This window comes from Danio rerio, chromosome 7, assembly GCF_052040795.2.
Source record: "Danio rerio strain M-AB ecotype USA chromosome 7, GRCz13ab, whole genome shotgun sequence".
Classification (NCBI taxonomy): Eukaryota; Metazoa; Chordata; class Actinopteri; order Cypriniformes; family Danionidae; genus Danio; species Danio rerio.
In genome coordinates this window covers 8,440,302-8,584,480 of record NC_141027.1, presented here as the reverse complement: position 1 = coordinate 8,584,480, position 144,179 = coordinate 8,440,302, and the positions used below count along the sequence as shown (strand labels likewise).

Below are 144,179 nucleotides of genomic sequence, written 5' to 3'. Positions count from 1 at the left end.
AATATTGGACTAGATATTTTTCAAGACACTTCTATACAGCTTAAAGTGACATTTACAGGCTTAACTAGGTTAATTAGGGTAACTAGGCAGGATAGGTTAATTAGGCAAGTTATTGTATAACGTTGGTTCTTTCTGAAGACATTCGAAAAATAATGCTTAAAGGGGCTAATAATTCTGTTCTTAAAATGGCTTTTAAAAAATTAAAAACTGCTTTTATTCTTGCTGAAATAAAAACAAATAAGACTTTCTCCAGAAGAAAAAATATCATCAGACATACTGTGAAAATTTCCTTGCTCTGTTAAACATCATTTAAGAAATATTTCAAAAAGAGGGGGGCTAATAATTCTGACTTCAATTGTATGTGTGTGTGATGCTCAGATAAACACTAGCTTTGCTCTCTCCATTTCTCTGCCCAGAGCTCCTCTAGAGGAAGTCAAAGCGTTTCAGTAATGGCTCTTTTGGGAGGTGCTAATCTGCCGGACAGCAGAGATGTGTGAAAGACATTGAGAGAGCATTTCACTCAGCCATCGCTTTAAAAGGAGCTCCACACAACGGACATAAAGAGCTGCTTTACTCTCCTCTTCTGTCTGTTTCTTCACCAGTGACCTTGCACTTTGAAAGAGATGGACAAAAAGTCCATCCTCCGGTGATAAAAGCGGGTTTGTGAACAGATCGTTTTTTTGTAGAGGTAAAGTGTTCAAATATTTTCGTATCTCCTGTTAATGTGAATTGATATGTAGTTTGCATATCGATTTCTCTCGGTTGAATGAAACACTATACACTAATTTACCAATGCATTTATCAGAGTATTTTGACCATTTATTATTGTCGTTGTTTATTATTTATCACAAATTGTTCGTTCCTGTCAATAAAAACAAGACTTCACTTTGAATAAAACCAAAGACGTGGCTATTCAGAGAAAAGGCTCCAGGTTTTGGTGCTTTCAGTGTCTAGTAAGCCCACAGGCTGTGATTTCACAAGTCAACTTGAGTGCAAAAGTGACACCTCGGTTTCTCCTAAAGGACGATTAAAAATGAACAAACAAATGAATAAATATTGAATGTATAATGTCAATAATTAAATGCTAATACAATATGCACTCAAAGCAGGATGCACATAATAACCCTAGCTGTTATTCACCTTATTCTTCTTGTACAAGCGGGCGCAGCCATTTGAATCTTTTTGGTTGGAGACTTCCGCTCTTAGGGCCTACTCACACTATGCTATCTGAACCCTGCCCCTGTATCGTTTGAGAAGTGTGAGTGCTCTGAATCGGGCTTAGGCATGGTTCACTTGACTGGCCCTGGCCTGGTTGGAAGAGGCTCGCCTGAGCGTAGTTCACTTGGGCTTTGTAAAAATGCGCCTAGCCCGAAACTGAAAGCGAGACGTAAATTTTAAGATACTATTTCATATGGATTTATTAATCATTCTTACTGTTCAATGAACGCAAACTGTAATAGTTTATTAAAGACTCAAACCCCTAACTGCGCGACAGGTGCACCTTCAGCAAACCTCCTAATTCCTGCAGCACGAGGGCTTTATGATTGTTTATGAGCGCCAAAAGTGGCGGATCTGTTCGGCAAAATATTTGACTGCGTGTCACTGAATATCAAACGACTTAAACGATTTAACTAAAGCAATCTGCACTGTGCTGAGCGAGAGCGCTTCTGACCAGCGCATCATCAATGACGTAAGCGTGCCCAGGCCTAAATGTAATGTGAGTGCGGGCCTTCGGGGGAGATGGGTGGGGAGACAAGCGTGCTTTGGCCCGGTTCAAGACAACTGTACATAGTCTGAGTATGCCCTTATTTACTTCCATTCACTTTTAGAGGGTAAAAACAGCTTGTTATGCTGCTTGATGTTGCAAACTTATATTTTCTTGTTGTGTTATTCTACTTGGTCTATATAGTCATGAACACACTTGTTTGTAGCTTTCTGACGTTAATTATTCCTAGTCAATTCTTCCATAGGAAACTGAATTGTAAGTTTGAAAACAATCTAACATCGAGCATACTTGCAATTGAAGAATATGGTCAATAAAGAAAATGTGTGGTGTCAGCAGCTAGCTCTCTGCAACTCTCACATGGTCGCCCACTGAAGCTAAGCAGGGCTGCGCCCGGTCAGTATCTGGATGGGAGACCACATGGAAAAGCTAGGTTGGTGCCGGAAGGGGTGTTAGTGAGGCCAGCAGGGGGCGCCCAACCTACTGTCTGTGTGGGTCCTAATGCCCCAGTATAGTGACGGGTACTCAATGCTACTTATTGAGCACCGTCTTTTGTATAAGACGTTAAACCGAGGTCCCGACTCTCTGTGGTCGTTGAAAATCCCAGGATGTCTTTCGAAATGAGTAAGGGTTTAACCAGTTTAAGCCAGTTCTGCCCATCATGGCCTCCTATCCCTCCCCATATCATGATTGGCTTAATCACTCTGTCTCCTCTCCACCAATCAGCTGGTGTGTGGTGTGCGGTCTGGCGTAAAATAGCGGTCGTTGTGTCATCCAGATGGATGCTGTGCACTGGGGGTGGATGAGGAGATTAGTTGTAAAAGTGCTTTGAGTGCCCAGAAAAGCGCTAAATAAATATAAGGAATTATTATTATTAACAAAACCCCTCATTTTGATTGTTGCCAGGGTATTGTTGTATGGTTGCTAAGGTGCAGTTTTTTTTTTTAGCAAATAGGTAAGAAGTTGCTATTAAATAATAAATAAGTACCAGAAATCTTAAACATCAAATGTACCTACCTGATAACACAAACTAACAATAAATATAATTATTTAAATGAAATGCCGAGTGGCACAGTGGATCAGTGGTTAGCACTGTCCCCTCACAGCAATGAGGTCCCTGGTTCGAGTCTTGGCAGGGTCAGTTGACATTTCTGTGTGGAGTTTGCATGTTCTCCCCTTGTTGGCATGGGTTGTCTTCCAGAGCGAGTTGGTTGGTGTAGTGATTTTGCGTTTGGTGTGATAAAAGTTATATACTGTAGTCACTAAGTGTTATTTTGAATTGTGTTTACCCGTTTTGGTGTGTGTGTGTGTGTGTGTGTCAATCTTGACTTTTGCTTGTTGTTTATCCATTGGTACCCCCTCCCTTCCTCCTTCTTTGTTTTTGATTTGTTTGTTGATTTTGTAAATATTGTGCTCTGTATATACATGGTGAGAAGCAGTATGAGTTGGACGCCACACTTTTGTGTAAATATTTTCTTCTTCATTTTTATTCTAATTTTTTTTTCAGTCAGGGAGGTAGAAGTAGTTTTTGTATTTTTATTTTTGTTAATTTTTTAGGTGTATTTAGTTTCATTTGGGTGTTAAGGTAAAGTGTACTTTTTGATCTTTATTTTTATTTATCTGTGGGTCCTCTCCGAGGTATTTGGCTTCACCTTTTGTGTGTTTAAAAAAAAAGAAAATGGAAAAAAGGACTAATAATCAGACTGATTTTATCTGTTCAGTGTTCTTTTATGTTGCATCCTTGACCTTCGACCAGGGTCGTAACATTACTACAGACTAAATCAACTGCTGGGTTTTAGTTTTTTATTTTTATTTAAAGGTGCAGTAGGTGATCTGCCAAAATGCTAACCGCTTGGTATATTATCTTTGGATGGCGGGGAGAGACTGTGATTTAAAGCCACACCTTGTGAAAGCGCGAACGCCAGTTATTCAGTGTTTGGCTGGCGGCATGCAGGAATTACATCTATTACTTAGCCACACTTACATGCTATTTCAGAGCGAATATTCAGAGTAGTGGTAAACACTATAGGAAGGCTATCATTGTTCAAAAATGACCCAATATGAATATAAAAGCAACTTCAGCTCAATAAAGCAGGTTAGGCGGAATAGCGCTATTTACTGGTGTTTTGTTGTTAAACTAAATATAAATCTACATTATAGATGCTGTCAAAGGACCTTATGAAACTGAAAATAATCACATCAATCTTTCACCAGGAGATTTCAGTGGCTGAACAACACGTCTGTGCATATAAGTCATTCATAACAACACAATCTACATCAGCTCTGCCTGACCAAAATAATTTTAAAACAGAACATGACCTGTCCAACAGTAATACTTCAGCCATCTTTCCTCCAGTGTGCAAAAGTAACTCCAATATTGAATCAGGATTTTAAAAAGTTTCAATTCAGCATTTGATTTCACCGTGTCTGTGATTGTCTCGTGAACGAGCAGCACTCAGGCGGGCACGCTTGAATGGCAGATCTGCGTGAACAGAGATGCGCAGAAGTCCGAATCGACATTTGCTGACAGACAGTTTGAGCTACTTATCGGAATTATGGCAGATGTCGGCCCGACAATTATTAATTGGATGAACATTTTTTAGTTTTATGCCTGACCCAGAATATAAAAATACATATAAACACATTTAGATCATTTACTTTAATCATTAATATTAGACTGTGAAGAGACTTTCAACCAGCACAACAATACATGTTTCTGAAGACAATCACCTACTGCACCTTTAATCGTGGCGATTTTATAATGGCTTGAAAGCGCTTGAACTGGCTGACTGAAAAATAAAAGTCAGTGTTCATATACCCCATTTACATTCAAACCAACAACATTCTGGGAAACAAATTCTTTAGCTGTAGGCAGGTATAATCACCAGATTTTACCATGCATTTTTAGTTTTTTTACTCACTGGCCCAAGTCAAATAAGTCATTCTTCAAGTTTAAAAAAAAAAAAATTCTGGTTCACTAGATATTGCTTAGCTTTCTATGCTTCAATATGTCTCTGCAGTGCAAACCAGGTGCTTATAAAAGTTGTAGTGGAAACCTCCTCGACAAGCCGCGTGATATTTGAAGCCTGAGTGTTCTACTCGCTTCATTTTTTTTTTGCCTAAGTTATACTTTGTAAAAAAGGAGTTATCATCTGTAAGTACAGTTTGCAGCTAATACAGTCGTGCACTGTTTGAGGTTTGCTGGTCCTGCGTCAGAGGCCCGTGTGAGTTCAGCATTTAAGATGTGTTGGGCTCAAACGCGCACTGACATCTCACCTTGCGAGAGTCAGCAGAGGCTTTTAAGATCCTCCCAGAGCCGTCATACTGCTTTGCCTTCACTTAATGGAGTGCTTTTCTCCAAAGCATCTGCCTCTCTGCTTGTCGCCATCTCTATTTCATTACTGAAACGTCACGCACTGTATCGCAACGTGCTGGTGTCTCTGTCTCTTAAAATCATGCCTCGGTTTTCAGAGGTTGATCTTGTGGTTCATCTTTCATGGCTGCTTGACCCAGTGTGCATTAAAATGTCTTTATTTTCTCCAGTTAAATAGGAAATAGTAGCGTATACATGAAGAAGGATACAAACATTGCATAATCACACAAGCTTTATCAATCCAGCAGACACACAACGTCAGTAAAATTTGGTTAGATTTAGGTCACCAGTGTCTAAGGACAATGTTATTTTGACATCCAACCCTGCTGACAAATCCAGCTTAAACCAGCCTAGACTTAGCTGGTTGACCAGCCTGGTTTTAGAGGGGTTTTGGCCATTTCCAGACTGGTTTCCAGCCATTTCCAGCCTGGTCTTAGCTGGTCAGGCTAGAAATTGACCAGCTAAATCCAGCTAAAACCAGCTTGACCAGCCTGGTTTAAGCTGGACATAGTTGGTTTTGGCTGGGCTCCCAGCCTGACCAGCTAAGACCAGGCTGGAAATGGCTGGAAACCAGTCTGGAAATGGCCAAAACCCCTCTAAATCCAGCTTGGTCGACCAGCTAAAACCAGCCAACCAGCCTAGGCTGGTTTAAGCTGTTTTTTTCAGTAGGACATGAAATGACGTTGATATTTGGTTGATTTTAGGTTTTGTAGGAAAGTGATCAAAATCCAACGTTGAGCCAACATCTCAAACCAACGTCATACTGAACCTCAAATATTGACATTTATTGGTCAGATATGGCAACCAAAATCCAATGTCCACCTGCTAATTGTGCCTTAAAATGTCTATACTGTCTGCAGCCCTACTTGCATTTTCAACACAATCTCACGGAAATTCGTAACTTTTTGATTTAGTTCCTAATTCGTATAAATTCGTACAATCGTATTTGTACAATTTAGTTTGATTGGCTCATTCCCCAATGATGGTTTGGGTTAGGGGCGGGGCTAGGTGGCACGCCTCCTTTTTAAAATTGTACAATTTTATATGACTGAATTTGTATGAATGAGACAAAACCTAAAAACCACTGACAAAACCTAAAATAGCTTTGTTTCCCTGTGAGATCAGGCTGACATTTCAGTTCAATATAAAATAGCATGCATGAAGAATGCAAACAATCACACACGCTTTATTGATGATCTCAAATATGCAAATCCTCAACTATGAAGGAATCAAAAGCCACTTTATTGACTTTTTTTTCTTGACTCGCATTCCATGTTGGCTTCTCAAATCTGTATTCACACACAGAAAAATATAAAACAAAGTAAAGTTGTTAAAATCTTCAGTCTCTGTCTATTAAAATTGTCTCTATTTTTTGGAGGGTGATCTTGAGGTTTATCTTTCATGGCTGCTTGACCCAGCATATGTTAAAATGTCTGTATTTTCTTTTTTTAAATAGGAAATAGTAATACACTTATACACGGAGAAGAATGCAAACATTGTACAATCACATAAGCTTTACTGATGATCTGAAATAAGCGAGTCGTCATTTATGAGGGAATAAAAAGCCACTTTATTGATTTTTCCTAACTCACATTCCATGTTGGCTTCTCAAATCTGTATTCACGTGCAGAAAAATATAAGTGACTGACAAGGCACTGAGCTAAAAACAAAGTAAAGTCATTCAATGCCATCTCCTGTCTCTGTCTATTAAAACGATGTCTCCATTTTTAGAGGTTGACCTTGTGCTTTATTTTTCATGGCCGCTTGACCCACCTGCTAATTGTGCCTTAAAATGTCTGTATTTTCTCCAGGTCAGCTACATTTACAACATAATCTTACGGCAATTCAGAACTTTTTTTATTTAGTGGCTAATTCGTATGAATTCATCTGATCTTATTTGCACAATTTAGTATGATTTGCTCATTCCCCAATGATGGTTGGGTTTAGGGGCGGGGTCGGGTGCCACGCCTCCTTTTTAAAATCGTTCATCTTCATAGAATTAAACATGTAAGAATTAATTTTAATAAGCCGTTACACTGACAAAACGTAAAATAGTTACGTTTCCTCATGAGATCATGCTGACGTTTCAGGATATATGCCGAAGCAAGCTATTAGGACTTTTAATTTGCCAGTAACCTGGGTTAAGCGCTTCTGGTGAACTGTCTGTCAATTAAGGACAGTTTTCTTTAAAAATCAGCGATCTCCACTGGCTGAGTGATATCCGATATAAAGTGGGTCTCAGATTGTACAAGAAGCACCGCATTAAACAACATTTTCCCGTCATGTCTTTGTAATATGAGCATTTATTTTACCCCAGTATATTCAATGGAGCTTCTGCGCTAGCCAATTCTGACGGGAGCGTGCGAGTAAATGGCTTTTTGGTTTCGTTTCATGCTTGAACAACTAAATGAATGCCAAAGTCTGTTTAACTGAATGTATTTTAATTACATTACAACATCGATGCTGTAAAAGCAACCGTATAAAATGCAAAAAAATTCACAATAACAGGTCACCGGAAGTTTATCAGTATGGGAACAACACTAGCTCGGCATATACCCTATAGAAAATAGCATGCTGGAAGAATGCAGACATTGTACAATCACACAAGCTTGATCTGAAATAAGCGAGTCGTCATTTTATGAAGGAATTAAAAGCCACTTTATTGATTTTTTTTTTCCTAACTCACATTCCATCTTGGCTTCTCAATTTAGTATTCACATACAGGAATGTATAGGTGACTGACAGCGCACTGAGCTAAAAACAAAGTAAAGTCATTTAACGTGATCTCACTGTTTTTTAAAATGATGTCTCCATTTTTTTTTTAGAGGTTAACCTTTTGGATTATCTTTCATGGCTGCTTGACCCACCTGCTAATTGTGTCCCTTTTAAATGTCTATGTTTTCTCCAAGCATAGCTACATTTCAGTTCAATATAAAACCGCATGCTGGAAGAATGCAAACATCGCACAATCACACCAGCTTGATGATCTCAAATAAGCGATTCGTCTTTTATCAGGGGATAAAAAGCCACTTTATTGATTTTTCTTAACTCACATTCCATCATGGCTTTTCAAATTAGTATTCACGTGCAGAAAAATATAAGTGACTGACAGCGCACTGAGCTAAAACAAAGTAAAGTCCTTCAACGTGATCTCCTGTCTATTAAAGTGATGTCTCCATTATTTTTAGAAGTTGATCTTGTGGTTTATCTTTCATGGCTGCTTGACCCACCTGCTAATAGTGCTTTAAATGTCTATGTTTTCTTCAGGCCTTGCTACATTTCAGTTAAATGTACAGTGTTTGCATTGTTCCTTTTTATAATCACGGAAGCTTGATGATCTGAAATAAGCGAGTCGTCATTTATGAGAGAATAAAAAGCCACTTTATTGATTTTTCCTAACTCACATTCCATGTTGGCTTCTCAAATCTGTATTCTCGTGCAGTTACAGAAAGAAAGAGGTGACTGACAGGGCACTGAGCTAAAACAGAGTACAGTCGTTTAACTTTTAAATGCCTTCATTTTTGTTGACTTCTACCCACTAGTCTGGTAGGCGTCTTTTCAAAGACACAGAGACCTTCACATTCATGTATACAGACATGCCTGATGCACACAATAGTTGCTGTGGCAGAGAAACATTCCCAAAAAGTCCGAACAGAAACAAGAATTGTTAATCATTCAAAACATTTGGAACAATACGGTCTTAAGTGAACATTAAACTCATTGATAACCCTACAATAAGATTACTTTGTTAACAGTATATACCTGTGTAAATTAATAAACTAATGACAACGAGCAACCTGATATATCTTACATTAATGTTTGTTAACGGTGGCGTAGTGGTTAGCACTGTCTCCTCGCAGTAAGAAGGTTGCCGGTTCGAGCCCTGGCTGGATCAGTTGGGATTTCTGTGTGGAGTTTGCATGTTCTCCCCGTGTTGGCGTGGGTTTCCTCCGGGTGCTCCGGTGTCCTCCACAAGTCCAAAGACATGTGGTATAGGTGAATTGGGTGGGCTAAATTGTAGTGTATGAATGTGAATGGGAGTGTATGGGTGTTTCTCAGTCATGGGTTGCGGCTGAAAGTGCATCCGCTGCTTAAAACATATGCTTGATAAGTTGGTGGTTCATTCCGCTGTGGTGACCCCGGATTAATAAAGGGACTAAGTTGAAAATAAACTGATTTAATGAATAATTGTCCGTAATGTGTGTCTGTGAATGTGAGTGTATATGGGTGTTTCCCAGTACTGGGTTGTGGCATCCACTGCGTATAACATATGCTGGGATAGTTGGTGGTTCATTCCGCTGTGGCACCTCTGATAAATCAGGGACTAAGATGAACGAAAATGAATGAATGAATAATATTTGTTAGTTGACTAAAGCACAGTTCATTCATTGTTCATGTTTGTTTACAGAGCATTAATGCTAAATATGACAAGATTTGATAAAGATGCATTACGTAAATCTGAACGTATTGCATTAACGCATGTCGAAGTAGCTGCTGTGTAAGAAATGATTTTTGTTGATTGATGCTAACGAGATGAAGCGTTCCCTTGTTAAATGTTTTACCAAATCTTTTCAACTCAACAGGTTTTGTAAGGTCAGTTTACTGAACATTTAAATGCAGTAAACCTTAGTTTTGTTAACTTTGAGGTGTAACAGTTTATCACACGCACATGCGCTAATGCTCTTTTAATAAACGCATCTACTGTATATAAAATCTTGCATTCATTCTGATACATATTTTGATTTACTAGGCTTACATATTAGATATGAAAATCTGAAAATCGCATTAATAAATGTAAACACATACACACACACACACACACACACACACACACATACACACACACACACACACACACACACACACACACACTATTGCTCTATAATTAAATGCATCTATATACAATCTTTATATCTATACATCTTTATTTCTTGCCTTAATTCTAATATATATTTTGATTCACAAAAATGCATTTAGTAAAAATCTCAAAGTTGCATTAATGAATGTTGAAAGAGCAAATATTTGGTTGCTTGATGTTAACAAAATTAAATTATTTTGTAAAATCTTTAAACAAATCTATATCCTATATAACACCAGCAATCTGAACGTTTATTTTCTCCTGAACTTTTAAATTCAAACAAAAGTTTGTTTTGCTAACTTTCTGAGGTCTAACATACAAAAGTTTATCTCACACAAATGAGTCGCTTTATTCATTTAAATGGAACAACGTCTTGATACTTTACCGAAAAAAGCTGAAACCACATGGGGACTTATCTTATGGGCCGGTATAAGATTCTGACGGTATGATAACCTTGGATAAAAATATCACGGTTTCATGGTATTGTAATTACTGCTCCAAAATAAGTTATTTTCTAATGCCTGAGTAAAAAACAACAACTTTTCCTCCCATTCAACACTATGTATTTTGTTTTAAGAAACATTTTAAATATTTTTTACCAGTAGGTTTTTGATGTAGTGGGTCTTTTTCTGCTAGAGATGCTGTCGCCCTAAAAACAACCAAGCAATTATTTGTGAAAAACATGTTAAAAAATAAAAACTTGCATATACCTTATAAGAACTTTATAATAGAAAATTTGGCATTTTTTGAAACCTTTTTTTCCCCCCGTAACCACAGTAAACCTTTAAACCGGTTATCGTCCCATGCTAGGACTCTTAGGAATTTATCATTTTAGGATTGTGAATCTTCATCTTTATTTCTAACCTTTATGTTCATGACACTGGCTTTGTAAAATGTATGTATTGTCATCTCTTGTTTATATGCTCATGCTTTATATATATATATATATATATATATATATATATATATATATATATATATATATATATATATATATATATATATATATATATATATATATTAGTTGAATTATTAGCCCCCCTTTGAATTTCTCTTTCTTTTTTAAATATTTCTTAAATTATGTTTAAACGATCAAGGAAATGTTCACAGGATGTCTGTTTATTTTGACTAGAATAAAAGCAGTTTTAATTTTTTTATGAACCATTTTAAGGTCAAAATTATTAGCTCCTTTAAGCAATATATATTTTCCAATTGTTTACTGTCATTATGGAAAAGATTAAATAAATCAGTTATTAGAAATTAGTTATTAAAACTGTTATGTTTAGAAATATGTTTAAAAAATCTTCTCTCCGTTAAACAGAAATTGGGGAAAAAAAATGAACAGGAGGGCCAATTCAGGAGGGATAATAATCCTGACTTCTACTGTGTATATATATATATATATATATATATATATATATATATATATATATATATATATATATATATATATATATATATATATCCCTCTTTTTATGGTGGGGTATTGTCAATTATTTTTTTGTTATGAATATTAAATAAATTATTATTAAAAAAAGTTTCTCACACATGCACTGGTGCTCTGTGAATAAACACATCTAAAATCGTGCTTATTTTGATTTAAAGGCCTACATGTTAGATATGAACATCTGAAAATGGCAATAATAAATGTAGAAAGAACACAAATTGATTACTACTTTTACGTTTACAAATTACAATTCTGTAGTGAAATGTTTGAACAGGTTTAAACGGCAATCTGAAAGTTGTTATTTTTTCCCTGAACTTTTAAATGCAAATAAAAGCTTACTTTGCTAACTTTGAGGTCTGACAGACAAGAACTAGCATGCAATACAGTCAAATTGAGTTCTCATCGAGGTTTTATCACACACACACACACACATGCACGCACGCACACACACAGACACACAAGCCCCTGTATAGACGCATCTATATCAAATCGTGTATTTAGATTTACTAATAAGCCTACATATTAGATTTTAAAAGTCTAACAATAGCCTTAATAATTGTAGAAAGAATGCATATTGATTATTTTTATAAATTATAATTCTCAAAAATATATTAAAAAATCCAAACAGCAATCCAAAAGTCTGAAAATTAAAAGGCTGACAAAAGTTTGTTTTATTAACTTTCTGAGGTCTAACAGACATGAACTAACATACATAAATGTCAGATTTGGTTCTCATTGAGTTTTCATCACTCACAGACTCGCACAAACCCCTGTCAATAGGCGCATCTATATCAAATCATGCATTAATGCTTTTGCATATTTTCATCTACAAACATGCATTGGTAAAATGTGAAAATAAAGCATTAATAATAAAGCATGTAAAAAAGAGCAAAAAATTGACTGTTGTTGATTTAAAGTATGTTAACAAACTTAAATACTCTTGTGAAATACATATTAAACAGCAATCTGAACGCCCAACTTTAAAATGCTAACAAAAGTTAGTTTTGCTAACTTTCTGAGGTTTAACAGACATGAACTAGCATGCATTACTGTCAAATTTGGGTTTTCATCACACACACAAATACACGACAAGTCCCTGTGAAAAGACGCATCTCAAATCGTGCATTAATTATTTTACATATTTTGATTTGTAAATACACATTCGATTTTGAAATTCTGAAAATAGCATTAATACATTTGGAAAGAGCACAGATTATTGATTATTTTTGACTGATGTTAACAAATTTAAATGATCTTGTGAAATGTAAAACAAATTTTAAAACGCAATCTGGAAGTTTTTCAGTTTTCACAGAACTTTAAAAGTTTATTTGGCTAACTTTTTGAGGTCTAACAGGCTTGAATGAACATGCATATATATATATATATATATATATATATATATATATATATATATATATATATATATATATATATATATATATATATATATTACACACAAGCTAGTACTCTGTGAATAGACACAGCTACAGTTGAAGTCAGAATTATAAGCCCCCCCTGTTTATTTGCTTCCCCAATTTCTGTTTAACGGAGAGATTTTTTTCAACACATTTCTAAATATAGTTTAAATAACTCATTTCTATTAACTGATTTATTTTATCTTTGTCATGATGACAGTAAATAATATTTGACTAGATATTTTTCAAGACACTTCTATATAGCTTAAAGAGACATTTAAAGGCTTAGGTTAATTAGGTTTACTAGCCAGGTTAGGGTAATTAGGCAAGTTATTGAAGTAATAATGATGGTTTGTTCTGTAGACTATCGGGGAAAAATATAGCTTGAAGGGGCTAATAATTTTGTCCTAAACATGGTGTTTAAAAAATTAAAAACTGCTTTTATTCTAGCCGAAATAAAACAAATAGGACTTTCTCCAGAAGAAACAACATTATCAGACATACTGTGAAAATGTATTTGCTCTGTTAAACATCATTTGGGAAATATTTAAAAAATAAATCAAATAGGGGGCTAATAATTCTGACTTCAACTGTAGTGCATTTACGCTATTGCATGTTTATTGATTTAGAAAAATGCATTGGTAAAATGTAAAAAATGTAGCATTAAAAAATGTTAAAAGAGCAAAAAAATTACTGTTGTTGATTGAAGTTAACTAATGTTAATAAACTAAAATACTTTTGTAAAATAGATATCAAACAGCAAAGTTTTTCCCCCTTAACTTTTAAATGCAAACAAAGGTTTGTTTTGCTAACTTTCCGAGGTCTAGACATTAACTAGCTTGCATAAAAGTCTAATTTTCATCGAGTTTTCATCACATACATACACATGTGTATAGACGCATATATTAAATCGTGCATTAATTCAGATGCATATTTTGATTTACTAATATGTCTACATATTAGATTTTAAAAGTCTGAAAATAGCATTAAAAAATGTAGAAAGAGTACAGATAATTGATTATATTTGATTGATGTTAACAATTTTAAGTTATCTCGCAAAATGTAACACAAACCTAAACCGCAAACTGGAAGTTTTTCAGTTTTCGCTGAACTTTAAAAGTTTGTTTTATTAACTTTCTGAGGTCTAACAGACTTGAATGAACATGCATACAAGTCAGATTTGGTTCTCATCGAGTTTTCATCACACACAGACACACACACAAGCTCCTGTGAAAAGACTCATCTATAACAAATCGATCGATTCTGGCTCTGCCCGTCCGGATCATTCAGGTCTAATGTTCTGGCCCTGGGCCACCTGGTCAGGTAAGCGGGAGAATTTGCTATGCATCCCCGCGCAAAGAGGACCTGACACCGCGGGCTGCATTTGCTGCCTCGCACATAAGCGAGCTGAAAAAACCCAGTGCTATTTCTGTTGATGTTAATTTGCTCCGTGTTAGGGCTGCGGTTCACGGCTCGGTCAGCCTTCCCTGATACTATACTCCCGTTTGTTGCTGTAAAGGTTCCCCTGTCGCATCGCGTTAGCGTCTAGACGGCTGTGAACTGTGAATGCACTGCGCGAGGGGAGATGGAGCTTCTGCCGCTCCTGGTCCTAGATCCCGCTCGGTTACTGACAAAAGAAAAATAAAACATTGACACAATTGCAATTCTGTTCAAATATAGGCTATAAATGCACATTTAAAAAAATCAAAACCAACCAAACAACTTGCACTAGTTTATTTGAGGAGTAGCTGTATTTGTCGCATCTATAAAATTACTAGGCATACATTACTATTGAAACAAACTAGTTTAAAATTACATTCTTCTATTTAAGGAAAACTGAACATGTTGGCTAAATAATCATTCAATTATTTTAGCTTATATTTAAGTTTTTAAACAGTATTCATTAATAACAATGAGCTAAATATTATTGCACATCTTTACCTTGAGCTCTCTCCCAGCTTCCCTCGGAGTGTCCTGTGATTCTGCTGAAAGCGACTGGACGCTTTCTGCAAACTCAAGTGGCGCGTAAAGGCTCTCTGGCTGTCTATAAAATCAACTCTTGGTTTTAGCAATCTGAGATCCCATGAATTATTAATATACGGACAATGGAACTGGAAGATGTTTGAATGCAATCCTTATTTGGATATAAAAATCAAACCCCGACATCACCAGACTGCACACTGGTTTTTATTTTTGTACTTTTCATTCACAGTAATTTGACTAAAACTTTATTTTGTTAAAGAATGCATGTTTTAGTGACGCAATGCTTATTTATATCTTTAACAAACGCATGGTTTAAACAAGCTTAGCAAGGCGCAGCCCATGCAGGTAGGTCTTGATTTTAGCGTATCTGAGTGTTCATTAATGAGTGAATTTCAGCTAATATTGTCGAATATCAAAAAACTGTCCATTTATGTTAAAAATATGCTTTTCTATATCCGACTAGTGTTTACAGCATTAATACAGTTGGCCTAATTTATGTAATTAACCAAAAGTTTTTTATTTCTTTATATAAGACAACCATTGGTCATTATAGGCACGAACTAGACATAATAGCTAAACTCACCGTAGCCTTCATATTTAGAGGAAAAGCATAAAATAATCATGATGCAAATAGCTAATAAATGCATTTTTGCAATACCCCCATTGCCATTTATTTCAGTGCACAACAGAATGATGTTTTTATTTATGAAAATGTTGTCAGATTTACAAAAATAAGGTTACGTTTCCTTATGTTGTTTAAAAACTTCTCTGATCTTATCTTTATATTTCCAAATGCATGCATTTTCTAGTATAAAGGAATTTGCTTGTGTAAATAAATTACAACCAAAACGTGCGAAGCTCCTTATTTGTCTTTTTGGTGACCCAAAATTGAAGCCATCGCGCATTATTCCGCCTATAGACGAACACCTCGGGCTGTTTGTGTAATTAACAGTAATAAAAAAAAAAAATTCTTAAATTTCTTTAGGAGGAGAATGTTAGCCTAGGTGTAATATATTTTTACAAATGTGTGCTAAAAACCCCCACTGGAAATACCGCGTATAAGGTTTTGCAGCCGCGGAGGACAGGTGCCTGTTCACTGTAGACCAGTGTCAGTCAGGGCGCATTAACCCAGAGCAGAAGTCAACGGGATGCGCGACCTGCGTCTAGTTTGGGGTTTCTATGGCAACAGTACAGCAGATGCTCGGGTTCATGTGATGCGATGTGAACTATTCACCCTGCGAGGAAATCGCAGTAATGGATAGGACAATCTTTGTGCGCGCGTCCTCTTCGCAGGTTTGTTTTATTGCTACGAGTCATATATGCGTATTTTCATCAGATCACTCTTGTGCAGACGCACTGACTCGATGATAGCTGACTGCGCTGACCGTATCATTTAGCCTGTCGGCAAACAGAGGCTTGGCATACATCTTGCCTAAAATGGCAGAAGATCATGCAATTGCCGTTTTTTGAGTGCAATATGATGTGCATTTATTTGCCTGGCTGACCAGGCATACTGAGAAAATAAATTGTATTCATTTATTTTCCTTCAGCTTAGTCTTATTCATCAGGGGTCGCCACAGCGGAATGACCCGCCAACTTATCCAGCATATGTTTTACACATCGGACGCCCTTTCAGCTAATAATTCGTTGCATTAAAAATTTATTTTTTAGGTATAAAGTGGTTGCAAACAATCTATATGGGCTAAATTTAAAGTTGCACCTTACAAAATTTAGTTTCTTTGTTTAAATTTAACCTATTTAAATTGTTTGCAACCACTTGCCTTTAAAATAGTAAATAAATGAATCTTTTTTTTCAGTGCATACAATTATAAAGACTCCACACATGTTGGGTAACATTACAGATTCACTCCAGAAAATCTGGCCCGTGCATGCATTGCCTTTGCGTAATTAGTCAACTTTCACTGAGAGCATGTGTTGTGAAGTCACTCATAAAATCTACGGCGCAGCGGGCACTGCCAGGAGACATTCTGTGCCCCGGTTGAGCTGCTCTGCCCAATGAAACCGCTGCCACTGATACATCAAAACAAAGGCAATCCGAGCAGACGTCCCGGAGATGCACCGTCACGGGCCCTCACATAGAGCCAATGAGTTCCCAGTGTAGCATCTCTGCGCTTCCCTTCCACCGCAGGCACATTTGCTTTGGCTCTTCCCTGTCCTGACTCCACTATATGCATTCCGCTGTGCAAGTCTCGTGCAATATTCATGCCCTGCCTTAGCTGATGAATCATTTTATTCCTATACTCATTATTAACTTCCCGTCAGATTCAGTTCAAAATGTACACACACCGAAAGAAATTAGGAAAAACGCATCCATCCTGTTCTGTTTGGATTCTGAGACTATTTTTTAATAATCATATGAATCATATTAAGACTATTAAACTGGAACCAGTAAGAAAAAAGTGCACATTTTTTGCGGTAAACAGAAAGATAATAAAAGCTCATTTTGGGGTTTAGGTTTAAATCCATGAATGAAATCAACCGAATAACTGGTGACGCCTCCAGCATAAGTTTGTTCGTTGTTAATTAAGTTAATTTGTTAAAGTAAATAAGTTATACTAACACTACTAACTTGTATGCTCTATATGTAGGTCATAAAAGTTTAGAACCATTTGAGTGTAAGTAAATGGCGTGGAAATTTACGTTTTTGGGCGGATACGCATATAAATCGGAAATAAACGAAAAATGTCAGTCACTGGGGTTTCAAAAGTTCACTTTTGTAGCGTAAAGGTGGACTTTAGTACATTTAGGGTACATTTTGAAGGTTTAATTTTGTACCTTCAAGGTTTACTTTTGTACATTTGAGGTATATTGGGTAAACATTTGTACTTTTAAGGACCTGTTAGGGAAAAAAAAGGTTAGCTTTTGAGGTACCGCCCAAGTGAAAGATTTTTTACATTTATTTCAGTTTATAAGCTATTTACAGTCTAAAATCCATTATCCTTAGTTTGTTAAAAAACATTTACAGGTCTATTAAAATTCTAACACTGCATTAATATTGTGCTTAAAGTATTGTTTAACTAATATTTATGGCCAAACATTAACTTACAATTAAACGTTGTATTTTAATGTAAAAGAACAAATGCAGTGCCCTTTTGTCAGATAATATTAGTTGATGTGTGTTTTACAAAGCCTACACTCTAAAAAACAAAAATGGGACATTTCAACCCAATTTTGATTGTAATTAGGACTAAACCATTTGCTGGGTATTCTTAAAAATTAATAATAGGACCAAATTGTATTTTACGTGAAAGAATAAACACAATAAACATAAAATCAGGACTCACTTGTCAGATAATATTTGTAGATGTGTGTGTTGTTGTAAAGCCTGCACTCTAAAAAATGGACATTGGTGTAATTAGGACTAAACCAACTGCTGGGTATTCTTGAAAATTAAATAAAGAGCACCAAATTAAACCCAATGTTTGGGCAAGTCCATATTTTACTCAAATTGGGTTTAAATAACCCAGCACTTCTTAGTTTGTGAAGCATAGGCTCTGTAATAATAGTCATGCAAAACGTTATATCTTAAAATGGACCAGATACTCTTCTCAGAGATCGTCCTATTGCATGCATTTTATTAAGCATAGGAGTCCAGCGAGCAAGAACACACACATTCATTCACGCTTCCACCACCACCCTTGCAGGCGAGACCTCATTATATATACATGATCAATCTTTAATCTGCTCCATAGAAACTGAATAGCTAGCATGCACTCTCAACGCCGCTATCAAACTTTCATGAAGGTAATTGAGATAAAGCCAAAATGGAGGGCGTTTCGTCTCCGTTACTCGACGCTCGTCAAAAATACATTTCCGCGCGGCAGAAACGCAGATGGGTGTTAGACAGTGCTAGACGGCGATTTTTAGGAAGAGACCAGTCACACCTGCCATCTGACACAGCGAGTACAGAATGTGAGGAAATAGTCGCCTCTCTGGTAATAAAATAGCGCCGATTTGAGCACGGTCATTATTATAAACACAACAGACTGAAGTAATATTCGAGTTCCGGAAGAAATGCTGGGTTATTTAAATCCAAAATGGGTAAAATATGGACTAACCCAAACATTGTGTTATATTTGGTCATAATAATATAAAAATAACCCAGCAGTTTAGTTTAGTGTTAAAATAACCCTGCATTTTTTTTAGAGTGGCCTTAAGGCCGAATTAATTCAGCCTATTTTAAACGACTGACTGCCTATTTATTTTTTGGAAATATTCCAGTAAAACGATTAAGGGTTATGATATCTGGTATTAAACAGATGGACAACGTGTCTGAACTATAAAGCCATTAAAATGGTTGTTAGGCGATTTTATAATAATGCATGGAGAAATGCCATATTCATAAACAAATATGATCAAATGAAATGACTTATCTTCCCTTTAATTAAAATTAAACATTACAATATAACCATTTTCCCATAGATGGGTTGCAGCTGGAAGGACATTTGCTGCATAAAACATATGCTGGATAAGTTGCCGGTTCATTCCGCTGTGGCGACCCCGGATTAATAAAGGGATTAAGCCGACAAGAAAATTGATAAATGAATATAACCCTCTATATCAGAGGTTCTGACTTTTTTCATCAAGTACCACCTCAAGAAAAAAAAAATGTCTCTCCAAGTACAACCATATGATCAGTTTTGAAATAAAGTAGCATATAGGCCCAGTAAAAAAAAAAAAGTTTAAAAACGTGAAAGATTAACTACTATTATTAAGAAAATTATTATTATCAGCCACTTTAAACATTATAAATAGTTGGAACATTATCACTATACTGTATCTATATGTAAACAAACAAACAAACAAACAAAATAAATGTCAACGTTTAAATTAAAATGTGCTTTTAAAAGTTAATTAAACGGTAGGCTATACTGTTCTTAAAAAGTAAATAAAAAAACTCCTGTACTTAAATGTAAAGTGTTGACCTATAGTATCCTATTCATCAAAACCAGAAAATGTTGCTTGGACCTCATAAATATAGGCTATGTGTCATATTCATATATGAATAATTTTTTATACATTTTGAAATGTATGTTGCATGCACATGTGACATATTGGATTATGCGTACCACTAGAAGAAAGCCCGCGTACCACTAGTGTGTTTGAGACACAGTTTGAGAACCACTGCTCTATATATTAAATCATTTTCTTATGTGATGTACTATTAAAATAATTGGGTTAAAATACCCCAACATATAACCCAACTATAGGTTCTCATAGCACCTTCCTAACTATGGGTTATTTCAACCCAATGTATTTGGTTATATAATTTAACCAAATGCATTGGGTTATTTTGATCAAACGTAAATTTTGTGCCATTCTGGAATTACTATTGCTACTTTTACACTATAATAACATTTTAATTATGGCTGTGTAAATGAATAACATACAGTTTAAAGAAATAGTAAACATGCTTTATTTCCATTACATTTTAGTTCCAGACACTTTTGTTAAAATAAATCAAGAATCACAAACAATTAAGAAACAAAGTGCAGACATTTACAAACTGTGCAAACAAAACATACTGTGTTGATGGAGCAGAATAAGGAGCTCTGTGTGCTGTAGAGGCTGTCCAGCAGCTGCAGCAGGCTTCACTCCACAATCTACAATACATTTTAACCACATCAAACGCTTCTAAAAGATGGTATTAAATGGTGAAACAGATATAAAAAGACAACATTGAGAGGTAATTTGATTAAAAATAACAACAATGTTACTGCATTAGAGCTTAAATAAACTTTATAATGCAAAAATAACATTACGCATGCATATTAATACAGCTGTTCTGTGTCTATTAAATCAGTTCAGTTTTTTAACCCAACAGGTTGAGTTTTTAAATAAATAACCAAATAAAGATTAAAAATAACCCAACAAAGCATTAAATATTTAACTCAACTAGTTGAGTTATTAATAAATGACCAAATAAAGGTTAAAAATAACCCAACAAAGCATTAAATATTTAACTCAACTAGTTAAGTTATTAATAAATGACCAAATAAAGATTAAAAATAACCCAACAAAGCATTAAATATTTAACTCAACTAGTTGAGTTATTAATAAATGACCAATCAAAGGTTAAAAATAACCCAACAAAGCATTAAATATTTAACTCAACTTGTTAAGTTATTAATAAATGACCAATCAAAGGTTAAAAATAACCCAACAAAGCATTAAATATTTTAACTCAACTAGTTAAGTTATTAATAAATGACCAAATAAAGATTAAAAATAACCCAACAAAGCATTAAATATTTAACTCAACTAGTTGAGTTATTAATAAATGACCAATCAAAGGTTAAAAATAACCCAACAAAGCATTAAATATTTTAACTCAACTAGTTAAGTTATTAATAAATGACCAAATAAAGGTTAAAAATAACCCAACAAAGCATTAAATATTTAACTCAACTAGTTAAGTTATTAATAAATGACCAAATAAAGGTTAAAAATAACCCAACAAAGCATCACATATTTGACTCAACTAGTTGAATTATTAATAAATAACCCAATAAAGGTTAATAAATAACCCAACAAAGCATCACATATTTGACTCAACTAGTTGAATTATTAATAAATAACCCAATAAAGGTTAAAATAACCAAAGAAAGCACTAAATATGTTTAAATGCACCACTGGGTTAAATAAATAACTTAATGTTTTAAAGAGTGTGGAGAAATACCATATTCACAAAAAAATATGGTCAAATAATAAACTTATCTTCCATTTAACTAAAATTAAACTTCACATTATAACCTTATATATAATAAAATCATTTTCTTATGTGATTTATTTTGTAAACTACCCCCTGTACATACAGGCTACTATTTTCTCAATGCTTTTGGTGTATCTGTGAAATAAACTGACAGCACTCTACTTTAAAACACATTACTGTACTTGTCATGCAATAAAATGTTATAAATTAAATAGTCTATAATGTAAAAGGCAATGAATATGCTTAATGGACCCACTAGGGGGCAACATGGGAATTTGAACTTTTGACTTTTGCACTAATGCTGAAGGCAACGCGCTTGATTATTCTGCACGACGACTAGAACAGTTAAGAAAAGCAAATCACAGCGAACAAGAATCCCAACATAAACCCAACACGGGTGTGTTAGTTTACTTAGGAAAGCGTCAAACGTGTCTGCTATTCTGAAGAGATTCAGACAGTCCTACACGACCTGAACTTTTGCCCTTCGCCGCTTTTCTGCGTTGTTTACAGGCCCTCAGGCGAGTGTGTGTTGACTTCCCACAGACACACATTGCCATGTCGAAGTCGCTTAGAGGCTGTGTGATTCTGGTTGTTTTGGGCACCTCACCTGAGACCAGCGAGTTTCACATTCTGCATAACCTCGCACACACATACACACACACACGGTTGACTAAAACTATGTATCTGACCTTACTTTTAACCGTAGCAGATGATGCCTCACTACTGACAGAAAAGGTTGATGATGAGGGAGGCCAAAATAAATGAAGTGAACACTGCCACCTAGTGTTTAAAAAACGACCTGCACAATATGCGAATGTTTTTATTTATTTTTTAATGTCAGGGTAACAATAACAACATCATACATATTTGTTACAAAGAGTTTACATGCGTTTTACAGAGAGGTAAAGCATCAAATAAACACATACAAGAGAGAAAACAACAACAACAACAAAAGATAAGCAAATAATATAAACATATGTGTTAATAAAATTTAAAGAAGGAAAATAAGTTAACAGTTCTAATAGCTTTAAGATTTTAAGAGGAAGCAATAGTTCTAATGTACTGTTGAATTTCCTTTTCAAAGACAATAAAGCAAGGTATACGCTAAGGGAATTCACAGTGGTGTATATGAAATTTTGCAAGGATTAAAAGGAGATTAATTATGAAATATACCTTACTTTTATCATCAGGAGTATTGAAAAAAGCCATCAGGATATCCTTAAAAGATAACAAGAATCCCGGTAGTATTTTGCAATGAATATCCAAGGAAAGTTTCATCTAAAAGCATTGTGTATGAAGGCAATTCAATGTGAGAATGTTATTGCACACATTTCTGCCATAATTCTTTCATTTCAAGCACAAAAGCTTTTTAAATTATTATTGTGAAGCTTAAATTAAATTATGCTGCATCTAAAACAATAGACAGCAAATCATTGTTTACACAGCAAAACAAAAGATGTTTGGATGATTTCAGGGTCGTGTGATTAGCATTTTTGACCTTAATTATATAAAACCTTTCATTATATTCATGTATAAAATTTTAGATTGATAAAAAAAAAACCTAAGTACAGAGTTCAACGCTAAGGATATTTTCTACTGGCCCGACTGGACCAGCGGTTCCGATTTTTACTTGCCCTAAAATTTTTTTACTGGCCCCACCAAAATAAAAAATAAAAAAATTGCTATTTCTTAGCTACATATTTTAAATAATGTGTCAAATATAATGTCTGTGAATCTGTGAAACTTAAATATTAAAATAAAAATGTTAAAATATTTTGCAGTAAAGTACAGCAGTATAGAAAATGTGCAGGTATTTTATTGCTAAGCAAAAGGTGGCTGATTTAAAAGTGACAGAAAACTATGCAAAACATCACTTCATTTTTTTGCCGTTAGAAACAGACGTTTTCTTTTAACCTCATAATTTGATGTTGTTGTCATGTTGCCGTCTCTTCACTGTACTGGTTTTAAAATCCAATCAGATAAAAGGAACCAAAAAGCGTTATGGTGTTTACGACGTCACAGAAAAGCATCCAAAGACTTAAAAAGCACAAATTGTTTCTCGATTCTAAGACTGTATTTGCACACAATTGACAAATTGTCACAGGCAAATTAAAATTTTGTAACAAGGCAGCTATGGCCTGATCGGGCCAGTAATGATTCTCTCTTCTGTCCCGAACATCTCTCACGCTGGCCCCGGGCCATCGGGCAGTCCTTATTGTTGAGCCCTGAAGTAGAAAAGCTGTTGCATACTATGCCTTATATTTGTTTGATAGTCTAGAACAGTGGTTCTCAAACCGTGGTACGTATGGTCAATTGGTTTGGCTCATTTCTTAAAACAGAAATTACATTCTCAAAATTCTAAGATCATTTGGCAAAACAGTGTTACAGTTTAGCACAACACTATAGCTCACTTGCAAAAGCTCATATTTCCCCCAAAACAGTTCACTCATGCATCAAAATTAAATTCCTTTCCCATATAGAAAGTCAGTGCCACACAAATGGCAAATATCCTTCTCAATTGCTTTGGCTCATTTCTTGAAATAGACCGGACATTCTCAACACTCCTGGTGCTTTTGCCAAAATAATGTGGATGGTTCGGCACAACACCATGGTTCACCAGCAATAGCTCGTACCTTTCCCAGTTCACTCATGTGTCAAAGCTAAATTTCCTTCTCATTTAAACAGTCAGTGTCCCCCAAATGCTTAGTCCCTTTAAAGGTTCAGGACACCCTGGAGAACTTTTTTTTTATATTAACAGATGTGTGTGTGTTGAGCATCAGTTAAGACAATGTTAGCACCTGTCAGCTTTAATTGTGGGGAAAACTGGATAATTTTGAGCTTTTGTCAGCTAATTTTAGCTTCCGGGTTTAAAATGATTTTTGGGGCGGGATCAAAATCGGCGACGTAGCGCAGTACTACAAGTGCAATGATGACGCGTCGGTTTCTCATTATTATTCATAGCGGAGTTTTCTTATCCTATGAGAAGAGCCGGCTGCTTAATTATTCATGAGACCTGCCAGAGTCAAGCCCGAGCTGTGAGACATGTCACGGACCCACGGCACGGGCACACAGTATTTAGCCGTTCATGAAGGCTCATAAGCGTTTGTTTCCATGATCCATGGGGTTTGTTGCATGTTTTTCCCCGCGATCTTGTCAGGGCCGATCATACAGCAAAGCTGTGTGTGCTGCTAGCATTTTTGTCGGCAGAGCAGTACAAGAATTAGAGAATGGCGGACGCTGTCTTTTATCAGGAGTTCGTTCACATTCAGACACATCACTGTGCTGCTGTGTTCGCCTAAATCCTCCAGATTACCAGCAGGGCTAACGGTTAAAATAGACAGGTCAGGAGACCTGCTGCACTGAGTCTGCTGGATACGGGGATTAAGGGAGAAGTCCTCATTTATAGGGTTTACATGAACACACTTATCTTTATAATGATATAAATTGTGGTTATGTGTATATGAAATTACGAATAACAAATGTAGCAGGGCATTAAATCACTGTTCATTTCTTTGCATTTTAACTTTGTAAACTATAAACTCATGCGTCTCCTCACGGTTTGTCTCATTTTGTGAGCTAGCTTCGTTATTCGCTCACGTTCTCCCCTGCTGGCCACGCCCACTCCTGCCCGATGCTCGCGGAGCTCCACGCCCATTAATCATGCATCTTTAGAAAAAATTCTGAAGTAGACTTTAACCGAAAGTGGGGGGTGTCATGGCCCTTTAAGATTGTGTAAGCACTGCAAGTCAAAACGTTTGGATGTTTTGTCACTATGGCAAAGGACCACGAAAATATCCCTCATGTCCAACTTACAGCCTTGGCCCAGTCCTTCATTGCTGTCCTGTTTTTGTCTAGCTAACAGAATACAATTGTGTAAAAACTGCAAAAAAAGAAATAGGATTTTAGGGTAAGAGTAGCCTCCAAGGTTTGACGTTACACATTGCACTCTGTTACGACCCCCTCGTTCGAGTCGCAACATAAAAGAGCTCAGACAACAAAAAGATTAGATGTGCAACTTATTTAATATACAAAACTAATAGAACAACAAATCAAGAAACAAACAAATGTCTAGGGGAAAATAAAGAAAATAACTAACTTTAACTACATAAATAATGCCAAGCAAAACCATAAGGTTGCAGAAATCAAGAGATGGTCTTGACACGAGAACGGCCTTAAGCCACACCGTCCTCTAGAACAGTGGTTCTAAAAGTGGGGGTCGGGACCCCCCGAGGGGTCGCGGGACAATGAATGGGGGGTCTCCTGGTGATTTCCAAAAATCTATTTATTTTTATTAAACCCAAGTTGATTATAGTTATACTATATAGTTACTATAGTAGCTTAGTTCTATTAGACTGCAACCCCTGGGGTAAATACATTACATTAAAGACACAGCAGAAGCGTCAGATGCAGCAGATTGATTTTATAATACCAGGTTAAACTTTCTGGCACATTTACAGCACTGACTGAAAATTAAACAAAGAATAGACTTCGGCCTGTTGGTTTGTGCACGCCATTGCATGCAAGGTTTCTATATTTATAACCACCTCAGAGGATATTGGGGGTCGCGATTTACTGACATTGTCATTTTAGGGGTTGCGGGCTGAAAAGTTTGGGAACCCCTGCTCTAGAAGTTAGGACACACTGGCATTTATATGCTTAGAACCAATTGGTGAGCTACCAGGCATCCAATCAGGATCTGCCACATCCATACTGGAATACTGGGGTCGTCACAATTCGTACTGCCAAGGAAATGGTAATATAAACACACAGACAAAAAACTAGAGTGCTATAAATAAAGCTGGAGTTTCATAACAGTTCTTCACTGCCCGCTGTCCTCACCCTCCTGACCATCCCCACACTGCAGTCTGTGTGGCCACAGATTCTCGTCCACATCACAGCGTATATTCTCTCTTGCAAGGCAACGAGGGAACAAACAGCGTGAATGTCGCAACCTTCTCCTACAATGATCAAATGTTCGCAGGATTCACCGACTGTATGGTATTCATGGTATTTTGGTCTTGACTAATTTTGACAATTGAACAAACTAATGTGCACGTGCACAATGAAATGACGCTGAAACGTTTTGGAGAGAACAACCATTAGACTGAGAATTGACAATCAGTTTAGATCAACAAGATCTATTCACATGGAAATTGTGCTAAATGTAGTAATCTGTACTAAATCTGCTTAAATCTGTACTTAATCATTTGCAAAGGTGTACTTAGACATTTGCAAGTTGATTAAAAGAATGAGAAAGTCAATTCTGTTATGAACAATTGCCAAGTGGTTTGGAGGTTTGTCCATGTAAGGATGGGTTTTAACCACAGCTGTTCGAGTTCTGCCGAGTGACTAAAAAGTGATCAGCATGATGGTAAAAAAACTGTACATTTCTAGTCAAACCATTTTTCTGCAATCTCATAGCAAAAACAGAAATAAGGGCAGTATTACTAGCTATAAATGTGGGAGAGCGTTGATATTATCTGATTGTATTGTATTGCAATATGGAATGATTTAGTGTTGATGTTAAATCAAAAGTAATTCACAAATACTTGAACATGAGTTGATTTAATAACAATAACTTGCTTTGGTTACAACTGAATTAATTACAAAATAACTGTATACAATGATCAAATATGAAATGATTAAACAGATGATATTAATTGTACCCAGCTTAAATGTGAAATTAAAGTTACCAGAGGTAGAAGGAGAGACACAGAGGGAGGGAGAGAGAGACAAAGAGAGCAGGCCCAGAAGATAGCCTGATTGCAGTAGAGGCAGAGAAGATAAACTCCAGAGGAGGAGAGGAGCAGAGCAGGAAAAGACAGACCAGGTAAAAGCAGGCCAGGAAAAGAGACAGAGCAGAGTTTTACACCTATTTTGTATCTTTCTTGACCATGTGACCAAAGCCCAAATGCTGAGACATTGAAACTGACCAATCAACATGTGACCACAAACCCCCAAAGTCCACATATCAGGCCCTGATCTTATCAGTATCTGCCTTTGGAGTCAGTATGGACCTTCTTGAGTCAAAAAGACATGTTTTGTCATATAAACAAATGCATATGATCATTTATGAGACTGTAATTGAGAATGTAATTTCGGTTTCAAGAAATGAGCCAAATCAATGGGGAAAAACTGTAAAGTACAATTCTGTCCCATGCAAGGGTACTGCCCCAGTGACAAGGGTTTGTACCTTCTTTGGTACAACATTGTACCATTTTTTCTTAAAGTGTATTTTTTTTATATTTAAACACTGTTTAGTTAATTTATTTATTAAAAAAATATTAATTTTATAAAATTAATATATATATAAAAACCATATATATATATATATATATATATATATATATATATATATATATATATATATATATATATATATATATATATATATATATATGTCATAATTTATTTTATTGTAGACAAGAAGCTTTTTTTATTGTGAAACTCAATAAATGTTTTTAATTAAATTTATAATCATAAATAATATACAGGAAATCAATATTTCACAACAAAACTAAATATGTTTTGATTATTTCAGTGTCTCATTATTTACATTTCCCCCTTATCAATAATAAAGCGTGCTGGGTCATGTTTTGATAAACACTACCGGTCAAAGGTTTGGGGTCAGAAGGATTTTTAAATGTTTTAAAATAAGCTTCTCCTGCTCACCAAGGCTGCATTAATTTAATCAAAATAAAAGTAAAATTGTGAAATGTTTTATAAAATAACTGTTCAAAAGTAGTTTATCGTTTAATTAAATAATTTATTCCAGTGATTTAAAGATGAATTTTCAGCTTCATTACTCCTGTCTTTAGTGTCACATGATCCTTCAGAAATCACTCTAAAATAAATTATTATTATTATTGTTTATTATTATTAATGGTAATAGTATTAGTAATAAGAGCAGTAATTATTATTTTTATTATTATTATTAATTATTAAATGCCGCCTTGATGAACAGAATCATTTTCTTAAAATTATTCAATAATGTTAATCATAGAAAACCTGACCCCAATCTTTTGACCAGTAGTGCACGTATAAGTATGATAAAAACTTGTTGCACACAATCTACAACATGCCTTCTCACATTTGACTGATAGTTCAGAATCTTTTATAATAAAGCACTTTTTAATTTCATTTTTGACTGTGAAATCTTTATTAATTTTTATAAAGTAAATGTAAGCAGAATTTTTATATTTCTTAGTAAAATAGATTGGCTTAATAGATGAGATTGCTTTACAAAGGAACTTTTGATCCCTGCAGCTTTCTTGGTAATATAGTTGAAGGCTCAGATTCTGCTGTAGTGACCGCTCAGTGTTCACTGCATTCTAGAGAAATCTAAATCAGCATCACACGCTTGTTTCTTCAGAGTTCCGATGTAATCTGATTGAGAAATCAATGAGCTTTTGTTTGTTAAAGATACCATGCACATACAGTTGAATTGAAAACTATTACCTTTTCCCCCAATTTCTGTTTAACATAAAGAAGATTTTTTCAACACTTTTCTAAACGTAATAATTTTAATAACTCATTTCTAATAACTGATTTATTTTATCTTTGCCATGATGACAGTAAATAATATGTTTCTAGACACTTCTATACAGCTTAAAGTGACATTTAAAAGCTTAACTAGGTTAATTAGTTTAACCAGGCAGTTTAGGGTAATTAGGCAAGTTATTGTATAATGATGGTTTCTTCTGTAGACTATCGAAAAAAATGAGCGTAAAGGGGCTGATAATTCTGTCCTTAAAATATAAAAAAAAAATTAAAAACTGTTTTTATTCTAGCTAAAATAAAACATATAAGACTTTCTTCATCTGCACTTTAAAGTTTGCAGTATTTTAACTCTCAGTAAATATGTTTTATAATATTGCCAATAATAATAAAAATAACATTTAAATTGTGGAAAATGTTAACATTTAGGATTGATGAATTGCTTTTGAGACATTTAATGGAACTGAAATTTAAAATGAAATGTGGTTTATTATTATTGTTTGCAAAAATATAAGACATAATGGGCTCTATTTTGGCGGTCCATGCGCAAAGTGCAAAGCGCAAGGCACAAGGCACAAACGCATTCAGGGCGTGTCAGAATCCACTTTTGCTAATATAAGGATGGAAAAATCAGCTTTGCGCAGTGGCGCATGATCTAAAAGTGTTAAGCTTATTTTCTTAATGAGTTATAGGTGTGTTTTGAGAATAAACCGATCAGAGTCTCATCTCCCATTCCCCTTAAGAGTCAGTTACTTCGCGCCATGGTGCATTTGCTATTTACATGACGTAAAGTAAGAGTAAGTGGAAAAACTGAGCATTTTACTAGCAAGAAAACGAAGCATCTACCGCGCAAGAATGAGAGATAAATTATTAACTTTCGCTCTCGTGTATAGGGAAACCTTTACGCACTGACATAAATTAGCCTATAAATAATTAATTTTGTTTGTTAAGCGCAAAGATTTGTTTCAAAACTATTTCTAAATTCAGTTCTAATTTCCAGCAAACGAATAAATGATCAACAATAACGAAGTGTGTTCAAAAACCTGAGTTAGATCCTAAAACACAACCTGTGCCCCATATGGTCTAAAACCTGACAGGTGGGTAAATCTAAGCTTGTTTGAATTAAAACAAATATAAATATGGATATAATAAATAATACTGCTGATAATAATAACATTATACAAAAGCAAATTGTTATAAATGAACTGAAAAAGCCTCCCGAGATAAAGAAGGAGTGAAAGTATGGCTTTTCATATTTATGTAGGCTAGAAAATAATATGTTTTGTAATATTTTAATCCTTTATATTTATATCCTATATATATCCTTATTATATCCTATATATCTTTAATATTTTAGTTCTTTTTTACATGTAAAGATATTTGTGTATTGCTCTACATCTTGTGTGTATTAAGCAGTGTGTAAGCGAGGCGCGCAACTAACGTGCTTTGCGCTGGACTTTAGACCGGCTTTGTTTTGGTCTATTGAAAAATCTATTATAGTTTCTTAAAATAGCAACGCGCCAGCAATACACCTCAACACGCCTCCCTTTTTAGACCAGAATGCCTATGGGCGCACATGAGTGAAAAATCCATTTGCTATTTAAACAGCGTGGCGAAAAAGTCAAAACGACTCCAAGCTGAAACTAGCAAACAACAATTGCGTCGCGCCTTGCGCCACATTGCGCCGAGTGCATGATAGGGTCCAATATGTTTGCAGTGAACATTAACAAGGTCACAGTCAGATACCATTGAAGCCAGAATTATTAGCCCCCCTGTTTATTTTTCCCTAATTTCTGTTTAATGGAGAGCAGATTTCTTCAACACATTTCTTAACATAATAGTTTTAATAACTCATCTCTAATAACTGATTTATTTTATCTTTGACATGATGACAGTAAATAATATTTGACTAGACATTTTTCAAGACACTTCTCTACAGCTTAAAGTGACATTTAAAGGCTTCACTAGGTTAATTAGGTTAACTAGGCAGGTTAGGGTAATTAGGCAAGTTATTGTATAACGATGGTTTGTTCTGTAGACTATTGAAAAAAATTAGCTTAAAGGGGCTGATAATTTAGACCTTAAAATGGGTTTTAAAAAACAAAATTGCTTTTATTCTAGCCAAAATAAAACAAGTAAGACTTTGACCCCAGAAGAAAAAATATTATCAGACATACTGTGAACATTTCCTTGCTCTGTTAAACATCATTTGGTAAATATTTAAAAAAAAGAAAAAAAAATCAAAGGGGGCTAATAATTCTGACTTCAACTGTTTATTTAAATTAAACAAGATTAAGCCAGTAAATCTAGCAAATATTCTTGAGTTACTTCCTTCTCTACTGACGGGGTCAAAAGTAACACTGTGCATTTTATGTTTAAAATGAAATTATTTTAAAGTTGTTCTACATTTGTTAAAAACACTAACACACTTATGAGTTAGTTACAACAGCAAAACACATTTCTGTCTAAAACATTTTCTTTTAAAAAAGGTTTTCATGAAAAATGTTACTTTGTTCATGCTCTTCGCTAAAACTACTCAAGAATTCCTACATTCCACTTTCTCCTCAACAAAAGTCTTGTATCTGAATGCATGCTTAGAGTGAATTATGCAAAGGTTAAAAGCTTTTTGTGTAGGTTTATATTTACTGCAACATCATTAGTGTGAATTCAAAACTCAAAGTAAAATTGAAAATATCGTCTCTAAATATTGTACAGTCAAGCCTGAAATTATTCTTACTCCTGCATGGGGTATAAATAACTTTGAGCTTGACTGTAATTATTACACGTATTTTAAGAGTGTACAACACTGTGAAAGAGTTACAGTTACACTGTTTTGAGTTAAACAAAATAACTCTGATCTACAGGCAGCACGATGGTGCAATGTGTAGCACAATCCCCTCACAGCAAAAAGGTCGCTGGTTCAAGCCCCGGCTGGGTCAGTTGGCATTTCTGTGTGTTGCATAGGCTTGCTTTGGTTTCCCCCACAAGTCTAAAAGCATGTGGTATAGGAGAATTGAGTTTGCTAAATTGTGTATGTGTGTGAATGAGGGTGTATGGATGTTTCTCAGTGATGGGTTGCAGCTGGAAGGGCATCTGCTGCATAAAACATGTGCTGGAATAGTTGGCGGTTCATTCCACTGGGGCGACCCCAGATTAATAAAGGGACTAAGCCGAAAAGAAAATGAATGAATGAATGCATCATACACTGTAAAAAGAGATTATTTACTTAAAGTGGGCAAACTGTTGACTTAAAAGTGATAAGCTGACTTAAAGAAGTGAACAAACCTTTTGAAACTCTGAACTGTTAAGTTGATTTACCTATATTTTTATAATAATGCACGGTAATTGTTTTAAAGTCGAGAGGTTTACTCACTTATTTTGGGTAAAGTCAGCTAGTCATTCTTACAGTGTACTGATTTTATAAAGAACCTGAGTCCTCGAATAATGTTTCCGTGTTGCTGCTAAAGGATTTTAGGATGATTCAGGTTCAAGAGAAAAGAGAAGTGCAAGATGCCACCAGAAAACCAGTCAGCACTTTTTTCTGCACTGTCAAACTTAAGGATGTGTTGTTGCACTAAATAACCTGTAGATTGATTATTAATGTGATGCATGAAAAGAGAAACAACTTTTAATGAAGAAAAAAAAAGAACCACTACAATAATTTACTCTCTAAACTTAAAAAACTGAAATTCTGAGCTAACAACGGGACACTGTCCCAAAATCAACTGATATTTCAACACAGTCTCACGGCAATTCGTAACTTTTTCATTTAGTGGCTAATTCGTATAAATTCCTACGATCTAATTCGTACAATTTAGTACGATTTGCTCATCCCCCAATCACGGTTGGGGTTAGGGGTGGGGTTAGGTGCCACGCCTCCTTTTTAAAATCGTACCATTTCGTACGACTAAACTTGTACGAATTTGTACGAATTAGCCACTAAATACTTATGAAGTATTTAAATAAAAAATACTTACGTTTTCTCGTGAGATCAGGCTGGATATTTAGCAGCTCCATCAAGGGTTGCATTCTGAATGTGCTGATATAATCTGGACCCTAAATTTTGTCAGGGCTTCAAGAAAATTGCTTTGCTCCCCGCTCTCCCCTATACACTAGCGCACTCTCAGAAATAAAGGTGAGAGCTGTCACTAGATTGCTAACTTATTTTGTAAAACAGAATTAAGCTCTTTTCTGCAATCATTTCAGGACTCAAAAGGGATAGTTCACCCAAAAGTTAAAACTCTGTAAATATCATTTAATTTCCCTTCATTTGTTCCAAACCTGAGTTTCTTTTCTTTTGACGAACACAAAAGAAGATATTTTAAAGAAAGCTGATGACCTGTCACAGGGATCGAAATTGCGACAATTTTGGTCGCATATGCGCCCGAAATTTTATCTATGCGACCTTAAAATATATTTGGGAGCATTTCTGCGAGTGCTTATAATTGTTGTGCGACCAGTTTTTACTGCAAAATGTTCACCACATGCACTGATTTGGGAGACATTCATGAAGAATGCATCTCTAAGCTCTTTGTCTGCACTTGGAAGGCGAAACGCAGCTCTCGGGAATAGTTTAAAACAGTTGTCATGTCGACTTGCTGCAGTAAACAAATCCAACTCCGTAATGCTTGCCCTGCCTTCACGCTTTTCTTATTGGCCCACTGCTCTAGAACTGAACGCGAATGATTGGTTAATATCAGCTGTCAATCACTCAGCCAGCGCCTTCTGGCTTCTGATGACAGAGAGAGCTGCTAGAGCGAAAAACTGTAAAGCGCTGAAGATGAGAATGAAAATGATACTCACAGATTTTGTTTTAGAAACCATGGCATCTAAAGTTACAAATAATGACACATCTAACTATCGATCGTAGTATCATGTGCTGAATGTTAATCCACCATCTACACTTTTCCAAGAGTAGAAGACTTCCATTGGCTTCAACTCCGCTATGAAAAGTCTATGAGATGGAGTTTTCAGGTAACTGTTTGCCACATCTAGCACGAGAGCTTCTGTTTAATCCTACATGTAATCGCCAGATGCTGTCCACCATGCAAGTGGCAGCTATATGTCAAATTTAACACCACGTACACCATCGCAAACAGGCTTGCACTGAGTAAACTAACATTGCTACTCATGAAAAGACCGGTATTGCTATTAACATGTATGTATATAATAAGGTACAGTATGTGTCAAAAGCATCAGTGCAATATCAGACAGCACCCGTGAGAACAGCACAGTTATACCGTTAACAGATTCATTCAAGCAGTGTGTGCAGGGCCGGTGAGGTTTTCTTGTGATAACAGGATTTTGTTTAGACATATTTTCCTCACGCTTGCATATATATATATATATATATATATATATATATATATATATATATATATATATATATATATATATATATATATATATTAGGGGTGTAACGTTACACTCAGCTCACGATACGATGTGATATAATGTTCACGGTTCGATATGTATCACGATATTTGGAATAAAAATTTAAAATGAAACTGAAATGCAAATTTTACCAAGTAAACTATTTTTTTATGTATTTCTTTTGTTTCAACTTGTTAAACTGAACCTTCTTTAAGAAAATAAATTAAACAGGACTGTCTCTGGAAAATAAAACAATTTAAAAACTTCTTAAAAAATATTATTGAAATGACAGAGACAAAATTAAGGAACAATTTAAGTAAAGGTGCAAAAAAAATAAACTTTCTATTCAATTGAATTTAACAGTAAGAGCTTAAAGCTTTGCTTGGTCACTTGCGTTTTTTGTGTGTGCAAAAAACCCCCCCACATTTCCAGGTATTTAATTCATATATAATTAAATTCATTTAGAGATATCTCTAATTACAATTGTGACTAGTCAAAACTCATTTAGAGATATCTGCAAATATTTTTCAATGGAAGTCAATGGAGGAATATGACTAGTCATATTTGCAGATATCTCCAATCTGATTTCGTACTAGTACAATTTTAATTGCAGATATCTCTAATTGTCATTCTGACTAGTCGAATTATAATTATGACTAGTCAAAATATAATTAGAGATATCTCTAAATATATTTATGGATAGTCAGAACAAAGGTTTAAATGCTAAAATGGCTTGCCATACGCTATCAAAGTCCGCCCTCTGTAGTAACAGCTCACGGTCAGCTCACGTCATGTGTGATTTTGCGGCGGGAACATTATATGAAGACAGAATGATATTTTATGGTGAATTGTACCTTATAAATACCGTATGTGACTCTTTCAACACCATTAGGAGGTATCCCTGTCGCTTTTCAAAGTATGTAAATGACTGTGAAGACTTTAAAACTTAGGATGTTTGACCCAGTATGCGTGTCAAAAAGCGGACGAGTCTAAAGCAATGACTGTACAACCGAAATGTTGCCAGACGTCTGATTTTGAGAGGATGGGCCATCCTCTATTTCAACTCCACTCATCTTGGTCTGCTAACATTACTGCTGCTGCAATCTGAACTCACGTGCAACAGCAGGTGGAACGTAGCTAACATGCAAACAGCTCAACTTATAAGAGAAAACGGATGTCGTATCGTAATCAAATCGCCATAACGCCACGATGCATATTGTGACATTTTTGCATCGCAATAAATCGTACAACGATAAATCGTTACACCCCGATATATATATATATATATATATATATATATATATATATATATATATATATATATATATATATATATATATATATATATATATTGCTTGTTAGTTTGATTAGTGTTGATTTCAAATACAATAAATCTGTTTGTATAAAACTTGTAGTAACGGTGCTCATAATTGGTGGGTGTGACTAAATTTTGGCTGATGCGCCTACATTTTTAAAGTTAGGAGCACTGGTCTTACCAAGCAAAAAGGTTAGTTTCGAGCCCTGTGTCATGACCAGCCCTTATGACCAAATCTGTCCTTTTTTATGCAAATGTCTGACTCATAGAGTCTGCCTGTGCACTGCCAGCTCTATTTAAGCAGCATCCCGATCATACACTTGTCACTTCTCTGCCTTTCACTCAACGAGTTGCAACTTGAGAAGCTCTTCTTCAGACTTTATTCATTCAAGTGAGTATATGATACTTGTAATGGGCACTTTTAATGTAATGCATGTAGCTCACAGTTTGAATCTTTAAATGGCATAAGGATATAATATAATGCTGTATTAACTTCTTAAGGCGTAAGCTGTTTTTTTACATGCATTTTTTTATTTCTCTTAGCTATTTGGGCTTATTGGAACCTAATTAGAATAAAACTTAAGTATCATCTTTTAATTTGATGTACTTTTAGAGAAAAATGACATCCATATATGTGGACCCGTGGTCCAAATTAACATAAAACACAAGGTCATCTTTATGTAAAAGAATGAAAAACTCTTTATTTCTGCCTTGACACAGACGTTTTCCTGACTATTTTTGAATGCATTAATAACACTTATTCCATGTTCTGTTGAAATTCTTGATTCTGATTGGCTGGAGGGTGTGCTTTATTTTCGTTGATAAGCACAGGTATAGTTCCAGTCAGGTTTGATCACAGTTCAAAATAAATAGGCCTTTTTCAAGAACGGCCGAACGCACATCCGGTACAGCGATAGTTGCGTATCGATGCTTCCGGCCGGCCGTCTGAGCAATATGTGAATGGAGTCAGATACGCTGGTATCTGTCAGATACAAATACGCTAGTTTTCACTCTTGATTTACCTCAGCAGATGTTTATCGTCTTGTGGACTGACATTCTGTTCCTCCACACTCTAAAAATGTAATTTCTGTGGAAAAACGTATATCCTTTATTAAGTTTAATTACGAAGGTGGGTGAAGGTAGGCTCAAGAGTAGTTTTAAACCATTAAGATATATTTAAATGGGTATTACTTTTTATTTAATTAGGTTATTACATACACAAATATAAATGGACAGATAGAACCCTTACAGGACGTTTAAGTTGAAAAGCAACCAGAACTATGAATATAGTCAAAGAACTAAACTCCTCTTTTCTATTGCAAATGTTATTGTAGTCTATACTTTTCTTTTTTATTTATAATTTTAAATATTTTTCTCTGTTTTTTACGATGTGGATGTTTTAATTGCAAGATTTTAGTATCATTATGATTGTTAAATATTCAGCATAAACAGAAAATGCTGATAAAGTCTCTGTTCATCACGTTGGTCAAGTTAAACCCCACGAACCAGCTATATATATATATATATCCTCTAGACACTCCTTTTTCTGTTTAATAACTACTACTTATATTTACAGTGGCTGGCGTCCATGTTACGTACAGAAATACGATCCAGGTTCCCTCTCTTCATATATTTATTACATCACATATTTATTATACACATTATACCTGTATTTAAACATTTATTATTGTATACGCTACCTCTTTTATATGTCTTAACAGTTTAAAACTCCTCTTGAGCCTAAGCTATGATAAAGGTACATTTCGCACAAATATAAATAGCCTTTCCTAAACCATGCTAATGTATGGATCAACACCCACCTTCATAATTAAAAATGTAATTTCCGTGGAAAAACGTATATCCTTATTTTAGAGTGTGGAGGGATAGAATGTCGGTCCACAAGACGATAAACATCTGCTGAGGTAAATCAAGAGGTAGTGAAAACTAGCGTATCTGTATCTGACAGATACTAGCGTATCTGACTCCATTTACATATGGCATATTGCTTTAGTTAAGTATCGATACGCAACTATCGATGTATCGAATGTGCGTTCGGCCGTTCGTGAAAAAGGCCTATTCGCTTCTCCCAATGGTTTAAAATTACTATAGTAACTTGCATGTGTTGCACAGGAAACCGATGAGGACTGTTAATGGCAGACGGTAATCTGCAAAATTAGGAAAATACTCCTAACATGCCACAAAATCAAGTTTTAAGAGTTTTCCCAAGCGAGATTTTAATTATTTTAAAGTAAAATCGGCAGTTTATGTATAAGGATAGCATGTGTTTAGAAATGTTTTAAGCTCCAGGTGGTCAGCGGCAGCTCTGCGAACGGCTCCCCCTCAAACTAAACTTTATATCAACCGGACCATCTCAGGACCTGCCGCTGGATCTAATCTGTTGCATCTCTGTTGTTAAAACGTTCTTTGGGCTTTTAAACCTATTATTTGGTCTCTTGTGTATTTTTTTGTCAGATCACGGAGATTAGTTTTTATAAATTATTTATAACCGTAAATAATCTGTCCCGATATGTTTTTTTCTTTTGCTAAATTTCCCTACATTAACAGCAGATTTCTGAAATGGGCTCTGGTTGCGTTCTCTTTAATGCATCGTATGTGCCCTTGAACTGGCGTTTCATAATTTACAGCTTTGTGAATGTTTTATTTCATGTGTATAGACTTGTATAGATTAATGTGTTTTAATAATCGTAACGTTATTCTACTTAAAGCAGCGATCGCTGTCTCTCTGTTTGATCAATTTCATGAAATCAGTTTGCCGAGCCTAATACTTTGATTCGAAAAAGGCATAATAACACGATTTAATTACTTTAGATCACACTCGGTCCTGGATGGCAAGTGTCCTGGAGAGTTTAGCTCCAACCTTAATCAAACACACCTGAATCAGCTAATCAAGATCTTTCTCGGAATACTAGAAACTTCCAAGCAGGTGTGTTGAAGCAAGTTTGAGCTAAACCCATATCAAACACACCTGAACCAATTAATTAGGACCTGAACACCACGTGATAATTACAGGCAGGTGTGTTTTATAAAGGTTGCAACTGAAATCTGCAGGAAGGTGGCTCTACAGGAACAGGGTTAATGTTAATGAGAAACAAGGAATAAATAAAAGTGTTATGGATGCTTTTTGGGTCTTCAAGAGAAAAATACAAATGAACCATATCAAAATGTGTCTATAAAATAATCATGATGCTAATTTTGTGACTTATTTTTATATCCAATTTCCTCAGAGATGGCCTACCCAACAACAGTAGAGCAATGTGGTAATGGAGGAGGTTCTCCATTTATATTTACTGGTGAAAATAATGGTTCCAGTTTGCAGAGGATCTGGGTTTGGGTTGGAGGATGGCAGATTAAGGCTGTCAGGGCCTGGCTTACAGATGGTAGAGAAGAAACCTTCGGAAAACCATATGGATCACATCAAGAGTATGTGTTTTCACCTGGAGAGTGTTTCACCTCGCTGTCCCTCTGGGGGAACGGAGCAGGAACACGTCTCGGGGCCATCAAATTCAAGACCAACCATGGTGGAGAATTTTTTGCTTATATGACAAGTTGGGGGTTAAAAACAGAATATCCCATTGATGTCGGCTCTGGATTTTGTCTTGGCATTAGGGGAAGATCAGGTTCAGACATCGACCTCATGGGGTTCGTGTTTCTCAATGCAGTTCAGTCAACAGTTCTCACCAATGTCAACTATCCCACCATCAACCAGCTGATCCCAAAGGTGGCCACAGAAGAGATCAAGTCGATCACCTATGAGAATAAAACCTCAGCTACTCAGCACCAAACAATCGAAAGCTCAAAGAAAGTGATTAAAAAATCTTCATGGTCAATGACTTCCAGCTTCTCATCAACATTCAGTATGGAGGTGAAGGCTGGGATTCCCGAAGTTGCAGAATTTTCTTCAGGATACAGTTTTACTGTTGGAGTTGAAAGCACCTATGGTCTGGAGGAGACGGATGAGAGAAATGAAACCCTGACCACCGCGATTGTAGTCCCATCAAAGAAGAAGGTGGATGTTGACATCACCATTGGCAGAGCCAGTTTTGACCTGCCGTACACTGGCACAGTGAAGATCACATGCAAGAATGGCAGTGAGTTACAGTACGAAACCAAGGGCCATTACAAAGGCGTCACTTACACTGATATTAAAGTGAATACAGTTGAAAAAGATCTGTAATGTAAAAACAGATTGTTCAGCAGCAGAGTATCAGTTGATTTACCTTTGATTGGGTTTTGTTTGCGCTCTTCTTCATTTGATCCTTTCTAAATGAGTTTCTGCTTAATGTTTTTTAAAAGAGGAAACATATACTCAGCATTGTTGTTTGTTTTTAAATAATCGTTTCATATTCTGTTAAAGAATGATCTTACAGCTTCAACCCTTTTGTAATCAGTGGCAGATCATGTGATTTCACTTCATATAAGAATTAAGTGTTTAAGCGAACAGAATAAAAAGCATTGCATTTCAAATAAATCTTGTGTAGTTTTGTTTAATGGTGTTGTTTCAGTTAAAAATGAGTGTGAAATAATCTATCCATCATGACAGTAAACTTTAAACAAACAAACATACAGAAATGCAGATAAAGATTCAACGCAGCATATGTTATATATTACAATGTATCTGGGGTTTTGTGGAGAACAAACCAAAATTCAAATAGTTTAGCAAAAGTCCTGACTTTGGCAAATGGTATGTGTTCACTGGAAAAAAGTAAGAGACACCGTTTAGACTCTGGAATCTAACAAAACAAACAAACTACTACTAATTGTTAGGCTACTGTTTGTGATATCAAACGACAGAGCCACTTGAGCCCCATATATATTGAGCTAGAGCTCAAGCTTCCCCTTGCTGGAGCTCAGCTCTGCCCAAGTGGCTCTGCAGTGAGACGACAGTGAAATTGATCGTTTGCAGATGTAAATTTAAGATCATTTTGATGACATCCCTCACAACAAAAATGCTCCAGCAAAAATAATACATTTTACTTCATTTTGTTTCTGACAAACATTTTTTAAATAGGCACTACTTTTTGTCATTCGGAGAACACAGTAAATGATTCGAGTACAACGTCATTTTTATAAATGTTGCTTAAAGTACAGATGAAATCCAAACTAACCATATTGATTTTGTTAGCTCTCATGGCTAGTTTTGTGTTGAACAATTCATCTGTGCATGTGATTAAGAAAATAAAACATTTGCCCTTGAAAATGAAAATCTGAAATTGCACTTGCTGTTTGTTTTGTGTTAAATTCTCAGATTACTTTGACTAACATTCGAAACCCCGCCGCTCCAACTCTCAGTTTTGACAACAAACAGAAATGGTGAGGAAGGAGTCTGTTAGGTTGGAATAAACATTTTCCCATTTTTCTGAATGAAATGCCTACTTACATCCAATCAAGCCCAGCTGCAGCCTCCAGTTCATGTGGACTTCAAACCATGATCTTTAAAATAATCAATCGTTAATAATAACACATTAGCTGACTTTCTCAATTGAGCTGATCAGGGATTTGAATGTGCTCTTAAATTTCAAAAGTACTAAGTGGCCAATCAAATCAAAGAATGTGGTTACAAATGAACTTTTAATAAATTAAAAGTTAATAGGTGCGTTCGACTTCGCAGATCGATCGAAATCTGTCTTAAAGTGGTGCATGCTGGTTAGAAATTTTGTCTGGATTGATGCTGCGCCGACGCCACATGACATATATATAATTTCCTGTCTAGCCGTTAATATCTGCTCTTTTTTGGGAAACTTATACTTAAAGAGCAGCTCACTTATTTTAGGAATGTCCTTTTGTTCAATCTTTTTGAATTAAAGTGATTTTTTTAAAATAGCTTTCATTATCCAAAGTAATCTTCATCATTGTTTAATGCTTCATCAAAACACCTTGTTTTGGGTTTTACACTAATATATATATATTGCAGCGGTTCTCAAATGTTTTTTAACAAGTACCACCTCAGACAAAAATGGTCTGAGTACTAATGACCAGTATTAAAATACAGTAGAGTGGCAGGCCTAATTAAGCAATGAAATAATAAAATTTAAACATTAACTTGTATTAAATATATGGTGTTTGATCATATATTTTCATTAGAAATTAGATCGACTTACTGCGCATTATGGCTTTGTGTGTCGGAAAAGCCTTAAATTAAACCATACCTGGGATATAAAAATACAGGATACGCCCCCAACAATTGTTACAAATATGGGGATGAGATAGCTTCACATGATAGAATACATAACAAACATTAGAAAATTGCAAATAAAAGGTTTACTCTATTAAAATCAATTTACTGATCACATGCCACACATGATTACAAAGGGTTAAAAGTGTGTTGTTTTTTTACTTTAATTATTCATCGATTCTTCCACGTACCACTAGAAGGAAGCCTGTGTACCACTAGAGGTACATGTACCACAGTTTGAGAACCACTGATATATTGGAAAGTTTTATATCTATAAATGTAAATAAATGCAAACCCTTTTTAGCTTGTTTAAACAAGAAGTATTAGCCAAGAGGGATGTTTAAACTCCTAGATTTTGTGCTTATTGCTTTGTATTTAATAGGCCTGTTCACTTATATGTTTATATTACCCTCTCGTTTCCCCTTATTTCTCCCATCCCTGCTGAAAAATCCAGCTTAAACCAGCCTAAGCTGGTTGGCTGGTTTTAGCTGGTCGACCAGGCTGGTTTTAGAGGGGTTTTGGCCACTTCCAGGCTGGTTTCCAGCCATTTCCAGCCTGGTCTTAGCTGGTCAGGCTGGGAGATGACCAGCTAAAACCAGCTTGACCAGCCTAGCCAAGCTGGGAGTCCAGCCAAAACCAGCTATATCCAGCTTAAACCAGGCTGACTTTGCCTTATGGTGAATGCATGAGACTGTATTATCATCAATAACGTGACCTGTTTAGCACAAAAGTTCAGAACCTACAGAAATGTACAAAACTAAATTACCTATGAACCTTACCTATGAAATGTTCAGTCTTTGTGCTTTGTTTTCTTTGTTTGCTCATTACTACACCCGTAGACAGCGCTACAGTCCTGCATCTTCACGTAGTAACACTGTCTTGACTAGTGTGGTTGAATGACATTTGTCCTGGAAGCACTGTACAAATGTGGCGGCGCTATTGACGCATGCTCAGGGTCCCTATGCGATGGTGTACAGTATATATCTATGGACGGCTCCGTTTTCAACTCCGCCCCGCCTGCACTTGGCTAATCTCGTTGATTACCGGCTGCAGCCGTGCTTCATGTCGAACGCACCTCGTGCAGTGCTCAGCTAATCAGAGATTTGATGCTTATAAATTTCAAAAGAACTAAACGGCCAATCAAATCAAAGAAGGCGGAAATTGCAGTTACAAATGACCAATGATAACAGTGTGCAGCTGATCAGAAATTTGAACGCGCTTGTAAATTTCAAAAGTACTAAACGGCCAATCAAATCAAAGCAGGCGTGAATTTCCATTAAAAAATAACTGACATCCAGACTGAGTAAACGGCGGTGCGTAGCTTCAGTTTCAATGGGCAAAGATGAAATGCCAGATGGCTGAACATTTGTTGTTTGTTAACTTTGACATGGGTGTTTGAAATACAACAGGCACATTACAAGAGAGATTAATAATGCTGTTGGCTCTCTCTCTCTCTCTGTGTGTGTGTGTGTGTGTAAATATATATATATATATATATATATATATATATATATATATATATATATATATATATATATATATATATATATATATATATATATATATTTGAGCAATTCGTCAACCTTGCCATGAAAAAAAGAAAACGTTTTCACCGAAATATCAAACCGTTTTTGCATTTTTTTTGTGCGTATAAGCAAGTATTTTACAGTAGTTTACAAATACTCAAAAATGTCTCTGTCAGTGTTTTCAAACTATTATATTTGATTTACCAAAATCACACGTGACATTTTCATATCTGTCACATCCATAACGGAGCTTTTTCCTTATAAATGAAAAAAAAAAAAAGTTAAATAACGTGCATTTTGTCGTGAATTTTAATTCACAGAATTTCTACAAAGTATGTTGTATACTGTTAACTTGCATACTTTTTTCGTAATAAACACATGTTTATTTCACACATATAAAATATGTATAGATAAAAAAATTTCTACTCCCATTACTCTGTGGTTAGTTGTTTTGGAAAATGTAAACAGATATTTCAATATAATGTTATACTTTCACTGTAAATTTATGTTTTGAGATATTACTGCAACATAATTGTCCATAATGCACATGTCACATCCATAATATATATATATATATATATATATATATATATGAGCCATATATATGTGGTGTTTTTCAGAAATATAAGTAATTTTGTGTCTGTCCTTGCACAATTAAGTCTGGAGATGGCGCTAATGTTCAACTGTAAACTCTAAATACACAAAGGTTTCTGTAATACAGTATGTAAATAATTGAACTGTTTTCTTTTTACTGTAGTGCAATATTGATTTCACATGTTACAAGTTTTGGAGGAAGCCAACTCAAATGTATCACAAGCAACACTTTGTAGATTACAGGGTATCTGTGGGGTCCTAAAGTCTTAATTAAAAAAAAAAAATCAAATTTAAATCCACTGAAATATTGTGTTGTAGGTCCTAAATCATTTTAAGTGGGTCTTAATTTTCCTATCTCCATGTAAAGCTATACTCAATCAGGCCAACAGCCATCCAATCACTATATTTTAATAAAAGTTTTAAGAAATATTTATTTATTAATTCCATTTACTTATCAATGCGGTTTAATTATCTTCCGTACAGGAGCATTTGTTTTAGTGTCTTTTTAAAGGTTTTAACTTGACCATTAAAAAAACTTTAGCATTCAGCCTTGTGTAAATCTAAAATTTCATGGTCTTAAAATGGTCTTACAAAGATCTTAAAGTTAAATTTGATTAGATAAAATCTGTAGAAACCCTTTAATTCTTTTTAACACATTTACTTTTTTGTTATGCTATCATCACACCCCATTAAAGGTATAGTTCACCCAAAATTTAAATTCTGTCAGTATTCACTCATCCTCATCTTGATAGGCAAGATTGACTACACATGAAGTTTGTTTAATTAAATATTTGATGATTAGTCTAGTCTTGACCTATTTTTTGATGCCTAAAGGGGTGATTTTTAAGTTTTGGGGGCTTTAACCCCTTATGAGGATTTGCTATAAACATGAATTATTTAATAATAAATTATAATACAATTAATAATGTTTGACAATAATTGTAAAATAAACCTAAAGCAGTATTCCACAGTATTGCATAGGGTAGCACTTTAGATTACAACCCACAAAGAATCGCAGAACTACAGTGAACTTACAATGTATGTTTCTAAGCATATAAAGAACGTGTGTTGGTATACTAAATACTATACTAATAATACTAAAAAAATGTGCTTCTTTAAACATATGCTAAAGCTACTTAAAGAAAAGGATTCTTTAAATTCAATATAATTATTTGTTTTTTTACAGGTTGTAATCTAAAGTGTTACCTTGAATAAACAGGTGTGGAAATATAAGCCTACAAGTCACACACCTGTTTACTGTACATACAATAAATGTTACTGTTTGCATTTCTGGGTTTAATTACAAACCTGTTTTTATACTCAATTTGGTTTGTTTAATAAATAAACTAAACCTTGCCACTTCACAAGATTCTGAAGTGCGCATCTGATTAGGGCTGCAACTAAAGATTATTGTCTATTATTTGTTTGATTAATCGATCAATTGGTTAAAAAAGCATTAATTTTCAACATTTTTTTTCAAAAAAAGCTTATCCCTGAGCTGTTATAATAATAATAATAATAATAATAATAATAATAATAAAATAAAAAACTAAGTAGTTTTGTCCTGTTTTTGTCATGGTCTGTCACCTGCATGTTGTCATCACATTTATTTGTTGTTTTCTCGGCGCACATGGCGTTATTTTGACAGCTCGCCATGTGCTCCGCTGTCTCACCCCACCCACTTGTCATTCTACTCCATAGATCATTAGTTCATTCACACCTGTCTGTAGTTTCCTTTCATTAGTCTCCCTATTTATTCCTCTCGTTCTCACTGTCCTGTACCTTATCGTTTGCGTGTCTCACCTTACGATCCTGTTTTCTTAAATCTTGTCCAGTTCTGTCTCGTCACGCTATTGTTTAGGCTCCAGTGCCAGTCTTTAATATTTGTTTTGGATTTCATTTTTCTCCTTAGTCAGACCGTCCCTGCTGCTGATCAGCTGTGGTCTCCTCACCTCTCTGCACTTCCTGCTCCAGTTCCTCATTAACACCCACCAGCGATCTCCTCTCCAGCCAACTTTCTCTCTACCTGCTCTCTCTCGTCCTGGCTGCCGGCACCGCTGCATTAACCCCTTGCTGACTGACGGCGTGGATTGCCGTGCTCCTCCCGCTGGAACATTTTATATTGGTGTCACTTTCTTTTTGCATTAACTTTATCTATTGACGGCTTGGATTGCCGTGCGCCTCCTGTTGGGACAGTTGGTATTGCATTTAGTTTTAATTTGCTTTAACCCTATTTACTGGTGCTTTAGACTGCCGTCTGCCCTCTATAGGCCATCCTTGGTTTTTTATATTCCTGTATTTTTGCCTGCAGTTTTCATCCCTCTGCGGATTCCCCAGCTCCATCTGCTGGAGGTTTTTTGTTATTGCCCAGTCAGCAAGATCAATAAAACTATCTTTTGACCTGCACCTGAATCCTCTCATTTTTTCCCCTGACAGAACGATAAGGTCAGAATGGATTCAGCAGGTCCGGACCAGATGCGAACTGCGCTTGCCCAGCAGGGTGCACTCCTGGGTCAACATGCCACCCAGCTCACAACCACCTCCAGAGAGTTGGAGATGCTCACTGGCCAGGTGATCGAGCTCAACGCAAGGATTGAGTCACTCCAGCATGACGCTGCAGGACCCAGGCAGGTTGTTTCACCTATTACCACACACCACCACGATCCAGAGCCCCATGCCAACAATCCACCACCGTATGATGGAGACCCCAGTTCCTGTCTGGCCTTTTTATCGCAGTGTGCTCTTGTTTTTGCCCTGCAACCCCACCGTTATGCCACCGAGGCCTCCAGGGTAGCATATGTCCTGACCCTGCTCACCGGGGGAGCACGTTAGTGGGGCACTGCAGTCTGGGATGCCAGGGCACCTTTCTGCTGCTTTTTTGATGATTTTAAGGATGAGATGATTAAGCTCTTTGACTGGTCGGCACAGGGAGATAAGGCGGCTGCCTGTTTGGCATGACTGACCCAGGAGGGCTGCTCTGTCACCGACTATTCAATTGTGTTCAATACATTAGCTGCTACCTGTGACTGGAATGAAGGGGCCCTCCGATCCAGATTTTTTGAGGGTCTGAATTAGGAGATCCAGGATGAGATTGCCTCTCATGAGCTTCCTCGTCACCTGGACACTCTTATTGACTTGGCTCTACGTTTGGAGGGGCGCCTTCGCTGCCAGTGGCAGTCTGTCCATTCTTCCTGGAGGGCTGATGACATCTCCCCTCAACAAGCCTCCTCTACTCCCTCCTCTTCCGATCCTGAGCCCATGCAGATGGGAGGTATGTGCCTCACGCCTCAGGAGAAGAGGGACTGTCTAGCTTGTTGCGTGTGTCTCTACTGTGGCAAACCAGGGCACTTTGCCATTAAGTGCCCTTTAAAAGCCAGGGCCCTGTTGCCTGTCACCATACAACATTAGGGATCCCTCAACTCCTGCTCTGCCTTGCTCGATTTGGGGGCCGAAGGCAATTTCCTGGACTGTTCCACTGCCAAGCAGTGGGGTGTTCCTGCCATCCTCCTCTCTTCTTCTATTTCTGTCTGGTAATTAGCGGGTCAGCTCTTCTCTACCATTACCCACATCACCCCTCGTGTAATTCTTATTGTTTCCGGCAATCACTGTGAGGCCATTGAACTGTACCTTTTTGATTCATCAGGTTCCCCTGTTGTCTTGGGGCATCCCTGGCTGGTACGGCACAATCCTCACGTTGATTGGTCCGGGAATTCTTTGTTGGCCTGGAGTCAGTCTTGTCTTGTTTCCTGTTTGGGTTCTACCTTGTCTCCTGGTTCTTTGTGTTCTGTGTTGCAGGAGGAGACTACTGATGCAGGAGGAGACTACTGAACTAAGGTCCAGGTTGAGTACCATGGTCTTTGCCAGGTCTTTAGCAGGTCTCGGGCTGGATCTCTTTCTCCTCATTGACCATACGACTGTGCCATTGACCTCCTCCCAGGCACTTCTCCGCCCAAGGGTCGCTTATATTCCCTATCTGGTCCAGAAAGAGAGGCTATCGACAAGTATATTCAGGAATCACTTAGTACTGGTCTCATCCGTCCCTCATCATCATCTGCAGGTTCAGGGTTCTTCTTTGTAAAGCAGAAGGATGGCTCCCTGCATCCATGTATCGACTACAGAGGGCTGAACGACATCACAATTAAAAACAGGTACCCCTGACCTCTTATGTCATCTGCCTTTAAGTTGTTGCAGGGAGCCCAGGTCTTTACCAAATTGGATCTCCGTAATGCTTACCACTTGGTGCGCATCCGGGAGGGAGATAAATGGAAGCCTTTAATACCCCTAGGGGACACTTTGAGTATCTTGTCTTAACTTTTGGTCTGACCAATGCCCCAGCTGTCTTCCAGGCCCTGGTTAACGACGTGTTGAGAGACATGGTAAACAAGTTTGTCTTGTGTACCTGGATGATATTCTCATTTTCTCATCCTCTTTACAGGCACACACTCATCATGTACGTCAGGTCCTCCAATGACTATTAGAGACCCAACTCTTTGTTAAGGCGGAGAAGTGCGAGTTCCACACTAAGTCGGTTACATTCCTGGGGTATGTCATCTCGGCTAAGGGGAATAAAACCTGATACTGCCAAGGTAAGGGCCATTGCCAAGTGGCCAGTCCCCAACACCCGCAAGGCTCTGTAGCGTTTCCTTTGTTTTGCCAATTTCTATAGGCGCTTCATCAGGAACTTTAGTCAGATTGCTGCACCCTTAACGGCTTTCACCTCCACTAAAGTATTGTTCAGGTGGAATACACAGGCTCAGGAGGCCTTTGATGCTCTTAAGTTCCGTTTCATCTCTGCTCCTGTCCTTTCTGTTCCAGACCCTGAACAACAATTCATTGTCGAGGTAGATGCCTCTGATGTTGGGGTAGGCGCAGTCCAATCTCAGCGGTCCCCCAAGGATGGGAAGGTGCATCCTTGTGCCTTTTTCTCTCATCGCCTAAGCCCTGCAGAACGTAATTACAACATATGTAATAGGGAGCTGTTGGCAGTCAAGCTGGCTTTGGGTGAGTGGCGTCACTGGCTGGAGGGAGCAGTGCATCCCTTCTTGGACTGGACGGACCATAAGAACCTTGAATATATCAGTTCGGCCAAGAGGTTGAGCGCACGCCAGGCCCGCTGGGCACTCTTCTTTGGCCAATTCAACTTCAGTCTCTCATACTGGCCAGGGTCCAAAAATACTAAACCTGATGCCCTCTCTCGGCTGTTCGAGGTCCCCAGTGGCTAGTCCCCAATTGGACCCATCCTCCCTGAGGGAGTGGTGGTTGGGACTCTCTCCTGAGGCATCGAACAGCAGGTAATTAAGGCCGGTCGAGGGATTGAGGTGCAAGAAGGGTGTCCGGAGGGTCGGCTGTTTGTGCCAGTTGCGCTGTGTTCCGAGGTCCTCCGGTGGGGGCATGCATCCAGGCTGGTTTGTCATCCAGGAATTTGGAGGTCACTGGCTGCCATCCGCCAGCGATTTTGGTGGCCCTCTCTGAGGCAGGACGTCAGGCAGGTTGTGTTGGCTTGCTCAGTTTGTGCCCAGATCTAGACCTCTAACTGAGCGCCTGTTGGTCTGTTCAAGCCCTTGCCCATTCCCTTTTGTCCATGGTCACACCTGGCCGTTGACTTTGTTTCTGGCTTTCCCCCCTCAAGAGGAAACACTGTCATCTTGACAGTAGTGGACCATTTTCTAAAGCAGCTCATTTTACTTCTTTGCCCAAACTTCCCTCTGCTAAGGAAACAGCTCAAGCTATGGTTGACCATGTCTTCCGGATTCATGGCCTTCTGGTTGGGCTCCAGTGCCAGTCTTTAATATTTGTTTTGGATTTCCTTTTTCTCCTTAGTCAGACCGTCCCTGCTGCTGATCAGCTGTGGTCTCCTCACCTCTCTGCACTTCCTGCTCCAGTTCCTCATTACCACCCACCAGCGATCTCCTCTCCAGTCGACTTTCTCTCTACCTGCTTTCTCTCGTGCTGGCCGCCGGCACCGCTGCATTAACCCCTTGCTGACTGACGGCTTGGATTGCCGTGCTCCTCCCGCGGGAACATTTTATATTGGTTTCACTTTCTTTTTGCATTGACTTTATCTATTGACGGCTTGGATTGCCGTGCAACTTTTATTGGGACAGTTGGTATTGCATTTAGTTTTCTTTTGCTTTAACCCTGTTTACTGGTGCTTTAGACTGCCGTCTGCCCTCTATAGGCCATTCTTGGTTTTTTATATTCCTTTATTTTTGTCTGGATTTTTCATCCCTCTGCGATTTCCCCAGCTCCATCTGCTGGAGATTTTTTTGTTATTACCCAGTCAGCAATATTAATAAAACTATCTTTTGACCTGCACCTGAATCCTCTCATTTTCTTCCTTGACATAAACTTGCCTTATTTCAGTGATTTAAAGATATAATTTTCAGCTTCATTACTCCAATCTTTAGAGTCACATGATCCTTCAGAAATCACTATACCAATAAAAGCAGTAATGACTGGAGTAATCATTTTACTTGAAACAACATACAGTATGTAATAAATAAATATTTAATGAAGTATTTAACTATTTGTTTTTACATTGAATAAATGCCGCCTTGATGAACAGAATCATTTTCTTAAAATTATTCAATAAAGTTAATCATATAAAACCTGACCCCAATCTTTTGACCGGTAGTGCACGTATAAGTATGATAAAAACTTGTTGCACACAATCTACAACATGCCTTCTCACATTTGACTGATAGTTCAGAATTTTTTTATAATAAAGCACTTTTTAATTTCATTTTTGGCTGTGAAATCTTTATTAATTTTTATAGAGTAAATGTAAGCAGAATTTTTATATTTCTTAGTAAAATAGATAGGCTTAATAGACGAGTTTGCTTTACAAAGGAACTTTTGATCCCTGCAGCTTTCTTGGTAATATAGTTGAAGGCTCAGATTCTGCTGTAGTGACCGCTCAGTGTTCACTGCATTCTAGAGAAATCTAAATCAGCATCACACGCTTGTTTCTTCAGAGTTCCGATGTAATCTGATTGAGAAATCAATGAGCTTTTTTTTATTAAAGATACCATGTACATACAGTTAAAGTCAAAATTATTACCTTTTCCCCCCAATTTCTGTTTAACATTAAGAAGATTTTTTCAACACATTTCTAAACATAATAATTTTAATAACTCATTTCTAATAACTGATTTATTTTATCTTTGCCATGATGACAGTAAATAATGTTTTTCTAGACACTTCTATACAGCTTAAAGTGACATTTAAAGGCTTCACTAGGTTAATTAGTTTAACTAGGCAGGTTAGGGTAATTAGGCAAGTTATTGTATACCGATACTTTGTTCTGTAGACTATCGAATATGTATTAGTATTTTATTTTATTGTTTATTATTATATTTAATTTCTTTTCATAATTATTTACTATTTAAGAAGTCTACTTATTTGTAAACTCACCATAAAGTTATAAATAATGTTTATTTTATTTATTTTATTTAAATGCAGGCTGCACGGTGACGCAGTGGGTAGCACGTTCGCCTCACAGCAATAAGGTCGCTGGGTCAGTTGATATATCTGTGTGGAGTTTGCATGTTCTCCCAGTGTTCGTCTGGGTTTCCTCCGGGTGCTCCGGTTTCCCCCACAAGTCCAAAGACATGCTCTATAGGTGAATTGGGTAGGCTAAATTGTATGTAGTGTATGTGTTTGATTGAGAGTTTATTGGTGTTTCAGAGTGATAGGTTGCAGCTAGAAGGGCATCTGCTGCTTAAAACATACAGTATGCTGGATAAGTTGGTGGTTCATTCCGCTGTGGCGACCCCGGATTAATAAAGGTACTAAGCTGAAAAAAAAATGAATGAATGAATAATTGAATATTGCCTGATGGCTTGTTGGTGTGTGAATGTGTGTTTCAGGTACGTCGAGGGCCGGAGCGTCAGAGCACTGCAGGTTTGGGTCTTGTTAAAGAGCACGGAGCCCTGTTTCAATGCAAACCCCAGAACTGGACCAATCAGAAGAAACCAGTGCCAACCATGACCTACTGGGTCATCGGGTACAGCATCTCACACACGCACACACACACACGCACACACACACGCACACACACACACACACACAGATACACACACAGACACACACACACATACATATAGTTGAAGTCAGAATTATTAGCCCTCCTGTATATTTTCCCCCTATTTCTGTTGAATGTAAAAAACGTTAAGAACACGTTTCTAAACACAAAAGTTTTGATAACTCGTCTCTAATAACTGATTTATTTTATCTTTGCCATGATGACAGTAAATAATATTAGACTAGATATTTTTCAGGATACTAGCATTCAGCTTAAAGTGACATTTAAAGGCTTCACTAGGTTAATTAGGTTGACTAGGCAGGTTAGGGTAATTAGGCAAGTTATTGTATGACGATGGTTTGTTCTGTAGACTATCGGGGAAAAAATTGCTTAATGGGGCTACAAAATTTTGACCTTAAAATGTTTTTTAAAATATTAAAAACGGCTTTTATTCAAGCCAAAATAAAACAAATAAGACTTTCTTCAGAATTTTTTTTTTTATCAGACATACTGTGAACATTTCCTTGCTCTGTTAAACATCATTTGGGAAATATTTAAAAAAGAAAATCAAAATCAAAATCAAAAAGGGGGGCTAATAATTCTGACTTCAACTGTATATTTCTAAGTGCAACAAGTAAATTATTCTAGTAGATTTTTTTTCTATATCACAAGTTGTGCTTCTTTGTTTATGCATCACATTAATGATCAATCTACAGGTTATTTAGTGCAATAACACATCCTAAAGTCTGCAATCTCTGACTTTTTTCTCAGACTGCAGTCTCAAGTTTTTTTTTTTTAACCTAAATCAGGTTTAAAGAGCTCCTGTGTGGACAAACGTAACACTCTTATTTATGTCCCACTGCTAATAAACTTATTTTTCACCTGCACATTAGAGTTTGCAGTATTTTAACTCGTTTATTTTATAATATTGCCAATAAAAAAAAAAGTATTTAAAAGTTGAAGAAAAATTTTTACATTTAGCATTGATGGATTGCGTTTGAGACATTTGATGGAGCTGAAATTTACAGTGAAAATGCAGTTTATTATTATTGTTTGCAAACATAAAGGATGTAATATGTTTGCAGTGAACATTAACAAGGTCATAGTCAGAGACAGTTCAGTCTGAATTATTCGCCTCCCTGTTATTTTTTTCCCTAATTTCTGTTTAACGGAGAGCAGATTTCTTCAACACATTTCTAAACATAATAGTTTTAATAGCTCATTTCTAGTAACTGATTTATTTTATCTTTGTCATGATGACAGTAAATAATATTTTTCAAGACACTTCTATACAGCTTAAAGCGACATTTAAAGGCTTAGCTAGGTTAGGTAGGTTAACGAGGCAGGTTATGTTAATTAGGCAAGTTATTGTATAACGATAATTTGTTTTGTAGACCAGGGGTTCCCAAACTTTTAATCCCGCGACCCGAAAATATTAATGTGAGTGACTCGTGACCCCAATTTTTCAAGGGGATTACACTGTAAATATACTATATGCAGCAGTCCAATAACTGTATAATGTTTTTTATAGCCATTTATTAATTTAATTTAATTAAATTTTAATTAAAAAAATATAATAGCTGGTGGCTGATTTTTATTTGTATGTTTTTGTTGTTTCTTTAACATAACTATTAACTATCTTCTGTGGGTTATGAATAAATTATAGTAATTCTAATAGATTAATAAAATTTCTTTGAGTTTTGGAAATTACCAAGTGACCCTTTGTCATTGTCCCACGACCCCCAGGGGGTCTCGACCCCCACTTTGAGAACCACTGCTTTAGACCATCGAAAAAAAATCGCTTGAAGGGGCTAATAATTTTGACCTTAAAATGGATTTTTAAAAAATTGAAGACTGCTTTTATTTTAGCCGAAATAAAACAAATAAGACTTTCTCCAGAAGAAACAATATTATCAGACACACTGTGAAAATTTCTTTGCTCTGTTAAACATCATTTAAGAAATATATATAAAAAAAATCATAGGGGGGGCTAATAATTCTGACTTACACTGTATATTTAAAATAAACAAGATTAAGCCAGCAAATATAGCAAATATTCTTGAGTTACTTCCGTCTCTACTGACGGGGTCAAAAGTAAAACTGTGCAGTTTACGTTTAATGTGGAATTATTTTGAAGTTGTTCTACATTTGTTAAAAACACCACCTGATCATGATGCATAGATATATACATTAGATGTCGCTTACCCTGTTGTTGTCTATTAGAAGGAATGCGTCAACAGAGCCGCCATTTTAGTACAGGGTAGCGCTCCTTTGAAATGAATGCGGGACCAAGGTGCTGTGGAGGACTGTGACCATCCAGAGCCAGAGATATACACATATACACATATATCTATGATTGGGAGTTTTCCTGCAGGTCAGTGTGCAATTATTTTTTTTTATTACTAAAATTATAGTTTTACATCACTTTTCTACAGTGATGGATCAGCGACCGCACTGGCATTCCTGACAAAAAGCTTGTGTTTGTGTGTATGGAAATGTACTATCCACCCTCCCTGTTAAATTTGATCTAATCATGTCCTGAAACACAGCTCCTCTCCTGCTTTCACTTCTCATACTGAAGGAGGGAGCGATGCGTTTGTGAATGAATCTCTGTTATGAATGACTTATTCACTATCTGACAATAATACAAGTTTCTGGCAGCGCAGCATCTCGCTGTCATATTTCTTTTGCATTGTTTGCTGATTTTATTCAACAAAACTAGCATAAGCCGAGTATTTGCTTTGCCGTATGGTGAATGCAGTAAGAGACTGTATTATCATCAGTAACGTGACCTGTTTAGCACAAAAGTTCAGAACCTACAAAAACGTAAAAAACTAAATCTTATGAAATGTTCTGCCTTTGTTTTATCTGTTTGATTGTTACTTCACAGCGCTAAAGTCCTGCATCTTCACGTTGTAACAATCTTGACTAGTGTGGTTGAATGACATTTGTCCTGGAAGCACTGTACAAATATGGAGGCGCTATTGACGGATGCTCAGGGTCCCTATGCGATATCTAATATATATATATATCTATGATAATGATAGACCACACTTATGAGTTAGTTACAACAGCAAAACACATTTCTGTCTAAAACATTTTCTTTTAATTTTCTTAAAAAAATTTTTAATTTTAATTTCATGAAAACCTATTCAGGTTTTCATGAAAAATGTTACTTTGTTCATGCTCTCCACTAAAACTACTCAAGAATTTCTACATTCCACTTTCTCCTCAACAAAAGTCTTGTATCTGAATGCATGTTCAGAGAGAATTATGCAAAGGGTAAATGCTTTTTGTTTAGATTCATAATTACTGCAACATCATTAGTGTAAATTAAAAACTCAAAAAAGTAGATTTGAAAATACTGAAAATATCGTCTCTAAATATTGTACAGTCAAGCCTGAAACTACTCATACTCCTGCATGGGGTATAAATAACTTCAGGCTTGACTGTCATCTTTAAATCTATTTTAAGAGTGTACAACACTGTGAAAGAGTTACACTTACACTGTTTCGAGTTAAACAGAATAACTCTGATCTACAGGCAGCACGATGGTGCAATGTGTAGCACAATCGCCTCACAGCAAAAAGGTCGCTAGTTCAAGCCTCGGCTGGGTCAGTTGGCATTTCTGTGTGGAATTTGCATGTTCTCGTGTTTGCGTGGGTGTCCTCAAGAGTCCAAAAACATATGGGTGAATTGGGTAGGCTAAATAGTCCATAGTGTATGTGTGAATGAGTGTGTATGGGTGTTTCCCAGTAATGGGTTGCAGCTGGAAGGGCATCTGCTGCGTAAAGCGTGCTGGAATAGTTGGCGGTTCATTTTGCTGTGGAGACCCCTGATTTATAAAGGGACTGAGCCGAAAAGAAAATGAATGAATGATTGCATCATACACTGTAAAAAGAGATTATTTACTTAAAGTGAGCAAACTGTTGACTTAAAAGTGACAAGTTGGCTTAAAAAAAGTGAGCAAACCCTTTGAAACTTGGATCTGTTAAGTTGATTTAACTACATTTTAATGATAATGCACAGTAATTGTTTTAAAGTCGAGAGGTTTACTCACTTATTTTGAGTAAAGTCAGCTAGTCATTCTTACAGTGTACTGATATTATAAAGAACCTGAGTCCTCGAAATGTTTCAGTGTTGCTGCTAAAGTATTTTTAGCATGATTTAGGTTCAAGAGAAAAGAGAAGTGCAAGATGCCACCAAAAAACTGGTCAGCACTTTTTCTGCACTGTCAAATATTACACAAGACTCATTAAATACTTGGACATTAATGCCTAGTTCAGACTGCGTGATTTTAGCCCCAATTTTGGCTCACCGACAGGTTTTGAGAAATCGCCGACAAATGCCTGAAATCACAGGCAAATCGCTGCTCGTGCACGTGAGTGACAATCACACAGTATGAACTATCAAAGACGCGATCTGAGAGAATCGCCGATAAGTCGCAGATGCTTGTGAGATATTTGGCGGGCTGAATATCTGGAGCTGTCGCCGATTCAAATCATGCTGTGTGAATTGAGTTGACTGAAAATAACGTCAGCGATCGCCTACAGTCAATGAGAGAGCAGCATTCACTTGTGTGTGTGTGTGTGTGTGTATACCTGCTGCAGGTCAGAGAGAGGTTGGGGGAGAAGTTAAAAGCGCTCCTTTTCGGTTTATTTGGACCCACGAAATGGAGGAAAAACTAGTGGAGGTTTGACAGGACTCAGGAGCACCCGTGTCTGTTTGACGTTTCATACAGAAAGAAATTAGTTTATCTAGTATCAACTTAAGTTGAGGAGAAATGGCTAATTGCCTTTAAACCCAGGTGAGCAAACATGTACATTTTCTACCCCATTAAAGTTTTCTTTCTCATTATGTAGTTAATAACAAAAGATATACTACGTGTTTTTGGCTGTGAGACGTAGTTTGGACGAAGTTGTCTGCGATTCTTCCTATTGTAAAGTCATGCAATGTGAAAGGCCCTGTCGCCGATCCATCTTGCTGTTCAAACAAAGCACCGACTGACGAAACGCCAGCCCAGATAGTCAAGCAGTGTGAAAACATCTGTGACATGACTACTTTGAAAATCATGCAGTCTATTGGCATAAGGAGATACCTTGGCTACGTTCACACTGCAAGGCTTAGTGCTCAAATCTGATTTTTTTCTCAGGTCTGATTTTTTTGCACGGCTGTTCACACTGCTCGAGCACCTGCCCTTTTTTTATCTTCCTCCTTTACACCCGAATCCCCTATTCGCAAAACCCACGATGCTTTTTGGCTTCGCGATCAACCCGTGCCTCAATCGTTAACCAGATTAGTTAACAAGCACCAGTTATGCCTTCAAATTCTTTTTCAACATGAACAACCAACTTTCTGTGGTACTGTTATCGCCCTGTGTGCTATTCTACTGTGCTGCTGAGGGGATGTTTGCAGCACAGAATGATGACGCATGTCACTCAAAGATTACGTATATGTCACATGAAATCCGACATGACCGTTCACACTGCGACCGCGTTGCAAAACATCAGATCTGTGTCTGATTTAAGACCACATTTGAAAGTGGCACAGAACTGGGGTCCGTTCTTCGTACCTCGCTTAAATGATCTAAGATGATTTGGCAGATCCTGGATCTTTTAATCTTGATAACTGATCTCTCGCTAATTTGGTTCTTCAAACAAGTCCGTGAATCAGATTAGAATGTCTGGATAAACTGATCTGAGATCACTGCGTGTGTTGTGAAGGACAGATCTATCGATCCTCGAAATCATGATCAGCAGTGCAACGATTGGCTGACGGCACAACAGCGTAATGACATCATCTGATTAATATTCAGTTATACATGTGAGCAAAATTACATCAAATTAGCAGTAAACGGCTTGTTAAATATGACACGCAATAACATTCCACAGTTGTGAGCTGCAGGCTTTACACTTTCATGTGTCAAGAGTATTCATCATGTATTTCAATGCAAATCAATGTATTTAGTTCCACATTTAGAAAATATTTTCTTTATTATAGTAGCCGTTTTTTAATCGGTGTAAAGAATAACTGGTTGTTTACAAAAGCATTTTCATATTGGTAAAGGCGTCTGCAACTATTGTGAAGCATCAAATCACTGGCATATTAACTATCAAAACATGTTTATGACTGCATAAATGTATTATTGCTTTAAAAAAAGTCACATATTGTGCATTTCTATTATACACAATTTGTACTAAGCGATCTAAAAAGTTAATATCAATAAGTTTTCTCTTTGCACCACCAGGTGGCAGTCTTTGTACTTTCATTTCGAGGGTGCAGATTGCATACGTTTTATTAATATGTATAACTTTATTTATTTTATTAATAACTATAACTTTATATATATAATTAAAAAATATGTACCATTTTCCCAAGTGTATATAACTACTACTGTAAGAAAATATCAGAATTCAGAACATACTCTCTGTATTATCTTTGCTTGAACTGAGCCGATCTAATCCTGTTTATATGAATTGAACCTGCTCCCGATCAGGTTTGAGCTAGCAGAACTGTTGCTATGACAACAACTCTCGGATCAGCTTTGAAGAACGAAACGATCCTGGATCGTGTCAAATCGTCAATATCCAAATCCAGCTAACTGAGTAATCCACGTACGAAGAACGGACTCCTGACCTGAAAAGATCAGATTCCATGCGGTTTGGGCTGTTCACACTGTCATCACCTGAGTCACATGAGGGGGAAAAAATCAGATTCGTGCCACATTTGCCTGCAGTGTGAACGTAGCCTTTGATTTAAACCAGCTGCATTTTCTGTCAGAAATGAAGGTAATAGATTCTGCATTTGATATATCACAATATTAGGAACTCAAGTATCCACCCAAAACTTATCAGATAGGGGAGAGCCGGATATTATTTTTCATAAAATCCTATTATTAAAAGAGAAAGTTTTAGACGGAAATATATCTTTGTTGTGGTGACTAACTCAAGTGTGGTCTAACATCAAGTGGTATTTTGAACAATCGTTGAACAACTTCAAAATAATTTCACTTTAAACATAAACTCCGGGCGTTGAGGTGGCGCAGTGGGTAGCGCTGTCACCTCACTGCAAGAAGGTTGCTGGTTCAAGCCTTGGCTGCTTCAGTTGGCATTTGTGTGTGGAGTTTGCGTGTTCTCCCTGTATTGGTGGGGGTTTCCTTCGGGTGGTCTGGTTTCCCCCACAAGTCCAAAGACAGGCGCTATAGGTGAATTGAATAGGCTAGATCAGGGATGTCAAACTCAATTCCTGGAGGGCCGAAGCCCTGCACAGTTTAGTTCCAACCCTGCTCCAACACACTTACCTGTAGGTTTCAAACATTCCTGAAGGACTCAATTAGTTTGATCAGGTGTGTTTAATTAGGGTTGGAACTAAACTGTGCAAAGCTGCGGCCCTTTTGGAACTGAGTTTGACACCTGTGGGCTAGATTGTCTGTAGTGTATGTGTGTGAATGAGTGTGTATGAATGTATTCCAGTGATGGGTTGCAGCTGGAAAGAAAAAAAAAATCATTTGCTGGACTAGTTGGCTGTTCATTCCGCTGTGGAACCAAGCTGGGAAAAAAAAGAATGAATAAATATAAATTGCACATTGTTACTTTTGACCCCGTCAGTAGAGACAGAAGTAACACATGGGTCGGTCAAGAGTAACAACATTTGCTAGATTTACTGGCTTGTGTAGTTTAAATATATGTGACTATGACCTTGTTAATTTTAACTGCAAACATACATCCACCGGCCACTTTATTAGGTACTTTATTTTGCCTTCAGAACTGCCTTAATCCTTCGTGTCACAGATTCAACAATGTACTGGAAACATTCCTCTGAGATTTTGCTCCATGTTGACATGATAGTATCACACAGTTGCTGCAGATTTGTCGGCTGCACATCTTTGATGTGAATCTACCGTTCCACCACATCCCAAAAGTGGTCTATTGGATTGAGCTCTGGTGACTGTGGAGGCCATTTGAGTACAGTGAACTCATTGCATTAATGGTGCATTATCCTGGTAGAAGTAGCCTCATGAGATGGGTACGCTGTGGTCATTAAGGGCTGTTCAGTGACAATACTCAGGTATGCTGTGGTGTTGACACGATGCTCAATTGGTACTAAAGGGTACAAAGAGTGCCAAGAAAACATCCCCCACTCCATTACACCACCACCACCAGCCTGAACTATTAATACAAGGATATTAATAACTAATGGAAACTCATCAGACCAGGCAACATTTTTCCAATCGTCTATTGTCCAGTTTTGGTGAGCCTGTGTGAATTGTAGCCTCAGTTTCTTGTTCTTAGCTGACAGGAGTGGCACCCCTTCTGCTGCTGTAGCCCATCTGCCTCAAGTTTTGATGTGTTGTGTGTTAAGAGATGCTCTTCTGCAGACTTCGGTTGTAGCGAGTGGTTATTTGAGTTAGTTTTGCCTTTCTACCAGCTGGAACCAGTCTGGCCATTCTCCTCTGACCTCTGGCATCAACAAGGCATTTGCACCCTCAGAACTGCCGCTCACCGCTTTACAGACCATTCTCTGTAAACCCTAGAGACTGTTGTGTGTGAAAATCCAAGTAGATCAACAGTTTCTAAAATACTCAGACCAGCCCGTCTGGCACCAACAACCATGCCACATTCAAAGTCACTTAAATCATCTTTCTTCCCCATTCTGATGCTCGCTTTGAACTGCAGAAGATCGTCTTAACCATGTCTACATGCCTAAATGCATTTGCTGCCATTTAATTGGCTGATTAGTAATTTTGTGTTAACGAGCAGTCGGACAGGTGTACCTAATAAAGTGGCCGTTGAGTGTCCTTTATTTGTGCAAATAATATTAAACAGCATTTTCATTTCCATGATCAGCTCCATCAAATGTCTCAAAAGCAACAACAATGCAAAATGTTAAGATTTTCTACAATACTTTTGTTGTTATTGGAAATATGCATTCATTTTCTAAAACACATCAAAACACAAACTCTAATGTGGAGGTGAAAAATAAGTTACAGCTGTTAGCAGTGGGACATAAATTACTTCTGTCCCCACAGGAACTCTTGCTATTTACACCAGATTTACTTTTAAACTGAAAAACTCAGAGGTTGCAGACTTAAGGATGTGTTGTTGCACTAAATAACCTGAGGATTGATCATTAATGTGATGCATGAAAAGAGAAACAACTTTTAATGAAGAAAAAAAGAACCACTACAATAATTTACTCTCTAAACATAAAAAAAAGAAATTCGGACCTAACCGCGGGACACTGTCCCGAAATCAGCTGATATTTGGCTGCTGCATCAAGGGTTGCTTGCTGAATGTGCTGATATGACCTCAGATTTTGTCAGGGCTTAGAGAAAATTGCTTTGCTACTTTCATCCTACGTTACTTTCATCCCCACTCTCCCCTATACACTAGCACACTCTCAGAAATAAAGGTGAGAGCTGTCTCTGGCTTGCTAACTTATTTTGTAAAACAGAATTAAGTTCTTTTCTGCAATCATTTCAGGACTTAAAAGGCATAGTTCACCCAAAAGTTCACATTCTGTAAATATCATTTAATTTCCCTTCACTTGTTCCAAACCTGAGTTTCTTTTGTTTTGATGAACACAAAAGAAGATATTTTAAAGAAAGCTTATGACCTATTTTTTTTTTATGCAAATGTCTGACTCATAGAGTCTGCGTGTGCACTGCCAGCTCTATTTAAGCAGCATCCCAATTATACGCTTGTCACTTCTCTGCCTTTCACTCAACGAGCTGCAAATTGAGAAGCTCTTCTTCAGACTTCATTCATTCAAGTGAGTATATGATACTTGTAATGGGCACTTTTAATATAATGCATGTAGCTCACAGTTTTAATCTTTAAATGGCATAAAGATATAATATAATGCTGTATTAAGTTCTTAAGGCGTAAGCTGTTTTTTGCATGCAAATTTTATTTCGCTTAGCTATTTGGGCTTATTAGAACCTAATTAGAATAAAACCTAAGTATCATCTTTTGATATGATGTACTTTTAGAGAAAAATTACGTCCATATATGTGGACCCGTGGTCCAAATTTACATAAAACACAAGGTCATCTTTGTGTAAAAGAATGAAAAACTCTTTATTTCTGCCTTGAACACAGATGTTTTTTCCTGACTATTTTTGAATGCATTAATAACACTTATTCCATGGGCTGTTGAAATTCTTGATTCTGATTGGCTGGAGGGTGTGCATTATTTTCATTGAAAAGCACAGGTAGTTCCAGTCAGTTTTGATCACAGTTCGAAATAAATAGGCCTTTTTCAAGAACGGCCGAACTCACATCCATTACAGCGATAGTACCGATGCTACCGGCCGGCCGTCTGAGCAATATGTGAATGGAGTCAAATATGTGAGTATCTGTAAGATATAGATACGCTTGTTTTCACTAACTCTTGATTTACCTCAGTGGATGTTTATTGTCTTGTGGACTGACATTCTATTTTATATATATATATATATATATATATATATATATATATATATATATATATATATATATATATATATATATATCCTCTAGACACTCCTTTTCTGTTTAATAACTACTACTTATATTTTTACAGTGGCTGGCGTCCATGTTACGTACAGAAATAGTAAGATGCAGGTTCCCTCTCATCATATATTTATACAATCACATATTTATTATACATTTACATATTATACATGTATTTTAACATTTATTATTGTATATGCTATCATTTTTATATGTCTTAACAGTTTAAAACTCCTCTTGAGCCTACGCTATGATAAAGGTACATTTTGTACAAATATAAATAGCCTTTCCTAAACCATGCTAATGTATTGATCGTCACCCACCTTCATAATTAAAAATGTAATTTCTGTGGAAAAACGTATATTCTTTATTATTTTAGAGTGTGGAGCGGTAGAATATAGGTTCACAAGACGATAAACATCTGCTGAAGTAAATAAAGAGGTAGTGAAAACTAGCGTATCTGACTCCATTTACATATTGCTTTACATAGGTATCGATACGCAACTATCGATGTATTGAATGTGCGTTCGGCCGTTTGTGAAAAAGGCCTATTCGCTTCTCCCAAACGCCTATAATTACCATAGTAACTTGCATGTGCTGCACAGGAAACCGATGAGGACTGTTAATGGCAGACGGGGATCTGCAAAATTAGGAAAATACTCCTAACTTGCCACAAAATCAAGTTTTAAGAGTTTTTCCAACCGAGATTAAAGTTATTTTAAAGTCAAATCGGCAGTTTATGTATGAGGATAGCATGTGTTTAGAAATGTTTTAAGCTCCAGTCGGTCAGCGGCAGCTCTGCAAGAGCTCCCCCTCGAGCGAAACTTTATATCGGCCGGACTATCTCAGGACCTGCCGCTGGACCTAATCTCTTGCATCTCTTGTTAAAACGTGATTTATAATTAACCTTTAGTGTATCTAACAGTCAGTCTTTGGACTTTTAAACCTATTATTTGGTCTCAGGTGTATTTTTTTGTCAGATCACGGAGATTAGTTTCATAAATTATTTATAACCGTAAATAATCTGTCCCGATATGTTTTTTTCTTTTGCTACATTTCCCTACATTAACAGCAGATTTCTGAAATGGGCTTTGGTTGCATTCTCTTTAATGAATCTTATGTGCCCTTGAACTGGCGTTTCATAATTTACAGCTTTGTGAATGTTTTATTTCATGTGTATAGACTTGTATAGATTAATGTGTTTTAATAATCGTAACGTTATTCTACTTAAAGCAGCGATCGCTGTCTCTCTGTTTGATCAATTTCATGAGATCAGTTTGCCGAGCCTAATACTTGGATTCGAAAAAGGCATAATAACACGATTTAATTACTTTAGATCACACTCGGTCCTGGATGGCCAGTGTGCTGGAGAGTTTAGCTTCAATCAAACACGCCTGAATCAGCTAATCAAGATTTTTCCTGGAATACTAGAAACTTCCAGGCAGGTGTGTTAAAACAAGTTGGAGCTAAAGTCAGCAGGACATTGGCCCTCCAGGACCGACTTTGGACACCTCTGCTTTAGATGTTCAAAAATATTTGGTAAAGGGATTTTTATAAAAACAGCATGCGAAGTGTGAAGGCTTACTGTTGATAGGAAATAAATTATGTGTAATTTTATTTGCCAATGTGTAGCATATTTCTAAAGAGAATTTAATTGATATGGTACTTTAATTAGATTTGTATGTTGATTATGAAATGTAAATTGCGCAAATTCTGCTATATAGCCCAGCTTTAAAAGGTAATGTTAAGAGAAAGCCATTCTCCTCCCTCATCAGAGAACTGGTTGGAAGTAGACAATAGAAACGTGTGTGACTGGAAACACACTCCAGGTGTGACTGGGAATGTCTTATTTGTCCACCTGTGATCGGATGGATAAAATGGCATCTTAGGCCCCGTTTACCCTACTGAAAAAAGCAGCTTAAACCAGCCTAGGCTGGTTGGCTGGTTTTAGCTGGTTGACCAGGCTGGTTTTAGAGGGGTTTTGGCCACTTCCAGGCTGGTTTCCAGCCATTTCCAGCCTGGTCTTAGCTGGTTAGGCTGGGAGATGACCAGCTAAAACCAGCTTGACCAGCCTAGCCAGGCTGGGAGCCCAGCCAAAACCAGCTATGTCCAGCTTAAACCAGGCTGTTCAAGCTGGTTTTAGCTTGTCATTTTCCAGTCTAACCAGCTAGGACCAGGCTGGAAATCAGCCTGGAAATGGCCAAAACCCCTCTAAAACCAGCCTGGTCAACCAGCTAAAACCAGCCAACCAGCCTAGGCTGGTTTAAGCTGGATTTTGTAGCAGGGTAAACCAGTTCGTTTTAGTTTTATAACAACGTTTTAGATCAAAAACGATCCGCGTCCACACTAGCGTTTCACCTAGCATTTCTGAACATATCTCCGTCCACACTATGCCACCGAAACCTTATATCACGTGACCATTTGCGCACTCTGGGCATGCGCGTTTTAGTATAAACAGGAAGCATGTGTCTCGCTTGGCATTTCTTATTGTTAGTTAACATGCGCCGGTTGAACAATGAACTATGGCAAAGAAAGCATGAGAGGTATTTTTGTGGACAGTTGACGAGGTCAAGTTGTTGCTAAATGTAACAAATGAACAACTGCACAATGGCGCCTAAAACAGACAATAGTGCAAACAACGCTCCCATTTCTGTGTCCATGTTGTTGTTTACAGTGAAGGCTGGTCTGCTGTCTTCCGGTAGCATTAAAGCCATGTGTTATAGTTATGTGATAGGGGCTTGACGAATAAGGGAAGGATACGCAATGACACAAAAGCCCCAATCAGGTAGCAAATCTCAGCAGTCATGCCTCCGTTTTCAGATGTGTCCGTTTTCCCCCATTCACACTGAGTCATTGCAAAAAGCAAAATTATTTTAACTATCTTGGCAAATGACCATGGAATTAGTTAGATCATCAAAAGCTTGCCGTGCCTTAAAGAACTTTAATGCAGTTAGCGGAGGCGACCACACTCCACTGCATGTCGTGTGGTCCTTCGCCTCAACGTCGTGCATTAAAATATTTTCAAGAGTTCACACTTAGCTGATGATTTATAAAAGCTTGTTTGGCATGCTGTCCTGGGAGAGAGCCCCGAGCTCAAGGGCTCCTCGAGCCCGGGGCTTCCTCCCGTTGGCAGAGCGAGAGGCGAGCCTGAGCTCGGTGGATCTTAGAACTCCGCTGCGGTAGCTAAGGGAACACAAGGGGTTAGACAAAAGCTTGATTGTTATGTATGTTGAATGTCTTTGGATGGTGGGAGGAAACTGGAGAACCCGGGGAAAACCCACATGGACACGGGGAGAACATACAAACTCCTCACAGAAACACCCACCGGTCCTGTGGAACCAGGGCTGGCAGTGTTCTTGCTGTGGGGCTCACAGTGCTAACCACTGGGCCACCGTGCCGCCCAATCAGAGGTAAAGGAGGAGAATAGGGGAGGAGGGGGTTTCTTCCAAACGAAGATCAAGTGAACTGAAAACTGTGGCTATTTATAGTAGCTTAGGGCTCATATGATTGGAAGATAGTGATTAGCAAATGCGAGACCGGCCGTGATAAATCATAAGCATGTGATCCTCTCGAAATTAGTTTATGAATGAACTTCACTTAAAGCATGGCAAGCCGTTGATTATCCCTTATACACACTAGAAATAAGGCGAGCGGATCAGCTGAAATGACATCCGAATCCGCAGCTTCATACTAATCATCCACCCGCTCACACACATAGTTTTAACTGATACATGTATCCGCAGCCGATCACTTTAATAATTTAATTCTTTGTTTCAGGCATGATGATAGGTCACCGTGGAGTTTAACAGCAGATTCAGTGAGCATTAATCTGCGCATCTCTGATAGTAAAGTAATACGTTAATCTTAAATATTTTTAAATGCATATTTATTTATAAAAACAGGTTTGTCTTTAGACAACATTTTATTAACTTTCAAATAGATACAGAAAGAAAAAATAAGACATTTTAGCATTTACAGAATCAGCAACAAGATAAGAAAAAGGGTGCCACTTCAGCCTAAACGGCAGCTATGTTGTGTTTACTTGGCCCTTTGCTTCAAACTGTGCAATAACAGAGCAGCATATACTGCGCCAGGATTTAGGTGATTTTTGCCTCGCCTCCAAATGTGGCCAGCTGCACTGAATGAGCGTTCGCTCGCACCGCTTGTTGTAGGAATGAACAAGATTCTCCTCGCAAGGTGCTGCAGTTGTGTAAATAAGTGATCTTGTTTCCCCCGGAACGAGAGCAGATTTTCCTCTGATGACTCCTCTAACTGAAATTTGAACAGTAGGCTACTCTTGCACTTCATCCATTATTTTGGGCGTCTCATCTTCCCATTCAGCAAAGCCCACTCTCTGCTTTTTTGCTGGTCCACTGCCATGTCCCGCTACATCCACCCGCAATTAATCATATTGTATTTTTTTATTACCCAACCCACCCGATCCACGAATTATCCCCATTGCATGTGGATATAGCCGCCATCCGCGCATCACTATAACACACATATTTTTTTAACATGTTTTGACTATCAGTAAAAACATTTTTTGCCCATTTTGGACAGTTAAAAGAGTGTTTGAGACATTTCATAAGCTGCAAAACAGTTGCAGGAGACACTGTATGTCAACAAACTATAAAACAGAGCTAAAAATGTGCTGTCCAAGTATGTGTCTACTAAGTCCGAGGAGGTTAATTGTGACACCAAGTTGATGAGAAACAAGGAACAAATAAAATTTTTATGGATGCTTGTTGGGTCTTCGAGAGCAAAATACAAATGAACCATATTAAAATGTGTCTATAAAATAATCATGATGCTAATTTTGTGATTTATCTTTATATCCAATTTCCCCAGAGATGGCCTACCCAACAACAGTATGGCAATGTGGTAATGGAGGAGGTTCTCCGTTTAGATTTACTGGTGAAAATAATGGGGCCAGTTTGCAGAGGATCTGGGTTTGGGTTGGAGGATGGCAGATCAAGGCTGTCAGGGCCTGGCTTACAGATGGTAGAGAAGAAACCTTCGGAATACCATATGGATCACATCAAGAGTATGTGTTTTCACCTGGAGAGTGTTTCACCTCGCTGTCCCTCTGGGGGAACGGAGCAGGAACACGTCTCGGGGCCATCAAATTCAAGACCAACCATGGTGGAGAATTTTTTGCTTATATGACAAGTTGGGGGTTAAAAACAGAATATCCCATTGATGTCGGCTCTGGATTTTGTCTTGGCATTAGGGGAAGATCAGGTTCAGACATCGACCTCATGGGGTTCGTGTTTCTCAATGCCGTTCAGTCAACAGTTCTCACCAATGTCAACTATCCCACCATCAACCAGCTGATCCCAAAGGTGGCCACAGAAGAGATCAAGTCGATCACCTATGAGAATAAAACCTCAGCTACTCAGCACCAAACAATCGAAAGCTCAAAGAAAGTGATTAAAAAATCTTCATGGTCAATGACTTCCAGCTTCTCATCAACATTCAGTATGGAGGTGAAGGCTGGGATTCCCGAAGTTGCAGAATTTTCTTCAGGATTCAGTTTTACTGTTGGAGTTGAAAGCACTTATGGTCTGGAGGAGACGGATGAGAGAAATGAAACCCTGACCACAGCGATTGTAGTCCCATCAAAGAAGAAGGTGGATGTTCACATTACTATTGGCAGAGCCAGTTTTGACCTACCGTACACTGGCACAGTGAAGATCACATGCAAGAATGGCAGTGTGTTACAGTACGAAACCAAGGGCCAGTACAAAGGCGTCACTTACACTGATATTAAAGTGAACACGGTTGAAAAAGATCTGTAAAGTAAAATCAGATTGTTCAGCAGCAGAGTATCAGTTGATTTACCTTTGATTGGGTTTTGTTTGCACTCTTCTTCATTTGATCCTTTCTGAATGAGTTTCTGCTTAATGTTTTTAAAAGAGGAAACATATACTCAGCATTGTTGTTTGTTTTTAAATAATCATTTCATATTCTGTTAAAGAATGATCTTACAGCTTCAACCCTTTTGTAATCAGTGGCAGATCATGTGATTTTACTTCAAATAAGAATTAAGTGTTTAAGCGAACAGAATAAAAAGCATTGCATTTCAAATAAATCTTGTGTAGTTTTGTTTAAAGGTTTTTTAAGTTAAAAATGAGTGTGAAATAATCTATTCATCATGACAGTAAACTTTAAACAAATAAACATACAGAAATGCAGATAAAGATTCAATGCAGCATATGTTATATATTACAATGTATCTGGGGTTTTGTGAAGAACAAACCAAAATTCAAATAGTTTAACAAAAGTCCTGACTTGGCAAATGGTATGTGTTCACTGGAAAAAAGCAAGAGACACCGTTTAGACTCTGGAATCTAACAAAACAAACAAACTACTAATTATTATGCTACTGTTTGTCAGATCAAACGACAGAGCCACTTGAGCCACAGCGAGGGGGAGCCTGAAGTCCAACTCCTCCTCCTATAAGCTGTTTTAATGCGTACACCTACCCCACCCCTAATCCCAACCCCCAGTCACATCTCTTGTAGAAGTGCAAGGAAGGAGGAGCTGGAGCTCAAGCTCCCCCTTGCTGGAGCTCAGCTCTGCCCAAGTGGCTCTGCAGTGAGCACAACTTGAGCACCACTTTGAATGCGCTCTCAAATTTCAAAAGTACTAAGCAGCCAATCAAATCAAAGAAGGCGGTTACAAATGACCATTAAAAATAGGTACGGTTGACTTCATGCATCGCTGCGCAGATCGATCGAATTTTGTATTAAAGCGGTGCATGCTGGTTAGAAATTTTGTCCGCATTGATGCTGCGCCGACGCCACGTGACTGTCACATGTAGCATTAAAGTACTGCGACAGCGCTCCGAGATCAGACGACTGAATTAGCCGCTTCGGCGTAGCTTCTGAAGAGCGACTGCTGGAGCTGCGATGACGACACCAATATTACACGATTGGCCAACTTCACCGCATGACAACAACCACGTGTGTTTCAGGTTTATTATTGGACAACTTTCGATTCACAGATTTCGAAACGAACAATTTACTTTTTATCTTTACTATCTTGTGCACATCATGCTTATTAAAAGACTACAAATATTTTACTGTAGTAATCATGTTTTGTTAAATAATCTGGTTATAAAGGCTGGCTGTTTGCACAGGTTTATTTTCGACTTTTTTTTTATATTTACTGCATTCAGCTCCATGAACGATTTAAATAATATATTTTTGTAAATAACCTAAATAATAGCTCAAATTAGTCTTACAAACTTGTTATGAAATAATTATCATCATTGAACCTGACACCCTAAAGGTTTCTTAACTAATTAAGTTAAAGAACTATTTTATTAAATAATCATGAAATTATTTTTTGGATTATGAAATATTTATATATTATTTCCTGTCTAGCCATTTATACCTGGTCTTTCTGGGAAATTTCTACTGAAAGTGTAGCTCAATTATTTAAAGGAATGTCCTTTTGCTCCACCTTTTTGCATGAAAGTGCTTTTTTGAAAGTGCTATTATTATCCAAAATAATATTAATCATTGTTTAAGATTTAATCAAAACACCTTGTATTGGGTTTTACACTAATATATATTGGAAAGTGTAATATCTATAAATAAAAAAACAAATGTAAACCCCATTTTAGCATATTTAAACAAGTAGTATTAGCCTAACGAGTGATGTTTAGACTCCTAGAATTTGCGTTTATTGCTTTGTATCATTTTTATGTTCGCTTTTATGTTTATATTACCCTCTCGTTTCCCCTTTCTCTCATGCATTTGTTATTGGCCTAATTCATAATTCCCTTATTGTTTAAAAATGAACTAGTTTGTAGAGACTGTATTCTGTTTTATTTGTAAATCTTTTGTTGTTATAAATAAAAAATAATTATGATTACGCCATGTGATCTGTCATCATGACTGCAGCAACTTTGAGCCCTGAAGTGTCCAGCTGTCTGGCTTGACTGCTCCGTTTTCAACTCCGCCCCCGCCTGCGTTCGGCTAATCTTGTTGATCACCGGCTGCAGCCGTGCTTCATGTCGAACGCACCTCATGCAGTGTTCAGCTAATCAGATATTTGATGCTTATACATTTCAAAAGAACTAAACGGCCAATCAAATCAAAGAAGGCGGGAATTGCCGTTACAAATGACCAATAACAGTGCGCAGCTGATCAGAAATTTGAACGAGCTTGTAAATTTCAAAAGTACTAAACGGCCAATCAAAGCAGGCGGGAATTTCCGTTAAAAAATAACAGACATCCAGACAGTTAATGGCGGTGCGCAGCTTCAGTTTCAATGGGCAAAGATGAAATTCCAGATGTAAGTAAATGGCTGAACATTTGTTGTTTGCTAACTTTAACATGATAGGTGTTTGAAATACAGGCACATTACAAGAGGGATTAATAAGGCTGTTGGCTATATTTACACCCAGTCTGAATCTGCTGATACAAATCTGCAAATTCATTCGGTCATGTTGTATACTGTAAACCTGCGCATGTTTCCTTCCCTTATATAAAATATGTATAGATTGAAAATTTTCTACTCCCCTTACTCTGTAGTCAGTTGTTTTGAAAACTATATACAGATATTTCAATATAATGTTATACTTTCACTGTGAATTTATGTTTTGAGATATTAATGCAAATGTCACATCCATAATGCTGGATTATCTCATATATATATATATATATATATATATATATATATATATATATATATATATATATATATATATATATATATATATATATATGAGCCATATGTGGTGTTTTTCAGAAATATAAGTAATTGTGTGTCTGTCCTTGCATAATTAAGTCTGGAGATGGCGCTAATGTTCAAGTTTAAACTCTAAATACACAAAGGTTTCTGTAATACAGTATCTAAATAATTGAACTGTTTTCTTTTTACTGTAATGCAATATTGATTTCACATGTTACAAGTTTTGGAGGAAGCCAACTCAAATGTATCACACTTTGCCGTTTACAGGGTATCTGTGGGGTCTTAAAAGTCTTAATTTTAAAAACATCTTATTTTAAATCCACTGAAATATTGTGTTGTAGGTCCTAAATCATTTATAAGTGGGTCTTAATTTTCCTATCTCCAAGTAAAGCTATACTCAATCAGGCCAACACCCATCCAATCACTATATTTTAATAAGTTTTTAAAGAAGTGTTTATTTATTAATTCTATTTACTTATCAATGTTGTTTAATTATCTTCCGTACAGTAGCATTTGTTTTAGTGTCTTTTTAAAGGTTTAAACTTGACCATTAAAAAAACTTTAGCATTTAGCCTTGTGTAAGTCTGAAATTTCATTGTCTTAAAATGGTCTTACAAAGATCTTAAAAAGTTTAATTTGATTAGATAAAATCTGTAGAAACCCTTTAATTCTTTTTAAGACATTTACTTTTTTTGTTATGCTATCATCACACCCCATTAAAGGTATAGTTCACCCCAAATTAAAAATTCTGTCAGTATTTACTCATCCTCATCTTGATTGGCAAGATTGACTACACGTGAAAGTTTGTATAATCTAAATATTTGATGATTAGCCTAGTCTTGAGCTATTTTTTGATGCTTAAAGGGGTGATTTTAAAGTTAAGGGGGCTTCAGCCCCTTATGAGGATATGCTATAAACATGAATTATTTAATAATAAATTATAATACAAATAATAATACTAAAGTTAATATATAATTAATATTAATATATACTAGACCCATAAAAATAACATGAGAAATTATGTCTTGTTTTCTGAAAAATTGGGTGAATTGGGTAAGAAAAATAACCTTAATGAGCTATAATCTCAAACAGAAGTTTTACCAGTTCACATAAACGTGGAAGTGATCGTGATCTATAACATGAGATGGGCGGCGCCAGGTATACTTGCGACCGCGCGTTTGCCTCATTCATAAAAAGCAGAACACGGAGGACTTGGCGCGTAAATTTACCAGTTACTCCCCAAATACATGCAAGTAAGTGGCTGTTGCACTTCGAGAAGAGTAGATTCAACTTTTATAGTTACTTTCACTATGTGTAATGTGTATCTGATATAAATAATACACATCAGCAAATTATATTTGAATGGGTTGTTACACTTCCTTGTGTGTTTTACAAAATCTTGTAAATGTTTTGCTTTACTTGTACTTGTGTGTATTTTCATGTCTAAAACATAAATTAAGCACTAGGTGGTTAAAACGCTGCATAATTGTGATAATATGACACGTCTTTGTCAGCGGGGTTAAGTTGGTTTTGTTTTCAAAAAAAGAAGCATTTTTTCAACAGTCCCCTATTGAAAGCTCTGCTCATCATGAGCTCACTCTGGCTCAGCGCCAGACAATGCACCAAAGCTCAGTTTGATTTTCTCAGTTATCGCTCTAAAGGTAAACGAGCTAACGCTAACTTGTAAAACATCAGCACCAGGGACTTTACGGTCCTCACTTCGAAATGGAACAAAAGTAGGATTCTGTAGTGTTTTACTCTGCTGTTGAACTCCTTTCTTCCTCATCCCTGTCTATGAGGCGCCGAACTCCGTATTAGTGCGCGAGAGAGACAGTGTTCACTCCGCTCCGCACTGAAGTGTTTTTTTTAAAATAATCAAACAACCCTGTGTTGCGCGACACAATGAATCGATTATGAAATTTGTTGCCAACGCTTTTATTAATTGATTCGTTGTTGCAGCCCTACATCCGATGCACGCTATGCTGTCCCATGATGCCCCGTGAGAGAATTCATGAATGGTAGTGAAGCGACGCATTTGACGCGGGTATGGCGTGTGATCATGACAAAATTGTACATCAGAGTTTCATTCATTCTACTCGCCTTCATACTGAATAACTTACTTACTTACAGGAGTAGTACATTTAAATTCAAATGCAGTACCTACTGAGTAGTAGGCAATTTTGGACGCAGTGTCCATGGCTGCGTCCGAAACCGCCTACTACTCAGTAGGTACTGCATTTGAATTTAAACGTACTACTCGGCTGTAAGAAAAGTACGTTCTATACAGTATGAATGTGAAAAGTATGAATGGAATTCGGACGTACTACATCCGCCATTTTGTCATGGACACGTGACCTACCTGCGTCAATTGTGTCGCTTTACTCTCATTCATGAATTCGCTCGCGAGGCATCATGGGATAGCACAGCATGCATGGGATGCGCACTCCAGAATCTCGCCGGAAGTAGTAAGTCATCGCATACTGATTTTCGAATTCTATGAATTCGGACATACTACTCGGCTCGCATACTGATTTTAGCGTACTATATAGCATGGAAGAATGCGGTTTCGGACGCTGCACATGTCTCCTTCACCAAACACCTGATTCAGATCATTAGCTCATTAGTAGAGACTGAAATACCTGTAATAGGTGTGACAAACAAAACAGACATCCAAAACATTCATTGCGGGTTAGGAACACTGATAAACACTGATTTTGGTCACTATTAACTTTTTTTCCCTACCTACTCTTTTCCTCATCTTTCTTTTTTGTTCTAAAGTTGCCAGCCACCACCTGAATTTCTAATGATTTTCACCTAAATTTAACATCCCCAATGTTTTCTTAAATGTGTGTAGGATTTATCATAAATGTAACATTTATGATAGGGTTGGGTCGATAGACAATGCCATTGTCCATATATGATGGCGGATAGACATTAGGGTTGTGCTTCACCAATGGCCGACAAACTTCACGATGCTGAGCCGGCAACGCGATCCATCGCCCCACCCCACATTTATATTGATATATAACTTATAATTCGCATGTCATTTTAATAGTAATATCTGTCTTTTCATGAGCTGTGTTAAATGTTACGTATAGCTGCCGCTTGCACGGCTGACAGCATCATGGAGGATTAAATAAAGGATTATACAATATCTCCCGCTTAAAATGTGTAGATTCAGTGGCAAACGCTGTTACCTGAAAACCCCGTCCCACAGACTTTACAGTGAATGGCTTTAGCTATTTTCATAGCGGACTTGGAAACACTGGAAGTCTTTTATCCACTCTTGGAAAAGTGTAAATGGTGATTTAACATTCAGCACATGATCACTAATAAGATGTGCCATTATTAGTAACTGTAGGTAAATCTGTCAGTGTTATTTTCATTCTCTCATCTTCAGAGCTTCACATTTTCGCAGTTGTAGCTCCTGTCATCTGAAGGCATTGACTGAGTGATTGATGTACTGATGTTAACCAATCATTCGCGTTCAGTTAGAGCAGGCCAATAAAAAACACAAAGGCGGGGCAAGCAGTGCGGGCTTTGTACTTTAGCAAGTTCATATAACAACTCTTTTAATCTGTTCCTGAGCGATGCGTTTGGCGTTTTTAGGTGCAAAAATGCATTCTGCATAAATGTCTCCTAAATCGGCACACACGGTGAGGATTTTGCAGTGAAAACAGTGAAAATGTTTGCACTACACTGAACTCCAACCAAACTCTCGTCTCCTCCACTAGTTGTGGGAAAAGCCATTAAATCGACACAGATCACTTTGCCTATTCATGCCAGATTCCTGCGGAAAAAAAGTGATTGACAGGTGGTTTGTAACTTCATTAATTTATGGTTTGGTTATGGGTAAAGCAAAGACCATGTGGGTCAGGTAGTGAAAACTGTAGGCGGGTCAATGACGTGACGCTCATTTTTTTGTGTCCATGTCTTTTAAATAAATTCAAGTAGGTTACAGTTTCAAAATAAATAAGCAAATTACTTGCATACATTCTCTATTTTGAGGACCAAGTTTAATTTTTTGGTTTTAATCCATTTTAAGAAAATTTTTAGGGGATTATTGCAAGAATGTCAATGTGGTGTAACCAAAAAAAATTGGTACCAAATAGTTTACCTTGTTTAAAAAATGTGAAAGCCTCAATGAAACATTGTATCGGCTAGTCTGGCATAATTTTACATTAGACATATTTAATAGTAAATAAAGGTAAATATAGCACAATTGTTTTAAATATTATAATTCATTTGGGGAATTTTTTCTGTCACCTCAAATTTCTGAAATGTCAAGATGGTGTAACCACCATTTATTGAGCCATTTTGTTAATATTGTGCACAAGACAGTTAGACAGGAAATTTAATCACAGAGAAGAACTCTTGATAAGACTAATTGCTGCATGCAAAGGTTAGTAACTCTTTTTAAAATGTGAGATACTTTGACCTTTTTAAGGTATGGTCAGCTATTCTTAGATATGCATGTCAAATGGTAAGACCCCAGAAATGCACTGATAATTGTTCATAATTATAAAAATAAGTATTATATTTAAAAGTTAAATTTGAAATATTCCCACCAAGCCCATGTGCTTACATAGATGTTATTGATAATGCCTGTCAAATTTCATTTTAAGTTGAAATGTCAAGGGGTGTAACTGGTTACACCATTTGACTCATATAGCAGGAGTCTTTCTGTCAGGGGTCAATTTAGTCAAATATCATTAGTTCATGATGCTGATCAAAAATGCGACATAAATTAAACTACTATTTGTGTTCATAGTGTAGATTATTTATTTATTTTTGTTTGAGAAATAGGTGCTTAATCCACAACCTTACTATTAAAGCTCTGTAAACATAGGATAAAATTATTTTACTGCACAACATGAATGTTTTTTTTTGTTTATGTTAATCCATGTTTATATTCACACAATATAATGTACACACTCTCTCATTCACACACACATTCATACACTACAGTCAATTTAGTTTTTCTAATTCACCTATACCGCAAGTCTTTGGACTGTGGGGGAAACTGGAGCTCCCAGAGAAAACCCATGTCAACTCCACACAGTAAGCCATCCTGGTCCATCTTGGACTCAAACCAGCAACCTTGTTGCTGTGAGACAACTGTGCTAACCACATTAGCCACTGTATCACCCTCCTTTGAAATGTTGTAAGTATTTTTTTTCTTCTTGAGAAAGTCTTATTTCTTTTAGTTTGGATAGAATAAAAGCAGTTTTTAAAATGTTTAAGCAGTTTTTAAGGTCAATATTGTTAGCCTTCTTAAATACAGAACAAACCACAGTTACCCAATGACTTGGCCAATAGATCTTACTTGCCTAATTAACCTAATTACATTTTTAAATGTCACTTTAGGCTGAATACTAATGTCTTACAAATTATCTAGTCAAATATTATGTGCTGTCATCATGGCAAAGATTACGGAAGAAATCAGTTATTAGAATTTAGTCATTTAAACTATTTTGTTTAGAAATGTGTTGACAATAATATTCTCTCTGTTAAAGAGCACTTGGGAATTTCTTTTTTAAATAAAAGAAAAAATTAACATGGGAAATGAAACAAGGTTGACAAGCCTCTATAGACTGAGTGCACACAGCCTTAAGTTTTGGAGGTTTTCATACTTGATGCGCTTGCTGTTGTACTATTATTATTAACAACTGGAGGTGACTCGGAGGAACTTTAATGATGAAAAGTTGTGAAGAACAAGTCAGAAGTTGCTAAACAAATGAATTGCAGTTGAAATCAGTTTTGTTTGGGTTTTTTTACAGCATGTCTGATAAAAAATTTTCTTCTGGAGAAAGTCTTATTTGTTTTATTTAGGCTAGAATAAAAGCAATTTTTAAAAGCCATTTTGAGGTAAAAATTATTGGCCCTTTTAAGCTTTTTCCCCGCGATAGTCTACAGAACAAACCATGGATATACAATAACTTATCTAATTACTCTAACCTGCCTAGTTAACCTAATTAAGCCTTTAAATGCTACTTTAAGCTGTATAGAAGTGTCTTGAAGAATATCTAGTCTAATATTATTTACTGTCATCATGGCAAAGAGAAAATAAATCAGTTATTAGAGATGAGTTATTAAAACTATTATGTGTTGAAAATGTGTTGAAAAAATCTTCTCTCTGTTAAACCGAAATTGGGGAAAAAATAACAGGGGAGCTAATAGCTCAGGGGGACTAATAATAATTCTGCATAATTCTGAAGTTAACTGTATAAAATAAATAGTTTGTGGATAAGTTGTGGATACACTCATGAAATTATTTGTTGTCAGTCAGTCGTGTATGCTTACAAAAATTGGCCTTTAATCCCAGCACCAAGGCAACAACGAGTAAGCAGCAGTTCTTACGTACTAGTGATTTACGTACAGTGTTTGGCAAATTGTTTCTAAATAGCTTAAAAGTAAAATAGTGGATTTTTTTCTAATATCATCTACTTATTTTTATTTTAATTAAGCCAACTGAAAAGAAACAGTGATGGAAAAGGTGTTAAATGTTAAACATGTTTCTTTAGTTTGTTAATTTTCTATTGATGAGGGCCACACATTTAATGTAAAGGATGTTATTACTTGGTGTATTAAAGTTCAGCAACCTGGTTTCATTGTTCTAAACACATTTGTCAATGACAATCCCACTGAAATTGTTGACTATCATTCTTAATTTGAATTGATTTTAATTGTCAATTTCAGAATCTTTGGCTGTAGAAGCAACACTGTCAGGTGGTGTAACTGGTTTTTGTCAATTGGTGTAACCAGTATTTTACATAAAAATATAATTATGTACATGGAAATAATGTGAAATTAAAATTAAAACACTTAGTTTAGTGTAATAAAATAGTTTTTAACATTTTTTACATAATTTGTCAAAGATTATTTAGAAACCAGAAGTGTTTTTAGCATGTGTCTGGCCGAATATTGCAAAAACTCATTAAAATGTACATTTAGAGATAATGCGAATACAATAAATGTTATTGTGGTATTTTAAAATGAAGTATTTATTTCAGTGTGTACACTTGCATATCATCTAGAAGGAGTAAATTTTTTAATATTTCACAATTTTTGGCAGTTACACCATTTGACATTTTCAGTTGCATTCAGTCTTAATGTCTGTAAAAAATGGTGTAAATGTTATTTTTAATTACATAAAATCAACATGAATACAATCTGTACATTTTAAAATATCTGACGGATGCTTTTAAATCAACTTTGTAAAAGATTTTTAAATTTCCCATCTTGCCAAACCTGTTTTGTCACTGACCCAGGCTACAATTAATTCGTTATGAATTAATTGATATTTAACAACCCCACCCCCGCCTACGACCACAATGGCATCGTCCATCACGACATTTCACATTAGACATCGTACGATGCCAAATTGGTCAACATCGCCAAACCCTAATAGACATCATGATTGTGAGCCAGCTACCCTATCTTCCACCCTGCCCCCATCTCGGGATCTACTCGCTTGCGAAAAATACACACTTAGGCTCCGTTTACACTAATATGTATTGCAATTAAAATGGCATTTTAGAACGAAAACGATTCACGGCCACATTCACGAGTTCACACTCACAGATATTTGACTGAATAGAATATGCTTATTTGGCATGCTGTCCGGGGAGAGGGCTCTGAGCTCAGGAAGACACCCTAACTCGTGTTATTCCCCTTATCAGGATAAAGTGAGATATGGTCCGAGCGCAGTGTCTAGCCCGGCTCCAGAACGCTCCCCCTCAGATTTAAATAGGTATCTGGTTTAATAGTGTGGAGTTGGGGTGGTGGAGGGACGCTGAAGTCAAGAGAAACAGAGGTATGACAAGTTTGACTATTTATAGGGGTTTGCTCTTGAGCTGATTGGATAGAATGAGTGTGTGTGTGTGTGTGTGTCTGATGAATTAGCCTCATCAAACACTGATCGTGCTCCTCCCGAAATTTGTTTATAAAACATCACCTTGGGTTTCACCTAGCATCATGGGCATCTGATTTAACAGTAGGGGGGACAATAAATATAAAATTTCTTTCAAGTATTTTTTTTTGAAGGGGACACAAATAATACAACCGAATTTTACTAATAAAGATATGCCCCCGCAGTTAAAAATGGTTCATCAAATTTTTCTTCAAAACTATTTACGGCATTGTTTGTTGTGTTGTTTACAGTCAACTGACTGACTCCTGAAGCAGAATAAATGCAGAAAGACATTTTCCATACTCATAATAACTAATGTTTACTAATGTGTACATTACAATGTTTACTCATAATAACTTGTTTACATTTCACTTGTTAAATTGGCAGATCATATTGTAAATCAGTGAGCCTGTGAGGTTCATCTGCTAAACAGCCACAACTCCGAAAACATAAATAAGAAATTGTTCACCCCAAAAGAACTGTCATTGTCCCTTCAATAAAGCCCAACACCCTTACCTGACATTGTACATCTGACTGACCCTGCTCTGCCTGTTCCTCAATCATTTCACACAGTGATACCGGTAAATATCCGGAAAATTTACGGAACAACTTTACCCGTACACTGTAAATTCTAACATGTTCAGTTTACTTAAAAAAAGTTTGGAAACCGATTGCCTTATTTTTGCAATATAAACTTACAAGGAAATCTTAAGTTAAGTTTAATTATTGCCTTGAAGTAAGAAAACTAAAACTTATAAAGTAAACTAACTGTTAAAAATTAAGTAAGTTTAATAGAAAATTCTAGTTAACATACTTGTCATTATTTAGTAATCTTACTTAGGGTTTTATAGTAAGATTACTTTAATAACTCTATTTAACTAATACTGTTCTACCATGTTCAGTTAACATCTTGAATGCTAGTAGTCTCAACATTGTTTTAATCCACCATTTTAAGTAATGTCAACTAAAGAAACTACGTGCAATCGGTTTCCACATTTTCTTCGATTAAACTGAACATAAAATATGTAGTTCAACCTACAAGTAATGACATCATACAGGTCTTAAATGTAAACATTTTATTTGACAAAATTAGCAGAATTTCACAATACACTTGTGATATTTTAGTATCACAATACACTTGTACACAAAACAGTTTTGTAAAAACCTGTTGTAAAGTGCTGTAATATACTGTAAACAGCAATACAGACAAAAATATAATAAACATGTTCAACCCTAAAACACAAGTTTTCGAAAAGGTTTGAAAATCTATCAAAAAAACTTTAAATACTTGATACTTGAATTAGTGTAATTAAACATGCCATTGCACCAGCACCTTAAACATGGCAGCATATAGACACTCACAGAGGAACAGATATTAAGCTTTAAAGCTAATTTGTTAGACTGTGTAGTTTAGATTTTCCTACAGAAAATATCACATTAGTGTGGTCAAAAGTATTGAGTTTGGTATCAATCAATACTGAAATATTAAAAATATCCATTTTCCACCAGCATTTGAGTGCTACTGAGCTCGTTCTTAAACACCATTGATTGGCCACTGTGTTCACATGCTCAACAGAAATGACTGTGATTGGCTGTGACTGTCATAGGTTTACCATTTTTCACTGAGTCCAAACAAAGTTACACAGACACTGAAGTGTTTCAAAGCCATGTTGATAGCTGATTTGTTTAGAAGCTAACATATAAGCTATCTGGTGATGAATCGACTGATCGACAGTGCTTTGAAGTTATCCAGTGTCTTTGTATCTTTGCACCTGGTGAACAGTGGTGAAGTGTGGTAAAAATAATGACCTTCAAAGCCAATCAGTCACATCTACTGAGCATGTGAACACAATGGCCAATCAGTTCTTGCAATTTTAGTGGGAAATGGATGGACTTTTTTTTTATTTATTTCAGTACCGATTGGTACCAAACTCAATACTTTTGACAACCCTATAAATCACAATACACTTTTTTGGTAAAAAAAAAAAAAAAAGTGTTTTAAACACCAAAATGCTACAGTCCTAAATGTAACACTGCAAACAGCAACATGTTAAAAAGCAACACTTTGTAATTAAACATGCCATTATACCTGAAACTTTAAACATAAAGCACAGCAGTATATAGGCACTCGCCGAATAAAACACATTACGCTTCCCTCCCAGCAAAAGCAACACACGTTGATCAAATTCAAATGCATTGCTCAAAGTCTTTGGGTAGTCCGAATTCAGTGTGTAAATCAAAGCAAAAAAAGAGACATACTGCATGTGGCAAAGTCCATAACCACTTTTCCTTCCAGTATAAAGGCCCACATTGCATCCATAATGCGGTTCTTTAGACATCTTCACACACGACAGTCAGCAGGCCAACATCTTCTGCACTGAAGTCCGACTCTACAATTACATCCTATGAATAGAGAAAGAAAAATAAGTAAAGTTTGATATTCTAAATGGCACTAATAAAGCCTGTAGTGGCCAGGAGACCAAAAGCAGAGGTAAAAAAAATACAATTCCTTGTGCTTAATTTAGTAACACTTTAGTAGGAACCAATTACCCTATTAACTAGTTGCTTATTAGCATGACTATTTGTGTTTATAGTACATTTTACATTCAAATGCTTCTTATAAGAAGGCCTTGCTATGGTGCTCCTTCTTCAATGTAGACCAACACGATGGATTTGCCTGTACTGCTTCTACTAGGCTTGTCATGATAGTGGAATTTATTACCAATCCATATAGTAATTTTAAAAACATCCATTTCCTGCTAATATTTGAGCATTGTTGAGTGTCATTTCTGTTAAGCATGTGAACAGAATGGCAAAACAGTGCTGTTTAAAAATGTGCTCAAAAGTGCTTAAAATGTTAGCAGGAAATTTGCTGCTTAAAATTGCAGCAGAGATTGGTACTAAATTCCAGTATCTTGAACATGATACTATTCTAAAGGAACAATAATTTTTTTAATTAAAGAAACACTGTAATGTAATAAAACAAACTGCAGTAAAAGTACTTTTAAAACATTTTCAAGAAATTAAATGCAAATGTGTGAGAGACCAATTGGTGCTACATAATCAATATAAATATTTTGTAGGGAAAACTTAATAAATTGGCAACCGATTCATGAATGCATTTGGTTTTGCTAGATTAAAGCAGTGAGTCAAGTTTGCATTATTTAGCACACTTTTTAAAAATGTATTAATAAAAATTTTTTAATAAGAAAATTGATGTTTTAGTATGGCTTTTAGAACAAGGGTGCAGCCATCTACAATCCCACAGCAGGTGACTTCACAGGGTTGGTTATAATACAGAGCATCTTTGACTTTGTGGCTTTTAACACTATCTTTTTACATCTTAATCCAGCAGGTTCTTTCAACTGAAATTATATTTCTCTCAACATATTACATAGGTATTACACTTATTAAGATTATTTTTTTTTCAAGCTAATCTTCCTCCTTTTCAAAACAAGTGTGTTTAAAAATTAAAGAAATGCATTCATTACTTCACTGGCCTATGAAGCTAACTGACCCTGTGACGGCACAAGCTGCTGTATTTGCAACATAGCAATGCTCTTTCTCCAAAGGCCATAATATAACATCCCTCTTACTTTCAAATACTTACATTAAATGCATTTGTTTTATTTTTATAAAATTGAAAATTTTTATTAATAAGTGAAGTAAACTGGAATGAATGCTTCATTTCCAGTCTAAGAAAGCAGAAACAATAATACTACTTACAAAACACATCCTGAAAATTTCTTTAGACTCATCCCTCTAAAGGACTGAAAGACCCCGGAGAACTGCTGCCAGATGACCTTGAAAAAGTAAAGACAGGTAGACATGCATTATAGCCCAATGAAAACATCAAATGCAATTTATTGCAATCAAATGCAAATTATGATTCAAAGATGATGTCACAAAAATACCTTTGAATTAACATGTTGAAAATTTCTTCTAGTTTTCTCCTGCAATTTTCTCCTGTTTTTTTTTTTTTTATTTCAATCAAACGAGCAGTGTGTGTCCAATGCAGCGTAGAACTTGGATCTCACATTTCTTCCTGATATTCGATTGAATTCTGCAAAGATCCAATCAAAACATTATTAGTCATTAATAACATTCAAAAACACAAATTCACAAAATCACAAAGTTTTGAAAAGAAAACAAACCTTCTGCAGCACTTGCATCAGCTGGTGTTTCCTCTATGACTTCCTTCTGGATGTCACTGTTGTGCACAAAAACGTAAAGTTTTATTGACATGGCTAAGCGAAATTCTAAAACAAAAAACAGAAATCAGAAACACATGCAATGATACAATGCAATGCCATTTAGCAACAGATGTTACACTTTAACATGACATAGTTAAATGTTCTTGAATAATAAAAGCTGCCAAATACTCCCGGCGCCTGTCATCAAAAGCATGAGCTATACTTGTCACCAAACAGTAATAAACACAACCCCCGATTAAATATAATCATGGCATTGTTGCTGGTGTGCCTTACTTTTATGCGCATTAAAAGAGGAATAAATATTTGTCTCAATTGATGTCTTTAAAAGGACACTGAACTTTCTGACTAGGGTTGCACGGTTTACCGGTACTATGGTAGTATCGTGATACTATGGCTCCAAGATACTGGCGGTGCCACTGTAGTTTGTAAACGGTAGTATTGTCATTAACAGTCTGCCTACAATACATAATGCTGCATGTGAAAAAGTCACTAAAATACTTACACGATTCAGCAACAATAGATCATTGTATTTTAATAGTCTATGGAGCCTTCTAAGGTTGTAAAACTGTAGAATTTGCGCCTTTTATAGTAGCCTATTGCATATTTTGTGATGGTTCATTTTGAATCGGAATTCGTTTATTTCTGTTCCTGTCAATATGATATAATAGCTACAACAACCGTGACAATCTATTAAAAAGAATGACTCATAAAGTGAAATTTTGAATTACTTTGGATTCTTATCCGATAATAAGTGTGAAAAAAGTATGATAGATGAAAAACCCAAAATAGCAACAGGAAACAATTTTTGACCACTTCATATAGCCTAGGTTTGTTGGAAAAATGCTCTTTTCTTTATGTATCTTTATTTTAATGTATTTTTTTTGCTGGAATGAATACATTTTAGGTGAAGAGATGTGCAAATACTTTTTTCAACAATAAGGGAATTATTTAAATTCAAGTAGGCCTATAATAACATATACAATATATTATTTCTGACATTTTTCTTTATTTCATGGATTTAAGTTATGAATTACAGTATTGCAATACTACTTGGTATCACCATACTTCAGCTGGTATAGTATTGTAACATATGTTACAAACCGCACAGTTTTGCTGCGTGTATGTTCTTTCTGTCTTTTTCTCTCTCTCTCTCTCTCTCTCTCTCTCTCTCTCTGTACCGGCCCTGTCATTTTCTCAGGTACCACCTACTTTGGACCGCTATTGGCTGACAGGACTGCCAATCCTAATCAACCATGTGACGATGACTTCTCTCTCTGCCAATCGCGTTCGTTGCAGAGCCCTTTAAAAATGGAAGCGGCAACGGGGAGAGATCAGCTGTTGTTGTTTTGCCGTGTTGTCTGTTTGGTGGTGTCCGTGTGCGTTGTCGCTGTTACTGATGTGTGCTTTGATTGAGATCTATTGATGTTGACTTTGAGTGAGTAACTGATGACTTTGAGTGAGATTTGTTTGAGAGTTCTGACGTGTGTTGCTACATCTATAGCCCGCTAATGCTCCATTCAAAACCTTCTGTGACTTGACAAGGGAGATCTGGAACAACATAGTAAGTCACGTGACATACATATTTGCACGCAGGATTATTGATGTATAGACACACTAGTTAGCGAAGTGCGCTAATTTTGTATTTTTGTTTATTAGTTAGAGTAAGTTCAGGGCGCTTTGCGCTGAAGACTTTTCTTTTCATATTGTTATTTTCTTATTTAGTGGATTGGGGAGGAGATTAAGGGAATGTTTTTGTTATATTTATTTCTTTGATTTCCATGCGCAAACTTCAGTTCCCTCTCCTATTTGTCTTGGTTCTTTTCAAATTTATCTTATGGTTTGTAAATATTGTAAATAATGTGGGAGCAATAAATCTTTTGCGGTGCTAATTTGTTGTTTGGTGTTTTCTTTTGCCATTTTTCAACATCAGTTTATACTTTGGTCATCTTTATGTTACTCCTTTTAATACCCTAGACAAATTGCCATCAAGGATTGTAACACATAAATTAATGGTATCACAACACAACAACCCTATTTCTAACTAGTCCTCAGATGATTATTCAAATGGACAAAATATTCGGACTATTCTTGATCATGCAGTTCTTTGCTGAGAATTTTGTTAAATGTACTTTTAATGCATTAAACGATTTAAAATTACCCTGACACTCAGTATGGAGACAAGGTAACGTTAATAGAACAATTCATGAATATGTTCTATGGCTTGTGCGGTATTGTTCAAAAAGTTTTCTTTGATGTTTAAGTGCAAAACTTACATTTCCACTGCATATCAGCTCACAAACTGGTAGTCTGAAATAAAAAATAAAGGGTATAATGATATTACAAACCAAATATGCCACTCACAATACTCTAATGGTGTGCTACATTTTAAACAACCTTGTAATTGTTCAAATTTATTTGCCCTAAATTGTTAAAATTAGTGAAACCTTCTTTAAAAATGCAAACTAACAGGTTTGGCAAAGCCTGTTTCTTTACAGAAAGTTTGCTTATAACAAAGGCTTGTTGATGCCTTTGTGTGATATTGAGCAAACAAAGGGATGTTTCTGTGCTTGGTTGTACAGTTATACCACTTCATCATTAACGTTATCCATCACACATATTCAGTCGCGTCTGGTCAGATTTATTTGTCATTACAGCAATACTAAACACTCAATAACGTAACGGCAACACTGGAATAAACCTTCAAAACGGCATAAAGAAAAGACAAATAGCATATAAAACAAATAAATGAGTTAATTAAATATCTCTCGCATTTTCATAAGTTTAACTTTAAGTTTCATAGGGATTGTTAGCATAAGCACACTTTAGCATCATGTGTAAATATGTATCTGCCTCATACAGTGACACGAATCGTAATCGCATCGAAATCCTAAATTACCTACGACACTCACGGGTCCATTTTGAGCTGAAACTGCTTTATAATGTTCTAAAAGCCTCGGCGGGTTAAAACTGCTGCTGCCCCGGCGATCATGGAGAAAAAAACGACTGGTCTGGTCATGAGCCGCTTGCTGACGCCGGACCGAATCACAGCTGATCTCCTCACCTGCTTCCTGCAGGTGATCTCATAAAAGTAAATCTTAAAAAAAAAAAAACACGCATATTTTCGTCACAACAAGCGCCACTAAAGTTCAGCGATAACTAACGTTACTGTATTTGTAATGCGGATAAAAAGGTTTCGTTTTCTTTTTTAAAAATGTAGACCTACAGCTATGTGTTAACTTTACATCTATTTGAACGGATCATTGCGCGCGCTCTTGCTCTCTCAGTGCATCATTTAAAATGGCGCGGCCCGCTCTTTTAGAGCATAACGCCCACTTTACAAATTACTACTAACTTTACAAACTATTAATAGTTATTAAAAAGGACTAAGCAGCTAAAAATAGCTTATCTAGTAAAGTAGACAGTATTGCAAATAACGTGCAGTGGTCAAAACGTTTAGTCACAACATCATGGGCTATTAATTAGTTCACAAAACAGCAAACAATTTCACAAAGTGCAGGAAATAAACAGATTACTGATACTATACAAATAAAATCAAAGTAGTAATTAAAACGAAAAGTTTACCTTGATTTACAGCAGTACATCTTCTCAATATGAAATCCTGTCCTTCAATGGCAGTGCTGGGTGGCGGTTGGTTGTGACTCGGGATGGGGGATGGGAAATCACCACCCAGTACGCATGCGTAACAGCATGGCTTAGCCCTTATAAGCAATTTTACTCAAATTACATTAGTTATGGGAACTTTATACCTTACTATGTCAGCAACACTAATGCATTTCTAGTAAACTCAACAATTAGCTTAAAATTAAGTAAACACACTAGAATTTTGATAGTAAGGAATACTATTCGCATTTACAGTGTAGATTCAAAAAAGCGCTGTTCACACAGGCGAGGACGTTACGGAAATTTTCTGGAAAAGAGCATTCACACATCCATTCCAAAATACCGGTAATTCTGACATCATTCACAAAACACTATAATAAGTCATTCAATTCAATGCTTAAAGCAGCAAAGTAGTCATCAGTAATTAAATAGAAAAATAACACACCTCAAGAAAGAACGAACAAAAGAAAGGAAGAAAAGCGCAATACTGTTCTTTGTTATAACCCGCATCAGTTTAAACTCAGTAAAGGCAAGCTTCTTTGGCGATGGTGTTTTAGCGGACGTTTGCGCTGTTGCAGCCTGATCTGTTGAGGAAACGTATGAAAAAGTTACGAATTGCCGTGAGATTGTGTTGGCTGAACACGCAGTGCATGCAACACATCAAGATTCAGTGTACTTTTCACTCTTCAGCCGTTTGCATTCCCCGCGGTCACAAAAGCTCCCTCCCTGTCATCTGACAGCGGAAAGTCTTGAGTGATTGACAGTTAATATGAACCAATATAACAGCAGGGAAGAGCGATTCAGCACGTTTTTAGAAAAAAACAAACAAAAAAAACAGGTCGCACTACAACCATTATATTCAGTCGCATGAATGCTCCCAAATATATTATGAGGTCGCATAGCTTAAATTTCGGGCGCATATGTGACCAAAATGGTTACAATTTCGAGCCCTGAGTCGACATTGCCCAATCCTAATTTATGACAAAATATGCATTTTGTTTAGAGCATTTTCAAGATATATGGTATATAATATCCATACACAAGTTTAAACAGGTAGTGCAGTAGGGAGTGCTGTTGCCTCACAGCAATATGGTTCCTGGTTCGAGTCTCAGCTCAGTTGGCGTTTCTGTGTGGAGTTTGCATATTCTCCCTATGTTCTCGTGGGTTTCCTCCGGGTTCTCCACAGTTTAAAGACATGCGGTACAGGTGAATTGGGTAGGCCAAATTGTCTGTAGTGTGTGTGTGTGTGTATGGATGTTTCCCAGAGATGGGTTGCGGCTGGAAGGGCATCCGCTGCGTAAAAACATATACTGGATAAGTTGGCGGTTCATTCCGGTGTGACCCAAGATTAATAAAGAGACTGCATTTAGCCCCGGGGATTGAGGGAAAAGTCCTCACTTATAGTGTTTATATGATCACGATTAACATTGTAAAGATATAAATTGTGGTTATCTGTATATGAAATTACAAATGTCGCAGGGAATTAAATTACTAATTATTTCTTTGCATTTTAACTTTGTAAACTATAAAATCATGCGTCTCCTTACGGTTTGTGTCCCATTTTGTGAACCGACGAACAACAGTTATTCGCTCCAAGCGGAGCTCTGTGCCCACTATGATGCAGCTTTTGAAAAAACTCTGAGGTGGACCTGAACCGAAAGAGGTTGGGTGTCATAGCCCTTTAAAGCCTCAATTCATTAACAAATCGCACGTATGTCAGCTTATAAACAAAAAAGCTGATTGCTGTGACTTTGATATGCTCAAGTGTCGCGGTATCTGTGGTTACACTCAATAAACAGCGATGAGTTCAGTAAACTGATGACATGCACGGTAGGCTTGGGCAGTAATATGGTATAACGCGGGATCTAAAAATAGCAACAGTGTCAGTTTCAATACTATTATACAGTCATAAAAAAACAATGCACTTAAGTAGGAGACAAGTATTAAATTATAAATATTATTTATTTAATGTCTATAAATGTGTATGCGTGACTGTCATCATGGGACAGTGTGGAGGAGAGAGAGGTGAGGTAAGTTGGTGAGTCGCGCACCAAGTGACCTGCAGTTTGGCAGTATTTCCGGTTTCAACCGAACGAGAAGGGAGACGTGGTAAATACGAACTAGAGCTCTGCTTTCCCGCTGCTGTACCGCGGGAGCCGACCAGATTTATTGTGGTGCAGGAATAAATTTCTAAATAAAGCACGGGAGTGGTCGGTAACTCTGTAATTTGAAAGGGAGCGCGGATGCTGTTTTTGTGTGTGTGATACTGTGTGTCGCTTGGTGCTCTCTCTCTGTGTGTGTGTGTGTGTGTGTGTGTGTGTGTGAATGAGAGAGAGAGAGAGTGGTGCTCTCTCTCTCTCTGTGTGTGTCTCTCTGTGTGACAGGTGACTGGGAACCTAAGGTCGCACATACGGTATTCAGTTTCTGAATGGTTTAGGCACGAGCCACCAGTTTGGTGACGCTGTCTGAGCCTTACACCATTATTTTTTTATTATGCCTACATTAATGCTACTTTATTTCTTATAAAGCCTACTTTACGGCCAATCACAGTCATTTCTGTTGAGCATATGAACACAACAACAAATCAGCGCTGTTTAAGAACGCTCTCCAGAGTGCATATGTTTGTGGAAAATGGACGTTTTTAAAATTTCTGTACCGATTGGTGTCGAATTCCAGTATCGTACGACCCTACTGTGCAGATCGACAGGGGTAAATCAATTTGCTGTGGTGAGTTCTGTTATAGAGGGGCAAAGGGAAGGTTGATTATAAATCATTTTTACCCACAACACGAAGTTGCAGAAATCTGAAATGTCCGTAGGCAAGGGGCGATACCGTTTTCAAGGTATACCGTGGTTTGGAAAAGTCAAGGTTTTAAAACCGCCCAAATTTTCTGTAATTGTTCCTAAGATATGTATAAGATTTTTTATTGACATTTTTTTTAGTTTTTTAGGACAACAGTATCTCCAGCAGAAAAGATATCTAAAGATGTCATTTTAAACTGTAAAGAAATCTGTGTTTTTAAAACTAATGAAGACAGCACAAGTCAATGATTCATTGTAATTAATTAGCCTGACATTTACCGCTCCAAAATATTATAAATGTTTCTCAAAATAAAATATATTGTGTTCAAAGGGAAAAAAAGTTTTAGTTTTTACCCAGACATTTAAAAAGAATATATTTTAGAGCAGCAATCACAATACCGCGATACCGTAAAACAATATTTTTATCCAAGGTTATCATAGCGTCAGAATCTTCTACCGGCCCATGCCTAGAGTGAACATGTGTAAAATTATTGCTATTACAATTAAGCACTAATTACTAGTAGCACTGAGAGCAAAACTAACAGATGAATCACAAGCAATAATCTCAGGAGCAGGCCAACTGCAAAGAACAAATCTCCTTACAGTAGCAGCTTAAATTAGCTTCATTTAGTCTGCAAATCATCATGCAAATGAGACGAGGCTAAATACTGCAGAGATAGCTAGAAAATGCCAGCTTAATCCTGTTTGTGCTACAATGGCTGAAATGACAATGACAAGCCTGCTAACCCACCCTGTGCTACACAACACTGCTCTGATGATCCCTCTTTGTTGTAGATCACTCCATTCTGCTCTGTTTCATTGGTGTTACTATTGCGTCGGCTTCGATTTAATACACAGCCTTCAAACATTGATCTCTCTGAATCACGTCGGCTAGTCTTTTATTTCATTTTATCCATGCTTCACATTACAGCTCTTATAGTCTTTTCTGACAATACAGTTAACAGTCATGATATTGTGATACTGGACTTTAAGTTGTTTCTTGTTCATCTCTGCTGCTCAGTTTCGGCACTGCAGACCCTTTGTTAACAACCATAAATGCAGTTTCATGTTTCTTGGGTTCTGCTGTTTGACTTTGCATTTCTCCATTGGTTGTATTATGATTTTATTGTACACTTTCCCTGTCTTTTTCATTTGAGTGGCTGCACTGTAAAAATAACTCGTTAAATTGTGAAAACATTGACTCAACAAATGACTTCCCAATAATTAGCCTCTAACTAAAAAATCCACTGTATTCAGTTTAGCTGATTGTCTGAAGCCAAAAAGTAAAATATTTATTCAGCAGACATATTAAATTGGGCTCAGCCGATTTGTCAAACAGAAGTGAAATATTTGTGGCAAACGCTTGTACGTCTGCACATGAGAAGTGTTGGTTGCAGCAGATTCAAATCAGATCCAGCACAGCAATGGCAGAGATGTGGAGAAACATCATATTCGGATGGATTTTCCTTCATCAAAGTTATGGTGAGTACTGAATTCTGTATTTATTGCAAGTGTCAGTAATTTTGACATAAAAACAAACAGCACGTCATTGGAAAAAACTAGGGAGGCACCGATCCAGGTACTTGGATTAGATATCGGTTCAATACTGCATATTTTTGCTGGATCGGCTATTGGTCAGCTAGTACCGATCCAAATCCGATCTTGCGCGTGCGCTATATTCTGTGTTTAAAAGCCAAACAAGCCATGAAGATAGCCTATTAGATGCACTAGAAAGTTGTCATGTGGGCCCACTATATCCCAAATGTTCCGAAGCCATTCTATAGTTTAATGTGAAGCACAGATAAATATTCAAGTGCTTTAACTCATGTTGATTTCAATGCTTCTCCAATCATTCACAGTTTAAACTGCGTGTTGAGTTTATGACAAGCACCCAAACCCCCCGTCTACACATGCCGACTGTTTATAACGAAGTAAAATAAAATAACTCAGCAAACGGAGATAAACCAACTCTGCCTTCACAGTTCAGTCTGCGGCTGCTCATTAACACTTGATGAGTTCACTACACCGGTGGTCAGAAAATTGCGCACCGCAGTTATTATAAATCACAAATAATCAGTGTTTTCAATCACAAGAGACTTATTTTAGATTTCAAATGCTAAAATACACATTAGTAGTAGCAGAACAACCCTTTATAGTTCATCAAATACACCACAGTTGTCTGTGAAAAGCCCAATAATCATATTAGGCATAATCTGACAATGTGCTTCATACAGTATACACATTGTGTGCATCAGTAGACATTTTGTGTAATTGTACTTTCAAGAGTTCACACTTGGCTGATAATCAATAAAGCATAATTGGCATGCTGTCCCGGGAGAGAGCCCTGAGCTTGTAATATCCTCGAGCCCGAGGCTCCCTCTTGTGAGAAGAGCGAGAGGGGAGTTTGAGCTCAGGTAGGTCACAAAACTGTAAATACTGTAAAGCAGACTACAGAGCCAATGAGGTGCCAGCCGTGCTGATCATAAGCACGTGATCCTCTCAAAATTAGTTTATGAATAAACCACACCTTGCGCATACCGGTCAGTTTAGGACCATGATCTGTTCACACTGCAGATCTGATATTGGCCACTTTTATAACAACAGTGTGAACAACTATGCAAAAACATCAGATCTGAGAATAAATCTGATTTGAGCACTAAGAGTGAACGTAGCCTCAGTCAGGGTGTCCATGGGGTCTAAAAGAGTCTTACATTTTAAAAACTAAACTTTTATGCCTTAAAGTCTTAAATTCACTAAAATATGGTGTTGTGTGTCTTAAATTCTTTAAAACAGGCCTTAATTTTTTTTTGTCCATGTAAAGCTAGCCAATCGCTACAACCAACAATCCATCTAAAACAACACAAACTCATTTAACAAATGTGAAATTAATTAACTCTATTTGCCAATATGGTTTCATTATCTTCCTTACATCCTTACAGTAACATTTGTTCAAAATTTCTCCATGTATTTATGCATAAATGTTGTGAATAATTGTTATTTTATTAGTTTTTAAAGCTTCGCTTTTTTCTGGAAATGTTATGGTAAAAATACAAATACAGTAGTCAACATCTGAAAGTTGTTCACAATTATCCTAAGACAGGAATGGACATTGTTCAGTAGTTTTAAGACAACTTTGATGAAAGATCCACTTCAAATGTTGACTTCTGTAAATGTATATAACTGTTCTGACACGTTATTTAAACTAAGTGTCTAAGAAACAAATGAATTTCACTGGGGCAAGTAAAAAAATGTACCACTGGCCATTACAAAAAATCCTTAGCGATCTGCCCTGTTAATGTCGGAAATTTCATTTACAATGGTCTTAAATTGGGCTTGGTGAAACCTGCAGAAACCCTGCTTCATATTGACATTGCTCTTTTATATATGTATTTTACATACAGGACTGTTGTAAACCCACAAGCGTCTTGGAAAGATGCCAATAAGCTTAGGGTGTAATTTTGCCATTTGCTATAAAGGTGCGCGACTTACACGGCGCACACATGTGCAAGCGGAACACACATGAAGCGCACGCATTTTCCAGCTGCACCTAGTTGAAAACATCTGAACTTTTCTGAACGCTGCAAGCGCACCGTGATTCATTCAAGTAGAACTAACCAACCTGCTTCACACTTTGTATGGAATATACACATTTCAGTAATAACGGCAGACTAATTACCTCAGACAAACACAGCACACCCATACAATACAGCACTTTTTAATTTTCTCTATAAACTTGCTTTGGAGCTCTGAGAAAAAGCTTGATGGTCACCTAGTTAAGAGAGACGCCAGGAGAGCGCCAGCGCAAAATGCATAGAAAATGGTGAAGGAATTCTCACGCTTGGCACTTCAGGTCAGAATAACAATCCAGCTCTCTTCCTGCTGGTATTTGTATTGCATCACCAGCATACTACTACTAATAAAGGGTTTACGCATTAAAACAGCTTTTAGGAAGTGGAATTGGAGCTCAAGCTCCCTCTCGCTGGCGCTCAAATGGCTCTGTCGTTTGATCTGACAAATAGTGGCATTAGCAATTAGCATAGTAGTTTGTTTTGTTAGATTCCAGGGTTTAAATGGTGTCTCTTACATTTTTTCAGGCAACACATACCATTTGCTAAGTCAGGACTTTTGCTAAACTATTTGAATTTAGTTTGTTCTCCACAAAACCCCAGAAAAAATTGTAATATATAACATATGCTGCATTGAATCTTTATCTGCATTTCTGTATGTTTATTTGTTTAAAGTTTACTGTCATGATGAATAGATTATTTCACACTCATTTTTAACTGAAACAACACCATTAAACAAAACTACACAAGATTTATTTGAAATGCAATGCTTTTTATTCTGTTCACTTAAACACTTAATTCTTATATGAAGTGAAATCACATGATCTGCCACTGATTACAAAAGGGTTGAAGCTGTAAGATCATTCTTTAACAGAATATGAAATGATTATTTAAAAACAACAATGCTGAGTATATGTTTCCTCTTTTAAAAGTCATTAAGCAAAAACTCATTTAGAAAGGATCAAATGAAGAAGAGCGCAAACAAAACCCAATCAAAGGTAAATCAACTGATACTCTGCTGCTGAACGATCTGCTTTTACATTACAGATCTTTTTCAACTGTATTCACTTTCATATCAGTGTAAGTGACGCCTTTGTACTGGCCCTTGGTATCGTACTTTAACACACTGCCATTCTTGCAAGTGATCTTCACTGTGCCAGTGTACGGCAGGTCAAAACTGGCTCTGCCAATAGTAATGTGAACATCCACCTTCTTCTTTGGTGGGATTTCAACAGTGGTGGTCAGGGTTTCATTTCTCTCCTCTGTCTCCTCCAGACCATAAGTGCTTTCAGTTCCAACAGTAACACTGTATTCTGTAGAAACCTCTACAACTTCGGGAATCCCAGCTGTCACCGACATACGGAATGTTGATGAGAAGCTGGAAGTCTCAGACCATGAAAATGTTTTGATCACTTTCTTTGAGCTTTCGATTGTTTGGTGCTGAGTAGCTGAGGTTTCGTTCTTACAAGTGACTGACTTGATCTCTTCCATAGCCACCTTTGGGATCAGCTCCTTGATGGTGGGATACTTGACATTGGTGAGAACTGATGACTGAACTGCTTTGAGAAACATGAACCCCATGCAGGTGATGTCTTCACTTGATCTTCCAACAATGCCAAGACAAAATCCAGAGCCAACATCACGGGGATATTCAGTTTTTAAACCCCAGTCTGTCATATGTGCAAAAAATTCTACACCCTTGGTGGTCTTGAATTTGATGGCCCCGAGACGTGTTCCTGCTCCGTTCCCCCAGAGGGACAGTGAGGTGAAAAACTCTCCAGGTGAAAACACATACTCTTGATGTGATCCATAAGGTTCTCCAAAGGTTTTGTCTCTACCATCTGTAAGCCAGGCCCTGACAGCCTTGATCTGCCATCCTCCAACCCAAACCCAGATCTTCTGCAAACTGGCCCCATTTTTTTCACCAGTAAATGAAAACGGTGTACCTCCTCCTCTACCACATAGCTCTAATGTTGTTGGGTAGGCCATCTCTGAGGAAATTAGATATAAAGATCACAATATTAGCATCATGATTATTTTATAGACACATTTTAATATGGTTCATTTGTATTTTTTTTCTTGAAGACCCAACAAGCATCCATAACAATTTTATTTGTTCCTTGTTTCTCATTAACTTGGTGTCACAATTACTGCTATATTGTATAATATCCTTATGCCATTTAAAGTTTCAAACTGTGAGCTACATGCATTACATTTAAGGTGCCCATAACAAGAATTACACTCACTTGAATGAATGAAGTCTGAAGAAGAGCTTCTCAATATGCAACTCGTCAGGTGAAAGCCAGAGAAGTGACAAGCGCATGATTGGGATGCTGCTTAAATAGAGCTGGCAGTACACACGCAGACTCTATGAGTCAGACATTTGCATTAAAAAGGATAGATGCATTTGGTCATAAAGGGTTGGTCTCCTGTGGGAGAGCAGGGATGAAAGTAACAAAATGAAAAAGAAACAAAGCGAAAAATTCTTCAAGAGGAACTTCAAGCACACAAATGCATCTACTTCAAATATTTACCATGTGATCATGTTTAGGAAGTCAGTGTATTTCATGCAAATATTGACCTTATTCTCCGCAGATGAGCGGGCGCTACCATTTGAATCTTTTTGGCACGAGACTTCCGGTCTCATTCACTTCCATTCATTTTCAGACATTAAAAACTGCTCGTTTCGCTGTTTGATGTTGCAAACTGATATTTCCTTGTTATAGCATGACAAATTGTGAAGTTAGATGACTACATTACCCCCTATGCTTAAAAACTCTTTCAGATGGGGAGCTAGTAGCTGTGAAGCACAACAGAATAAAGCAAAAAGCCACTCTGGTGACATCTTTACATTAGGCTTGGGCGGTATTGCTGTATTATGGTATATCGCGGGATCTAAAAATAGCAACGATGTCAGTTTCAATACCGTTATACTGTCAAGAAATATTAAATATCCTTTATTTAATGCCTACAAAAACGTATGCATGGTTGTCATCACGGGACAGTGTGGAGGAGAGAGAGAGGGAGGGGGAGTGGTGAGGTGACGAGTCGTGCTCCAAAGTGACCTGCAGTTTGCCAGTATTTCCGGTTTCGACTGGAGACGTGGTAAACATGAACGAGAGGTCTGCATTAGAGCTGAAGATCTTTGCCCGAACCCGGCGGGACTCAAAAAAATCCAAATCCCTGCATTAAAATTCATTCCTGCAAAGGTGAAACAAAGATGACGGAGAAGTTAAAAAAAAAAAGCTAATTTTGACTGCGGTCAAGCCAGTCACTAGTTCAGAAGAAGCGGTTATTCTAGCCGCCAAGGTATTTCAGCGGTCGCTCATACACTGCGTATTATAGTAAAGCACAAACCACAAGCTGACAGGTAAAAAGACGAGGTCACTCGCTACAGTGAAACTGCTGTCATGGAAAATTAAATGGATGTTCCTGGCTGGTAGAAGATGAAAAAACAATCCTACCCAAAATTAGCCAGATCACAACTCTGCATCTCGGCCTGTAGCAGCAGGAAAGGGTGTTCAGTGCTGCTGGACACCATGAGTGAAAGACTTAGCTAAAGCCAGTGGATTTAATAATGTTCCTCCACAAACACACATAGCCTAATCTTGGTGAGTAAAGGGTTTTTAAATTAAATAAATTAATATTAGTTAAACCATATAATCATAATGTAGTCAGAGTATACAGGCTTGGCATTATTCTTTTAAAATTCAGCTTCACCTTAATGCCAGATTGTGAAGAGAAGTGGCAAAACAAATCTTGCAGAGCCTTTATCTTAATTTCGTTATTGCCAAAATACCCGACATCATTTAGAGTTTTTTTTCATTTGATAAGCAAGATTTCTTTTCATTGGTGTGTTAGCCAATTTAATGGCTAAGGGTATGTATACCTAAGTTAGGCCTATTCAGAGTGCTGAGATGTTTTGATTGTTACTGAGTACTTATTTAATTTTTTGTTCCAACTTCCAAGTGGCATATAGTCTACGTTTGTTACGAATAAATTATGTTGAAACATATAAATGACTCATTCTTGAAAAAAATGCAAAAGAGCTGTGTGCATGAGCACATTTGTATAATGTAAACAGGTTTGGGCTTTAAAAAGCTGTCAATCAAAATGTACCTGTCGGGCTCATGCCCCATCGGGCCTTATTTTTATGGCCCGATTACAGCTCTCTGCATTCCCGCTGGAGTAAATTTCTAAATAAACCGTGGGAGCGGTGTGTGTGTAAGAGAGAGAGAGGTGCTGTGCTTTTCTTCGCTTCTCTCTCTCTCTCTCTGTGTGTGTGTGTGTGTGTGCGTGCGAATGAGAGGAGTATCCCATGCAGAATACAAAGACAAGCAGATGACCGCAAGCCTAAGGTCGCAAATAAGGTATTCAGTTTCTGAATGGTTTAGGCACAAGCTAACGGTTTGGTGATGCTGTCTGAGCCTTACGTCATAATTTTTTTTTATTATGCCGGTAATACTGGATACCGGGGTAAAATATGGGAGCGGTTTGACGGTATCAAAATTTGGATACCGCCCAAGCCTACTTTACATCCTTTTTTTATTCACAATCTCCTCACTGCTGCTATACAGCACTCATTTTCACATGTATTGTTATTCTGACCTGAAGTGACAAGCGTGAAGTTTCCTTCACCATTTTCGATGCACTTTGCGCTGGTGCTCTCCTGCCGTCTCTTGACTAGGCGACTGTTACAACCCCTGGGCAGTCTAGGGAAGTGGGGTTGCACACTTGATGAAGGATTTTGTTCAAACAAACACTCAAAGAAAATTGTACTCAAAGTAATGACCACATACAAGAATTGCTGTGCAAATAAAGTGATTTATTACAAGTGGTGATAAGTGAAGCAGTGAGTGAGCTATTTACAATTTACAACCAAAACAAAAACCTATATTAGAAAGACTGGCTATGGGTGGCGCTAAAGCAAAGAAACAATCAAAACCAAACAGTCTTACTAATATCAAATCCCCGCTAATGTAGTCTAATAAACAATAATGTGAAAAATAAATCTTCAACGTCCAAGACGTCTTACCTAAACTACACTATCCACTTAACCAAAAATACACGGGTTGGTGCTCACCCCCTTCCCTAGTGTATCTCTAGACAGTTGAACTCCTATGTGTTGAAATGTATGTCACGTGACCTACTTACCTACCAGTCTTTCTATCAAAACTCTGTAGGGAAACATGAGGAAAGGGAATGAATGATTACACAGGTAAGAACAGACTGTGACTAAACCAAAATAACAACACAGTGTAAATAAAGGATAAGACGGACAATATATCACAACAAAACGGGGATATAAACAGGTTCAATCAAGAGAGCTAAAAGCACAGAAACAAGTAACAAGGTGAGCCAACAAATACTGCCCAACTGCTTCTTCTTCTTCTTCTTCAATTTAATGGCGGTTGACAAACAACAAAATGGTGTATTTCCGCCACCAACTGATATGGAGTGTGGATCATTTTGATTTAGCCCTCACCTCTGCCCAAATGCTGCTGCTTCTTCTTCTTCGCTGTTTTATGGCAGTCGGAAACCAACTTTTGGTGCATTTGCCCAACTGCTGGCAGACCCCAAAAAAAAAAGAAAAAAAAAATATATATATATATATATATATATAGTGAGCTGGAGTAATCTAATTGGTTGAACCTGGAACAGAGTTGTCACAGAGGAACCAATCAGCATAAAGCAGTGTCAGGATTGGTTGCATCAAGTGGATGTAAACCAGCCAATCAGGAACAGCAGTAGGCAAAAACAAGGAAGTGAACTGGAGTGATAAAAAGGAAAAACACAATGAGACACATAATACGCTTGTTATTACGCGAGTGTCCCGGAAGCAGTTGGCCACGGGGGACGTAGGTTGATGACGTCAACAGAGTAATGGCGGCGAATTCAAACAATCAAAATAATCCAAAGAATAGAAATCGAGAAAATAAAGTTGGGAATGGATCGGAGACTCTAAGAGTAGAGAATAGTGGTGAAGAGGAGGAAGAGGATGATATGGATATAGGATGGACACAAATAGAAGGACGATACGGGAAAAAAGCATCTAGGAAAAGGAAAAAAGGTAAGGAGGACGCATCGGAAAGTAGTTAGCTAGCGAGTGAGGAGGAAGGGGTTGGAGAAAAAGCCAAATTAGGATTTAGGATAATATTAAGATTCAAGGAAGAAATGGGAGTTTGATCAAGGAATAAATCCAAAGATGTTGACACATGAATTAAAGAAACAAGTAGGTGAAATCGCATTCGCAAAGGTGCTTCAGGATGGGGCGTTAATGATTGTGTGCAAAAACGAAGAACAGAAAAATAAGGCAATGAAAGTAAAAACAGTGGGGAAGAAGGTTGTTATGAGTAGTAAGATCATAGGTCAGAATTCATGGATATTTGGTGTGATAAAAGGAGTTCCTATTGGGGTAACAATGGAGGAATTAAAAAAGAATCTTGATGGAGGTAAAGTCATAGACGCAGTTAGATTGAAGATTAATACAGAAGCAAGAAGATTGGACAGTCTGTCAGTGCGCATTACATTTGAAGGAAGAGAAATGCCACATAAAGTCAGAATGGGATTCATCAGCTACCCAGTTATAGAATACAATGCACCTCCAATGAGATGTTACAACTGTCAGAGGTATGGGCACACAGCAGCTTTATGTAAATCAAAAATAAGATGTGCGCGATGTGGAGGGGAACACGAATTTGGAAAGTGTGAAGAAGGAGTGGAGGTGAAATGTTGCAACTGTGGAGGAGGACATAATGCTGCATATGGAGGTTGTGAGGCAAGAAAAAGGGCAGTGGAAGTTCAGCAGGAAAAAGAAAAAAAACAATCTAACTTACGCTGAAGCAGTAAAGGTAGTGAGGGAAAAGAGGAAGTCAAATGAAACAGTAAGATTTGATTCAGGTAAGAAAAATGAAGGAGAAGAAAGAATTGGTGAAAGTAGGTCATCAGAGGATTTGGTGTTAGTAAGCAAGAAAAATTTTGTACTCTTCATGGTAGAAGTAATTAACTGCACTGCCCAAACAGAAAGAAGAACAGAAAAGATACATATAATAATTAAAGCAGCAGAAAGGTATCTGGAGATAAAGGGTCTGAAGAGTGATGATATAAGAAGAAGCCTCAGTTCAGATTTTCAAGAGAGTCAGGAGATAGGAATAGGTTAGTAGGGTTATGTTGAGAATCCTACAATGGAATGCAAGAAGTCTATGTGCTAATGGACTAGAGTTTAAGGCAGGGGTCTCAAACTCGCGGCCCGCGGGCCTTTTGCGGCCCTCAGTGCAATATTTTGTGGCCCGCGCCGATCGCTGTACACTGACAGAATCAGCGGAGCGGGGAGAGAGAGCGTTTCCCGCTCAGCTGATTCTATCCGTACACAGCGGTCACTGGCATTCCCCGCCCGCTGTGTAAACAAAGGAGCGGGGATGCCGGTGACGTCACCACGCACCCCGCCCCTTTGTTAGACGCTGTGACGGGCGGGAAGAACCAAGGTAAGCTGTTCCCGCCCCTGCCTGCCACTTAGCTACAGCCTGCATCTTACAGGGCTCGAAATTGCGACCATTTTGGTCGCATATGAGCCTGAAAATTAATCTATGCGACCTCATAATATATTTGGGCGCATTAGTGCGACTGCAGATAATGGTTGTAGTGCGACCTGTTTTGATTTATGTTTTGCCGCTATATTGGTTCATATTAGCTGTCAATCACTCAAGGTATTCCGCTGTCAGATGACAGGGAAGGAGCTTTTATAACCACGGGAAATGCAAACGGCAGAAGAGTAAAAACTTAAAGCGCACAGGTTTGCAAACCCCACCTAAAGTTGAGGTGCAGATGAGAGCGATCATGACACGTCACGTGGTGAATAATGATCCACCAGCTGAGATCAATCGAGTACGCGCTTCATGGAGAAGGCGCCCGAATCTCCATGCGTTGCATTCACTGCGTGTTCAGCGCAAATGTCCGCTAAAAGTCAAATCTAATACTGTACATATCATCGCCAAAGAAGCTCGCCTTTACTAAGTTTACACTGAAACTGTGGCTCATAACAAACAGCGGTATTGCACCGGTGGTCATCGCAAGAATCCTGCGCTGCCTGCTCATAAATTGGGTCGGCTGACTCGCCTGCTTTTCTGAATGTTTCTGAACATTTAAATTGACACAAACTGAAACCAAAACTTTTAAAGAGTGATAGAAGTGAGACTTTACTTTCTTTCTTTCTTTTGTCTATTCTTTTTTGAGGTGTATATTATTTTTATTTTTTATTTATTTACTGATGACTGCTTTGCAGCTTTCATCATTGAATTGAATGATTTATTATAATATTTTGTTTGTTTTGTAGCAGAAATATTATTTATTAAATTGACATGCATTTATAAACAGCAGTACAAAATAAATATTTCTTACTGCAATGCTTCATTTATGTTTGATGCAAACTATACAATTCTTTTTCATAAAGTAACAGACTTTTTATAGCAGATAACCTACATTCATGCACATTCAAGGCAGTATCATAATGAGAAATGTTATTCATTTTTACTATTATTGTCATTTTCATCATCATTATTATTCTATAATTATTAGACAATCATTTTGGAATTATTGCACACAAATATCAATGTCATCTCAGCATTAGTTAGATAGTTGTTTCTGGTTTTTGTCAGTCCTATTGATGTTGTTTTAAAATGCAATAAATCCCTTAAAAAGCAATTTGCAGCGGTGCTCATTCATTTTTGGTGGGTGCTCCTAAATTTTTTCTGGTGCTCCTAAATTTATTTTGGTGCTCCTAAATATTTAAAGTTGGGAGCACCGGTGCTACCAAGTAAAAAAGTTAATTTCGAGCTTTTTTCCCACTTTTTCCCTAGGACTTGGCCTTTTTGGGAGCACATATTTGTGTGAGAAGTTATTCTCCACCTTGAACTTCAATAAGTCAAAGTACAGGTCTAGACTTAATGATGATCATCTTCAAGCCATACTGAGGGTCTCAACTGCTTCCGCTCTAAAGCCAAATGTGGTTCAGATTTGTGAGAAGAAGCGCTGTCAAGTCTCTGGCAGCAAGAAGTAGGCAAAAGATGCCATGTTCAGAAGAACTGTTCATAATCTTCACTCAATGTTCTATTAATGTTCAGGACACTTCATGTTCAGAAGAAATAATTAAAACTGTTAATAATGACATTTGAGGACTTTTTTTGTGAAATCCCTTATGCGGCCCAGCCTCACCAAGACTTTGCCTCCTGCGGCCCCCAGGTAAATTGAGTTTGAGACCCCTGGTTTAAGGGATATTTAAGTAAAATGAAAGAAAAACCTAATGTAATATGTATTCAGGAAACTTGGTTGAACTCAAGGTTAGATTTTGTTTTAAAGGGATATGTAAGTGTAAGAAGGGACAGGGAAGAAGGTATAGGTGGAGGTTGTGTCACGTTTATAAAAGGAATGCCTTATAGAATTTTGGAAAAAGGAGTAAACCTGGAATATATAGTGATAGAAATATGGTATGGAATAAAAGAGTATGTTATAATAAATTTTTATAACCCATGTAAAAAACTAACAATGGATAGTATGGAAGAAATAAAAGGTCTAAATGAAGAAAGGGTTATATGGTGTGGTGATTTTAATGCACATAATACACTATGGGGAGGAATAATAACAGATAGAAATGGTATGGTAATAGAGGAGATTATAGAAAAGAAAAATTTGGTATGCATGAATGATGGAGGATATACACGAATGGATGTAAATACAGGCAAAGAATCAGCACTTGACCTAACAATTGTGTCAAATTCACTGGGTGGAATTACAGTATGGGAGGTCATAAGGAAATGCTCAATTGGAAGTGACCATTTTCCTATTATTAGTTCAATTATAAATAGTGAGAATAAGAATGTTAATAAAGGTAATTCTGGAAAATGGAAGTATGAGAAAGCTGATTGGGAGAAATTCAAAGAAATAAGTGAAGAAGGGTTGAAAAAAATTAAGATGAATGAAGATATTGAAATTGAAAGGTTATATGCAGAGTTGAGTAATGTAATTCGGCATGCAGCAAATGAAAGTATTCCAAAGAGTTCAGGAAAAAGAGTAGGGAAAATGGTCCCATGGTGGAATGACCAGTGTACAATAGCAGTAAGAAAAAAAAGGAAGGCATTTAAAATTCTAAAGAGAACACATAATTTGCAAAACTTGATAGAATATAAGAAAGCTCAGGCAGAAACTAGGAAAATAATCAGAGAAAAGAAGAAAGAATATTGGAGATCATTTTGTAATGAAATTGGGAAAAGTACTCCGGTTGAGGAAGTATGGAATATGATAAGAAAAATAAGTGGTATTAGAAGAGAATATGAATACCCAGTATTAAATGTAGGAAGCAAGAATGCAGTATATGATAAAGATAAAGTAGAAATGTTTAAAAATGAGTTCTTAAAAGTAAACAGCTCCAATAACTTGACAAATGAAAGTAAGAATATGAGAGAAAGAGTGTTATCTGGGAATTGTAATATAATGGAAAAAAGGACAGTTACCGAAGGTACGTTAGATGTCTTGTTCACCTTTTCAGAAATGAAAAGGGCATTAAAATACACCAAGACATCAACTCCAGGACAAGACGATATAAGCTATGTGATGTTAAAAAAGTTAGGTGAAGAGTCACTAAGGAAAATTCTGGAATTTTATAACAGGGTGTGGGAAGAAGGGAAATTGCCTCTAGAATGGAAGGAGTCATTAATTATACCAATAAAAAAATCAGGTAAAGACCCTAGTAATCCTTTAAGCTATAGACCAATAGCACTAACATCACACATGTGTAAATTAATGGAAAAAATGATCACGGACAGACTTGGGTATCACTTGGAGAAAAAAAAACTTTTTCTCCCCTTATCAAAGTGGATTCAGAAGTGGAAGAGGTACAATGGACTCAGTTATTAATTTAGAAACAGACATTAGGAAAGCGTTAACTAATAAGGAAACAGTAGTGGCAGCTTTCTTTGATATTGAGAAAGCATATGATATGCTATGGAAGGAGGGCCTGTTAATCAAGTTGAACCAAATAGGAATAAGTGGTAGACTATTTAATTGGATTAAAGAGTTTTTAATTGAAAAATATATTAGAGTAAAGATTGGGAAAGATGTGTCGAGTAGAGGAATTATTGAAAATGGTACTCCACAAGGCAGTGTTATAAGTCCTTTGTTATTTCTAATTATGATTAATGATGTTTTTTCAAGTTTAGAAAGAAATATCAATAAATCTCTGTTTGCAGATGATGGAGCTCTATGGTTAAGAGGCAGAAATGTGGACCATATAGTTAATAAAATGCAAACAGCATTAATTAAAGTTGAGAACTGGTCAAATAAATGGGGTTTTAAATTTTCTGTGGAAAAAAACAAATATATTTTCTTTACAAACAATAAAAGTAGTATTGACCTAAAACTGAAAATATATAATATAGAATTAGAACAAGTAAAAATGATCAGGTTTTTAGGTATGTGGTTAGATTCTAGAGCTACATGGAGTAATCACATCAGTAAGATGCAGGAGAAATGCAAAAGAATTTTGAATGTAATGAGATGCATTTCTGGGCGTGAGTGGGGAGCAGATAGACTAGCTTTAAAAACTATTTATGTAACAATGATCAGAGCAATTTTAGATTATGGTTGTGTGGCATACAGTTCAGCAGCAAAGTCACAATTAGAAAAACTTGAAAGAATACAATCCCAAGCTCTTATAATTTGTTGCGGAGCATATCCTTCCTCTCTAGTTCCAGCTTTGCAGGTGGAGATGGGGGAAATGCCAATTCAACTAAGAAGGAAACAACTGATATTGACATACTGAGCAAGAACAAAAAGCCAAGAGGTTAATCATCCTGTAGAAACACTAATGGAGGTATGTTGGGAATATGGGAAAAAGAAAATTAATAGCTTTAACTGGATTATTGAGGAATTAGTACAGGAAATAAAATGAAATTAATATAATATTATACCATCAATAGTTCTATCAACAACACCTTTATGGATATTACCACAACCAAAAATAGACCTCAAATTATTGAAAGTGAGACAGGAAAAAGGACAGGAGTTAACAGAGGGATATCTAACAAGAGAGTATATCGGGACAAAATATGATCAGTATACACACATTTTTACAGATGCATCAAAAGATCCGCAAAGTGGCCGGGTGGGGATCGCATATATTATTCCAAGTTTAGATGTGTTAGAAGGGAAAAGAATATCTAATCATTTGTCAGTATTTACAGGAGAGCTGCTTGCAATTATGCTAGCAGTCAACAAAGTTTATGAAATGGATCTAAACAAGTCGATAATATGTTCTGATTCAACTTCAGCGTTACTATGCCTGGATATTAAAAAAATCGGAAACTAGGCAGGACATTATAATAGAAATTCTTCAATTATTACAAAATTTAGAACAGAAAAACTAAATAGTTGAGTTTGTATGGGTGCCAGCACATTCAGGAGTTGAGGGCAATGAAGCAGCAGATAGATTAGCAAAAACAGTCATGGCAAAAGAGAGCATAGAAATGAAAATCAGGTATAGTAGGGCTGAACTTAAATCAGTAATTAAAAAGGGAATACACAAAACGTGGCAAATAAGTTGGGACAATGAACAAAAAGGCAGACATTTATATGCAATACAACCAAAGGTAGGACAGATTTTGAAATCATGGGGGAGCAGGAAGGAGGATTGTATTCTTTCAAGAATAACGATAGGACATACAGGGCTGAACGCTACATTACACATGATAGGAAAACATCCAACAGGGTTGTGTGATGGATGCAGAGAGAGAGAGAGACAGTAGAACATGTAATCATTAGCTGCAATAAATACACAGAGGAAAGAAATATGTTAATTAATGACCTACAGATAAATGATGAACAAATAACACTGAAAGAGTTTTTATATCAGGAAGGAAAGAAATGGTTGATTCAATTCTTAAAAAGAACTGAGTTAATACATAGGATATATAATGTCTAAATATATTTATTTAATTAACTTAATTATTATTTTATTTATAACAATATTAAGCTTTCTCCTCTCTTCTACCATGTTTTTTATGTCTCGGCTGTGAAGGACCTGAGCTGTAGATGGAGGAGCTGAACACGCAGCAACATCGAATGCTCGGGTTTTGAAAAGTCAAGAGGTAAAAAATAAATAAATAAATAAAATAAAAATAAGAGGGTCTCTGATCCATAACCCACAGTAGGTGGCGGTAATGCTCTGATAAGAATGCGAACCGCCAATAAACACCAGGAAGAAGAAGAAGAAGACACATAATACAAACATCAATAACCAATACGTGCTGGTACGAAACAGCGACCATCAAGCTTTTTCTTAGAGCTCCAAAGCAAGTTTATAGAGAAAAGTAAAAAGTGCTGCATTGTATGGGTGTGCTGTGTTTGTCTGAGGTAATTAGTCTGCCGTTATTACTGAAATGTGTAAATTCCATACAAAGTGTGAAGCAGGTTGGTTAGTTCTACTTGAATGAATCACGGTGCGCTTGCAGCATTCAGAAAAGTTCAGATGTTTTCAACTAGGTGCAGCTGGAAAATGAACACGCTTCATGTGTGTTCTGCTTGCACATGTGTGCACCGTGTAAGTCGCGCACCTTTATTGGAAATGGCAAAATTACACCCTAAGCTTATTGGCATCTTTCCAAGACGCTTATGGGTTTACAACGGTCCTGTATGTAAAATACATATATAAAAGAGCAATGTCAATATGAAGCAGGGTTTCTGCAGGTTTCACCAAGCCCAATTTAAGACCATTGTGAATGAAATTTCCAACATTAACAGGGCAGATCGCTAAGGATTTTTTGTAATGGCCAGTGGTACATTTTTTTTACTTGCCCCAGTGAAATTCATTTGTTTCTTAGACACTTAGTTTAAATAACGTGTCAGAACAGTAATATACATTTACAGAAGTCAACATTTGAAGTGGATCTTTCATCAAAGTTGTCTTAAAACTACTGAACAATGTCCATTCCTGTCTTAGGATAATTGTGAACAACTTTCAGATGTTGACTACTGTATTTGTATTTTTACCATAACATTTCCAGAAAAAAAGCTAAGCTTTAAAAACTAATAAAATAAAATTTATTCACAACATTTATGCATAAATACATGGAGAACTTTTGAACAAATGTTACTGTAGAGATGTAAGGAAGATAATGAAACCATATTGGCAAATAGAGTTAATTAATTTCACATTTGTTAAATGAGTTTGTGTTGTTTTAGATTGATTGTTGGTTGTAGCGATTGGCTAGCTTTACATGGACAAAAAAAATTAAGGCCTGTTTTAAAGAATTTAAGACACACAACACCATATTTCTGTGAATTTAAGACTTTAAGGCCTAAAGTTTAGTTTTTAAAATGTAAGACTGTTTCAGACCCCACGGACACCCTGACTGAGGCTACGTTCACTCTTCGAGGCTTAGTGCTCAAATCAGATTTATTCTCAGATCTGATGTTTTTGCATAGTTGTTCACACTGTTGTTATAAAAGTGGCCAATATCAGATCTGCAGTGTGAACAGATCATGGTCCTAAACTGACCGGTATGCACAAATGTACAATCACACAAAATGTCTACTGATGCACACAATGTGTATACTGTATGAAGCACATTGCCAGATTATGCTTAAAATGATTATTGCCCTTTTCACAGACAACCGTTGTGTATTTGATGAACTATAAAGGGTTGTTCTGCTACCACTAATGTGTATTTCGGCATTTGCAATCTAATATAAGTCTCTTGTGATTGAAAACACTGATTATTTGCGATTTATAATAACTGCGGTGCGCCATTTTCTGACCACCGGTGTAGTGAACTCATCAAGTGTTAATGAGCAGCCGAAGACTGAACTGTGAAGGCAGAGTTGGTTTATCTTTGTTTGCCAAGTTATTTCATTTTGCTTCATTATAAACAGTCAGCATGTGTAGACGGGGGGTTTGGGTGCTTGTCATAAACTCGACACGCAGTTTTAACTGTGAATGATTGGAGAAGGATTGACAGGCGCAGCGGAGGGAAGCATTGAAATCAACATGAGTTAAAGCACTTGAATATTCATCTGTGCTTCACATTAAACTATATAATGGCTTCAGAACATTTGAGATATAGTAGGCCCATATGACAATGTTCTAGTGCCTTATAATAGCCTACCTTCATGGCTTGGTTGGCTTGAAAATGTCAACTTAGAGACTTTGTTGCTATATTTAGTGACTTTTCAGACCCCCTTAGTGACAAATTTTCTAGGGACTTTTTTGTTTTACTGGAGATTTTTTTAGATTGTCATTTCCAGGTAGCTAAGAATTCTGGCCCAGATTTGGCATAAAGCTTTGGCATTCGTTTGGCACTGGCATACAGCATGTGAGTCAAACATGGCCCGGGTTTAACAGAGGTGGGTTTCACACAAGACTTGGGCCAGATATCAATTGTAGTGTTTGGCCTAGATGTAAAAAATGATATGCGGGCCACATAAGTTTAGCCTACCTTGACCCACTTTTAAAATATATTTAAATTGTTTTTGAGTAAAGAAAAAATTCTACCTATCAGGTCACTTTGAGAAAAAGTGTGGCTTTGTGGGTTTATCAAATTCATTGCAGTGATGACACCAACATATCTGGCCCAGTTATGGGTTATTAACTTGGCCCTTGTCTGGAAGCCAGAATTGGTCCAATCATGTACCGTAATTCACTGTGGCATGTGGGTCAAGCAAAAGCTGATTGTGCGGGCCAGAGAAATTTTGCTATATGGGATACTTTACCACCTCTACTCTTCTCAATGAGCTGCGGGTGATGCTGTTGATCCCTCCCCAGCCTCAGAGCACTGACAGGTGGCCCAGTCCTCTTATAGCAACCTCTCCCACCTGCAGCCTGAAAGCAGATCAGTCCTCTGCGTACCGACGGCCAATTATGATTTAGCACCAGCAGTGTGAGGTATTTTCATTGTGCAGTGAAACCGATCTGCTTCTCTTTTATTTTAACAATTTTATTTGACTGTTAATTCTTTTATTGTTCACAATCACAGAGATTTTTGTCACAGTTTTGGAACTTGTCTGATTATATTACATCTAGGAGATTACTACAAATTCACTACAAATCTATACTGATATACTGTATTCAAAAAGTAATAAATTTAGTTAAGTTGACATGCATACATAAAGCGCAGTGCAAATATAAATACCCAAGTACCTGGATTGGTTCATCCCTAGTTTTTTCCAATATCGTGCTGTTTGTTTTTATGTCAAAATTACTGACACTTGCACTTAAAGTACACTTAAATGATTGAATAAATACAGAATTCAGTACTCACCATAACTTTGATGAAGGAAAATCACATCTCTCCCATTGCTGTGCTGGATCTGATTTGAATCTGCTGCAACCAACACTGCAGATGTACAAGCGTTTGCCACAAATATTTCACTTCTGTTTGACAAATTGGCTGAGCACAATTTAATATGTTTGTTGAAAATATGTGTTACATTTTAGCTTCAGACAATCCGCTAAACTGAATACAGTGGATTTTTTAGTTAGAGGCTAATTATTGGGAAGTAATTTGTTAAGTCAATGTTTTCACAATTTAACGAGTTATTTTTACAGTGCAGCCACTCAATTGAAAAAGACAGGGAAAGTGTACAATAAAATCATAATACAACCAATGGAGAAATGCAAAGTCAAACAGCAGAACCCAAGAAACATGAAACTGCATTTATGGTTGTTAACAAAGGGTCTGCAAGAAACAACTGTAAGTCCAGTATCACAATATCATGACTGTTAACTGTATTGTCAGAAAAGACTATAAGAGCTGTAATGTGAAGCATGAATAAAATGAAATAAAAGACTAGCCGACGTGATTCAGAGAGATCAATGTTTGAAGGCTGTGTATTAAATCGAAGCCGACGCAATAGTAACACCAGAGAAACTTCCCTGTTGTGATGATGGCACCACTAAAAGCAGAATAGAGTGATCTTCAACAAAGAGGAATCATCAGAGCAGTGTTGTGTAGTACAGGGTGGGTTAGCAGGCTTGTCATTGTCATTTTAGCCATTGTAGCACAAACAGGATTAAGCTGGCATTTTCTAGCTATCTCTGCAGTATTTAGCCTCGTCTCATTTGCATGATGATTTGCAGACTAAATGAAGCTAGTTTAAGCTTCTACTGTATGGAACTAAACAGGTGTGAATCAATTTGCTGTGGTAAACTCATTTATGGGGGGACAAAAGAATTGTTGATTATAAATTATTTTCATCCGCAATCTTGAAACCAAACAGAAATCTGAAATGTCCATGTGTGAACTAGGCATGGGACGATACCGTTTTCAAGGTATACCACGGTTTGGAAAAGTCAAGGTTTTAAAACCGCCCAAATTTTCTGTAATTGTTCCTAAGATATGCATAAGATTTTTATTTTTTTGTTTTTTTTAGGACAACAGTTTCTCCAGCAGAAAATATATCTAAAGATGTCATTTTAAACTGTAAAGAAATCTGTGTTTTTAAAACTAATGAAAACAGCACAAGTCAATGATTCATTGTAATTAATTAGCCTGACATTTACTGCTCCAAAATATTATAAATGTTTCTCAAAATAAGATACATTGTGTTCAAAGGGGAAAAAGGTTTTAGTTTTTATCCAGACATTTAAAAAGTATATATTTTACAATATTTTTTACAATATAAAACAATATTTTTATCCAAGGTTATCATAGCGTGATAAGATTCATTCTGCTACGAACACCGCGGCAAGAGCCTCTCCACAACAGCTACGGTCAGCTAACGCTAAACCAGAGAAGGACGCCAAGTCCTTGAAATCGGAGATTCTTCTTTCACTGAAAACTGAAATCTCGGCGGTGATAAAATCAGAAATGAAAAAAGCTCTTGTCGACGACTTCGACTTCCTTAAAAATGAGCTACAAGCATTAAAAGCAGAAGTTAAAAATAACATGGCGGCGATTCATTCTGAGATTGATCAAGTAAATCTGAGACATGGAGACCGGATTGTCGACATGGTCAGACGAGGTGGTAACCTTGCAAACCATGGTAAACTCCCTGAAGACGGAGGTGACGGAGCTCCGGGACAAATGCGAGGAGTTAGAGGGAAGAGCGTGGCGGTGTAATATCAGAATACTGGGGGTGCATGAGATGCCTGGATCAAATTCTACGACTTCGGTCTTAAAACTGTTGAGAGAGGCGCTGCAGCTGGACAAAGATGTGCTCATTGATTGCTCACACAGAAGTCTGGCTTCAAGGAAACCCGGCGGGAAACCAAGAGCGATAGTAGCCAAACTTCACTACTATCAAGACTGTGTTGAAGTTTTGAACCGAGCGCGCACCCGTGCTCCACTTCGGTACAATGGAGAGTCAATTGCTATATTCCCGGATTATACTACCAAAGTCGCCAAAGCCAGAGCCGCGTTCACCGAGGTTAGGAAGTTGCTCCTTAATCGCCAGAATGTCCGGTTTGGCATTCTATTCCCAGCCCGTCTTCGTATCACACACAAAAGGGAAGAAAAAGAATTCACTGATGCAGAAAAAGCGATGACCTACGTGAGAAACCACATCATTCCTGCAGAGGAGCGTGAGTGAGACTGTTTTCGGGTTTTTTCAACTATTCTGACAGTAACGTTACTCTATCAGGTTCCATCCGTGCGAAGGCAGCTAAACTAGTTGCATTCAATGGACTATTGTCAATGTCACTGCTGTTAGACTGCTACAGTTTCACCAGCTTATGCTGTTAATGTTGTTCTCTTTCTCCTTTCTGTGTCAGTGCTGATTACCCGTGTTCATAAGCTTACTGGAGCCTAATAGTTCTTTATTTTTGTTTCTCTTACAACTTAAAGGTTGCCTTATAATGAAAGAGTTTGTATGGATGAATATATTTCTGTTGATTTTTATTTTATTAATTTATTATTATTTATTAATTTATTATTATTTTTCTTTATTTCTCTCTTAAATAACATAGCAGATGTTGCAATACTACGATGACAATGCGCTCAACGTTCAACGGGAGCCTGAACGGTCAGCTCTAAAGAGTTCTCTAACACAAACACATATGTGTGGATTTGTTCTTGAGGGGTACCATGTTTGCCTCGTTTCTCTAGGCACCGGATGGGGTAGGGGAGGGTGGGATTATACCAGACTTGTTTATCTCTTGGAATTATTTCATGTACATTTTTCTTCCTTTCTATTTGCTCAGCCAGACCTAAATTTCAAGTGCACTAAACTTATTACTCAGTAAGATATGACTGACCCTAATTGTACTAGAACGCTGGATGGATTCTCATCAGTGAACTTTGTGAGCTGGAACGTGAAGTCACTTAACCATCCAATTAAGAGGAAAAAGGTATTTACACACTTAAAACAACTTAAGACCGATGTTGCGTTTCTTCAGGAGATACATTTGCGCACAACGGATCTGTACAGAATAAAAAGAGGATGGTCAGGACACGTTTATCATACTAATTTTCACACAAAGACTAGGGGGGCAGCCATCCTCATTGATAAAAATATTCCATTTACAATGACTAATGTTGATTCTGATTCTGCAGGGCAATATATTATTGTGACAGGGCAACTTTTTTCGATTCCGGTTATTCTGGCCAATATTTATGCACCAAACTGAGGCAATCCACAATTCTTTTCAAAAAATTTTTTCCGTTTACCAAACATGACATCACACCATCTTATCCTTGGTGGTGATATAAATTGTGTACTTTCCCCTACCTTAGATCGCAGTTCCTCCAAAAAGACGCCTTCATCTAAATCGGCACACACAATCCAGCTTTTTCTTAAAACATATGATGTAGTAGACGTATGGCGGTTTCGTAATCCTACTGCTAGAGCATACTCCTTTTTCTCCCCAGTGCATAAGAGCTATTCTCGCATAGATAACTTTTTCCTGGATAAAAGACTTTTATTTTCTGTAACTATGTGCTCTATGATGCCATAGTAATTTCAGATCATGGTCCGCTTACCATGAAAATCAGCATTCCTAATACACAAAAAAGTTACTGCCCTTGGAGGCTTAATCCTCTTCTCCTATCAGAAGAGTCTTTTACCAACTTCATTTCATCTGAAATACATTTTTTTCTTGACACTAATCAAACTACAGGAATGTCATATTCAACTATATGGGAATCTTTAAAAGCTTATCTACGAGGCCAAATCATTTCGTATTGCGCAAAGAAAGCAAATACAGTGCGTCTTAAAGAACTAACAGATCAAATACTGAAACTAGATATGTTATATAGCCATCAACCATCTCCTGACATAATGAAAAAACGTCTGATCTTGCAGACCGAATTTGATATCCTAACAACGCAACAGGCGGAATATCTCCTCTCCAAATCTAGACATGGATGCTACGAACATGGGGAGAAAATTGGACGCGTTCTCGCACATCAGTTACGACAAAGAACTGCCAATCAGGCTATACCTGCAATCAATCATGAACAAGGTTCAAAATGTACAGATAACCTCAAAATTAACTCCTGTTTTCAAAATTTCTATCAAGTATTATACACATTAGAATGTCCAACTATACCCTCTAGGTTGGAGAATTTTTTAAGATCCCTACACGTTCCATCTGTAGACCCAAATATAGCTGATTCATTGGAGAAAGGCGTCTCCGCCCTGGAAATAATATCCGCAATTGGATCTATGCAAAGCGGCAAGTCCCCAGGGGAGGACGGATATCCGACAGAATTCTTCAAAAAATTCTCAGACCAACTCGCTGTAACGAGGAGGCTGACACGGAGGGATCCATTATACAGTAGTTATTAATCACACTCTCACTCAATCAATAAGCACAAAGGTGCAAACACACATCAACAGTAGCAGTAAGGGTTTCAAGGCTGGCGGATGACAGACACAGAGTGAATTACCAGGCATGGGTCAGAGGCAGGCGGCGTGATTCAGAGTCTGTGTATCAGGCTTGGGTCGAGGGCAGGCAGCGAGTATCAGAGTCCGTGTATCAGGCTTGGGTCGTGGGCAGGCAGAAAGCAAAGCAGAGTCAGAAACGGGCTGGAGTAATACACAGGAGATCAGGCAGGATATAACGCTCAGTAATGCTGGCCAAGGCTAAACAAGACTTCGCAATGAACTGGAGTAGAAGAGTGGCTTAAATAGGAAGCGTGGGTCATTAACTAGACTCAGTTCAGGTGTGTGCACAATCAGTCTAGGTGGATGATGTAATGTTTAGAAATCCGGGGATGGCGGCCTCTACTGGCCAGCGAGGGGAATGACTGGGACCGAGTCGGTGACACTCGCCTCTTTACTGAAGTCAGTTTTTGAAGAATCACTTTCAGGTAAGACCTTACCTCTGACCACGCGCCAAGCAATAATCTCTGCAATTCTCAAAAAAGGAAAAAGCCCTTTGGAGTGCAATTCATTTCGCCCAATTTCTCTCCTAAACACGGATGCAAAAATACTTACCAAGGTTCTGGCATGCCGACTAGAAGGTGTTCTTCCTTCCATTAAATCGCCTGACCAAACAGGCTTTATTAAAAATCGTTACTCTTTTCAACGTCAGATGCCTTTTTAATATCCTTTATAGCCCCTCTCCACCTGGTGTACCGGAAGTTATCCTCTCACTTGATGCCAAAAAGGCGTTTGACCGGGTGGAGTGGGGCTATCTTTTCAACACGCTGGAGAGGTTTGGACTTGGCAATAAATTCATATCAAGGATTAGACTTTTATATACTTCTCCAAAAGCTGCTGTTCGTACTAATAAAAATCTGTCCCCTTTCTTCGAGCTTAAGCGTGGTACAAGACAGGGAAGCCCCATGTCACCGCTTCTTTTTGCGGTTGCAATGGAGCCACTAGCCTTAGCTCTTAGCAAAATATGGACATCAGAGGAATTCATTGAGCAGGGAAGGAGCACAAAGTCTCGCTCTATGCAGACGACATGCTACTATATATATCACAACCCCTTTTGAGTCTTCCTAAGCTAATGGTCCTACTAAAAGAATTTGGCAAAACTATCCGGCTACAAGGTCAATGTTCAAGAAAATGAGCTGATGCCTGTTGGCACTAGTAATGATGAGAATCCTTTAGATTCACTCCCCTTTAAAATTAGCCCTAAAAAATTCAAATACCTCGGCATATGGGTTACAGATAAACATAAAGAGCTTTATGCTGCTAACTATCAGCCCCTGTTATCTAATTTAAATCAGGATATCGATCGATGGGATCCCTTGTCTCTCTCACTGGGTGAAAGAATGAATACAGTAAAAATGAATTGCCCAAGTTTTTATATATATTTCAATGCCTTCCCATCTTTTTAACTAAGTCTTTTTTTACGAAGTTAAATAATCAGATATCAAGTTTCATTTGGAACCAAACCCCCCCCCCCCCCACCCCCCCACCCCCCCCCGGATAAAAAGAAGTGTTCTTCAGAGACCTCGCTCAATGGGAGGAATGGCACTCCCTAATTTCTTGTATTACTATTGGGCGGTTAATATTCGGGCACTGTTATACTGGATGGATAACAATAATGATAACACTGACAATAAATGGCTGAATCTGGAGCGGGCATCTGTAAATTCCACTTCCTTAAAAGCCTTATTGTGTTCTAAGTTGCCATTTATTCGGCTTCTAATTTCACCTTTAACCCTGTGGTTTTGCACTCAATCAAGCTCTGGAACCAACTCAGAAGATCTTTTGCACTTACAGATCTTTCTCACGCTGCCCCAATTGCACTGAATCATATGTTTGTCCCATCATTAATAGATGGGGTCTTTGATATGTGGTCCAGAAGAGGTATGGTATCACTGTCTGATTTATATATTGACGGCAGCTTTGCCTCCTTTGAGCAGCTGGTACAAAAATATCACATTCCCAAATCACGTTTTTATCGATACCTGCAACTTCGGAATTTTGTATTCTCAAACTTCATATGTTCTCTCTTATGTCCTCCAACTGGCCTGTTGGATTCGATTTTGATTGTAAACTAGTCAGAAAGCGAACTATTAGTACAATATACGAATACTATATTCTCATAACTTGATGCCTTTGGACCTCCTCAAAAATAAATGGGAGACTGATTTAAATGAGCAAATCACAGACGACACCTGGCACAAAATAATACAGGGAATATTTTCGTCATCCATCTGTCTTAGACATGCTGTCATTCAGTTTAACATTGTACATCGTCTGCACTGGTCTAAAGTTAAACTTTCTAAGATCAATGCTGATATAGACTCCACTTGTGATAGATGCGGGCAAGATCCAACCACTCTCCTACACGTTCTGGACATGTCCAAAGCTTTACACTTTTTGGCAGCCCATCTTTGAGACCTTTTCTAAGATCTTTACTAAAAAGCTTGCACTGTCCATTTATTGCACTTTTTGGCGTAACTCAGATAGACTCCCATCTAGAGATGTGGGAAAGAATAATGGTGTCTTTCTGTCTGCTCTTTCGTAGCTAGGAGACTGATATTACTGAAATGGAAAGACCCAGCACCTCCAACTTATAGTCATTGGATAAGGGAAATCATGTATCATATCAAGTTGGAAAAGATCAGATACACAGTCAGAGGGTCTACTAGAAAATTTTATAACATATGGAAGACTTTTCTTATGTTTGTTGAAGATATGGAGGCAGAGAACATAGTAATGTGAATCCCTGTCGCTGTCATCTTTATCTTTATTTACTACTATTATTTTTTTTTCTTTTCCTCTTTTTATTATTGTATTTTACCTATTTATTTTTGGATATCTGGCTATATGAGCTCTGTATATTGAACTATGTATTTCATACTGTGAACATTGTTTGTCTGGTATTTGTGTGTGTGTGTGTGTGGGGGGGGGGGGGGGGGGATGGGTTCTTAGTTCTGTTGAACTTATGTTATACTGTAAACTACAGCTTGTAAAACTAAATAAAAATACCTTGATCAAAAAAAATAATAATTAGCTTCATTTAGTCTGCAAATCATCCTGCAAATGAGACGAGGCTAAATACTGCAGAGATAGCTAGAAAATGCCAGCTTAATCCTGTTTGTGCTACAATGGCTGAAATGACAATGACAAGCCTGCTAACCCACCCTGTGCTACACAACACTGCTCTGATGATTCACTCTAAATGGTGAATTGATGCTCATTTCCCAAAAGGGCAGACTTATGAGAGAAAAGAGAAGTCAGCAGGGTTTTGTCTCTGCATCGTTTGAGGTGACTACATCTCGACCAAATGGTAACAATTGTAGAATGGGGATGGGTGTGGTGCACAGAGAACCATCTCATCAATGTTGTTAATACTGCATTGACATGATAAGATAGAGAGAACAGCTGGGTTAACAGCCAAGGAGCAACTTCATTAACATCTAAAGGAAACATCAAAAACAGTATAAAGGTTTGAGTTTAGGAAAGTTCAGGGTTCATTCTGACTCCGGTGAACCCAAGGTACTGCCATGTATTTTGAGACTGCTATGCTGAATAAACATCTTCATTTAGATTTTCTTCGTCATCATTTTTTTTCTTACACAAGGTTATCTATATCAAAGAACTGCAAATAAGCAGATGTTATAACAATTTATCGATAAAAACACACCTCGTTTTCTTGCTGTCCACGGCTGTGGTTTGCTGATAAAATGAAAAACAAAAGACGGGGAGGAGCTGAATTCTGCCACCGTTTTCTTATCAAATTTAAAGGAGACTGAGCGATAATTTAGTGTACAGTTTATGAGCTAATTGCAAAGGTTTTAGCGGGGCTGAGTAGAAATTTACGGGAGCTACAGCACCATTAAAATAGACCTAGCAATGCCCATGCTTTGTAATATTTTATTAAGTTTGATTGATTGATTGATTTTATTTGACAATTTTACCAAAAAAATATACAAACAAGTCCAGTTAGACTAATTCATACAAATTCATACATAAAATACACAAAAAAAGCCACAGGCTTATTTCCATTGTGGTCCTCGATTCTTAAATGGAGGAGCAAATCATTAATGGCTTGCAAACATCAACAGCTCAGCAACTCGGCACAATAAAAAAACTTCAACTTTAAAACAACCACTTTTTAATTTCCCTTCTAAAAACACTCTCAATTTGAATCTCTTTAAAATGGTGGGCAAAATATTCCAAGCAGCAGAGCTCATACACAAAAAAGAATTTGTACCCGATTCACTCTTGAATCTATATGGGTAATTATCCCTGCTGCGTGCTCTTGTAGAATGACTGTGCACCTCGCTGACTAAAACAAATTAATTAAGAAAATTTTTTGGGACCGTTTTCTTTAAAATCTTAAAAACCATCACTAATTTTAAAAACTTTAGCCTCTCCTCAACTTTTAAAAAATTACTTTGACTTTAATTTTCTTTATTTGAATGTGTCAGTGGAGGAACTTTCATAATAATTCTACACAACTTATTTTGGGCTGTATGCAATTTATTTTTCATTTTTTTAGAAGTACCGCTGTACCAAAAGCTGCAGGATAGTCAAAGTATGGCTGCACTTATGCACTAGCTAAAATTTTGAGAGTTTTGGTATCTAGGAGCACTGCCTGTCTTGCTAAAAACTTTATTCTAGAACAGATTTTTGAAAATGCAAAAATCTAAAATGCAACCTAAGTATTTCACTACGTGTTTTGGAGTAACAACTTGAATCTTTGCCCAGACACATTTTCTTAATTTCGCAGCTGAATCAAATAAAATAAATTCAGTTTTACCCAAATGTAAGGACAATTTATTAAGACAAAACCATTCAGAGACTTTATATCTTTATATATAAACTTTTTATCTCTTTATATAATCAATTAAATATAAAATTGTTGAACCAGTAGAATGATTTTTCCTAAAACCGGATTGAAATTCATACAATATGTCCTATTTTAAAAAATAATTTACAATCTGCTTATAAATAATTTTCTCCATCACTTTAGACAAAAGAACTCAATTGATACCGGCCTATAATTATTAACATCAAACCTACAACCTTTCTTAAAAAGAAGAATAACTCGTGCTTGTTTTAGCTCATCTGGAACTTTACCATGACAAATAGAAAGATTAATAATATGTGTAACCATTGGAGAGATTAATTTCGCAGAGTCTTTTAGGAACTGCACTGGTATATTATCTAACCCTGTTGCTCTACTATTTTTTAATGCTTTTGATTTCTTAAATACATTAACCTCATCTACTTTATTGAAAACAAAACTTCCTAAATTAAAACCACATTTGGCATAATAATCTACAACTAATTTATCATTAAAAAAGCATTTTGTACTGGGAGCTTTTTAACCAATTTCTCTGCCACAGTTATAAAAAATCTATTAAAATAATTAGCAACCTTTAACTGATCCGAAATCAATTTTCCATCCACCATAAGGCTAATTTTAGAGCAATTAGTTTTAGACTTTTTTTGATGCCCTAAATCATTTAATAATCTCCATAATTTTTGCGAATCTTGCTTAGTTTCTTTTATCTTATCCTTAAAAAAATTCTTTTTAACTTTTTTACCTCATCTTTTACTGCATTCCTTTTCTTTTTAAATTGCTCATAATAAATTAAATTGTTACTATCTTTTTTAAACATTTTAAAACTATCACTACGCTCCTTAATTGCTTTTCAAGAGTTCACACTTAGCTGATGATTGATAGTAAAGCTAGTTTGGCATGCTGTCCCGGGAGAAAGCCCTGAGCTTATAAGATCCTCGAGCCCTGGGCTCCCTCCCGTTGCAAGGTAAGAGGGGAGTTTGAGCTCAGGTAGATCTCGATTACTCCCCTTCTTGCTTGTTGTAGCTAAGTGTTGGATATGTATGCTGAAAGGTGTACTCAGAGTTTAGCTAAAGTATTTATATTAATTGTTTAGAGTGCTTGTTTTTGAACTGTGGGAGGAAACTGGAGGACCCGGAAAAAATCCACGCGACCATGGGGAAAACGAGCAAACTCTGCACAGAAATGCCGTCTGATTTGGAAAGGAATTAAACCAGGGGCATTCTTGCTGTGAGGCAAAAGCGCTAATCGCTGGCCACTGTGTCGCTCGTTTGAAAGGAGGGAAAGTAGGGTTGGGTGGGGGGGGGGTTTCTTCAAGACGAAGATATTGAGATGAGAAAAGTCTGGTTATTTATAGCGAGTTAAGGATCGTCCGATAGGATAATCAGTCATTAGCTAAAGTTGGAACAGCTGTGAACAATCATAAGCATGTGATCCTCTCGACATTTGTTTATGAATAAACTTTACTTAAAATACTAGCCTTCATCCAAGGTTCAGTCCTTAATTCTTAATTTTTTAAAAGGTGCAACTTGATCCAAAACTTTTAAAAAGTTTGTCTTAAACCTTGCCCAAGCCCTATCTACATCATCACACTGCAAGACCTGAGACCAGTCAACCTTGCTAAGTTCAGTCATTAAAAACTGTGTACTATATTTCTTGAGAGATCTTAGTTTCACTGTATTATGGTGTTTTATAGCCTCTTTCCTAGCTTTCCTAGTTGCATAAACAATACAGTGATTATTGATACCAGCATCTATAACACCACTTCTCCAAATTTTAGAATTATCAGAAACCAATACAATATCAATGATAGTTTTTGTTATAGGGGTAATTCTTGTCGGGTCCATAATAATCTGTTTAAGCACATATGAATCACAAAATATTTTAAAATGTTTATACATTGATGAATCTCGTTTTTAACATGTCCGTATTCAAGTCACCCATAATTATTAACTCTTGACCAATCTTAAAATTTGACTTACTTAAAATCCCATCTAGAGTTTCATAAAAATCTTTCTGATCAGGCGGGCGATAACAAAACCCAACTAAAATTGCTTTGCTACTCGGTAACATTAAGTCCAACCTAACAGCTTCAACCGCGGAGCTATCCAAGTCCATTCTCTCTTTAAACATAACGTCCGATTTAATATATACACATACTCCTCCACCTTTACGATTTCTGTCCTTTCGAATTAAGTTGTAGTTTGGTATATGTATCTCTGCACTCGATATTGAATCATCTAGCCATGTTTCACTGCAGCCAAACAGAGTAACATTGAATTCCTGACACAAATATCTCACCTCACTTATCTTTGGAAGCAGACTTCTCATGTTAAGATGAACCATATTCAAACCAAGTGTGCCGCAAGCCTGCGTTTGAGTGAAGGTCTAGGCCGTTAGGCCCTGGGGGCTGGCTGCAGTACAAGTCATAAAGCCCGCCTCCTCTGTGTTAATGAAGGAGACTTGAGCCCAAATAAAAAAAATTATTACACTTGCAATAAAATGACCCGAAAGATGGTTCTGGTCGATTAAGGCACTGGTTATTGTGCTAAAATAGGTGCAGATTCTCATTTTTGTAAACAGTTTGTTTTTAGCAGTAATTTAATGCTGGGCGTGTCATCGTGATTGACAGCTGTGATTGACAGTTTCTCAAAGCAGCGCGTCTGAGCTTCAGCAGGAGACTGAAGTGTTATTATTCGATTTCTGTGTTATTTTACCATGACAACATGAGTTCAGCAGTAAACTACAGTTTCTGACATACATGATCTGGTGGAACACTGTTTATTCGCTAAGGTCAGGGCTTTTTTCGGGCTTTATTAGTTTGCTGATACACGCCTAACCACCCAGATAGCAAAATACACTCGGACCAGTTCGGCTAGATTCTCGCCTGCCGGAGACTTACCCCACAGAGCTCAGACTGACTACCTCTGCTGGACCTACTCCGGATGCCTGGACTCACTGCCCGATTCCAGCCCGAGTCAATCAAGCAAGATGCGGCGGTCCAGCGAGCCGGCGCTGCAAGCTGGAAGCTCGACTATGCTCATTTTCGCGGCTCCTCTTCTGGCTCCATCAGACAGTCCTTCTGCGCATGTCAAGGCTCCAATTTCAGCAGTCTTTTGCGACAGTTTGTGCCCGTCATGCAGGCGTTTTGCCCTCAAGGCGTTCAATGGGAAAAGGGGCTGTCGCGTCATCCATATTTTTTACAGTCATTGATTCAAACCCTTTAAGGTACAAATGTCTCTTAAATCACTTATCTTTGAATTCGTTGGATCCCGTAATAAAACACCTTCTGCTGACCCAACTTCTGGCCTCAGTGTCCTCAGCATTCCACCTTCTACCATAGAAGTAGAAAACATATCCACCGACCCATTATCCATACTAATTACTTCTCTTGTTTCAAAACAGGGAATCAAATCTCTCCACCGGTCAGATATTGAGCTCTATTCCGCGGCGATTTCCGAACACCTGTTTCGCACATCATTCAAATCTCGGAGCTTCACATTAGAATCACTCGAAAAGTTTCCTTCATAATCCATTGGAGAAGGCCCAGGAGACTGATCAAACAGCAGACACATCATTATAATCGCCCAGTCACTTGAATTTCTTCGCATTTGTCTGATGCGACGTTGTTTCTTTGGACAGTGAAGCCATGGCCGATAAAAAAGCGAAAAAATAACGCCCTTTCCAAAGCCGAAGTGTTTACATCCACGTCTCATTTGATTAACCTTACTCTTAATATTAAAGGAAAAATCATCTTTCACTTCTAAAGTACGATTTAAGAGTATAACTGAGCAGCGTGATTAACACTCCACATGTGCCTGCCGCCATTTCTTTACACATGTCACTTTTAAGAGTCTCTTTAACACTAATGTTATAAAGAGATCAGAAATTTTGTTTAAATATTTTATTTTTGACTATTTGCCCTAATAATATTAGTAAATTAAAAAAAGTGGGTAAATGACAAAAAATCCTAATGCTTCTAAATATATTGTTAAAAAATTTTTTTATTTTTATTATATTTTATTTTAATAATTATTAATACTGAATGATATGAAACATGATATCATGATGATATGTTTGCAGTGTTGCCTAGCCTTATATCTACATGAAATACACTGACTTTCAAAACATGTTCACATGGTTAATATTTGAAGTAGGTGAATTTGTGTGCTTGAAGTTCCTCTTAAAGAATTTTTCGCTTTGTTTCTTTTTCATTTTGTTACTTTCATCCCTGCTGTCCCACAGGAGACCAACCCTTTATGACCAAATGCATCTATCCTTTTTAATGCAAATGTCTGACTCATAGAGTCTGCGTGTGTACTGCCAGCTCTATTTAAGCAGCATCCCAATCATGCTCTTGTCACTTCTCTGGCTTTCACCTGACGAGTTGCATATTGAGAAGCTCTTCTTCAGACTTCATTCATTCAAGTGAGTGTAATTCTTGTTATGGGCACCTTAAATGTAATGCATTTAGCTCACAGTTTGAAACTTTAAATGACATAAGGATATTATATAATATAACAGTAATTGTGACACCAAGTTAATGAGAAACAAGGAACAAATAAAATTGTTATGGATGCTTGTTGGGTCTTCAAGAAAAAAATACAAATGTACCATATTAAAATGTGTCTATATAATAATCATGATGCTAATTTTGTGATCTTTATATCTAATTTCCTCAGAGATGGCCTACCCAACAACATTAGGGCAATGTGGTAGTGGAGGAGGTACACCGTTTTCATTTACTGGTGAAAAAAATGGTGCCAGTTTGCAGAGGATCTGGGTTTGGGTTGGAGGATGGCAGATCAAGGGTGTCAGGGCCTGGCTTACAGATGGAAGAGAAAAATCCTTCGGAGAACCTTATGGATCACATCAAGAGTATGTGTTTTCACCTGGAGAGCTTTTTACCTCACTGTCCGTCTGGGGGAACGGAGCAGGGACACGTCTCGGGGCCATCAAATTCACGACCAACAAGGGTGGGAAATTTTTTGCACATATGACAGACTGGGGTTTAAAAACTGAATATCCCATGGATGTCGGCTCTGGATTTTGTCTTGGCATTTGTGGAAGATCAAGTGAAGACATCAACCTCATGGGGTTCATGTTTCTCAATGCAGTTCAGTCATCAGTTCTCACCAATGTCAACTATCCCACCATCAAGGAGCTGATCCCAAAGGTGGCTATGGAAGAGATCAAGTCAGTCACTTGTAAGAACGAAACCTCAGCTACTCAGCACCAAACAATCGAAAGCTCAAAGAAAGTGATCAAAACATTTTCATGGTCTGAGACTTCCAGCTTCTCATCAACATTCAGTATGTCGGTGAAGGCTGGGATTCCCGAAGTTGTAGAAGTTTCTACAGAATACAGTGTTACTGTTGGAACTGAAAGCACTTATGGTATGGAGGAGACGGAGGAGAGAAATGAAACCCTGACCACCGCTGTTGAAGTCCCACCAAAGAAGAAGGTGGATGTTCACATTACTATTGGCAGAGCCAGTTTTGACCTGCCGTACACTGGCACAGTGAATATCACTTGCAAGAATGGCAGTGTGTTAAAGTACGAAACCAAGGGCCAGTACAAAGGCGTCACTTACACTGATATTAAAGTGAATACGGTTGAAAAAGATCTGTAATGTAAAAACAGATTGTTCAGCAGCAGAGTATCAGTTGATTTACCTTTGATTGGGTTTTGTTTGCGCTCTTCTTCATTTGATCCTTTCTAAATGAGTTTCTGCTTAATGTTTTTTAAAAGAGGAAACATACTCAGCATTGTTGTTTTTAAATAATCGTTTCATATTCTGTTAAAGAATGATCTTACAGCTTCAACCCTTTTGTAATCAGTGGCAGATCATGAGATTTCCCTTCATATAAGAATTAAGTGTTTAAGTGAACAGAATAAAAAGCATTGCATTTCAAATAAATCTTGTGTAGTTTTGTTTAATGGTGTTGTTTCAGTTAAAAATGAGTGTGAAATAATCTATTCATCATGACAGTAAACTTTAAACAAACAAACATACAGAAATGCAGATAAAGATTCAATGCAGCATATGTTATATATTACAATTTTTTCTGGGGTTTTGTGGAGAACAAACTAAATTCAAATAGTTTAACAAAAGTCCTGACTTGGCAAATGGTATGTGTTCCCTGAAAAAATCTAAGAGACACCATTTAAACCCTGGAATCTAACAAAACAAACAAACTACTATGCTACTTGCTAATGCCACTACTGTGTGCTCCAGAAAAAAAATCTATTAAGAATCAAATCAGAAAAACCAGTAGAAAGTGAAAATACAAATTTCGTAAAGCTTGGTCTCCTAAACATCAGGTCACTTGCACCTAAAGCACTTATCATTAATGAAATAATAACAGAAAACAATCTTAATGCACTCTGTCTCACTGAAACCTGGCTGAAACAAAATGAATATATTAGCTTAAATGAAGCAACTCCTCCAGGATTCTTATATAAACATGAGGCTCGTCAAACTGGTCGTGGTGGTGGAGTTGCATCAATCTTTAGTGATTTCCTTAATATTAATCAGAGAAAAGGACTTATGTTTAGCTCCTTTGAAGTATTAGCGCTTAATGTTCAGCTTCCAGATACTATGCAAAAACCTGTTATCTCTCGCTTTAATCACCATATATAGACCCCCAGGACCCTATGTCAATTTTCTAAAATAATTTTTTGATTTTATTTCTGACATACTAGTCAAAACTGATAAAATGCTAATTGTAGGTGACTTTAACATCCATATAGATGACGCTAACGATAGATTAGGGCTCGCGTTTATGGATTTAATACACTCACTTGGGATAAAGCAAAACGTTGTGGGTCCAACCCATCGCTTAAAGCATACATTAGATCTAATTCTGTCTTATGGAATCGAGGTTATTGACGTAGACATTATACCACAAAGTGATGATATTACAGATCATTACCTCTTACTATAAAAGCTGTGTTTACCTAAAATCAGCAAACCCGCTCCAATACTCCGCCCTAGTAGAACTATTGTTCCGTCAACTAAAGATGAATTTATAAATAACTTACCGGATCTCTCTCTATTTCGTAATGCACCCGCAAACTCAAATGATCTTGATGTAGTAACCAGCAGTATGGATGCCGTCTTTACTAGCACACTAAATACTGTGGCACCCATCAAATTAAAAAAGGCTAGTGAGATTAAAACTACACCATGGTATAATAGTCTTACTCGTGTGCTCAAAACAGCAACCCGCGCCCTGGAACGTAAATGGAAAAAAACTAATTTAGAGGTCTTTAGAATTGCGTACAAAGACAGTATGTCCAGCTATAGGAGGGCTCTAAAATCTGCCAGGACCGAGCACCTGCGCAAACTGATAGAAAATAATCATAACAATCCTAGATTTTTATTTAACACCATCTCTAAATTAGCAAATATTCAGTCATCCTTGGAACAAACTGTTCCACCGCAAATTAGAAGTGATGACTTCATGAATTTTTTCAGTGATAAAATAGAAGGCTTTAGACAGAAAATAGGAGATGCCAAACTTTCTGCAGTGGCTTATACTCCAAATCCTGTAAATATTTCACTGAATCATAATAACCTACACTGCTTCAAAATCATAGAACAGGAAGAGCTAGATAAAATTATAAATAGCTCTAAACCAGCTACGTGTATGCTGAACTCAATTCCAACAAAATTACTGAAAGAACTGCTACCTGCTATAGGAGAACCTCTTCTTAACATTATCAATACTTCTTTATCTATAGGCCATGTTCCAAACTCTTACAAGCTAGCTGTTATTAAGCCTATTATTAAGAAACCGCAACTGGACCCCAACTACTTAGCTAACTATAGGCCTATTTCAAATCTTCCATTTATGTCTGAAATACTAGAAAAAGTTGTTTCTACTCAATTATGCTCCTTTCTGCAGACGAACAATATTTTTGAAGTGTTTCAGTCAGGTTTCAGGGCTCATCACAGTACAGAAACTGCATTAGTGAAAATAACCAATGATTTACTCTTAGCTGCTGACCAAGGGTGCGTCTCGCTATTAGTTTTACTCGATCTTAGTGCGCCATTTGAAACCACTGACCACAATATCCTCATAAATCGCTTAAAGTCTACAGACATCCAGGAACAGGCTCTACAATGGTTTAAGTCATACTTAACTGACCGTTACCAGTTTGTGAATATTAATGGACAGCCTTCACAAGTCAGCTCAGTAAAGTATTGGGTGCCTCAAGGATCAGTTCTAGGCCCTGTACTGTTTACAATTTACATGCTACCTTTGGGAGACGTTATTAGAAGACATGGGATCAGCTTTCACTGCTATGCAGATGATACTCAATTATATATTTCAACTAAACCTGACGAGACGTCTGAACTGTCTAAACTAACTGAGTGTATCAAAGACATTAAAGACTGGATGACCAACAATTTTCTTCTCTTAAACTACAACAAAACAGAATTATTACTTATTGGGCCTAAATCTTGTACACAGCAGATCTCGCAACTCAATTTACAATTAGAGGGATACAAAGTTAGCTTTAGCTCTACTATAAAAGATCTGGGTCTCATATTAGACAGCAATCTAACTTTTGAAAACCATATATCCCATGTCACAAAAACTGCCTTCTTTCATCTGAGAAATATCGCTAAATTACGTAATATGCTATCCATCTCAGATGCAGAAAAGCTAGTCCATGCTTTTATGACTTCTAGGCTGGATTACTGTAATGCTCTGTTTGCTGGCTGCCCAGCATCCTCTATTAACAAACTTCAATTAGTACAAAATGCAGCTGCCAGAGTTCTGACCAGGTCTAGAAAATATGATCATATCACACCAACTTTATCCTCCTTACACTGGCTGCCTGTTAAGTTTCGTATTGAATTTAAAATATTACTTCTCACCTATAAAGCTCTAAATAATCTAGCTCCTGTTTATCTAACCAACCTTCTGTCTCGCTACAATCCAACTCGCTCCTTAAGATCTCAAAACTCAGGGCTTCTGGTAGTACCTAGAATAGAAAAATCAAGTAAAGGAGGTCGAGCCTTCTCTTTCATGGCTCCTACACTCTGGAATAGCCTTCCTGATAACGTCCGAGGCTCAGACACACTCTCCCAGTTCAAAACTAGATTAAAGACCTATCTGTTTAGTAAAGCATACACTCAATGCATCACCTAGCAGGTTCCACACAGGCTTCTGCATCTTGCTTATATACACTATAAACAGCAGCTACGCTAATTATTCTCTTTATTCTCTATTTTCACCTGGGGATACTCATCCCGAGGTCCTCAGATTATGCAGAGTCACTGACTGGATCTAAGACCAGCGACGAGATGATCCCAAGGTTTCCACATCCGGGACCAGGACATATCCTAAGCTGCTGCTGCGCTGATGGTCATGGGGAGTGGAGAACATGAGTCTGATTGTTGCCCGTTTCTGTGTGCATGTTATCCATCCGTTATTCATCTCATTCCATTTTCTCAGTTTACACTGTTTACAAGGCTTGAACGAAGCAGACAGGTAAGAAAGTCACGTGACATACATTTTGCAACACTTAGGACTACTCTTATGTATAGTACATTAGGTTAGGGGTGAGCGTCACCCCTTGTACTTTGTAGATAGATAGATAGATAGGTAGGACTCGGAAGAGTCTTTGCGTGTTTATTTAAAGGCCGTTATTTTGCCTTTATTTACATTATCTAACAGTAAACAAAAACAACAAATTAATAAAAAATAAAGAAAATAGTCACAAATTTTTGGTATCTACTCCGGTTGTCTTTTGCACTTAATTCACTGTTTATATAAATTTATTTTAATTGCACATAAATGTCAAACCCTATTCCCTAGACTAACATCAGGGGTTTGTAACAGGCAGGACAATGTAAATTTTACATTGTTCTCCTTTCTGGTGTTAGCTATTAGCGGTGTTGGGAGTAATGCAATACAAAAGTAATGTATTACAGTAACGTATTACTTTTTCCTGTAACGCAGTAGTGTTAGGCATTACTAACACAGTTTCAATAATATTTTACTCAGTACATGTTCAGTAATGCTTGCGTTACAACAAACTTTTCGCCTGCAAGACATTAACAAATAACAAATACCTCAGTTCTATTTCCTGTTTGGTTAGTGAATATATGCATGTGTTAAGCTCCCTCTGGCTTTTGCACCTTTTTTACTTTGAATGCTGAATGATTTCAGCCTCTCAGCTCGAGGTCTGAGGCTATTGGCTCAGCCCGGTTCCCAGCAGCGGAAAAGAAGCAAATAGATAAAAATGGTGGAAGACAGTACAGTCAGTGGATTCATTTAGTCTTTTTAGAGGCATTTAGATCTTTGTTTGATCTGTTTTCTTTCTAAGCAGTTAGGCGATATTTAGCCTATATATTTATTTCTATGGCCTAAAATGACTGAGGTTGAGGGGTTTTTCCTTTAATTGCACTTTTTTTCTGAAAAAAGCTATGTTTATCATGCTCACTTTGTGCATGACAATTTTATGTAGTAAACCATTTGAATTTAAAGGGAATAAAATAACGGAAACAATAAGAAAATAAAAAGCACATCTTGTCATGGCATTGGAGTTTACATATAATCAGTTAAATCAAATCAGGCCTTTATTTGTCACATACACTTTCATATAGCGAAGTTATGAAAGTGTAACCCCCCCCCCCCCCCCCCCCCCCCCCCACATTAGGACACAATTCAGGAGAGGGAGGCGTAAAAACTCCCTTTCACCTTGCTCTTGAATTAGGGCAGAGTGAGATCAGGGAGAAAAAAAGCCCCAGCAGTCAAGCACATGAACACACAGACAAGACATAACAGGGGTAGATATAGTTCGATGAGGGCGGGCAGCCATCTGTTCCTGCAGCCAGGGGGCGCTAGTCACAGACCCACCTACCCCCTCTAGTAGGTGAAAGCACACAAAGACGTAGGATGAGGGGCTAGGTAGTGATTGTCTATCTGTAGTTGTGTGTTTGTGTGTATGTAAGCCTGTAGAGTCTAACAGGTGTCCTTGATAGGGAGCAGGTATTTCAGAGCATCTCCTTATCTTGCAATCCTGGAGCCAAGAACGTCTGGCAGAAAAAAAACAAGGAGCCGAAAGAGTAGAAAAGTACTTCTACAATTTCACAGATATTTAATCTCCGTCACTTTGTGTCCAGATCTGGCCAAATGTTGTTGCAAAGCTGCTATTTTCATTCCCGATGTTTTCCAATTTGCGGTCTAGGACCATCATTATTAGCGAGCCTACCCATAAGCGTTTCAATCAAACCGGCCAGGCTGGTGGGGTTTTGAGCAGCACTGACCGCTTTCCTCAATCGTTGATACCCCAGGGCCCCACATAAGCCCATCAGCAGAAACCCTGTTATCAAAGTTCTGAATAGGTAAATATCTTCAACATCTTCCAGAGAGAGAGAGAGCAGCCAGGCACACGACGCGCCACTTCTCCCACCGATCCATCACGGATCCAGCTGCAAACATCCCCGCAGGGCAAGTCTCGTCGAGAAGATGGTGTCAATTGCATTCAGAGACAAGTTGATCAAATCTATAATTCCTTATTCGTTTGGATAGCAGGGCAAGGAGAGCCTCAGAGATAGAATAAGATGAAGACAAGAGAAGCTAGCAGAGAGAGATGTGGGACGGAAAGGGAAAAAGTGCGACCGCCTTCGCCAAGAGCCAAAGAAAGAAGCCTGTTGGCCTGTTGTGTCTAATATGAATATAGCCAAGCTATTCACAGATATTGCCAAATAATCACTTTACCTCTGCCATACTTTAAACACATTTAGATCATTTGTGATTCTGGCTGATATTCTTTTTTGCATTGTCTTGAGCCTTCACGTTGCCAAATACTAAATTATTAGTAGCCTGGATGGATCATTCTACATCATATCACTTTCTGTAAAATGCTCTGCAGTACATTTTTCGTTTTAGAATGTTAAATTCTTATTCTGTAGTTATTTTTGTAAAAGTAACTAAAAATTAACATAAGAGTTACGTTACAATTCTGAGGCAGTAATTTTAAAAGGTAAAGGATTACTTTTATATAACAGTAACAAGTAATCTGTAATGTATTGCAGTTGTTACAACCTCTCTCAAAAATAATAGCTTGTTTTAAACAGAGAGAAAGCAACATAAAAAGAGAAACTTAGTAAACATTGTAATCATTTTTAAATCAATTTATTTTTACCAGAAAACCAATAATAACGATAACAAATGCTTACCCCACAACAAACGAATGAACTAATAAATCCCCAGAAAGAAACAATTATGAAGGACAAGAAAACAACCACAAAATCAAATGCTGTCTGGTCCACTAAAGCTGTGTCTTCCTTTCGCCTCCTCGTTGGCATCTTTATCCCCTCTCCAATTAATGACGCATGCACACTCGTATCAAAAGCCAAGAAAAACAAAGGAAGGTTCATAAAAAAAAGAAGAACACAAAGAAAAAGACACAGACGTAACACAGTTTAGAAGTAACTTGCACAACACTGGCTATTAGACTCACACTATTTTACTCTACCACATTGGTACTCTCCTGCTTCTGTGTTTACCAAGCTTGGTGACCTTTGCTGCTGAGAAACCCAGCACTGTGAAAAGGGTCTATGCTCAGCCATTCTCGCATTGTACTCTTCATTAAAAAAAAAAGAAAAAAAATGAGCACCACTGCCAGCACATTTCTATACTTTATGCTGAATAGAATAGACAGTTAATGCTGTAATAGCTGCACACATCACTTTTATTGAACACAACATATCCATCGTAAACTATCCTGCCCGGACAACTAGAAAAACAAGCAATTGTCACAGAGAATGCAGTCCATGCCACAAAAATCCTTAACAACACAGAATCAAAGAATGACAGGACAAGCTGAATTGTTACTGATGCTCACTGAATGTTCTAGAGTCAAAAAAACATTAGTGCCGTCAAAATTAGCGTGTTAACGCATGTGATTTATTTGAAATATTTAACACATAAATAAATTCAATTACATGGTTGCAGTTTTTTTTTTATTTCCTGTTGTGGTCGACGTCTGTTCAACATGCAAAGAAATATGCACAAGACCAATTTGACTTGACTTTTTTGACTTACTTTAAATTTGACTTGACTCAATTTGACTTACTTTAAATCCCATCTAGAGTTTCAAAATAACCATTCTGATCAGGCGGGCGATAACAAAACCCAACTAAAGTTGCTTTGCTACTCGGTAACATTAAGTCCAACCAAACAGCTTCAACCGTGGGGCTATCCAAGTCCATTCTCTGTTTAAACATAACGTCCGATCTAATATATACACATACTCCTCCACCTTTCAGATTTCTGTCCTTTCGAATTAAGTTGTAGTTTGGTATATGTATCTCTGCACTCGATATTGAATCATCCAGCCATGTTTCACTGCAGCCAAACAGAGTAACATTGAATTCCTGTCACAAATATCTCACTTCACTTATCTTTGGAAGCAGACTTCTCATGTTAAGATGAACCATATTTAAACCAAGTGTGCCGCAAGCCTGCGTTTGAGTGAAGGTCTCGGCCGTTAGATCGCCCCCTGGGGGCTGGCTGCAGTACAAGTCATAAAGCCCGCCTCCTCCGTGTTAATAAAGGAGACTTGAGCCCAAATAAAAAAAATTATTACACTTGCCATAAAATGTCCCGAAAGATGGTTCTGGTCGATTAAGGCACTGGTTATTGTGCTGAAATAGGTGCAGATCTTCATTTTTGTAAACAGTTTGTTTTTAGCAGTAATTTAATGCTGGGCGTGTCATCGTGATTGACAGCTGTGATTGACAGTTTCTCAAAGCAGCGCGTCTGAGCTTCAGCAGGAGACTGAAGTGTTATTATTCGATTTCTGTGTTATTTTACCATGACAACATGAGTTCAGCAGTAAACTACAGTTTCTGACATACATGATCCTGGTGGAACACTGTTTATTCGCTAAGGTCAGGGCTTTTTTCGGGCTTTATTAGTTTGCTGATAACAGGAACTGATGCCCGATTCCAGCCCGAGTCAATCAAGCAAGATGCGGCGGCCGAGCGAGCCGGCGCTGCCGCATGCGAGCCGGAATCAGCCCGCGACGCCGCGAGTAGGTTATGTGCGCTACGGCCCGGAGCTGGCGCGATTGAATATATAAAACCCTCATATTTGTTAACGTTATTACATCCATTTGTGTTGATATGACAGCAAACGCATGCTGAGAAGTTCGGGAGGCGTGGTTGATTTTACATAAAGCGTTTGGTTGGAAGCTCGACTCTGCTCATTTTCGCGGCTCCTCCTCTGGCTCCATCAGACAGTCCTTCTGCGCATGTCAAGGCTCCAATTTCAGCAGTCTTTTGCGACAGTTTGTGCCTGTCAAGCAGGCGTTTTGCCCTCAAGGCGTTCAATGGGAAAAGGGGCTGTCGCGTCGTCCATATTTTTTACAGTCATTGATTCAAACCCTTTAAGGTACAAATGTCTCTTAAATCACTTATCTTTGAATTCGTTGAATCCCGTAATAAAACACCTTCTGCTGACCCAACTTCTGGCCTCAGTGTCCTCAGCATTCCACCTTCTACCATAGAAGTAGAAAACATATCCACCGACCCATTATCCATACTAATTACTTCTCTTGTTTCAAAACAGGGAATCAAATCTCTCCACCGGTCAGATATTGAGCTCTATTCCGCGGCGATTTCCGAACACCTGTTCCGCACATCATTCAAATCTCGGAGCTTCACATTAGAATCACTCGAAAAGTTTCCTTCATAATCCATTGGAGAAGGCCCAGGAGACTGATCAAACAGCAGACACATCATTATAATCGCCCAGTCACTTGAATTTCTTCGCATTTGTCTGATGCGACGTTGTTTCTTTGGACAGTGAAGCCATGGCCGATAAAAAAGCGAAAAAATAACGCCCTTTCCAAAGCCGAAGTGTTTACATCCACGTCTCATTTGATTATCCTTACTCTTAATATTAAAGGAAAAATCATCTTTCACTTCTAAAGTACGATTTAAGAGTATAACTGAGCAGCGTGATTAACACTCCACATCTGCCTGCCGCCATTTCTTTACACATGTCACTTTTAAGAGTCTCTTTAACACTAATGTTATAAAGAGATCAGAAATTTTGTTTAAATATTTTATTTTCGACTATTTGCCCTAATAATATTAGTAAATTAAAATAAAGTGGGTAAATGACAAAAAAATCCTAATGCTTCTAAATATATTGTTAAAAAAATTATTATTTTTATTATATTTTATTTTAATAATTATTAATACTGAATGATATGAAACATGATATCATGATGATATGTTTGCAGTGTTGCCTAGCCTTATATCTACATGAAATACACTGACTTTCTAAACATGTTCACATGGTAAATATTTGAAGTAGATGCATTTGTGTGCTTGAAGTTCCTCTTGAAGAATTTTTCGCTTTGTTTCTTTTTCATTTTGTTACTTTCATCCCTGCTCTCCCACAGGAGACCAACCCTTTATGACCAAATGCATCTATCCTTTTTAATGCAAATGTCTGACTCATAGACCCAGAGCGTGTGCACTGCCAGCTCTATTTAAGCAGCATCCCAATCATGCTCTTGTCACTTTTCTGGCTTTCACCTGACGAGTTGCATATTGAGAAGCTCTTCTTCAGACTTCATTCATTCAAGTGAGTGTAATTCTTGTTATGGGCACCTTAAATGTAATGCGTGTAGCTCACGGTTTGAAACTTTAAATGACATAAGGATATTATATAATATAGCAGTAATTGTGACACCAAGTTAATGAGAAACAAGGAACAAATAAAAGTGTTATGGATGCTTGTTGGGTCTTCAAGAAAAAAATACAAATGTACCATATTAAAATTTGTCTATATAATAATCATGATGCTAATTTTGTGATCTTTATATCTAATTTCCTCAGAGATGGCCTACCCAACAACATTAGGGCAATGTGGTAGTGGAGGAGGTACACCGTTTTCATTTACTGGTGAAAATAATGGGGCCAGTTTGCAGAGGATCTGGGTTTGGGTTGGAGGATGGCAGATCAAGGGTGTCAGGGCCTGGCTTACAGATGGAAGAGAAAAATCCTTCGGAGAACCTTATGGATCACATCAAGAGTATGTGTTTTCACCTGGAGAGCTTTTTACCTCACTGTCCGTCTGGGGGAACGGAGCAGGAACACGTCTCGGGGCCATCAAATTCACGACCAACAAGGGTGGGAAATTTTTTGCACATATGACAGACTGGGGTTTAAAAACTGAATATCCCATGGATGTCGGCTCTGGATTTTGTCTTGGCATTTGTGGAAGATCAAGTGAAGACATCAACCTCATGGGGTTCATGTTTCTCAATGCAGTTCAGTCATCAGTTCTCACCAATGTCAAGTATCCCACCATCAAGGAGCTGATCCCAAAGGTGGCTATGGAAGAGATCAAGTCAGTCACTTGTAAGAACGAAACCTCAGCTACTCAGCACCAAACAATCGAAAGCTCAAAGAAAGTGATTAAAAAATCTTCATGGTCTGAGACTTCCAGCTTCTCATCAACATTCAGTATGTCGGTGAAGGCTGGGATTCCCGAAGTTGTAGAAGTTTCTACAGAATACAGTGTTACTGTTGGAACTGAAAGCACTTATGGTCTGGAGGAGGAAGAGGAGAGAAATGAAACCCTGACCACCGCTGTTGAAGTCCCACCAAAGAAGAAGGTGGATGTTCACATTACTATTGGCAGAGCCAGTTTTGACCTGCCGTACACTGGCACAGTGAAGATCACTTGCAAGAATGGCAGTGAGTTACAGTACGAAACCAAGGGCCAGTACAAAGGCGTCACTTACACTGATATTAAAGTGAATACGGTTGAAAAAGATCTGTAATGTAAAAACAGATTGTTCAGCAGCAGAGTATCAGTTGATTTACCTTTGATTGGGTTTTGTTTGCACTCTTCTTCATTTGATCCTTTCTAAATGAGTTTCTGCTTAATGTTTTTTAAAAGAGGAAACATACTCAGCATTGTTGTTTTTAAATAATCGTTTCATATTCTGTTAAAGAATGATCTTACAGCTTCAACCCTTTTGTAATCAGTGGCAGATCATGTGATTTCACTTATAAGAATTAAGTGTTTAAGTGAACAGAATAAAAAGCATTGCATTTCAAATAAATCTTGTGTAGTTTTGTTTAATGGTGTTATTTCAGTTAAAAATGAGTGTGAAATAATCTATTCATCATGACAGTAAACTCTAAACAAATAAACATACAGAAACGCAGATAAAGATTCAATGCAGCATATGTTATATATTACAATTTTTTCTGGGGTTTTGTGGAAAACAAACTAAATTCAAATAGTTTAACAAAAGTCCTGACTTGGCAAATGGTGTATGTGTTCCCTGAAAAAATGTGAGAGACACCATTTAAACCCTGGAATCTAACAAAACAAACAAACTACTATGCTACTTGCTAATGCTACTACTGTGTGCTCCAGAAAAAAAATCTATTAAGAATCAAATCAGAAAAACCAGTAAAAAGTGAAAATACAAATTTCGTAAAGCTTGGTCTCCTAAACATCAGGTCACTTGCAAATAAAGCACTTATCATAAATGAAATAATAACAGATAACAATCTTAATGCACTCTGTCTCACTGAAACCTGGCTGAAACAAAATGACTATATTAGCTTAAATAAAGCAACTCCCCCAGGATTCTTATATAAACATGAGGCTCGTCATACTGGTCGTGGTGGTGGAGTTGCATCAATCTTTAGTGATTTCCTTAATATTAATCAGAGAAAAGGACTTATGTTTAGCTCCTTTGAAGTATTAGTGCTTAATGTTCAGCTTCCAGATACTATGCAAAAACCTATGTTATCTCTCGCTTTAATCACCATATATAGACCCCCAGGACCCTATGTCAATTTTCTAAAAGAATTTTTTGATTTTATTTCTGACTTACTAGTCAAAACTGATAAAATGCTAATTGTAGGTGACTTTAACATCCATATAGATGACGCTAACGATACATTAGGGCTCGCGTTTATGGATTTAATACACTCACTTGGGATAAAGCAAAACGTTGTGGGTCCAACCCATCGCTTAAAGCATACATTAGATCTAATTCTGTCTTATGGAATCGAGGTTATTGACGTAGACATTATACCACAAAGTGATGATATTACAGATCACTACCTCTTCCTATATAAGCTGTGTTTACCTGAAATCAGCAAACCCGCTCCAATACTCCGCCCTAGTAGAACTATTGTTCCGTCAACTAAAGATGAATTTATCAATAACTTACCTGATCTTTCTCTATTTCGTAATGCACCCGCAAACTCAAATGATCTTGATGTAGTAACCAGCAGTATGGATGCCATCTTTACTAGCACACTAAATACTGTGGCACCCATCAAATTAAAAAAGGCTAGAGAGATTAAAACTATACCATGGTATAATAGTCATACTCAAATCTCATCACCAGTGGACATTCAAATACAAGAACTTTGTTCAGTACTGTTGCCAAATTGTTGAAACCACATGATTCTGTTTCCCTTGATCCTATTCAGTGTGTTCCCTACTCTAATTTTCTCCATGCTAAGACTGATCATATTCATCATGAATTGCTAAATTCTGTTTTGATTGTTCCCAATTATCAGTATGATTATAGCCATGTTAGCGGGTCAGTGAGTATTCTCTCTAATTTTGAACTGCCCTCAGTTGATTTTATTACTAGGGAGATCATGAAGTCTAAGACCTCTACCTGCTCACTTGATCCCCTACCTACTGTTTTAGTTAAGTCTTGCATTAATTCACTATCCTCTTTTATTACATCTATAGTGTGTTCTTCACTATCAACTGCTACTGTTCCTTCATCTTTAAAAATGGCCTCTATAACTCCAATACTCAAAAAGACTGGGGCTGATACTAATGACCTAAACAATTTTAGGCCAATTGCCAACCTTCCGTTTGTTTCAAAAATACTGGAAAGAACAGTAGCAGCTCAACTTCAATCACATCTGCTTACTAATAACATCTATGAGCACTTTCAATCTGGGTTTCGCCCTAAACACAGCACAGAAACAGCCCTCACTAAGGTTGTAAATGATCTTCTTTTAGCTGCTGATTCTGGTTACCTGTCCATACTTATTCTTTTAGATATTACTGCGGCTTTCGATACTATTAGTCATTCACTATTATTGGAACGACTGGCTTCTATAGGAATAGCTGACAACGCACTTTGCTGGTTCTCTTCCTATTTAAGTGACAGAAAACAGTTTGTGCAGATAAAAAATAGACGCTCCGATCCTGTTTCAATCCTTCATGGTGTTCCTCAAGGGTCAGTATTGGGGCCACTTTTATTTATTATTTATATCCTACCTTTAGGTCATATATTTCGTTCTTTTGGCATACATTTTCATTTTTATGCAGACGATACACAAGTTTATATCTCCACAAAACCTACAACATCGCACCCCCCTTCTGACCTTACCAAATGTCTAAATGAGATTAATACATGGATGACTAATAATTTCTTAAAGTTAAATGCCAGTAAAACCGAAGCCCTTTTGGTTGGCTCAAAATCTGTTTTATCCAAAGCTCAATCTTTTACCCTGTTTGTTGATAACTCCCCAGTCAATTTCTCAACCCAAGTGAAAAGTCTTGGGGTTATACTGGATGGCATGCTCTCATTTAGTTCTCAAATTAGTAATATCTCACGTTCTGCCTTTTTTCATTTGCGTAACATTGCAAGACTTCGCCCTTCACTATCTCAACAAAGTACTGAAGTGCTTGTTCATGCTTTGGTTACATCACGGATTGATTACTGTAACTCGCTTCTCTCTGGTATTCCTGATAAACAAATTCATAAACTACAGTTGATTCAGAATTCAGCGGCTAGGATAGTCACCTGCTCGCGTACTTCTGATCACATAACTCCGATTCTCTTTCACCTGCACTGGCTTCCTGTTCACTATCGTATACAATACAAAATCCTCCTCTTAACATACAAAGCTCTTCATAACCTGGCCCCTCGCTATCTTTCTGATCTTCTTCATTTGTACACTCCTTCACGCTCACTGAGATCATCTTCTGCTGAACTGTTATCTGTCCCACACTTTAAGATGAAGTCATTTGGAGGCAGGGCTTTAAGTTGTACAGCACCGAAGTTATGGAATTCCCTGCCTTTGCACATTCGCCAGATGGACTCTATTTCCAATTTTAAATCTCAGATAAAGACGTTTTTGTTTAGGATAGCTTTTAATGATTTGCTGGTTTAATTATGCTGATTGTCATTTTTACTGCTTGCATTTTTATGATGTGCTTGTAATCTGCTGTAAGGTGTCCTTGAGTGCTTTGAAAGGCGCCTAAAAATAAAAGGTATTATTATTATTATACTCGTGCGCTTAAAACAGCAACCCGCGCCCTGGAACGTAAATGGAAAAAAACTAATTTAGAGGTCTTTAGAATTGCGTACAAAGACAGTATGTCCAGCTATAGGAGGGCTCTAAAATCTGCCAGGACCGAGCACCTGCGCAAACTGATAGAAAATAATCATAACAATCCTAGATTTTTATTTAACACCATCTCTAAATTAGCAAATATTCAGTCATCCAGAACAAACTACTCCACCGCAAATTAGTAGTGATGACTTCATGAATTTTTTCAGTGATAAAATAGAAGGCTTTAGACAGAAAATAGGAGATGCCAAACTTTCTGCACTGGCTTATACTCCAAATCCTGTAATTATTTAATTGAATCATAGTAATAACCTACACTGCTTCAAAATCATAGAACAGGAAGAGCTAGATAAAATTATAAATAGCGTTAAACCAGCTACGTGTATGCTGAACTCAATTCCAACAAAATTACTGAAAGAGCTGCTGCCTGCTATAGGAGAACCTCTTCTTAACATTATCAACACTTCTTTATCTATAGGCCATGTTCCAAACTCTTACAAGCTAGCTGTTATTAAGCCTATTATTAAGAAACCGCAACTAGACACCAACAACTTAGCTAACTATAGGCCTATTTCAAATCTTCCATTTATGTCTAAAATACTAGAAAAAGTTGTTTCCACTCAATTATGCTCCTTTCTGCAGACGAACAATATTTTTGAAGTGTTTCAGTCAGGTTTCAGGGCTCATCACAGTACAGAAACTGCATTAGTGAAAATAACCAATGATTTACTCTTAGCTGCTGACCGAGGGTGCAACTCGCTATTAGTTTTACTCGATCTTAGTGCGCCATTTGAAACCTCTGACCACAATATCCTCATAAATCGCTTAAAGTCTACAGGTGTCCAGGGACTGGCTCTACAATGGTTTAAGTCATACTTAACTGACCGCTACCAGGTTGTGAATATTAATGGACAGCCTTCACAAGTCAGCCCAGTAAAGTATGGGGTGCCTCAAGGATCAGTTTTAGGCCCTTTGCTGTTTACAATTTACATGCTACCCCTGGGAGACGTTATTAGAAGACATGGGATCAGCTTTCACTGCTATGCAGATGATACTCACTTATATATTTCAACTAAACCTGACGAGACGTCTGAACTTTCTAAACTAACTGAGTGTATCAAAGACATTAAAGACTGGATGACCAACAATTTTCTTCTCTTAAACTCCGACAAAACAGAATTATTACTTATTGGGCCTAAATCTTGTACACAGCAGATCTCACAACTCAATTTACAATTAGAGGGATACAAAGTTAGCTTTAGCTCTACTATAAAAGATCTGGGTCTCATATTAGACAGCAATCTAACTTTTGAAAACCATATATCCCATGTCACAAAAACTGCCTTCTTTCATCTGAGAAATATCGCTAAATTACAAAATATGCTATCCATCTCAGATGCAGAAAAGCTAGTCCATGCTTTTATGACTTCTAGGCTGGATTACTGTAATGCTCTGTTTGTTGGCTGCCCAGCATCCTCTATTAACAAACTTCAGCTAGTACAAAATGCAGCAGCCAGAGTTCTTACCAGGTCTAGAAAATATGATCATATCACCCCAATTTTATCCTCCTTACACTGGCTGCCTGTTAAGTTTCGTATTGAATTTAAAATATTACTTCTCACCTATAAAGCTCTAAATAATCTAGCTCCTGTTTATCTAAGCAACCTTCTGTCTCGCTGCAATCCAACTCGCTCTTTAAAGATCTCAAAACTCAGGGTTTCTGGTAGTACCTAGAATAGCAAAATCAAGTAAAGGAGGTCGAGCCTTCTCTTTCATGGCTCCTACACTCTGGAATAGCCTTCCTGATAACGTCCGAGGCTCAGACACAGGCTTCTACATCTTGCTTATATACACTATAAACAGCAGCTACGCTAATTATTCTCTTTATTCTCTATTTTCACCTCAGAGGCCCTCAGATTATGCAGAGTCACTGACTGGATCCAAGACCAGCGACGAGATGATCCCAAGGTTTCCATCTCCAGGACCAGGACATATCCTGAGCTGCTGCTGCACTGATGGTCATGGGGAGTGGAGAACATGAGTCTGATTCCAGCGACGCTCCAGGGACAGACGAGTCTTCGCTGAGGCCACCTTCTAGCCTCCACCGCGGTGACTGAAGCTTTTGACTGAGACTTTTGGCCAGCGGAGAAATTAAAATGGTCATGCCCAACTGAGTCTGGTTCTCTCAAGGTTTTTTTCTTCACTCCTATCAGGTTAAGTTTTTTTTCCCTCTCTGCTGTCGCCACTGGCTTGCATGGTTCAGGATTGGCAGAGCTACGCATCGATGAATTGGCTCTTCAGTGTTTGAACTCTCAGTAATGATTTTAAACCACACTGAACTGAGCTAAACTTAAACACTAAAAACTGAACTACACTGTTCCAGTTACTATGACCATTTATGTGAAGCTGCTTTGACACAATTCACATTGTTAAAGCGCTATACAAATAAAGCTGGATTCACAGGTGTGAAAGCACCCTTACTGTGTATTTTGTTGTTGCCCGTTTCTGTGTGCACGTTATCCATCCGTTATTCATTTCATTCCATTTTCTCAGTTTACGCCGTTTACAAGGCTTGGACGAAGCAGACAGGTAAGAAAGTCACGTGACATACATTTTGCAACACTTAGGACTACTCTTATGTATAGTACATTAGGTTAGGGGTGAGCGCCACCCCTTGTACTTTGTAGATAGATAGATAGATAGGACTCGTAAGACTCTTTTCGTGTTTATTTAAAGGCCGTTATTTTGCCATTATTTACATTATCCAACAGTAAAGAAAAACAACAAATTAATAAAAAAATAAAGAAAATAGTCACAAATTTTTGGTATCTACTCCGGTTGTCTTTTGCACTTAATTCACTGTTTATATAAATTTATTTTAATTGCACATAAATATCAAACCCTATTCCCTAGACTAATATCAGGGGTTTGTAACAGGCAGGACAATGTAAATTTTACATTGTTCTCCTTTCTGGTGTTAGCTATTAGCGGTGTTGGGAGTAATGCAATACAAAAGTAATGTATTACAGTAACGTATTACTTTTTCCTGTAATGCAGTAGTGTTAGGCATTACTAACACAGTTTCAATAATATTTTACTCAGTACATGTTCAGTAATGCTTGCGTTACAACAAACTTTTCGCCTGCAAGACATTAACAAATAACAAATACCTCAGTTCTATTTCCTGTTTGGTTAGTGAATATATGCATGTGTTAAGCTCCCTCTGGCTTTTGCACCTTTTTTACTTTGAATGCTGTATGATTTCAGCCTCTCAGCTCGAGGTCTGAGGCTATTGGCTCAGCCCGGTTCCCAGCAGCGGAAAAGAAGCAAATAGATAAAAATGGTGGAAGACAGTACAGTCAGTGGATTCATTTAGTCTTTTTAGAGGCATTTAGATCTTTGTTTGATCTGTTTTCTTTCTAAGCAGTTAGGCGATATTTAGCCTATATATTTATTTCTATGGCCTAAAATGACTGAGGTTGAGGGGTTTTTCCTTTAATTGCACTTTTTTTCTGAAAAAAGCTATGTTTATAATGCTCACTTTGTGCATGACAATTTTATGTAGTGAACCATTTGAATTTAAAGGGAATAAAATAACGGAAACAATAAGAAAATAAAAAGCACATCTTGTCATGGCATTGGAGTTTACATATAATCAGTTAAATCAAATCAGGCCTTTATTTGTCACATACACTTTCATATAGCGAAGTTATGAAAGTGTAACCCCCCCCCCCCCCCCCCCCCCCCACATTAGGACACAATTCAGGAGAGGGAGGCGTAAAAACTCCCTTTCACCTTGCTCTTGAATTAGGGCAGAGTGAGATCAGGGAGAAAAAAAGCCCCAGCAGTCAAGCACATGAACACACAGACAAGACATAACAGGGGTAGATATAGTTCGATGAGGGCGGGCAGCCATCTGTTCCTGCAGCCAGGGGGCGCTAGTCACAGACCCACCTACCCCCTCTAGTAGGTGAAAGCACACAAAGACGTAGGATGAGGGGCTAGGTAGTGATTGTCTATCTGTAGTTGTGTGTTTGTGTGTATGTAAGCCTGTAGAGTCTAACAGGTGTCCTTGATAGGGAGCAGGTATTTCAGAGCATCTCCTTATCTTGCAATCCTGGAGCCGAGAACGTCTGGCAGAAAAAAAACAAGGAGCCGAAAGAGTAGAAAAGTACTTCTACAATTTCACAGATATTTAATCTCCGTCACTTTGTGTCCAGATCTGGCCAAATGTTGTTGCAAAGCTGCTATTTTCATTCCCGATGTTTTCCAATTTGCGGTCTAGGACCATCATTATTAGCGAGCCTACCCATAAGCGTTTCAATCAAACCGGCCAGGCTGGTGGGGTTTTGAGCAGCACTGACCGCTTTCCTCAATCGTTGATACCCCAGGGCCCCACATAAGCCCATCAGCAGAAACCCTGTTATCAAAGTTCTGAATAGGTAAATATCTTCAACATCTTCCAGAGAGAGAGAGAGCAGCCAGGCACACGACGCGCCACTTCTCCCACCGATCCATCACGGATCCAGCTGCAAACATCCCCGCAGGGCAAGTCTCGTCGAGAAGATGGTGTCAATTGCATTCAGAGACAAGTTGATCAAATCTATAATTCCTTATTCGTTTGGATAGCAGGGCAAGGAGAGCCTCAGAGATAGAATAAGATGAAGACAAGAGAAGCTAGCAGAGAGAGATGTGGGACGGAAAGGGAAAAAGTGCGACCGCCTTC

General features: G+C 37.3%; 5 protein-coding genes and 2 long non-coding RNA genes across 9 annotated transcripts in view; 5 read left to right on the top strand and 2 right to left on the bottom strand.

The window, feature by feature from the left end:
* LOC147835899 (uncharacterized) overlaps positions 1–926 on the top strand; it is a 34,249-nt gene extending 33,323 nt beyond the window's left edge. Inside the window, exon 3 of the long non-coding RNA XR_015495297.1 lies at positions 417–926. This is a non-coding gene — a long non-coding RNA (uncharacterized LOC147835899). The remainder of the gene's footprint in view (positions 1–416) is intronic.
* Positions 927–36,042: 35,116 nt separating this feature from the next.
* On the top strand, positions 36,043–40,206 carry jac2 (jacalin 2). Its single transcript, XM_087260484.1, has 2 exons — positions 36,043–36,108; positions 38,963–40,206. The coding sequence occupies exon 2, from the start codon at positions 38,965–38,967 to the stop codon at positions 39,910–39,912; it is 948 nt and encodes a 315-aa protein (XP_087116610.1). The 5' UTR covers positions 36,043–36,108; positions 38,963–38,964; the 3' UTR covers positions 39,913–40,206.
* Positions 40,207–46,464: 6,258 nt separating this feature from the next.
* On the bottom strand, positions 46,465–50,345 carry LOC141375291 (uncharacterized). Its single transcript, XR_015495374.1, has 3 exons — positions 49,634–50,345; positions 48,981–49,579; positions 46,465–47,851 (listed from the first exon to the last, which is right to left on the bottom strand). It is a non-coding gene; the product is annotated as an uncharacterized LOC141375291 (long non-coding RNA).
* Positions 50,346–51,716: 1,371 nt separating this feature from the next.
* On the top strand, positions 51,717–70,424 carry jac3 (jacalin 3). 2 transcript variants are annotated; one of them, XM_087260486.1, is made up of 3 exons: positions 51,717–51,817; positions 51,899–52,035; positions 67,394–68,954. In XM_087260486.1, exon 3 carries the CDS (start codon positions 67,396–67,398, stop codon positions 68,341–68,343), a length of 948 nt encoding a protein of 315 aa, XP_087116612.1. In that variant the 5' UTR covers positions 51,717–51,817; positions 51,899–52,035; positions 67,394–67,395; the 3' UTR covers positions 68,344–68,954. The 2 variants fall into 2 exon arrangements, with proteins under 2 accessions (XP_087116612.1, XP_087116611.1); XM_087260485.1 differs by lacking the exons at positions 51,717–51,817; positions 51,899–52,035 and adding an exon at positions 61,759–61,824 and having other exon boundaries at positions 67,394–70,424.
* Positions 70,425–80,221: 9,797 nt separating this feature from the next.
* On the bottom strand, positions 80,222–110,328 carry jac8 (jacalin 8). Of its 2 annotated transcripts, XM_087260080.1 has the most exons (12): positions 110,277–110,328; positions 109,667–109,741; positions 98,521–98,539; positions 97,971–98,074; positions 95,609–95,791; positions 90,548–95,353; positions 86,957–87,093; positions 85,648–85,681; positions 83,315–83,370; positions 83,075–83,223; positions 82,887–82,963; positions 80,222–81,563 (listed from the first exon to the last, which is right to left on the bottom strand). In XM_087260080.1, exon 6 carries the CDS (start codon positions 95,349–95,351, stop codon positions 94,404–94,406), a length of 948 nt encoding a protein of 315 aa, XP_087116206.1. In that variant the 5' UTR covers positions 95,352–95,353; positions 95,609–95,791; positions 97,971–98,074; positions 98,521–98,539; positions 109,667–109,741; positions 110,277–110,328; the 3' UTR covers positions 80,222–81,563; positions 82,887–82,963; positions 83,075–83,223; positions 83,315–83,370; positions 85,648–85,681; positions 86,957–87,093; positions 90,548–94,403. The 2 variants fall into 2 exon arrangements, with proteins under 2 accessions (XP_087116206.1, NP_001103878.1); NM_001110408.1 differs by lacking the exons at positions 80,222–81,563; positions 82,887–82,963; positions 83,075–83,223; ... (5 more) ...; positions 109,667–109,741; positions 110,277–110,328 and having other exon boundaries at positions 94,114–95,353; positions 95,609–95,655.
* Positions 110,329–123,437: 13,109 nt separating this feature from the next.
* Positions 123,438–124,978, top strand: jac9 (jacalin 9). The gene is made up of 2 exons (NM_001113634.1): positions 123,438–123,486; positions 123,741–124,978. Exon 2 carries the CDS (start codon positions 123,743–123,745, stop codon positions 124,688–124,690), a length of 948 nt encoding a protein of 315 aa, NP_001107106.1. The 5' UTR covers positions 123,438–123,486; positions 123,741–123,742; the 3' UTR covers positions 124,691–124,978.
* A 9,637-nt stretch (positions 124,979–134,615) lies between these two features.
* ntrnl3 (natterin-like protein 3) lies at positions 134,616–136,170 on the top strand. The gene is made up of 2 exons (NM_001386637.1): positions 134,616–134,681; positions 134,936–136,170. Exon 2 carries the CDS (start codon positions 134,938–134,940, stop codon positions 135,883–135,885), a length of 948 nt encoding a protein of 315 aa, NP_001373566.1. The 5' UTR covers positions 134,616–134,681; positions 134,936–134,937; the 3' UTR covers positions 135,886–136,170.
* The last annotated feature ends 8,009 nt before the right edge of the window (positions 136,171–144,179 follow it).

Bases quoted from the DNA above. Each gene is read 5' to 3' on its own strand.
- jac3 (XM_087260485.1), top strand. From the start codon at position 67,396: ATGGCCTACCCAACAACAGTATGGCAATGTGGTAATGGAGGAGGTTCT.
- ntrnl3 (NM_001386637.1), top strand. From the start codon at position 134,938: ATGGCCTACCCAACAACATTAGGGCAATGTGGTAGTGGAGGAGGTACA.
- jac9 (NM_001113634.1), top strand. From the start codon at position 123,743: ATGGCCTACCCAACAACATTAGGGCAATGTGGTAGTGGAGGAGGTACA.
- jac2 (XM_087260484.1), top strand. From the start codon at position 38,965: ATGGCCTACCCAACAACAGTAGAGCAATGTGGTAATGGAGGAGGTTCT.
- jac8 (XM_087260080.1), bottom strand. From the start codon at position 95,351: ATGGCCTACCCAACAACATTAGAGCTATGTGGTAGAGGAGGAGGTACA.